At 40.8% G+C, this 142372-nt stretch overlaps 9 protein-coding genes, 6 long non-coding RNA genes and 1 pseudogene across 36 annotated transcripts in view; 7 read left to right on the top strand and 9 right to left on the bottom strand.

Moving 5' to 3' along the window:
• The window catches only part of LOC112188155, an 18491-nt gene extending 14189 nt beyond the window's left edge, over positions 1–4302 (bottom strand). Inside the window, exons 1-2 of one of the 2 annotated variants that reach the window (XM_040514514.1) lie at positions 3707–4302; positions 973–3344 (exon numbers count right to left, since the gene is read on the bottom strand). In XM_040514514.1, coding sequence (XP_040370448.1) covers positions 973–3342 — 2370 coding nt within the window. In that variant the 5' untranslated portion in view covers positions 3343–3344; positions 3707–4302. The remainder of the gene's footprint in view (positions 1–972; positions 3345–3706) is intronic. The other variant, XM_024327203.2, reaches the window with a different exon arrangement.
• A 1966-nt stretch (positions 4303–6268) lies between these two features.
• LOC112188266 lies at positions 6269–10058 on the top strand (annotated as a pseudogene).
• On the top strand, positions 7943–8854 carry LOC112188158. 4 transcript variants are annotated; one of them, XR_002931323.2, is made up of 3 exons: positions 7943–8057; positions 8177–8359; positions 8776–8854. It is a non-coding gene; the product is annotated as an uncharacterized LOC112188158 (long non-coding RNA). The 4 variants fall into 4 exon arrangements; XR_002931325.2 differs by having other exon boundaries at positions 8177–8353; positions 8776–8792; XR_002931322.2 differs by lacking the exon at positions 8776–8854 and adding an exon at positions 8525–8606.
• An 18985-nt stretch (positions 10059–29043) lies between the features above and the next one.
• Positions 29044–32571, bottom strand: LOC112188957. 17 transcript variants are annotated; one of them, XR_005807012.1, is made up of 10 exons: positions 32392–32571; positions 32129–32257; positions 31001–31187; positions 30671–30832; positions 30496–30573; positions 30323–30388; positions 30063–30171; positions 29831–29913; positions 29323–29413; positions 29044–29203 (listed from the first exon to the last, which is right to left on the bottom strand). It is a non-coding gene; the product is annotated as an uncharacterized LOC112188957 (long non-coding RNA). The 17 variants fall into 17 exon arrangements; XR_005807007.1 differs by having other exon boundaries at positions 32129–32229; positions 32392–32569; XR_005807009.1 differs by having other exon boundaries at positions 31001–31173; positions 32129–32229; positions 32392–32569.
• Positions 32572–37843: 5272 nt separating this feature from the next.
• Positions 37844–38751, bottom strand: LOC112185858. Its single transcript, XR_002930498.2, has 3 exons — positions 38636–38751; positions 38373–38473; positions 37844–37898 (listed from the first exon to the last, which is right to left on the bottom strand). It is a non-coding gene; the product is annotated as an uncharacterized LOC112185858 (long non-coding RNA).
• A 26197-nt stretch (positions 38752–64948) lies between these two features.
• On the bottom strand, positions 64949–66965 carry LOC112189858. The gene is made up of 7 exons (XR_002932112.2): positions 66773–66965; positions 66587–66671; positions 66313–66423; positions 66031–66120; positions 65803–65878; positions 65617–65716; positions 64949–65224 (listed from the first exon to the last, which is right to left on the bottom strand). It is a non-coding gene; the product is annotated as an uncharacterized LOC112189858 (long non-coding RNA).
• An 8474-nt stretch (positions 66966–75439) lies between these two features.
• Positions 75440–86995, bottom strand: LOC112185572. The gene is made up of 3 exons (XR_002930329.2): positions 86861–86995; positions 80435–80438; positions 75440–75469 (listed from the first exon to the last, which is right to left on the bottom strand). It is a non-coding gene; the product is annotated as an uncharacterized LOC112185572 (long non-coding RNA).
• On the top strand, positions 86819–90525 carry LOC112185569 (mitogen-activated protein kinase homolog MMK1). Its single transcript, XM_024323829.2, has 5 exons — positions 86819–87238; positions 87317–87584; positions 88324–88656; positions 89066–89246; positions 90121–90525. The coding sequence occupies exons 1-5, from the start codon at positions 87000–87002 to the stop codon at positions 90294–90296; spliced, it is 1197 nt and encodes a 398-aa protein (XP_024179597.1). The 5' UTR covers positions 86819–86999; the 3' UTR covers positions 90297–90525.
• Positions 90526–90839: 314 nt separating this feature from the next.
• On the bottom strand, positions 90840–93622 carry LOC112185570 (corepressor interacting with RBPJ 1). The gene is made up of 5 exons (XM_024323830.2): positions 93251–93622; positions 92535–92636; positions 92007–92148; positions 91861–91919; positions 90840–91245 (listed from the first exon to the last, which is right to left on the bottom strand). Exons 1-5 carry the CDS (start codon positions 93335–93337, stop codon positions 91024–91026), a joined length of 612 nt encoding a protein of 203 aa, XP_024179598.1. The 5' UTR covers positions 93338–93622; the 3' UTR covers positions 90840–91023.
• Positions 93623–102766: 9144 nt separating this feature from the next.
• Positions 102767–107728, top strand: LOC112186442 (formin-like protein 2). Its single transcript, XM_024324872.2, has 4 exons — positions 102767–104792; positions 104931–105130; positions 105678–105922; positions 106597–107728. Exons 1-4 carry the CDS (start codon positions 103312–103314, stop codon positions 107413–107415), a joined length of 2745 nt encoding a protein of 914 aa, XP_024180640.1. The 5' UTR covers positions 102767–103311; the 3' UTR covers positions 107416–107728.
• Positions 107729–107843: 115 nt separating this feature from the next.
• On the bottom strand, positions 107844–110734 carry LOC112186443 (acyl-coenzyme A thioesterase 9, mitochondrial). The gene is made up of 5 exons (XM_024324873.2): positions 110048–110734; positions 109734–109911; positions 109140–109609; positions 108404–108532; positions 107844–108154 (listed from the first exon to the last, which is right to left on the bottom strand). Exons 1-5 carry the CDS (start codon positions 110540–110542, stop codon positions 108002–108004), a joined length of 1425 nt encoding a protein of 474 aa, XP_024180641.1. The 5' UTR covers positions 110543–110734; the 3' UTR covers positions 107844–108001.
• A 172-nt stretch (positions 110735–110906) lies between these two features.
• On the top strand, positions 110907–112681 carry LOC112188066 (sm-like protein LSM36B). Its single transcript, XM_024327087.2, has 4 exons — positions 110907–111021; positions 111822–111969; positions 112201–112314; positions 112404–112681. Exons 2-4 carry the CDS (start codon positions 111852–111854, stop codon positions 112448–112450), a joined length of 279 nt encoding a protein of 92 aa, XP_024182855.1. The 5' UTR covers positions 110907–111021; positions 111822–111851; the 3' UTR covers positions 112451–112681.
• Positions 112682–113008: 327 nt separating this feature from the next.
• Positions 113009–116970, bottom strand: LOC112188065 (BTB/POZ and TAZ domain-containing protein 3). Of its 2 annotated transcripts, XM_024327084.2 has the most exons (7): positions 116803–116970; positions 116448–116554; positions 115016–115407; positions 114744–114874; positions 114349–114655; positions 113587–113900; positions 113009–113265 (listed from the first exon to the last, which is right to left on the bottom strand). In XM_024327084.2, exons 3-7 carry the CDS (start codon positions 115358–115360, stop codon positions 113136–113138), a joined length of 1227 nt encoding a protein of 408 aa, XP_024182852.1. In that variant the 5' UTR covers positions 115361–115407; positions 116448–116554; positions 116803–116970; the 3' UTR covers positions 113009–113135. The 2 variants fall into 2 exon arrangements, with proteins under 2 accessions (XP_024182852.1, XP_024182853.1); XM_024327085.2 differs by lacking the exon at positions 116448–116554.
• A 16375-nt stretch (positions 116971–133345) lies between these two features.
• On the top strand, positions 133346–135119 carry LOC112190026 (UDP-glycosyltransferase 74F2). Its single transcript, XM_024329441.2, has 2 exons — positions 133346–134121; positions 134198–135119. The coding sequence occupies exons 1-2, from the start codon at positions 133408–133410 to the stop codon at positions 134930–134932; spliced, it is 1449 nt and encodes a 482-aa protein (XP_024185209.1). The 5' UTR covers positions 133346–133407; the 3' UTR covers positions 134933–135119.
• Positions 135120–136591: 1472 nt separating this feature from the next.
• On the bottom strand, positions 136592–137575 carry LOC112188698. Its single transcript, XR_002931515.2, has 4 exons — positions 137266–137575; positions 137136–137175; positions 136895–136939; positions 136592–136808 (listed from the first exon to the last, which is right to left on the bottom strand). It is a non-coding gene; the product is annotated as an uncharacterized LOC112188698 (long non-coding RNA).
• Positions 137576–139494: 1919 nt separating this feature from the next.
• LOC112189368 (mogroside IE synthase) lies at positions 139495–141899 on the top strand. The gene is made up of 2 exons (XM_024328687.2): positions 139495–140385; positions 141041–141899. The coding sequence occupies exons 1-2, from the start codon at positions 139579–139581 to the stop codon at positions 141764–141766; spliced, it is 1533 nt and encodes a 510-aa protein (XP_024184455.1). The 5' UTR covers positions 139495–139578; the 3' UTR covers positions 141767–141899.
• The last annotated feature ends 473 nt before the right edge of the window (positions 141900–142372 follow it).

Here is a 142372-nt window from a genome sequence, read left to right as displayed (position 1 = left end):
ACACATTCAAGGAAGTTGTGGTTTGAAGTCTACCACAAATGAACCTACATGCATTTATGAGGATAATGCAGCTTGTATTGAACAAATGAAGTTAGGTTTCATCAAGGGCGACAACACCAAGCATATATCGCCTAAGTTCTTTTATAATCAGCAACAACAATCACTCCTAAAGATTGAAGTGAATCAAATCCGATCAGAGGATAATGTAGCGGACTTATTCACTAAGTCGTTACCTAAATCCACCTTCGAGAAACATGTGAAGAGCATCGGATTGAGAAAGTTATCCGAACTCCCACGATTATAGCAATCAGGGGGAGATATCGACATCAGGGGGAGTTATGATGTCTACATGTTCGATCTCGAAGAGTGAAGGACATGTTGTGCTCTTTTTGTCCTTCGACCAGGGTTATTTTTATCCCACAGGGTTTTTGTTACCTGGCAAGGTTTTTAACGAGGCAACGGATGAAGCGTCACCACCAAGTTTGAAGCGGCACAAGGGGGAGTGTTGAAGGAATATCGATTTAGTGTGCCTTATCAAACTAGGAGTAGCAATAGGAGAGAAGGTTCTAGATTTCCCAATCCTACACGGATTGGTATTCCTTGTAACATTAGAACTAGCACTTTGTAATCCCTATATATAGGGCTCCTATTCTCAATAATAAGAATCAATCTCTCTCAAATACATTATACTTAAACAAATGGGAATTTTATATCCAGTTAGTTTCTTTTCTAATGTAAATGTCCTTTTGTAGTTGGAATAGATTTTGGTTTATACCATCCGTAACTACGATGAATCAAATTGGAAAAGGAAATGATTTTCTGGCAATCTCTTTCAGTTGATTATTTTCTACACATGTGCAAAAAGAATGACCATTTGTTAAGCTTAGTGCATGCGTCTACAGAGATAAACATTGATGAGAAGATAAGGATCAAAGGAGGGTACATCAAATTATATGAAACTAACGCACATACCTTACTGTTTATAATATGAGTCAAGTCCACGTCGCTTTGGAGTTGCAGATGATGCTCAAGACCTTCCGTATCTAGTGGATGGACAGTAGTATTAACGCCCTCCACATATAAGGACAAGTCTTCTGATCTTTTCACCAGCAATCTTAGGCCTTCGTCCAATTGTTCAAGGCTGGTAGTGAGCTTGAGTTTTAGTGTGTTGAGGGTCGTCTTAGCCACACGTTTCTCCCGCACATATGCAACCCCAATAATTATATTGAATCTATTTAACTTTAACTTTTGGGAGAACAAATTTGCTGGAAGAATGTCAGCATTGGGAATATGTATATCTAATGAGGACAGCCGAGACAAATGCTTCAGCTCCGAAAGGCTCGCATTACTTCTTTCACCTTCAACCTCCCACTTGTTAAAGCTGTTTCTCATTCTCAACTCTTCCAGTGTCACCAAGCTTGATATGACACCAGGTACAATAACTTCGAGTTCAGAGCAATCAGATAAATCCAACAACCGAAGACGAGTCAACTGCCCTATTTCTTTAGGCAATTGTTTAACTCTGGATTTGCAAAAGCTAAGAATTTCCAAGTTGCTAAGCTCCCCAACTAAAGCGACATCTCCCAATATGCTTTTATCTAAACATAGCATGTGCAGATTCTTCAGGAATTGAAGAGATGGAGGTAGTGACAGTATGTGCAGGTTGATTAAATTTAACACCCTGAGTTTCTTCATCTCTCTGAAAACGACGGATGGGATTTCCACCGAGTTCATTGATATAGCGTCACCGACCAAATGAAACATTTTAAGATCTGGGCATTCCCAAGGTATTAAGGAAAGTATGGGGATACTGCTGGAGTTTAATAAAATCATAGTGCACCTTTTATAGATTTCTTTTTCTGGCCAATCCTTCAAGTCATCTCCATATGTTACTGACAAGACGTGATGATCTCTGTATGCAATCCGGAAGGCAACATGACATACAAGATCATGCATTTTGACAAGTCCATCAACATCTCTTTCCAGCAACAAACACGAATCTTTCAGTTTTTCAACGAGGATATCCAGCGTATGTCGTGCTTCTTCCACTGTATCGACATTTTTTAACAAACCTAAACCCATACAATATTTCAGCAAATCTGACGAACAAAAATGGTTGTCTCTTACAACAATCCCGCATAGCAAGAACAATGGTTTAAGCTCTTCATCATCCAGATTATTGTAACACCATTCAACAGCCAAGTATACTTTTTCAGTTATTTCTTCTCTGTCAAACCTTCTAAGTCGTCTCAAGGCGTCTTTCCATACATGCAATCTACTTTCATCTTTTAAAGCACTTGCAACTGTGACAACCAATAGGGGCAAACCTCCACATCTTTCAGCTATTTGAATGGCTATATCTCGGCAACCATTCTGTTTGACAACATCACCAGCCATCTTCTCGAAAAGACTCCAAGCCTCTTCTTTAACTAAAACGTCCAAGTGAAACCTTTTATCCGCACGCATGTTATGAAAACCTAGAACTCCTCGAGTTCTACATGTCAGCAATATCTTACAAGTTGGAAGACTGGGAAGTCCCACGAGCTTTAAATCAAGTTTCTCTTCAACATCATCTAAAATGACGAGAATCATTTTGCCTTGTATTCTGGCACATAGACGACTCGCTCTTCCATGCATAGTCTCATTGTCAAGAACCTCCATTCCCAACTTTTCAACAATTTTCTTTTGAATTGCTTCCAAGTCTGGATTTTGTTTTACATCTAGCAGGATAATCACATCATCAAATAACTTTTTATCTTCTGCAGCTTGCTTATAAACTTCTTTGACCAGTGTGGTTTTACCCACTCCTCCCATTCCACACACCTCAATCCTATTGGTTTCGGAAGTTTTCAATTCATCCATGATTTTTTTCACAACTGAAATCCTTGATGGTAAGGCTACGTAATCATTGCGAGTAACACCCGATACCTCTTTCTGATGAGGACCATATGAAACTGAGGAAAATCCTCGCTTTTCGTAAAGTTGAACAATCTCCGGCACCAATTTTGTTGAGTCCCTGCTTAGGTGACGACGGATTATCAAATTAGGACAAAAACCATGGAGACATTTCAGCTTGGCTTGACTTTCATCTTTCAACCACTCATCTGTCTCTGCAGTGATCAAGTTCACTTTTTCCAGCCACAATTCGACATCGGGTCGAATTGTTTCACCTCTTGTTTTAGCTGCATCAACCTCAGTAGCCAGCGACTCTCGAGCAGCTTTCAATGTTTCCGCTATGGCCTCTAGCTTTCCAAGGTTGGTTTTGCAGTGAATCATATAACCCACTTGGCGTCCAACGGGTTCAATTGTGTACTCGCCAATTTTTGAAAGAAAATACTCCATGCCTGTGCGTGTTGAATATTAATCATGAGATTATTCACCTCCGATGACAGAAAGAAAAAAATAAAGAATCATTGTTGGTCTACTTCAATTAGTTCTACATATATATGGCCAACTAAGAATGAATACTCGAATCTGAGGACCGGTAACGGATAGGAGTGGGAACAACTAGTACTACAAATCTACAATTAATTCTCCTCGGTTCTTTTTTTCTTTTTCTTTCGAGTGTAATAGTTTCTAAAGTCTTTGTTCTCTTTAGAAACTATTACACTGGAAAGAAAAGAAAAAAAAAAAAAGGAAAACAACAAAAAAACAGAGCAAAAGCCAAAAAGAATGAAAATCTAATTCAAGAAATTGAAGGCCGTACCTTAAATCTGCTTTGGTTATGGATGAAGCTAGTTGATCCTCAAATTCCCGAGTTTAGATCAGCACATATTAAGTCAATCAATTGGGGGGAACGAAAATCATTAGATGCAAGCCAATACCTCTTCTCTTCTCGTGAAAGTTAAAGTAATGACTACAGCAGCAGTTGCAGAGCAAAGGCTAGCGCTTTTTTTTTTTTTTTTTTTTTATCGAAAGAGAAATTTCATTAAAGCTCAGGGGCTAGACAATGTACAACTGGAAAGGAGACAAAGGCTAGCTGGAAAGAACGAATTGAATGGACGTATAGGGTCGTTGCTATATCTTTGCTTTTTCTTTTGTTCCTTGCTTTTCGTTCGAGGCCCTCTTTGGGCCTTATTACTTATGGACATCTTAATGGACGCATAGATGGGACTGAACAAGTTTGACAGTTAACCAACGGACGGTCTTACCAAAACACAGAACACATTCGTTTCGAAGACGAAGAAGATGATGCCCAGATGCTCCGTTCAATCCCCAGATGTTATGGTCTGAATTTCAGACCATAAATGGCCTTCAACAACTCGCCCAAACCCACCGTTTCAAGTTTCCCATCACTGCCTAATTTCCCTTCCTTTGATATCAAAATTACTTATCATTTCTTCGGATGCTGATGTGGGGTTAGGCTTATTATGATTCAATGAACTTGAACTAGATCCATTACCTTACCTAAATTTGATTTCATGCACAGAAATTCACCATATTGTGGAAGATTTATCATTTATTTGCTTGCTAATGTGAGTTTAAGGACTTTAGGCTCGTCATCATTCAATGAACTTGAACACAGTCCATTACCTAAATTTGCTTTCTTTAACGCAAATTCAAATATTCAATACGTAATTACGAAAAATTTGTCATTTGTTTGTTTTTTTTTTTTTTTTGGGTACAGCGGGGGCACAAGGCCCAGACGCAAGGAAGAACACAGGAAAAAAAAAAAAAAAAAAAAAACACTAGTCTATCTTTTTTTTTTTTTTTTTTAAATGGCTGTTGCGGTTGCTCTCAGGCCTTTATTGATGAAACCGATGAATATAAAGGGGGAACATAATGCCTAAACCCCATATTACATGACACCTCAAGAAGACCTCCTGAATAATAATAGGAGGCTCCATAACTACAATGTATTCGAACATGCACCTAATAGCAAAGAGCATCATATGGACGACTCCATTTGTTTTACAGTATTGGTGGCAAATTGGAAAGTTAAAGTAGTGCCATAGAGCCAATAAAACAGCTTTCCCAATATGCTAACGACTGGAAAATCTGCCGACACGACGTTTCATCCTACCACTAAGAGGTTGCAACCAATTCAAGATCTGCCACCTCGGTAGGGCAGACAAGACATACTGAGTATGCAGCCTGGTACGGAGCCCACATGTCCGTGCCAAAAATTGGCAGAGATTTATTGTAGAGGAACTACACCTAAACCTGATACATGAAATCAAAACTAAAAAATACCTACTATAAGCCCACCAGCAGGGGCCTAAGGACGGAAGACAGGCCCACTGCCTTAGAGAAGCCCACGATCCATGTCCCGTTCGGAATTGAAGCACCGCAGCCAACGATCCTTGATGCCATCGAATCTCTGCCTGAACCCGAGGCCGGACCACACCATGGTCGTTCCGCACTACCGTCAAAGCACACAGACGTCCAAGCATCATTGTCGAATCTGTCATAAACGGCAGCATGGGCAACAACCGTTGCCGGATCGCAATTCGCTCTCCCCCAGCCTTCAAAGATTGAGGGCAAAGGTGGATATGTTGGCCCAAGTTGGTCCCGGTAGCAGACTGGTCGTCGATCGCAGCAGTTGCAGACTGATAATTCCAATCAATTTCGTCATCCCTACCTGTCCCCCTCTCTGGACCTTCACTAGCGGACTGAGACATACTACCTACCCGTCCGACGACGCCGTCTCGAAGACATGCCGTCGGACGGAACATTGGAACACGACGGTTCTACCCTCTTCGAAATTGTTTTTCGTCTTCTCCGAATAAGGCGGAGCCTAAGATAATAATAATATAAAAAAAAAACTAGTCTATCTTAGAAGACATAAAGGTTCTAGGCCTAGAAATGCCATCAATATCATCCGTCACAGCTTGATAGACAAAAGGAGGAATTGAAAGACATCTGCAAAGCCCCAACTCTTGATTAGTACTTCTCTTGGCTAAACCATCCGCAACCATATTCCCCTCACTATGGATATGCTGAATAGAATAAGATTCAAAGGAGATTGTCATTTGTTTGGTTGCTAATGTGGGTTTAGGCTTACTATGATTCAATGAAGTTGAACAGAGTTCATGAGCTTCAGAAACTTCAGATTATACATATAAATGTGTTTGATGATCTGTGAAAATGTAGGCCTGGTTATTAGATCAGTTTGGGGCCCCCTTCGACCTTATTACTTATCAACATTCTTAATGGACATATGCTAATATGCTATGTGGTCAAACCAAAAATGTTCCCCTGGTCAGCAGCTGACCAGAGATTGTGTGGTGAGAGCTAAGTGATGAGATTGTGTGGTGACAGCTAAGTGATGAGATCTGTGGTGAGAGCTGTCAACCGTCCAATTTCAATCGGATGGTGAGTGACCACACAATCCCTGGTCAGCTGCTGACTAGGGGAACGGGACTGGTGGTCAAACTCCACTTATTACTTTGTTGATGTATCTACTGGGGTTGTTGTAAGTAGTGACTTCTGTATGCTACAATGAAATAGGAGAGATGACGCTTGGTTTGCAGCACTGGGAAAGTCTTGCATTCATATGACTTGGAGTGCTCGTGCTGCCATATCTCTTGAGTTACAACGACCTTTAAATTTGGATCATTTAGAAAAACAGGAAGTGGTATTGCATATACCGATAGAATGTTTCTTGAAGGTTCAGTCTGCACTAAGAACCTGACTTTGTCATTCTCTTTCATAGCCTTGGATTACAAGTTGTGAAAGTGTTCAAGATGCTGACTTTATTTTGGCCCATGGCACTTAAGCCTTGGGGAATCCTTCAGGTGATGCAATTCCCATGAAACTGGAGGAACTTGAGAATATATTGGAACAATGTGCTGCTAAGCACATTCCTATGGTGGTTGCCAATCCTGATTTTTTTACTGTTGAGGCTAGAGCTTTGCGCGTAATGCCGGGTAAAACTAGCTGTTTTTGCTGAACACATCCCTGTGGATACACTCACTATATATAGAATGACATATGAGCTAACATGTTGGGCTTAATATATGAATAAATGAAGCCTGAATCCTAATATTGTTTGATTATATGGGCATATGGATATGTTTTATCTCATAGTAGGGACTCTGGCTACCAAATATGAAGAGCTGGGGGGTGAAGTGAAATGGATGGGCAAGCCTAATAAGGTGATCTAGTTAGGGGTGGGCAAAAATGACCGAAAGACCGAAAGACCGGAAGGGACCGATCCGGACCGGCCGGTTCGGTCCGGGTTTTAGAAGAAAAATAAGTGTTTTCGGACCGGTTCGGTCCCTATACACTTGGTGGCGGTCCGGTCCCGGTTCATAAAAATAAGTATGTTATGGCCGGTTCGGTCCCTAAATGAACTTAGCGGTCCGGGTTCGGTTCTTGGCGGTCTTTCGACTGCATGGACCGAAAAAACCGAGCTTGTATACATGTCTTCCAATTATTGGTTAGTTTCGAAGTCCATTGTGGTAGTATGGACATGACCACATGTGATTATTAAGTAAACCTAATAACCTAATTTTCCTCACTTCCTCCCTCAACTCTCTGGCTCTCTGCGACTCCGCCTCTCACAAAGTCACAATCGGTCTTCCTCAGTCCTCACCTCTGCGGCTCTGCCTCTCAGCTCTCACAAGTCACAATCGGTCTCTTGCGTCTCTGTCCCAGCCTCCCAAGTACACCAAGGTGGTCTTGATTGGCGACTCCGGCGTCGGAAAGTCCAATCTCCTCTCCAGGTACTACTGCTTCTTCTTCTCTTCTCTTCGATTCTTTTATGTTTTGGTGGATTTCTGGTTTTGGAGTGGATTTTGGTGCAGAAATGAGTTTGATTTGTGGGATTTGGTGAGTTTCAGCCTTCAGGGGCAGATTTGGTGGTTTGTGGTTGCATGTGGGTTTGTTGAATTTGAAGATTATATATTTCTGTACTTGATTCAAAAGCTAGGGTAATGACATATCATATATTCATATATTTCCAGTATTCCAGTACTGGGTAGTGGGTACGTTTTAGCCTTTTAGGTTAACCCAAAGCTCCCCATGTATTTGTTACCAGTACCGTCAAAAAGCCCCTTGGTGCTAAGAAAACTGGGAAAACTGGGGGACTTGGTGCTCGCAAACTCACTACAAAGGTTTTGATTACTAACTTAGAATGAAATTTTATCCACTACTATATGTTAGATATATTTATGAGTTTCTTTTGTTATTTGATTATGCCTTTCTTATAGCAAGATGAATTTAACAAATGCAGCCAAATGAAAGTCTGTATGATCAGAAGCCTGAAGAACCAGTTATCCCAGTAGTTTCCTCAACCAAAAGCACTCCACCAGCTGTCACACCCCTTTCTGCACCCAAGTCATCGAGTTTCTTTGCGGATTTCGGAATGGATAGCAGTTATCCCAAGAGAACTAGTTCAAACTCCTCAAAGGTGCAAGTAAGTTCTGTTTGAGCAATGACATTTGCATACTATCAAGCAAAACTTGATCATTGTTGTTTGTTTTATGTGTAGACATTTATGTAGTTGATATATATACATTTCTGCATTTAGGAAATCTACGTTGACTAGGATCAGAGTTTGACATGGTTAATAAATGTGTAGGTACCAAGGTTTTAGAGAAGTGAATTCTGAGCTTTCCTTTTAATCATCTAGTCAAAGACAAGGAAAAAAAAAAAAAAACAGAGATCCACCATATTTCGAGAACATCAACTATTTTTGTTGATTCCATTTCTTAATCCAACTCAAGTATGTCTATCTTTTATTGTAGAAATTTCAAATTCTATCTTCCATATAATTTATATTCCTTGCATTTTTTTAATATCCTTCTAAAGTTTTCCTGTTTTGATACGTAGTGCTCAATGCTCTTTAGTATCAGTTGCTATGGTAGATTCTAGCTCTTTAGTACCACCAAAACAAGGGCTGCTGCCACCAAAAAAAGCTAAAGGTATATCAATTTATTGCCTTGCTGCCTTTTTTTGGTTTTTGTTTCTATGATGTTGCATTGGTGCAAAGTATAAATGTGTAATACAATGTCTTTTTAAACTGAATTGTGTAGGGAAAAAAATTTGAAGATGGAGGAATGGAGGAGCAGCTGCATGGCAGCAATAGCATGGAGCAGCTGCATGTCTTTTTAAACTGCTCTTGTTGTCTTGTTGAACATTGTTTCGGTTTTTAATTTGTTATGTTGTTAAGACAATATGTGTTGGTGAACTTGCTGTGTAATTGTGTTGGTTGCTTGCTTTGAATGGTTATTTGCAAGATGGATTTATTTGCAACCTTGCTGCTAGTGCAGATTGCACTTTGCAGAATGGTTTATTGGTTTTTTTTTTTTTTTTTTTTTTTTTTTTTTTTTTTTTTTTTTTTTCAGCATTGCAGCAATGTTGCTAGTTCATAGAATCATATTGCATTGCTCTTTATACTCGCTAAACAGAAGCAGGTCAAGCAGCAAAGATTGACTGGAACCGGAAACCCGAAAAACGGACCGATTTAGTCCCGGTCCGGGTTTATCCCGGTCCTTGTTTTATGCAACTACGGTCCCGGCCCGAAGTAAGATTTTCGGTCCCGGTTCCGGTCCCGGTCCCTATAAAACAATTACCGGTCCGGGCTTATCCCGGTCCCTGTTTTGCGCAACTGCAAAACCGGCCCGAAATGGGATTACCGGTCCCGGTCCCGGTCCCTATAAAACAGGTGCCGGTCTGGGATCGTGCCCAGCCTTAGATCTAGTCACATTGGTCTGGTTCCTGCTGTTAACTTCACTTTATGTGAACTTTTACGTTAATTCATATTTATTCTGCACTTGACTCACATTCTTGCTCTAGGTTGCATCCAAATATCTAAATATGCTCAAGATACTGAGCTTTTTCTGTATTGTTTATCTTGACAGATCATCTATAAAGCAGACATGGCCTTAGTTGGTGTATCTATTGATTCTATTGCAGTGCGCGATTCCCTTCATCATGATACCAAGGGTGCAAATGCAGCTGCAGTCCAATCAGTTTTAATCACTGGTGGAATCCATGCAACTGAACTTGAACTTGGTAGTTTTGCAGGCGTAGCAGATTTATCTTCTGTGCAAGCTCTTGCTTCCAAATATGATGATTACCCATCGTATGTGTTACCTGCCTTTACTTGGTAGATTAATATCATCTAAGCATTGGAGTTTCTTGTCACATAATTTTATATGAAATATTGACAAACTCATGTACTTACTACTAGAGACTCTGTAGTTGGCTTGGGAATTCTTTAGTTCCTTTATGAGCTGATGATGTGATGTTGTTTGTAGTAAAGTTGAGTGGTTGATGATTCTATGATGTTGTGAAACTAGAATTTGTTTTCAGCATATGATGGAATCCACCAGAGAAAGAGAAAAATCTCTAATTTTATTAAATTTGATATGATAAACTGATCCTAATACAAATCATGATGGTACTTATATAGGCATCCAAAACCCTAAATCATAACCTATCAAGAAATCCTAAAGAATCTAAATTAAAAAGGAAACTAAAAACCTAAAATAAAAGAATTCTAAAAGAAATATAAAACTAGCCTAAAAATATTAAATCCCGAATCGGATAATTAAAACGACGTATTTTGGCCTAAATCCGTTAGGGCTCACTAAAGTGAGTCTTGAAGATCTCGTCATTCCCATTCTAGAAAGGTATCATGCGTCTCAAACGGACATTCTGGCCGAAAGTTGATCAAATCTAATTGTGAATCAAAACCTGTCTTTTTGTACGAGTAACCTGAAAAGTCCAAAACCAAATCTTCTTGAATATTCTAGCAGCTAGTAACCTCATTACACATGAGTTACCTATTTTCCAATCACTCTTCTTGATTCTATGCCACTTCTTTATTTTTCTAGTTTTTCGGCTAAACCAGGCTCATTTTCGTCCTACATCATTCTCCTCCACTATGAAAGAACTCGCCCTTGAGTTCCTCTTGAATAAATGGCAAGAATTGGTAGACAAGAAACCCGATAAAAAATTAGATACTTGAACCTGTGAGTCAATGGCCTGATCTTTTGCAAATTTTGATGACACAATCATGAAGCCAACACCATAGATGAGTTTGTCATATGCACTTTGGCAGTCATAGGCAACCTTAGTAGATTCTTCTTGGCTTTTAAAGTTGCATTCTTGAATGACATCTGTTTCTGAATGGTTTATTTCAGGCTCTAAGACTTCTTCATTATTAATAACAATATCCACATAAGCAATTTCATCTTTAACCTCGTTGATTATACGCATTTATATGCGTGTAATTATATCTAAAACACTAAAGAATTAAGCTAATCCTCATGTTAAATAATATGTAATTAATCCATTTTTATTTACTTTGTAGAAAATAAGCGGAATTGCGGAAACGAGAGAAAATGGTGCGAAATTGGAGCAAATTGGAGTTTCCGACAAAAGGACGAAAAAGTCAACGCAGGTCAACTCCATCAAATGAGCGGAATCAAACCATCTCTGATAATGTGTGGAAGTGCATTGAGGAAGAAGAGAAGAAAGAAAAAAATGGGGAAAAGAAAGAAAGATGAAGAAAAGAAGAAAGGAGAAAGAAAAGAAAAGGCAAAAAAAAAAATCTGGACTGTGCTGACGTCATGATGACGTCAGCAATATCATAATCAGCACATTTTTCTTTCTTTCCCACGTGCTGCATCTTCTTTTTATTTTTATTATTACTTTTTTTTTCCTATCTCCTATCCCATGCTGCCACATGTCCATTTCCATCTCTTTTCCTCTTGTGCAAGACAACAGCCACCCATTCTCTCTTCTCTCTCCATATATATATATATATATATATATATATATATACACACACACACCCTAATTCTCTCTGTCACCTCAACCCTAGAACAGCCGCACCACCAAAAACAGAGGCAGCCCTTTGGGCTGCTCTCTTTCCCATTCTCCTCCTCCATTTTTCATAATAGTTTTAGTTTTCTTTGGGTATTCATAGAATTTCTCACACAAACTTCAAGATTTCATCAAGAGCTACAAGATTCAAGCTTTAGGTATTTGTGGGAGTTGTAATTCAAGAGAAGTCATATTAGTTTTCTAGCTAATTGTGGCTACCTTTGTTTTCTCCTACACTTCTATAATCTTTTCTCTTTGAATTTTGTATCTTTGATGTTCATAATTATGGGTTGTGAGTAATTTCTTTGTTGGGGGTTAGGGTTGTGTGTCCTAGCCCAAATTTGATGTAATGGATGCTTAATTTAATTTATATATGAAATTTGTTAATTATTGGATGCTTGTGTTTTGTGATAATTGATTAGAATGCATGCTTAGGAATTGTCAACTCTTGGGTATGTGTTTTAATAAGTCTAGATTAAAATTTAGGGGATGACATCCTTAAATTTTAGAGCTAGAACCCCGCTTTAATATTCGTGGGAAGTACAAGCATGGTTCACTACATGATTAGCTTGATCGCAATTATGGTGAGCTTGGTTGCCTAATTCCTCGAACTCTAGGCCTCTTGATGTGAATTAGTGACCCTTGAACCGGCTCTAATTCATGTCAAGTGAGTTCCTACGGCCCTTGAACCGGAGTAGGAATACCATGAACGGGAATTTCGGCCCTTAAGCCTTGAAAAGCCTTGGGTACGGCTTCTACCATCTTTAATAAATTGCACGTAAATCAAATTAGCATCTAGAACATTGAATTAGGGTTAGGAATCATCCCTAACTACCAATCCCATATTTATATCATTTCTTACTTTACTTTCTTTATCTAATTTAGTTGTTAGTTAAAGTTTTCATTTAAATTTTTGCAATTTAGTTATTAGAAATTTAAATTACAATTATCGGTGACAATTTCGACTCATTGTAAATAACCACCACTAGGCTCTTAGTTTTGATTAGGATTTGGTGAGAACCAAAGCCGAGCATTTCTAAGGCTTGGTACTTTAGAGTAGCATTTTTATTTATTTTCTTTTTCTTTTTCTTTTTCTTTTTCTTTGTGTGCTAAGTGTCTTTATTTCCGATTACCCAAGGATTGTGGGTTAGCCACTAATCCCCGTGGTACGATAAACTTTGGGCATAATATTTTCCTATCTTGACAATGATACGTACGTTTGCGTAAATGTGTATCCAAGTCAATGGCGCCGTTGCCGGGGATTAGGGTTTAATAGCCTTAGTCCCTTGGTGAATCGGTTCTTTAGGTCACATTAGCATATTTTTGTTTCCTTATTTAAAAAAAAAAAAAAAATTGGTTGTTTATTTTATTTGCTTACTCTCTAATTTATATTTTCTAATTTTTTGGTTACTAATCTTATTTTTGGAAACTCATAGGTGCTTAATTCTTATCATATTGAGCTATGGATCAATGGAACTATGGATGGGAAGACCCATGGGGATATGAGCAAGAAAGTCTATATGGTGGAGGCTATCAAGCTTATGAGCCTAGGAAGGAATTCGTTGAAGGACTACTAGCTCAATTGCAAGCCTCCCAATCTCTATTGCAAGCCTCCCAAGCTCGATTGCAAGCTTCTCAAGAGATGCTTATACATTCCAACGAGCAACTTAAGGCTAGTCTTGCACAAGAGCCACCCTTCACCATTTATGAGCATGAATCTTTGTTTGACCAAGTGGAGCCTAATTCAAGAGAAGAAGTATATTATGAGCATCATGAACAAGAGTTGCCTATTCAAGATCGAGATGGTGATGTTCATGAACAAGAAAGTGAGCTTGGTTATGAAAGTTTCAATGCAAGTGGGGTGAGAGACTACACTTCGGAGGAATGGGTGCAATATTGGAAATCTAAGCTTCCTAATGGAAGGGAGATATTTGAAGATGATTCCGAAGAAGAAGATGTCTTTTCTAGTGAGGAGGATGCGGAATTTAAAGTTATACACCATAATCCCTTGTTCATCGAGGAGGATGCGGAGTTTGAAGTCATACACCATAATCCCTTATTTGTTGAGGTTGATATTCCCATGGGGGATGAGAGTCCTTCAATACTCTGTGATGGTGAAGAAATTGAAGAGGCAAGGACTTTCTCTTCTCCCACATCCATGGAGATCCATCATGAGCTTCCCAAGGTGGAGGGTAGGACATTGAGTACTTATATTCTTTATGGAAAGATTGAGATTAAGGTATTTTTACCTCTCAATCCACCATTAAGTGGTCAATGTTTCTACAATGAGGTGATGGATTGGAAAGGAAGTGGAGCACTTACACTCAACCTTTCCCATCACTCTCGGGAGCTTCTACCACCTATTGTTTGTAAGAGCATCATTTCTACACCACTTTTGAAGGAGAAGGCAAGGTTGGCTCCTACAAGAATAATTGAGAAGAAGGGGAAGATTAAGAAGCTACACTTTTGGTCACCAATTGCAATATTCATAGTTAGCTCTTGGTCTTGCCTCTATGACACATCAATGAGTCCCTTAGCCCCAAACAATAGGGTGGTCGCACTTGAGAAGTATCCACCTTGACAAGATCATGTTCTATATGGACCGGCAATGAAGTCCTTAAACAAAGCGCTCGCTAGGGAGGCAACCCTAGCACATCATCGGTATTATTTCTTCCTTTAGTAGTTTCTTTTTGTAGTAGTGAATAAGGCTTTCTAGTCATTTTTGAGTGGATGGGAGGTGTCCGGAGTTGGAAATGTGAAGGAGAATTATTTTGGTAGTGAGCAGTTTCTGTCCTGAAATTCAGTTGAATTTGGGTGACTATAGATTCCATTCTACATGCTATTTTGAGCTGAAATTTTTTGGAACTATTCTTGTATGTGTCTACTGTCTTGTAAATTTGAACCACTTTCAGTCACTGGAACTCTATTTATTTAATGGTCAATGCATGAAGTTCAGAACAGAAGCAGCTACTGTAGGGTGACTTTGGGAAGCTACACCTTCTACATCCTAAGCAATTTGGAGCTAAAAAATTTCAGAGATGTATTTTCTCATGTCCTCTATATGCAGAAGAAACAGTTTTTGATTTGAACCTTCTTAGCTTCAGATATAGTGTTCCAAGTAACAGAGGTCAGAAACAGGGCACAGCAGAAACTGCAGAACAGATCAGTGAGTTTGGAGGCCAACGATGTTTGACTCAGATACGATGCTTCAGTGAAATTTTACCTTCAGATATATTCATGAGTCTATTTTCGTATCCAGTTGGTCTCACCCTCTTTGCACCTCTGGAGCTTCAGATATTACAGTTTTGGTGACTGAGGGTCAGCAGAAAACTTCATGACAGATTGTCAAGTTTGACCAGCGTTAATTTTCATTTCAATTGGAGATAGGTGGCTAACTTTACATGGATAGAAATATCTCTGAGTCTACTTTCCATATCAAGTGGCCTCACCTGATTATCACTCTCTGAGTATGAGATATGGGCATTTGAAGACAGAAAGGGCATTGCTGGAAGTTTTCTGCACTCACTAGTTTGTGTTCACTCGGGGTGGTTGGACTTCTTACACTTCAATTCTTCAATGGAGGTCATTATAGGGCTGTTGTGAGGTGTGTTGGAGGTGGTCAAGGCCATGTGCTTAAGGGAGGACCTTGTCCTTATTCTTTGATGGCCTATTTGTGACGCATTGCTCTTTGGACACTATATATTTCTCAATGGAGTCGATCTTTCATGAGCACCTAGAGCTAGCTTGGAGCATACGTTAAGGAAGTCAAGGCCTTGTGCCTTGAGGTTGGTGTCTCATATTGGTCTTCTCCGAAGGTCGTGAGCAATGGACGTGTCTACAAAGGGGGTTTTCCGTAATTTTTCTCCGCATTTAGATTTTCATTTTCATAGTTAATTTTTATGCCTTCGCCCGAACTTCACTCTCATGCCTAAATCCAACACGGATTTTAGCTTTCGAACTCACTTTACAACATTGAGGACAATGTTGGTTTTAAGTGTGGGGGTGAGGAATCGGGCGCCCTAAAAAAAAAATTAGATAGCTTTTTGTAGCTAGAATTTTAGTGGTTAATGCCTTTTCCAACCCCAATGACGAGACATGGACTTAACTTGTTATGATTGTGGATAGATTAAGCATGATCTAGGATTTTGAATTTGTTTTGTGATTGAGTGTATATGTGATCTATGCTTGATTATATGTGTGCACATAGCCTATGTTAGGTTCGTTCATCATAATTAGAGAAGCATATAGATGATTTGATTGACTTGCATGCCCTTATTTGTGAGCTTTTGTGCCTATATCTATAGTGTGTGCATTGTTCATTCACTTATTCTTTCATGTGTGTACAATTTCATGACATTGCGTAGCTAGAACTTGCTTGAGACCTCTCGAGGCTACTTTTAGCTTGCGACATGATAGAAAGGATTGAGGCATTAGGACTATATACCACCATGGCCAAAGAAGCATGTGCCCAAAGATATTTACCACTAGATTGCCACTTTGAGCCTATTTATATAATTAGCCTTTTTGTTCATTCGCACCACAAATTCCTACCTAGCTTATACACTTTTATCCTACCCTTCCATAGTAGTTGGTGAAGCGATTCAAGAGAATGACTTTATGTTTGAGTGCTTCAAAAGAAAGAAAAAGTCAAAAGTGTGAGGTTACAAAAGAATAAGTGTGGGGGTGAGCGATTTTGTTTAGAAAGGAAAGTTTCAAAAAAAAAAAAAAAGAGTTGTTTGAAAAGGAAAAAAAAAAAAAGGTGAAAAAAAAAAGAAAAAGAAAAGAGAAAGTCAAATAGAAGAAAATCCAAAAATAGAAAGAAAGTAAAGTATTGTATATAGTGTAGTGTGGGTTGTACATTGGGTTTAGAGTAAGTGAGTTAGCTTTCGAAAGCAAAAGTCATAATCTCTACAAGAGAGAGTTGCTTCACTGATTTCTATGGACTTTGTCTTTCCCTATCCTTCATTTCTTCGAGCCACTTGCCCTTAGCCCCATTACAACCAAATAAAAGACCTCTTAATCTTGAATGTTGTGAGCTACCTAGCGGAGATGAGATCGAAGAGCAAGCATATGGCGGCGCATGTTGTGAAATTATTTTTGAGTGAAACACATATAGCCCCTAAACACTTGAGCGGTAATATGTAGTGAACCTATGTGAGTTTAGCGGGTTATATCGGGTCTTCTATGTGCCTATTTGATTGTGGTGGATTGATTTGACACATGGTCAACACATGCATATACTTGAGCATTTTTCACATGTGCTTCTTAATTGCCTCACAAATTCAAAAAAAATCTTATGTTGTGCTTACATCTACTTCATGGTCATGTACATAATTAGTTCTCCGAGGATTATGGTTGGAAAGGCTAATACCACACTTTCTTCACAATAGATTTTTGGCAATTAATTTACATTTAGTTTGCTTGGGGACAAGCAAAATTCAAGTGTGGGGGTGTGATTATACGCATTTATATGCGTGTAATTATATCTAAAACACTAAAGAATTAAGCTAATCCTCATGTTAAATAATATGTAATTAATCCATTTTTATTTACTTTGTAGAAAATAAGCGGAATTGCGGAAACGAGAGAAAATGGTGAGAAATTGGAGCAAATTGGAGTTTCCGACAAAAGGACGAAAAAGTCAACGCGGGTCAACTGTAGTCAACACCATCAAATGAGCGGAATCAAACCATCTCTGATAATGTGTGGAAGTGCATTGAGGAAGAAGAGAAGAAAGAAAAAAATGGGGAAAAGAAAGAAAAAAGAAGAAAAGAAGAAAGGAGAAAGAAAAGAAAAGGAAAAAAAAAAATCTGGACTGTGATGACGTCAGCAATATCATAATCAGCACATTTTTCTTTCTTTCCCACGTGCTGCTTCTTCTTTTTATTTTTATTATTACTTTTTTTTTCCTATCTCCTATCCCATGCTGCCACATGTCCATTTCCATCTCTTTTCCTCTTGTGCAAGACAACAGCCACCCATTCTCTCTTCTCTCTCCATATATATATATATATATATATATATATATATATACACACCCTAATTCTCTCTGTCACCTCAACCCTAGAACAGCCGCACCACCAAAAACAGAGGCAGCCCTTTGGGCTGCTCTCTTTCCCATTCTCCTCCTCCATTTTTCATAATAGTTTTAGTTTTCTTTGGGTATTCATAGAATTTCTCACACAAGCTTCAAGATTTCATCAAGAGCTACAAGATTCAAGCTTTAGGTATTTGTGGGAGTTGTAATTCAAGAGAAGTCATATTAGTTTTCTAGCTAATTGTGGCTACCTTTGTTTTCTCCTACACTTCTATAATCTTTTCTCTTTGAATTTTGTATCTTTGATGTTCATAATTATGGGTTGTGAGTAATTTCTTTGTTGGGGGTTAGGGTTGTGTGCCCTAGCCCAAATTTGATGTAATGGATGCTTAATTTAATTTATATATGAAATTTGTTAATTATTGGATGCTTGTGTTTTGTGATAATTGATTAGAATGCATGCTTAGGAATTGTCAACTCTTGGGTATGTGTTTTAATAAGTCTAGATTAAAATTTAGGGGATGACATCCTTAGATTTTAGAGCTAGAACCCCGCTTTAATATTCGTGGGAAGTACAAGCATGGTTCACTACATGATTAGCTTGATCGCAATTATGGTGAGCTTGGTTGCCTAATTCCTCGAACTCTAGGCCTCTTGATGTGAATTAGTGACCCTTGAACCGGCTCTAATTCATGTCAAGTGAGTTCCTACGGCCCTTGAACCGGAGTAGGAATACCATGAACGGGAATTTCGGCCCTTAAGCCTTGAAAAGCCTTGGGTACGGCTTCTACCATCTTTAATAAATTGCACGTAAATCAAATTAGCATCTAGAACATTGAATTAGGGTTAGGAATCATCCCTAACTACCAATCCCATATTTATATCATTTCTTACTTTACTTTCTTTATCTAATTTAGTTGTTAGTTAAAGTTTTCATTTAAATTTTTGCAATTTAGTTATTAGAAATTTAAATTACAATTATCGGTGACAATTTCGACTCATTGTAAATAACCACCACTAGGCTCTTAGTTTTGATTAGGCTTTGGTGAGAACCAAAGCCGAGCATTTCTAAGGCTTGGTACTTTAGAGTAGCATTTTTATTTATTTTCTTTTTCTTTTTCTTTTTCTTTGTGTGCTAAGTGTCTTTATTTCCGATTACCCAAGGATTGTGGGTTAGCCACTAATCCCTGTGGTACGATAAACTTTGGGCATAATATTTTCCTATCTTGACAATGATACGTACGCTTGCGTAAATGTGTATCCAAGTCACTCGTCTTGGTCTTCATCCATGAATTCTTGTGGAGCTTCTTCCATTAGAAATTATTCTGGCTTTTCTTCAATTAAACTATTAATCTCAATGGGCAAAGAAAACTCTTTGGACTTTAATTTCGTCTCAAAAACCTTAGGAGGGTAATTCTTGATAGAAAAATCTCTAGGCAAAAATTTTTCATTAAGAAGACCTTTCATCTTCCTCCATGTTCGAACACGCTCTTTTCCTTGCCTCTGACGAGAACTCTGCAATTGATCCCACCAATAAGCAGCATCTTTTTTTAGCTTCCTAGAAACCATCTTAGCCTACTTGTATTTTGGAACCTCCATGATCTCAAAGAATCTATCCACTTCAAGTTGCCAATCCAGAAAATCCTCCACGCTCATGTGACCAGAAAAGTAAGGAATATCAGCCTTGGTTATGAGATCCTCGGAATCATAATTAATATCACCTCCACCACCACATGGAGCTCTAGCACGTTGTCCTTCCCCGCCTCTGTTGTTGTTGTTTTTGTTCGTTCCTTCCAACAACCTACGAAATTCTGCCATTTGAGCGTTCATGGCTGCCATTTGAGCGTTCACGGCAGCAGTCATCTGAGCAATCATTTGAGCGGTAAGGGCATCCAAATCCGCTCTTGTAACTGGGGTAGTACGTTCGTCACCCATGAATAATCGAGGTAAATAAGAGAGACATGAAAGACCTGCTCTGATACCACCTGACGCAGTCGGAAAGATCACCTAAGGTTTACAAGCAATAAACCTAAAACAAAGGTTCTGGAGTCCACCAGAGATAAATCTCAAATTGATTGAAAATATGATAAAAGATCCTAATACAAATCATGATGGTGCTTATATAGGCATTCAAAACCCTAAATCATAACCTATCAAGAAATCCTAAAGAATCTAAATTAAAAAGGAAACTAAAAACCTAAAATAAAAGAATTCTAAAAGAAATATAAAACTAGCCTAAAAATATTAAATCCCGAATTGGATAATTAAAACGACATATTTTGGCCTAAATCCGTTAGAGCACACTAAAGTGAGTCTTGAAGATCTCGTCGTTCCCATTCTGGAAAGGAATCATGCGTCTCAAACGGACATTCTGGCCAAAAGTTGATCAAATCTAATTGTGAATCAAAACCTGTCTTTTTGTACGAGTAACCCGAAAAGTCCAAAACCAAATCTTCTTGAATATTCCAGCGGCTAGTAACCTCATTACACGTGAGTTACCTATTTTTCTAGTTTTTCGGCTAAACCAGGCTCATTCTCGTCCTACATCACTGGAACGGGAGCTGACCGGGAACAATCGAGAAACTTCCTTAGAGCGTTGATTTAAGAGTTTGACTGTCGGCTCGAAGAGGAGGGGGTACCTCAGAAAACTCTCCGATGCCTAAGTCAGTACATTTCTTAGTCGAGGAGTAGAGAGGGTCAGAATGGGATGATTTACCTTGACGTCGAGCCACCTTTATATAGGCGATGACTTACTTGGAAGACATGTAGCCATTACTCTCGCTTTTATGGTCGCATTTATTTACACACTTATGGAGACAATCATTGCTGCATTAATGACAATTAATCATGACTTATTTACGATGGCCATTCATTGTGCATTCATGTCCACAATCATTGCGTGTAGTTGTTATCGTGGTTAATGCCGTAATAATAACAGCATTCATGACTGGAATTTATCTCCATACTGATTGTGAAGTTAATCTCCTTAATTGCTGCCACAATAAAAGTTGACCACTCCCACAATGCCCCCAAATTTTTCTCCTTGGACACCAATCCTAAGAGAAAATTTTCCAAAAGCTTGATTCTTTCTCTTCGAACGCCTATCCTCAGTTTTCTTCTTTGGGTACTCATCCTTAGTTTCCCTTTCCGCACCCATATTGTCGAATTTCTCTTTGGAAACCAACCCAAACTAGAAGAAACTCTTAAACTAGGCTTCATTCGGAATCTGCAACTCGCCCTAGGCCCAAGCTCGCCCTGAGTCAAAGCCTTGACCTGCCATAGGCCCATATCCATGTTTCGAGCCATCACCTCTCGGATCCGACCAGACCCAGACTTGCTTTCGGCCCAGTTCATTGTGACCCGAGCCTGATTCTCTAGATTTTGTCTTCACTTCCGGATTTGCCTCTCCAATTTTTTCACGGTTTCTCTGGGTTTGAGAACGCCATCTTATCCTTATAAGAAGAGAGGCGAGGATGGGGAAATCTACATCACCTCCCTTTGACGATGTCGGCGTACTTCCCTTCGACTACGCCGGCCTTGATGTCGATGATGTCTTTCTCAACGACCACAACGTCGGCCTCGACGTCAATGACACCTTTCTCAATGCTCGCAACATCGGCCTCAGTGTAGGTAACCTTTTCTTAATGACCTCGACGTCGGTGTCGCCTTTCTCAATGCCTGCGACGTCGGTGATGCTTTTCTCAATGACAACAACGTTGGCCTCGACGTCGATGTTGCCTTTCTTAAGGACCGCAACGTCAGCCTCGTCGTCGGTGACCCCTTTCTTAAGGACCACGAAGTCGGCCTCAACGTCGGTAACTCATTTCACAATAACCTCAGCGCCAACCTCGATGCCGGTGTCAACTTCAACGTCAGCACCAACCTCAACGTTGGTGTTTCTGTGGTAGAAACGGGGTTGTTGCGAGAGCTTCCATCTCCGAGATCCGATACTTATCAACCATGAACAGAGGTCAGAGGGAAGACTGAGCTAGCTGATCTTCGACCCTTCGATGCCTAAGTCATATACAGGTAAGAATGTAGACTAGGTAGGAGTAAATACAGAGTGGTGGCTTACCTTGTGTTGATGCTAAAAGTCCAGCGGTAGCCGATCTCTTACTTAACGCAGGTCCGGTGGGCGGACCGCTACTCCGAAGGTTGATGTATAGCCTCCGCTAGCTGTTACACAAGAAACAGGGCGTCAGAGGGAGACCGCGTTGGGCGGTCTTCCCTTCTCCGATGCCTAAGTTAGTCGATGTATACGGGCGGCACAACAATAGGTGAGTAGTAAATGCGTAATTAATGAGGAGAGAGGAGAGAACCTTTTATAGGTAAGGAGAAGGTTGATCTTCATCTTGTTTTCGATGTGGGACTGATGTGCTTCGATTCCCAGCGTCTGGAGCTTCTGATGCCATCTTGGCGCGGCGCGTGGTGGCGCGTCAGTGGTTATCTGTGGGTGGTCCGGGGCTCAGGCGGTAGCCCGCCTGGCCGTGCCTTCGTAGATCACTCTTTTGGTGGGAGCTGGTACCTCTGGCGGTACAACGAGCGTGGCTCATTATAGCTAATTATGCTTGCAAATGCACATGTAGGTACAAGTCCCCTAAGTCCCCAGTCAAGGAGGGCAATCTTGGTTGGGGAGTTGATCGGCGGTGTGAAGCGTTACCTCCGCTAGACTTGCAAAAGCATAATTAACGTCAGTGCGTTGTCAACCATGGATTTACTATTCAAACGCTTTATACCCTTTCAGGTGGGCCCCTGCTAGGCCCGCAAGGGAGTCCCCCACTCCCTAGCCAAGACGGACCTCCGGATGGTCGGCAAATTGTTTGTTGAGGGGGAGCTGCACAGAGCAGAGGGTGTTGGGTAGCGAGCCCAATCTTGAGTACCCGAGTGACGGTGGTCAACGTACCTGATCAGGGCCGTCGTAGACTGTTGACAAGTCCCCGTGTCCCATAGGGACTGACAGGACCCGCCCCGGATTTCACCCTGAAATCCGAAGTGGCCCTGCGGGGCCCACCTTAGAAGAAATTCTACCAAAAATTTGGCGGAACTTCCCCTAAAATGGGCTACCCAAAACCTGTAGAAAGCATTTACACTTCTAAATCAAATCATCCTTATACTTCTGGAGCCACCCTGCTCCCCAACTCAACATCAATCTCCAATTCACAAAACACAAACCTCAACTTGAAAAACATAAATCCCATAGGTAATCAGAGCAATTCTAATAGAAAGGTAAATAAGGACAACCTAACTCAAAGGCAAACGCGGAAGCCATGCTGTTGACTATGCCTCAACTCCGTATACGCCCGACCTCACTAATTCGCCTGCAAACTGGGCATTTGAAACCGAAGGGCCCAGGGGAAAGTATTGAAAACACGTTAGTGTGAGTGGACAAAAATAAGCAATTTTAAACAAAAGAGATTTTATACTTTCCCACATTTAATTTATTAAAAAATCTCCCGATGCATGCACTGATTTAGGAAAACGAAACAAAAGGAGTTCCGCTCAAGAAAACCGACTAGCCCCGCTAGTCCCAAACAACTGAAAGGAAGGATGGAAACTCCGATACTCAACAGAATAAGACCAGCCCCGCTGGTTAAACGGAAATCAGACTAGGCCCCGCTAGTCAAGTAATGATAGGATATGGGGAAGAAATATCACCATACGGGTAATGGAGCCTCCCAGGCTCTACCTACCCTCGACTGCCACTCACACATAGATTGTGCGAGGAGGAGAACTAATAACCTCAACTTCCACTCACACATAGATTGTGTGAGGAGGAGAATATGACCTCGACTGCCACCCACGTGAGGAGGAGAATAAATCACCTCGACTGCCACTCACCTACACAAAGTAAGTGAGGAGGAGAATAAGCTACCTCAACTGCCACTCACAAACACAAAGTCTGTGAGGAGGAGACCAAATCACATGACCAGCGTATGGTGAGGAAAAATCATCGAAAACCAGTAAATCCATGTAGCTTCCCCACATTTCTCACGAGATAGAAACCAAGTATTCAACGACGTGACCCCGCACGCCAAGATTACTCTCAATCTCAAAATAAATAAGTGAGAAATAGAAATAAATCGACGACACGCCCAAAATATTCTCAAATCCGTAAAGGAAACCGGAAATTAGTATAAGCAAATCCCATTTCCAAAAATCTCTCAAAATCTCCAAGAAACCAACCAAATCCAAAATCCTTAATTAGGCATTCCCGATGCCAAAACCGAAAGTCAATAAATAAATGAGAAAATCCAACTCCATCGAAACTCATCTCGAGAATCTTCCAGGAACTTAAATCGGCAATTAGAAATATACTTAATTCCGGAAAATTACCTCGGAAATAAGCAATTTGTCAAATAATATTATAAATCATAATCAACCTTTGAAACTCATTATCGAGAGCCAATCCACGAGATAAACCGAGATCGAATTTCCGAAAATCAAATCATTTGCTCAATAAGTAATATGATTAAAACTAGAGCATTATTTAAGAAAATAAATGCATGCATCAATATTTAAAAATAAAAGTCCACTCACAGTACTATTCCGACGATCACGCATTCGTGTTCCGTCATCGAGCAATAGCTCGGTACGTCGTCCTGTACACAATTATATTCTGTGAATAATTCTTCAATAATTTAATACGATTCCTAAAATTAATTCCTCATAATTACATCTCCCATTCTCCTCGGATTTAGCCCAAATTATACCACTAACACCAATTCGTTAATTTAAAGGTTTCAAGGTAGAACCGAGAGATATCCGATTGTCGGATTCTCGTAATTCGATAATCGAAACCCTAAACTTCAAAATTCATACTTAATTCCAAGTTTCTCCAAAAATTACCAAACTTCACAAACACTGCCCACTCATCGATTTCAGACTATATAACAATTATGGAGGCACTACTAGAATTCTGTTCATTTACATCAGTCCAGAACCGATGTAAAACTAAATTCTGACCGATTTCTTTGTGGCTGATGTAAAAAATCCAGACATCACTTTAAGCGCGTCAAAAAACCGATGTTTAGTGGTTTTGTGTACATCGCTTTTTTTTATGTGAAACGATGTTTACTGGTTTGTCGTACATCGTTTCTTTTCAAATAAACTGATATGTTGCTTGTTGGTAGACATCACTTCTATTTTTCAAAACCAATATCCTGTTTTTCATGGTAAATCGATTTTGGTGACATTTCGATATGTTGATAATCATGAGACATCAGTCCAGTTTTAGATACTGATTTCTAATCTCTGAATTGACATCGTTTTCTTTGACATTAGTGTTTTGTTCTCCATTTATATACATCAATTCATATATATAAGAATGATGTGCAAACAATCATCTAGCTGCTGGCGGTGGGAAAATATCTAGAAATACATTTCTCATCATCCAAAAATCGGAGCTTTCCATTAATTTTCTCATCTTCATTCATGATTCTACATAATTCACAAAATAAAACCCAAAACCTCCAAAGGCTAACCCATAAACATATTAGCAACCAACTACATCAATTCTACATACACCATACTTTCCTTCAAAGCAAAAACTAGCCTTACATCAAGGTTGGTTGATCGGAACAGCATTTGCATCAAGGAATGGATTGCCACTCTGCAGTTCCAGATGGGTTCAAAACTTAGAACACTTTGCTAAAAGACACTAAGAGGCTAAGACAAGATCAAATAAAAATAATATGCATGCTATAGTATCTGTTTCTTGAAAGAATTTATCATGATTGCATAAGATACAATGTATAGGCTTTACCATGATTGCTTTTGTGCTGTCTGCCAATTCGTTCACAGTATCTGGTTCTTGACATGTTGTAGACCATAAGTCCAAACTCTGAGAACCAATACCAGCTGCGAATTTTACCTAGAATTGCAGCAAGTTATATATTTGAGGACAGAAGAAGAACAAATATTTCTAAAGCAGGCTACAAGTTAGCACCTGAGACATTTCCAAATGTAGCAACAAATTCTACAAATGCATCCAAAGCTGGAAATGGAGATTTCCCCAGGAAGTATGTTGCTGAAGCATCATTGGTGCAACCATTCAATGCAAATTCTTGGGGCCAACTGTAAGATTTTCCAAAACTAGGGTTGACCTGCATAAGAAAGAATTTATCTAGTTAATACGATATATTGCGACTTAAAGAAGTATAAAAATGCTATAGATTGTCCTCAAACTAAATGTCAAGACTCGAGAAGTTTGGCATGTAATCAAACTAAAAAGTAAACGTCTGAACTCTAATATACCTCTGTGTATCAAAATGCAGGGTCTTTATACAATCAAGATCAGATTTGCAGACTAGAAACTTCCCACAATCAACTTCCAAATTGCAGATCAAAGACTAGGCCTCATCAAAAAGCCCGCGGATCAAGTGGGCCGATGGAGGCCCGCCGGCCCGGAGGGCTTTTAGCCCGGCCCGGCCCGTCAAAAAACCCGCAAAAGCCCGCCTTGGTGGGCCGAGGGCCGGCCCGCCTAAAGCCCGCAAAAACCCGGCCCGGCCCGTAGGCCCGGCCCGTAAAAGCCCGCTAGGCCCGGCCCGTAAAAGCCCGTAAAATATTATATATATATATATATATATTTGTAGTTATGTGTGTGTGTGTTTATAAATATATATACACACACACACATAGATATATATATTTGTGTGTGTTTATATATATATATATATGTGTGTGTGTGTGTGTGTGTGTTTATATATATATGTATATATATTTATATATGTGTGTGTGTTTATATATATGTATATATATATTTATATATGTGTGTGTGTTTATATATATAATATATATATAGAGATATATATATATATATATATGTGTGTGTGTGTGTGTGTTTATATATATGTATATATATATTTATATATGTGTGTTTGTTTATATATATGTATATATATATATTTATATATGTGTGAGTGTTTATATATATAATATATATATATATAGAGATATATATATATATGTGTGTGTGTGTGTGTGTGTTTATATAGAGGATATATATATAGAGATATATATATATATATATATATGTGTGTGTGTGTGTGTGTTTGTTTATATATATAATATATATATAGAGATATATATATGTGTGTGTGTGTGTTTATATATATAATATAATAATATATATAGAGATATATATATATATATATATATATATATGTGTGTGTGTGTGTGTGTGTGTGTGTGTGTGTGTGGAAGTTCTTATACTTCTATTATTCTATATAGAATATGTGCATATATATATATATATTCTACATATCGGTAATCGGTTGACCAATTAGATCGGGTTCAAAACTATGGTGAAATTGACTAAATTTTTAACCACACGCATAATTTATTGTAATAAACTCATCCAACGGTCGGTTTTTCCATTTTCTTTGAATTGATAGGGGTTGCTCTTTGGAGTGTATGATATATAAATATAGGTTTATAAGAGTAACTAAGTTTGACCTAGTTGATCGAATTCGAAACAATAACGAAATTGGCTAGATTTTCTACAATCACCATAAAACATTACAATCTCTCCATCGAGCGGTTGGTTTCTCCGAATTCATTTTCTACTTCATGGTTGCTTTAGAATGAACCTAAACAATTTAAATGCAATGTATAAGACATACAACTAAAGGAATAAAATTGGTATACACCAATGTGTTTGTAATTAAATTTTTTTTTTTTTATCTTATGTCCACGCACATCCATCGATGGAATATATACAAACGTGATGTGAAAAAATAAGCACGTTTCGCGGTTGCCACGCCATCGGTCAACCAATAAAACATATAAGTGACTACGGTTGACCAATCCGATCGGATTCGAAAATATGGTGAAATTGGCTAAATTTTTTACCACACTCATAATTTATTGTAATAAACTCATCCAACGGTCGGTTTTTTCATTTTCTTTGAATTGATAGGGGTTGCTCTTTGGAGTGTATAATATATAAATATAGGTTTATAAGAGTAACTACGTTTGACCTAGTTGATCGAATTCGAAACAATAACGAAATTGGCTAGATTTTCTACAATCACCATAAAACATTACAATCTCTCCATCGAGCGGTTGCTTTCTCCGAATTCATTTTCTACTTCATGGTTGCTTTAGAATGAACCTAAACAATTTAAATGCAATGTATAAGTCATACAACTAAAGGAATAAAATTGGTATACACCAATGTGTTTGTAATTAAAATTAATTTTTTTTATCTTATGTCCACGCACATCCATCGATGGAATATATACAAACGTGATGTGAAAAAATAAGCATGTTTCGCGGTTGCCACGCCATCGGTCAACCAATAAAACATATAAGTGACTACGGTTGACCAATCCGATCGGATTCGAAAATATGGTGAAATTGGCTAAATTTTTTACCACACTCATAATTTATTGTAATAAACTCATCCAACGGTCGGTTTTTTCATTTTCTTTGAATTGATAGGGGTTGCTCTTTGGAGTGTATGATATATAAATATAGGTTTATAAGAGTAACTACGTTTGACCTAGTTGATCGAATTCGAAACAATAACGAAATTGGCTAGATTTTCTACAATCACCATAAAACATTACAATCTCTCCATCGAGCGGTTGATTTCTCCGAATTCATTTTCTACTTCATGGTTGCTTTAGAATGAACCTAAACAATTTAAATGCAATGTATAAGTCATACAACTAAAGGAATAAAATTGGTATACACCAATGTGTTTGTAATTAAAATTAATTTTTTTTATCTTATGTCCACGCACATCCATCGATGGAATATATACAAACGTGATGTGAAAAAATAAGCACGTTTCGCGGTTGCCACGCCATCGGTCAAACAATAAAACATATAAGTGACTACGGTTGACCAATCCGATCGGATTCTAAAATATGGTGAAATTGGCTAAATTTTTTACCACACTCATAATTTATTGTAATAAACTCATCCAACGGTCGGTTTTTCCATTTTCTTTGAATTGATAGGGGTTGCTCTTTGGAGTGTATGATATATAAATATAGGTTTATAAAAAATTAGTGTCTTTAAAAATTTATTTATCAATAAATTAGTATCTATATATAAATATAGATTTTTTTTGGTACAATATAGTTATATAGATCTATTATCTTTGGTTGTATTTGATCATTATCCATTGAATTTCCAAAGCTTGATTAAAAAAAAAAAATTGTGTCTTTAAATATTTATTTATAAATAAAGCCTGCAAGGCCAAGCCCGGCCCGGCCCGAAAAAGCCCGCAAGGCCCGCTTTATATGGACGGGCTTGGATCCTTTGATTTTTAATAAAGCCCGGCCCGGCCCGGCCCGCAATTATTTAAAAATATGGCAAGGCCCGGCCCGGCCCCTTGACGACCCCTATCAAAGACGCCATGAACATCTCCTCTTCAGACTGCTGTTGGAAACCATAACTTTGATCATAAGATATATCATAGTTAAAGAAGCACTAGATATCAAAACATTGGTAAGAAAAGGCCAGGTGTCAGATACCATTTAGAAGGGTGGGTAGCATACCATCATGTCCTTAGTTTTGAAGCGCCTAGTAGGTAGAAGCACTGAATTCTTCCCTGCCTTTGATGATAGAGCTAAACGAAAACAACGATTCCTGGTATACACAGCAGTGTCCACAAATAGGTGACTAAAGTATGCAGAGCTTGAATCTTTTCTAATAAACAGATTCTCAAATCTTCCATTCCTCCCTTTTGCACTTGATATCCGTGAGCATATATGATAATATGTCATCATAAAGTGACAAGAGTTGGTATTTCTATAGGGAAAAGTAAATGAAAGAACCGTAGTAAATGAAGTAGCTATCTGTTCATCACTAGAAAAGGAGGCTATATGCAATGTAGAATTTGCTTCTTGCTTATAATCTCTGTTATATTTTTACTTGGCAAATATAAATTAAAAAAAAAGGAAAGAACGAGAATTAATGATCATAATATAATGATAAATTACAAACTCAATTTCCATTAATGAAGAGAAGTGGCACAAAATTTTGGTCATCTTCATCAACACATACCTCGGTGACAAAGGCACCTACATGTGAGTTGTCCTTAAAAGCAGTCTTCTGAATGCGAATAATTAAATGTCGAGAGAACTTTGCTGCACAGGGGCACAAATACAACAACGAGTTTCAAAAACCAAGCAAATGAACCATATAATGGTACCAAACAAAATCAACATCTTTTTACATTCCGTTTTCTCAGATCATTTCAGACTCAAGATTCAAAGCACTAACAATAAAGATTTACCATTTTTCGAGTTTCCTGAAGATTTGGGATTGACACTGGGGTTCTCATTCTGACTCCCGGTTGCATGACCACTCTCATCACCTTTCTCATCATCTGAACCCTGCGAACACTGCAAAACAAGAAACAACAATTAAAAGAACAATCCTTACTTCACAGAACCAAAACCAAAAACCTTACTTCACAATTAAAAAGTAAAACAAAACCAAACCAGAAACCTTACTTCACATTTTCACAATTAAAAGAACAATCCTTCCACTTACTTTTGGATCATTATTGCCCTGGAAATTGCCTTGGAAAGTATTGAAGTTCTCTTTCAGACCCTCTTCCTATTACACCACCAAACCCAAAATCAGTTCCACATTCCCAGAAAATGTATAACAAAAAATCAACATATCAAATCTGAATCTTCATAAACAGTAAAAAAATCAAATACCTTTAGCTCCTGTAAAGCATTAGGGATTGCCCCAAACCCTTTCCAAGTATACTGGTTCCTAGCCTTTAGCAAAAGAACCTGTAAAATCAAATCACCCAAGTCAAAAACCCTCAATTTGGGGCAAAGTTAAAGAAAATCAACCTCCTTTACATCTCAAATCTGCATCCAGACCAACCTTGTTTAGCTATTGCATTCGTCTAGTTCATTAGACAAGAGAGAAAAGCACAGACGAGAGAGAGAGAGGGAGGAGTGATTATAATCGATGCTATAATTTGAGGACTGATTCCAAGCTGGAACAAGGACATTTTAAGCTCAGCTGTAAAATCACCGAGCTCATCTGCAAATAAACAACATGGATGACCCTATAACAGACTTAACATCAAACCCAACTCACTCTTATGAAAGGGACAGAAGGAATAACTTAGAAATAGGAACTAGTAAACATGTATGAATATAAGATATCAAAAATCAAAGTCTAACTATACTATGAGCATCAATTACTCACCAACTGATCCTGAGGTATTAACCTTCTATCAAACCCAGGCAGAGGAATGAAATAACCAACACGACTAATCACAATTGATCAGTACTGCCATCACAAACAACCTCCTCCGAATCTCACTCTTGAAGAATGCAGTCTTCTTCAGGGAATGCAGGTATCCCCAAATCTCCACCCATCTATAATTAAAACCCTAAAATTGAAAACCCCAAAATTGAAAACCCCCAAAATTCTCAGGACCCAAACAGAAAACAAAGAATTCAATTGTAGTGACTCACCATTAACGCAATTAATTCAGATTAAAACCTGTTGTAGAGGATGTGTTGCCAGATTGAAATCTTCTGAGATCTTAGAGAGCTCGAGAGCTAGAGAGAGAGAGAGAGCTTGAGGGTACAGGTGATAGCGACGGCGAGGTGGTGGAGGTGGTTAATGAGAGAGAGATAGTAGCGGGAGTGAGCGGAGAGGAAGGCGATGCTGGCCTTGGAAAGAGGGATGGAGAGGAAGGAGGGGAGAGAGAGCTTGCGGGTATAGGTGATAGCGCCGGCAAGGTGGTGGAGGAGGTTAATGAGAGAGAGAGATAGTAGAGGGAGTGAGCGGAGAGGAAGGCGATGGTGGCCGTGGAGAGAGGGATGGAGAGGAAGGAGGGGAGGGATAGGGTTTCGGGCAAGAGTGAGAGAGAGAACGATGAAAGTGAGCGAAGGTAAAAGTAGGAAAAATAACAAAGTGTGTGGGGAATGAAAATTTTGCTCCCGCGTTCCCGAAAGTTTTTAACTTAGTCTTTCCGCGTTTTTCTATATTTTGGAATCAAAATATAGACATCGGTCAACAGTAACAACCGATGTTAATTATGTAAATAGAAATCGGATTTTCAAAAACCGATGTTATAATATTTTTTTACATCACGTGCAATCTCAACTGATTTAAATGACGTGATGTAAATGAACAGAATTCTAGTAGTGAGGAAATCCGACAATCGGATTCACGATTAACATTAACTGAAATCCAAATCTTTAGAAATTTATAATCGATTAAAAACTTTTCCAATTCCAACCAAATTCACATAATCAACCTCTACAAAAATTATAGGATTTAACTAGCTAAAAAAATAGAATTTAAATTCTGTTTAAACCTCACCACTGTTCACGCGTGGTACTGTTCACTCGGCGGTCAACTTCTCCGATGGTCACCAAATTTTGGCAGCAGCTTCATCTCAATCCCCCTAGCATTTTTCTCAACTACACCAAGTTCAGAAAACAACTAGAACTACCTCAATAATTAAGAAAACTGTAAACCCCCAATTTGTGAATAGTGCCGGATTTTCAATCTCTAAAATCCCCCAATATATATGCAAAATTATACTCAAAAGAAAGATCATGAGGTAAAGAACAACTTTATACCTTGAGGTTTCTCCAAAATGTCGACGGTTTGAACGGATCTCTCTTTCTTTCTTTCTCTCTCTCTCTCTTCCTCTCTTTTTCTTTTTGGTTTCTGTCGTAAAAGATGGGGGGAGAATGGCTGGAAATGGGGCTGATCAGCCCCTTATAATTAAGGTGTGCTGAAATGATCTAAATACCCCTCACACGAAAATACTCATAACTTTGACATACGAACTCCGATTTTTACGTACCACATATGCACGCGCTCAGTTTAACGTCTCCTACAACTTTCATGAAGAAAATTTTCTCAAATTTTGATCCCAACAAAAAGTCATCTTTTAGGGCCCCCTAAAAGTACCGAAACGACAATTTAGGGCCCCCTAAAAGTACCGAAACGACAATAAAAGTGAAGGTAAAGGTCGTTTACCGTCCAAATGACTAGTAAACTGGTAAATTGAGGTACGGGACGTTACATTCTCCCCTCCTTAAAAAAATTTCGCCCTCGAAATTTCATGCCGATTAGAAAAGAAAAGGCACACCAATTGATTAATACCACAATCTCAAAACTTATCAAACTCTTCCTTAGATTAAGCTTTTCTTTTCGTAACCTCAAATCAACAACCAACAGAAACTTTTATGATCCCCACTACAAAAGCAATGAAAATATGCTTATAATCTAAAATTATCAACGTCCAAAGTCGAATCACTTGTCTTATTGAACCATGTAGCACCATAAACTCGCAAGTACATGAATTCTAGTGTAAAAGAAAATTCATTTCAATGGTTAGCCCAGATAACACATGGTACTGGCGTCACAAACCACCCTATTAAAAATTATAGCATCCAAAACTTCCTCATACAAGTCGCTTAGTGAAAAACCAACCCATTCACCATCGATATTGTGATAACCACAAGATGGTCATTGCTAGTCAACAATTCCAAAACAAATGACTTCCTTAATTGTTTGTGCTTAAATTCCTAATCGAAGGTCGTTCACTTAAAGGTCCCATAGTTGTCAACGCATAAAGGTTAACCTCGAACGAACCCACAAGTTCTTAATCAAGTAAGTTATGGGACCACCACACTTCCACTGTGCTACTCTGACACCTGACTAAATCATTGGTCAAGTCATGAGATGACGTTCTGAGTCGACTAGGAAAACTCATTTGATAGCTACCTTGCTAGCCACACATATAACAGCTTCCTCAAAAACCTTTATAAGCACGATAATGTGGAAAACTTTTCTAAATCAAATGTGTCACAAGAAATTTACTATTTACCAATGCCTCCGCTCAAGGCTGCTAATAATTCTCACAAGTTAGTACTCACTTAACTACCATGTCCTGTACCAAGTCCTCAGAAATCTAGTGCAAGCAAGAATTATAACTATTAACTCTACTCCAGCTCAACGACTCAAATCCGGAAGAAGATGCATCACACTCAAGTTGTTCTTAGCCGAGACTACACTTCTTAATAGTCATAGATCTGAAGTATAGTTGAGTCCATGTCATTCTCGTTGATCTCTATTGCCCCAAATGATATTCTTAATTTATACCCAGGTAATTCTCACTACCAAGAGCACCACAATCTGAATTACTAGATGCTAGACTCGAATTTGATCAGTCCAAAATAAAATAGCTTTCTTAATCAGTTAGGGAAAACTCTCTCTTATAACTACTTCACTAGCCCCATGTAGAAACATCTCCAACCGTCTCACATAACCTCATGACAATTTCATTACAGATACGACATTGGGGAAATTTCCCAAACCTTGTATGTACCAATTCCTTTAAGGACTACGATGTCTCCAACAACACTAGTAGATGTTCCAAATATGATCCAAGAGTTGACCAACTAGATTATAAACTCAATACTTGAAATGAATGATTCTCAAACTGAAACCTTGCCAGTCATAATAATTGGTCGATTCCATAGCAACCCCGCCAAACTCAAACATCCCAAAAGAAAAGTTTACCTCCATTCGTGACTGAAAAACCTTATGTTCAAAGCAACTTGTAAATGGTTTGATAAGTAAGCAAAAGCGCATCGTGTTACGTGAGCGTAAAGCACCCCAAAAACTGCAGGGAAGAAAATCAACTCGTGCATTAAGAAAAAGAGATATTGAAGCAACGACGTAGTCCACAAGAAGGAAAGAAATTCTTCCATAGTCCCCGAAAGACTTATCGAGAAATCCATCATTGAAAGCTACCAGAATCCCGGAACTTGTTGACTTCGACCAAACCTTCGCCATAACTCAAAGATTTTTAACTAAGATAATAACCACAACGCATTGTACTTCCACTTGAATTGCTATGGACAGCCCGTGGGGTCCCTATGACCGTTTCTTGATCCCAAATTCAACAATTTCGCCCAAATGGATATCCAATGACACTTAATTGTACCTTCATGCGCGATAAAAGTGATCTAAACCATCGTAAGACGATCCGAAAGTCCTTGATTTCCGAAACCTTTCAAAACTTCAATACACCCCTTTTTGCACTCTTAATTGGTTCCAAATTCCAAATTCCAAATTCCAAATCCTCGCTACAGGGGACCATCCTCCCCTGACAACATCATCAGTTTTAAGATGGACACCCATCCAACATCTCATACCACCTCCAGCGATACCAAGATTCCAAAAGTGGTCCCACCACCTAACAATCAAAATCCAAGTTCAACCCATAAGGGGTTTGACTCAAAATATAACTTAGAACTCTGGTTAAACTATGACCTGAAATACTTCCTGAATCAGCTGAGAAAATCCACGTCCTTACTACTCTTACAAAATCTCAATCATTCAATCTATCAATTGTTCCATCAAGAACTTACTACATTTCAATTCCTATGACTCCATGATTCAGGATTCAAATCAAACTCCGTATCACATAGTAATTCGTTTGAACCACTATGGATACCCAACAGTGTCACTACCGTCAATCCCCGAAGTTGTGTTAAACCATTTCACTGAAATTGATTAACCAAAGACACATACTCGTACAATATCACTTACAAAGAGTTGATTCTAATCCTCCCAATTTTACCGATCAAAACCAAACTCCATTGAAAAACTTTAAGCATCCCACCTACTTAAACTTAAAACACAAAACGACTTCAAAACTCACTTCTGTCCATCTCCATACTCACTACGATCCAAAACTTAAGAAAATCAATTCATAACACAAAAAGCCACAAAAATCAATTTCCTTCACTTGAACAAAACTATGTCCACAAGTCATGGTCAGGTCGACAGCCCATGGTGTCTAAATGGAGGAATTTTCCAATCCGGTTTCCTTTGTGAATTGCAAAGTATCATTCCAAAATGATGCTCGCAACAACAACCACGTCTACGTGACACATCTCTCGAAACTCGGTTCAAAATCAGAACCACTATTACTATTAGTCCTACTTCAAATAACCATTATGATTCTAGGTATTTGGAGACGACCTAAAACTATAGTCACTCGTCTCAGTCACTCAAACAAGAAATCGAACTCTGTTCTCGCACCTTAAACCCAGCTCCAACAAACTTACTGGCATCGAGGAAGAAATAACCACAACATTTCCTCGAATCACATCATAGCACAATTCGATATTGTAGAGTAGTCTTACTCTACCATCAGTAGGGAAATGTACAAAATATGCGAATAATCCGCCACGCAACGACAACTCTAGGAGGTCGGCGTACAAGAGGCATAGCACCTAAAGGAACCTCATCTAGACATGCACCTTACACACTTAATGAATACATCAGCACCGAAGAGCAAACGATGGGGAACCGCTGCAGTCGGGCCATCACTCGGGAGGTACTGTGCCATCAAGCGGGTAAGGTAACAGGATAGAAACAAGTCTACAGAATCTGACAACCTAATGCTCTGATAGGGACTGACAGGACCCGCCCCGGATTTCACCCTGAAATCCGAAGTGGCCCTGCGGGGCCCACCTTAGAAGAAATTCTACCAAAAATTTGGCGGAACTTCCCCTAAAATGGGCTACCCAAAACCTGTAGAAAGCATTTACACTTCTAAATCAAATCATCCTTATACTTCTGGAGCCACCCTGCTCCCCAACTCAACATCAATCTCCAATTCACAAAACACAAACCTCAACTTGAAAAACATAAATCTCATAGGTAATCAGAGCAATTCTAATAGAAAGGTAAATAAGGACAACCTAACTCAAAGGCAAACGCGGAAGCCATGCTGTTGACTATGCCTCAACTCCGTATACGCCCGACCTCACTAATTCCCCTGCAAACTGGGCATTTGAAACCGAAGGGCCCAGGGGAAAGTATTGAAAACACGTTAGTGTGAGTGGACAAAAATAAGCAATTTTAAACAAAAGAGATTTTATACTTTCCCACATTTAATTTATTAAAAAATCTCCCGATGCATGCACTGATTTAGGAAAACGAAACAAAAGGAGTTCCGCTCAAGAAAACCGACTAGCCCCGCTAGTCCCAAACAACTGAAAGGAAGGATGGAAACTCCGATACTCAACAGAATAAGACCAGCCCCGCTGGTTAAACGGAAATCAGACTAGGCCCCGCTAGTCAAGTAATGATAGGATATGGGGAAGAAATATCACCATACGGGTAATGGAGCCTCCCAGGCTCTACCTACCCTCGACTGCCACTCACACATAGATTGTGCGAGGAGGAGAACTAATAACCTCAACTTCCACTCACACATAGATTGTGTGAGGAGGAGAATATGACCTCGACTGCCACCCACGTGAGGAGGAGAATAAATCACCTCGACTGCCACTCACATACACAAAGTAAGTGAGGAGGAGAATAAGCTACCTCAACTGCCACTCACAAACACAAAGTCTGTGAGGAGGAGACCAAATCACATGACCCGCGTATGGTGAGGAAAAATCATCGAAAACCAGTAAATCCATGTAGCTTCCCCACATTTCTCACGAGATAGAAACCAAGTATTCAACGACGTGACCCCGCACGCCAAGATTACTCTCAATCTCAAAATAAACAAGTGAGAAATAGAAATAAATCGACGACACGCCCAAAATATTCTCAAATCCGTAAAGGAAACCGGAAATTAGTATAAGCAAATCCCATTTCCAAAAATCTCTCAAAATCTCCAAGAAACCAACCAAATCCAAAATCCTTAATTAGGCATTCCCGATGCCAAAACCGAAAGTCAATAAATAAATGAGAAAATCCAACTCCATCGAAACTCATCTCGAGAATCTTCCAGGAACTTAAATCGGCAATTAGAAATATACTTAATTCCGGAAAATTACCTCGGAAATAAGCAATTTGTCAAATAATATTATAAATCATAATCAACCTTTGAAACTCATTATCGAGAGCCAATCCACGAGATAAACCGAGATCGAATTTCCGAAAATCAAATCATTTGCTCAATAAGTAATATGATTAAAACTAGAGCATTATTTAAGAAAATAAATGCATGCATCAATATTTAAAAATAAAAGTCCACTCACAGTACTATTCCGACGATCACGCATTCGTGTTCCGTCATCGAGCAATAGCTCGGTACGTCGTCCTGTACACAATTATATTCTGTGAATAATTCTTCAATAATTTAATACGATTCCTAAAATTAATTCCTCATAATTACATCTCCCATTCTCCTCGGATTTAGCCCAAATTATACCACTAACACCAATTCGTTAATTTAAAGGTTTCAAGGTAGAACCGAGAGATATCCGACGGTCGGATTCTCGTAATTCGATAATCGAAACCCTAAACTTCAAAATTCATACTTAATTCCAAGTTTCTCCAAAAATTACCAAACTTCACAAACACTGCCCACTCGTCGATTTCAGACTATATAACAATTATGGAGGAAATCCGACAATCGGATTCACGATTAACATTAACCGAAATCCAAATCTTTAGAAATTTATAATCGATTAAAAACTTTTCCAATTCCAACCAAATTCACATAATCAACCTCTACAAAAATTATAGGATTTAAAGCTAAAAAAATAGAATTTAAATTCTGTTTAAACCTCACCACTGTTCACGCGCGGTACTGTTCACTCGGCGGTCAACTTCTCCGATGGTCACCAAATTTTGGCAGCAGCTTCATCTCAATCCCCCTAGCATTTTTCTCAACTACACCAAGTTCAGAAAACAACTAGAACTACCTCAACAATTAAGAAAACTGTAAACCCCCAATTTGTGAATAGTGCCGGATTTTCAATCTCTAAAATCCCCCAATATATATGCAAAATTATACTCAAAAGAAAGATCATGAGGTAAAGAACAACTTTATACCTTGAGGTTTCTCCAAAATGTCGACGGTTTGAACGGATCTCCCTTTCTTTCTTTCCTTCTTTCTTTCTCTTTCTCTCTCTCTTCCTCTCTTTTTCTTTTTGGTTTCTGTCGTAAAAGATGGGGGGAGAATGGCTGGAAATGGGGCTGATCAGCCCCTTATAATTAAGGTGTGCTGAAATGACGTAAATACCCCTCACACGAAAATACTCATAACTTTGACATACGAACTCCGATTTTTACGTACCACATATGCACGCGCTCGGTTTAACGTCTCCTACAACTTTCATGAAGAAAATTTTCTCAAATTTTGATCCGAACAAAAAGTCATCTTTTAGGGCCCCCTAAAAGTACCGAAACGACAATAAAAGTGAAGGTAAAGGTCGTTTACCGTCCAAATGACTAGTAAACTGGTAAATTGAGGTACGGGACGTTACAGGGACGATCTGACCGTAACCCCGCGTGGCGGTCATTGTCAGAGTGAGGCGTAGCCTCGGGATTCACCGCTGGCGGATATCCCCCCGCTGGTTGTAGCAGGAAACATCGTCGTGTAGACGTGTCTGGTGGTATTTTATTGAGCGGTGTTGCGCTCAGCAAAGTACGCGGTTTTGCAAGATGGAGAGGGAGCTCTGCCGGCAGTACTGAGTGTGTCAGAGGCTGCCTCTCCTGCGAGTTGACGAGTGGAAAATTCCGCTGGCGGAATCCTCGCCATTCGGAAGGTGACAAGATAAGTTCCGTTAGCGGGTTTTCGCTCAGCGGAAACTTCGTCACGTGGAAGGTGACAAGTGAGGAGTTCCGCTAGCGGGGTTATCGCTCAGCGGAGATCTCGCCACTTGGAAGATGACAAAAGTGAGGAAGTTTCCGCTAGCGGGGTTATTGCTCAGCGGAGATCTCCCCACTTGGAAGTGTCAAGTGAGAAGTTCCGCTAGCGGGGTTTCGCTCAGCGGAGACTTCGTCACATGGAAGATGACAAGTGAGGAGTTCCGCTAGCGGGGTTATCGCTCAGCGGAGATCTCGCCACTTGGAAAGTGACAAGTGAGAAGTTCCGCTAGCGGGGTTTCGCTCAGCGGAGACTTCGTCACGTGGAAGATGACAAGTGAGTTCCGCTAGCGGGGTTATCGCTCAGCGGAGATCTCCCTACTTGGGAAGTGACAAGTGAGAAGTTCCGCTAGCGGGGTTTCGCTCAGCGGAGACTTCGTCACGTGGAAGATGACAAGTGAGGAGTTCCGCTAGCGGGGTTATTGCTCAGCGGAGATCTCCCTACTTGGAAAGTGACAAGTGAGAAATTCCGCTAGCGGGGTTTCGCTCAGCGGAGACTTCGTCACGTGTAAGATGACAAGTTAGGAGTTCCGCTAGCGGGGTTATCGCTCAGCGGAGATCTCCCTACTTGGAAAGTGACAAGTGAGAAGTTCCGCTAGCGGGGTTTCGCTCAGCGGAGACTTCGTCAAGTGGAAGATGACAAGTGAGAAGTTCCGCTAGCGGGGTTTCGCTCAGCGGATACTTCCGACGATTGGCAATTTCTTCCCAAGTGGTGACTTCCATTAGACGCTTCGTCTGATGGTGGTCGACACGTGGCTAACCCATAGAGGGTTAGCGTGTGGAGGCGTATCCCCTCCGCCTAGCCGTCTCCCTGCCATTAATGCTAGGTAATGATGGATTTTGTAACCGAGGCGACGCCTCTGTTATTCCGGAGAGTAAGTGCAGTCGTGGGACATGTGTACGGCTGGCATTTGATGTCGTTTTTTAGTGGACGGCCTAGAGTTATTTGACGTTGACATAAAAGGGGGGGGGAAGTTAGCGAGATTTGACACTTTGCTCAAAACTTCGAACTGCATTCGTCGTCTTCAAGCTCTGTGCGTCTGAGATTGGAGAAGAACGTTGAGGCGATTTCGTTGAGTTCTCATATCTGGAAAGACGACGATCTCCGGCCTCAAAGATAAAGCGCTCACGATCTCGCCATAGGCTCCCTCATTAAGGTTGGTACTCTGTATCCCTGTTTCATTGGGTGTCTGGCATGGCCAGTTCCTGGGTTTTGGGTATTTCTGTGTGATATGCTTTTCCTTGACGTGTTGTGAGGGTGTGAGAGTGAGCTTGGGGATGGGCTACGCTGTTTGACAGAGTTGGGGTTTTAGGGATTTGCTAGATGGATGCATCTGGGTTGAGTCTGTTTGTTCTTGTTTTGGCATTTTCTGGGCAACTGTTCTTGATGTTCTTGGGTACTAACTGATATAGGGATAGGTTAGATCTTGTGTGAGCTAACTGATTTGGGTTTTAGGGTTTTGGGATGGGCGACGTCATAGAGATTTCAAGCAGTGAGGATTCCGGATCTGAAGTGTCGTTCAGCGCGGCGGATAAAATTTTTATTGACTCGTTGCGTCCGTCTGCCCGTGTAGGAACCTCACTGCCAGAACCGCTAGAGGTTGAGCCGCTACAAACCATACCCTGGGACATAGCCATGGTTCGTGCTTCGCGTCCAGAGAATTCTAGGGCAGGGGAGGCTGCCGCCGCCCAAAGTATGCACGATGAGCGGTTAGCAAGCAATAGTGCCGCCAGTGGTTCTGCTGACGGGGGAGATGTAGCGGGGGAGGATGCCGAGTCAGCGTGGGTCCTCCAGGACGGTAGCCCCGTTGATGAGGCGGGAGGGGGGATGACTATTGCCGCTGTCAACCGGCTGAAGCGGGTGTTCCGGTTGCCAGGGGTGGTGAAGCTGCGTCCACCGACGGTGGACGAGAAGGCCTCGATTCTTCCAGCGGGGTTTACCACCGTGCACGAGGCGATATTCCGCCAGGGAGTGACATTCCCACTGGTGCCCAACCTTCAGATCTCGGTGTGCGAGTTTGGCCTTGCCTTTGGGCAGGTCTGCCTAACATGTGGCGGTTGATGCTGGCGCTAAACTCGTTGTGGCGGTTGTCGGGTTGCGAAGGACCAACAATGGCTAACAGGACTCGCCCCGAATTTCACCCTGAAATCCGAAAAGGCCCTGCGGGGCCCACCTTAGAAGAAATTCTACCAAAAAATTTGACAGAACTTCCCCTAAAAATGGACAACCCAAAACTTGTAGAAAAACCTTTACACTTCTAAATCATCCATCCTTATTCTCCTGGAGCCACCCTGCTCTCATTTCACAAAAAATTCTGAACTTAAGAATATTAATATCAAGAGTTATCAGAGCAATCTATTTCTTAGGCGTACAAGAAGGTAGGATACAAGATAAATGACCGATACTTTTATAATATAGAAGCTATGACAGCTATGCCTCAACCCCAAGTACGCTCGACCTCAAGCTAAACTGGCCTGTAAATTGGGCATTTAAAACCGAAGGGCCCAGGGGAAAACATTTAAAAACCGTTAGAGTGAGTGGACGAAAAATAAGTAATTTCAAATGAATAAGTTAAACTTAATGCTTTCCCAAGTTATTCTCTAAAACCTCGCATGCAGTAACAATCTTGGAAATACTTTCAATCATCAACTTTACTGCAATCTCTTAAAATCTCATCCTCAATCCTTTTCATAAAGCATCATTTTCAAGAGGTTCGTTTGATGACTAGAAAGGACTGCTGTCTAGTCATCTCATGCCATCTGGAAGGGACTGCCACCCAGATGACGCATCGGAAGGGACTGCCAACCGGAACAGGAGGCGGTGGATAGAAGGGACTGCCAACTAACCACAGGTAGTGAGAAGGGACTGCCAACTACTACCTCATGTCACCTGGGAGGGACTGCCAACCCGGTGACGCATCGGATGGGACTGCCAACCGGGCTGTAGTCTGGAAGGGACAGCCAACCAGACTATTACCTAGAAGGGACTGCCAACTAGGTAATGCATGCATGCGCTTACTGATAGCCTCCTCAATAAACTGGAAACAACCTCTTTCTATTACTTGCTTTCGGAAAGAAACTCGCTGTTACTTCAATAAAACATTAAAAATTCACCGAAAGCATAACTCAAGATTATCTCGCTAAATCAAACCTCAATATCTCAATAAATCCTCGAAAGCATCCTCGAAAGCATAAATCAAATACTCTGTAAATCAATAAATGCTTTCGGAAAGAAAACTCAATCCAACTTCAACGCTGATAAGTGCGGAGCTCAAAGCTCAATAAATCTCGATAATTCAATCATGCTCAAATATTCGATGAAACATTCGTACTCGTAAATCCTCATAAAAACTTATATTCGAAATCCATAATTCTCATAATATTTTCTGAATCAGTCACTTCCCAAAAATCATTTCTCAACTCAATAACTCCTGAATAACTATCTCAAAAAAATCTACTAAAAGCCCTCGGGAAGGAATTTCAATACTAATCTCGTAATTCATAAATAAATCTCGATAAATCAACGCTCAATAAACCATAAAACTCAATAATTCAAAACATAATTTAAATCCCAATTGAAAAATAATAATATACTGCATGCACATTTAATTTAAAATAAATGTCCACTCACAGTACTATTTAGGCGATCACGCATACGAGTTCCTTCATCGAGCAATAGCTCGGTATATCGCCCTGTACACAATTATAATTCGTGAATAACAATCCGGAATTAAATACGATTCCAAAGTCCTATTCTCATAAATCAACATTTTCATTTCTTCTCCAATTTAATCCAAACTTCACCATTAACACCAATTCCTCGATTTACATATTCCACAATGAAAACGAGGGAAATCCGACGGCCGGATTTCCCACAATTCAATCACAAAACTCCAAACTTCAGAAAATCACAAACAATTCCAAATTCCTCCAAAATTCACCCAACTTCACATACAAGCTCTACAACATTTCTACAATTTATTGGGCTAAAAACTGAAATTAAAACACAGCCCTACACGCCTCCACGCGCCACCAACAGTGGCAGCGCGTGGGCCCCACGCGCCGGCGGCCACCACCTCTGATGGCCACCAAATTTTGGCAGCACCACCTACTCAACAGACCCAACATTTTTCACAACTACAACAAGTTCCAATTTTACCTTGAAGGGCTCCAATTTGGCCGGTGAAATTTTTCCAGAAAAACCCAAGAACCCTAGAATTTGAAATTGTCGATTCGACCTCCACACTGCAAATCGTGGCTCAAGGATAGGGGCGAAATGATCCTTGACAAAAACCGAACCTTCGACGCCAGTTTGGTGGCCGGAGACTGCCGGAATCGCCGGAAATCGATGGAAATCTCGATCTGCTATAGTGACCGTCCTCTTCTTCTCATTTCTGCACCCTCCACAGTCCAGAATCAATCACCAAACCACCATAGAAATAAAGAGAGGAAAGAGAGCTTTCCAACGACATCTTATACGTCAAAATCCGTTGCCGGATGAAGAAGTTATGGCCGGAAGAAGGTGAAGAGGTCGGAGAGGATGACAGAATCGGGGAGAGAGAAGAGAGAGAGCTCGGTAAGTTTCCGAAAATGGAAACTTACCACAGTAACTCGGCTATTTATAGAAACTTACCACGAACAGTAACTTTAGTATTTTGGCCATAACTTTCGCATACGAACTCCGATTTTTACGTACCACATATGCACGGGCTCGGTTTAACGTCCTCTACAACTTTCATGAAGGAAATTTTCTCAAATTTTGACCCGAACAAAAAGTCAACTTTTAGGGCCCCCTAAAATGTCGAAACGAAGCCAAAAAGTAAATGTAAATGTCGTTTACCCATCGAAAGACTTGTAAACTGGTAAATTTAGGTTCGGGACGTTACAGTGGTGGAGGTACTGCACTTCTACGAACTAGTGTATGTGAAGCGCCAAGGTTGTAGAGGGCAAGTAAACCTCAGTCGTCGCCAAGGAGCGCCCAAGCTGATCGAGAACCTGAGAGACTCCATGTCCCACTGGCGGGGTACTTTCTGTGTTGCGACGACGAGGTGGGAATACCAAGCGGGGTCCAACGAGGGGGAGCCGACGTTTAGGATCAAGTCGGAGTTTTAGCCTATCCGAGGTTGTTTGTCGGTCTCCGCTGAACATGACTGGCGGGGTTTTGTTTTACACAGCTTTGTATTTTGTACTGATAATTATCTTTTTTGTGCAGTGGGGTTGCGGTATAACCTGACTCGCGAAGAAGAGTGTCGTGTAGCACGTATCAAAGGTTGCTGGCGGAATCGCAACTTGCTGGATTTTCGTCTCCTCACATGCTGGGAGTCGTTGGTCAATCAACAATTGACTCATGCCGTTGGTAAGCACTCTCCGCCATACCGTTCTTTTAATGAGATTGTTCCATGCTGACCGGTTTGTTGCTTTTTGTAGCAACTCCGCCTGGGAACAAAGCGAGCCGTGACGCCTTTGATAAAGCCATGGATCGTGCGGAGATCGATAATTTCCTGGAGACCATGTATGCTTCTGGGATGGCGGCTCAGCAAACTGTTGTGAACCCGAAAACGCTGGTGCTGAGCCCGTCCGAGGTTCCCGTGGTGTTACCCATGCCGCACCACTCCCACCTCGGTGATGACGGCCTACCTGTCGTTCAGGCGGGAACTGGTGCGGCTAGTGAGGCGGTGCCGCTGAAAGAGAGGGCGCCTGCCATCCGGTGCGGGTTGCACAAGAAGACAGTGCGGCCGGCGGATACCGCCACCAATGCGGGGTTGGAGCCGCCGCCGAGGGGATCGAGACCTGCTCCCGCTGGAAGCACACGGGTGCTTCAGCGAAAACGCCGTCAAAATGATTCTGGCGGGGAAGAGGAGGATGATGTGGAAATAACTGGGGCCCGCCAGCAGAAGAAGGCATGACAGGCTCCGCAAAAGGCTCCCACGGACGTGGCGAGAGATGCGCCCGCAAGCGACCTAGACTCCTTTGTCACGTACACCGAGTTCTTAAATGATGGCTTGGGTTTGGCGGCCTGGAGGGGATCGTACGATCCACCGCCATTGACCAATCGCCCTTCAGCGAGGCGTTCGAGCATCTCTCCGTTGGACTGCATGAGTTGTTTGTGGCGGCGTCGACACAGCCTCGGGTCGAGCTGGAGCTCAGGGAGGAGGTGACGGGCCTTCAGAGGGAGCTGGGGGAGGCCCAGGGCCGGTTGGCGGACCTGGAGCGGCGCCTGACGAAGGCTGACTGTGATGCGGCGGATGCCAGTGGCAAACTGGCCGTTGCCATTGAGCGGGACCTGGAGCGGAATGATCAAGTCTCCAAGCTGGAGCAAGATATGTCCCTGCTGCGGGATCAGGTGGCCGCTAAGGATAAGAAGGTTGAGATCCTTCAGCGGGAGTCTGCCGCTAGACTGACCGAGGTTAAGCGGTTGGAAGGTGAAGTCGCTCGCCTGGGGGCTGAGGGAAGTCGCACTGCGGCCGCTGCTGTGGAATCATTCAAGCAGTCGGCGGAATATAAGAAGGCGCTGAATGAGGCGGCGAAGGCCGGTGCCCTTGCCAATGTGCAGATGCTGAAGCAGAAAGGTGCCATTGACTAGGCGAAAGCGTCCCTGCCGGTCGTGCCGCCAGCCAAGGATGCTCCGCCGGCAAAGGGTGCGGTCCCTGCCCATACCGAAGGTGCTCGCTCGGGGAGCGGAGAGAGTGGCGCACGCCCGGCGGATGACTCCCAGCGGACTCCTCTTCCTACCCAGTCGGAGGTGTCCCGTGCCGGGTTCGTGGCAGCCCATACTCGGGCGGATGGTACTATAGAGACCCCAAGTCCTACTACCCGAGGGTCTGACCAAACAAGCCGCGTTCATCCCCCGCCGCACGCAGAAGGTGGAGATGCCGATGGCAGCCAGGCCAACCCTTGAAAGATGGTCTTTTTCTGTGTAGCCGCTGAGGCGTAATAATTTTTTTTTATTTTTTTATTTTTTTTTATTTAAAGAACCCTTTTGGGTGGGGAGTCCCAGCCCTAAATATATGAAGTTTCGGATTTGGTGTTTGTCATGATGTCTGTACCGCTAGAGTTTTGACTAAGAGTTTTGCTTTTGCCAACCAATGAAACATTAAAGGAATTAAAATTGGTCCAAGTGCACAATGTAGTAGACGTGGTCCGCTGACTATTGCTGGCGTTGCCAGTTGCCCCCCGTGCTAGACTTGGTAACAATGGTTTGAATAATTCATTGTTTCATTGATAGCTGACTGATCAGCGTTTACAAAAGCGGGGTAGTACCCGTTAGGTAGCTTCCCTTAGCTAAATATTGAACAAAAATTTAGCTAAGTCAAGATGATCTTGGGTAGCGGCATGACTATTTGTAATAATACCGAAGGTGCTCGGTATTCCAAGGGTGGGTCGTAGTGACGCCATCCTTGTCCATTAGGTAGAAGGTGCCTGGGCTAACGACTTCTACAATTTTGTACGGACCTTCCCAAGTTGGGCGGAGTTTTGTTGGTGGTGGAATGACGTCCTTCATTACCCAGTCCCCCAATTGGAGGTTCCGGGCTTTGACCCTGGCGTTGTAGAAACGCGATACCCGCTGCTTGTTTTGTAGGTTGTGCAGATGGGCCTTGTGTCGTTTTTCCTCTAGGAGGTCCTTGTCAAGGTTGACGCCGTCGCTGTTGGTCTCTGGGCCGTAGCCTTAGACCCTAGCGGTAGGTTGAGTCACTTCGATGGGCAGGACAGCCTCAGTTCCGAACATCATGCAGAAAGGAGTTTCGCCAGTGGCGGAAGTTGGGGTCGATCTGATGGCCCACAAGACCTCCGGGAGCTTCTCCGCCCATAAGCTCTTGGCCTTGTCAAGTTTCTTTTTAGCAGTTTCTTGATTATCTTGTTTGCTGCCTCGACCTGGCCGTTGGTTTGGGGGTGGGCGACAGATGCAAAGCGCATCTTGGTACCCAAGTTGGCGGTGAAAGAGATGAGTTCCTTGTTATTGAACTGTGTGCCGTTGTCTGTGATGATTGTATGCGGGACACCGTAGCGGCAGTAGATGTTCTTCCAGAGGAAGTGAATTACCTTGGCGGTAGTTATTGCCGTCAGGGGCTCCGCCTCTATCCACTTGCTGTTGTAGTCGATAGCAACAATGATGTATTTGAACTGTCCTTTGGCGGTTTGGAATTTTCCCATCAAGTCTAGGCCCCACGTTGAGTGAATCCATGGACCGATGATAACCGAAAGTGGTTCGGCCGGTGCATGAGGGAGATCAGCATGTTGTTGGCATTTGTGACAAGATCTTGATATCCGCTGGGCGTCATCACCTAGCGTAGGCCAAAAGTAGCCTTGTCACATTGTGCGATTAGCCAAAGATTTGGCGCCCGAGTGGTTTCCACATTCTCCGCCATGTATCGTTGCTAACACGACCTTTCCCTCCTCTGGGGTTAGGCAGCGGAGGTTGGGGTGAGTGAATCCCTGGCAGTAAAGTTTTCCATTCTGGATGTTGTAGCGGGTTGCTCTCCGCCTGAGCTGTCTTACCCTGACCTTGCCCTCTGGCAATGTCCCGTTACGTTTGTATTCAATAATCTCGTCCATCCAGCTAGAATTGACCTCAATGTTGAAGATCTCCGCCAGGGTTTTTGTGATGCTTGGTCTGTTGAGACATTCCACCCTTGTGTTCGTTGGACTTTGATGCGGCTGGGCGGTTGCCAGTCTTGCTAGTGAATCAGCCTTGGTGTTCTTTTCCCTGGGGATTTGTGTGATGGTGTGGAACTTGAATTTTTTTAGCAGTGTCTTGACGTATCCTAAGTATGCTGCCAACTGCTGGTCCTTGGCTTGAAAGCTGTCGTTGACCTGGTTAACGACCAACTGAGAGTCGCTGAAGATGTTGACACTGTCCGCCCCTGAATCGATGGAGAGGAGTAGGCCGGCGATGAGTGATTCATATTCCGCCATATTGTTTGAGGCTTTGAAGTTGAATTTCAATGCGTACTCGACACTAAGTCCCCCTGGTCCTGTTAAGATTACCCCGGCGCCGCTGGCCTTGGCGCTAGCGGAGCCGTCCACGTGCAGGTTCCAGTCTGATTGCTGGGGAGCTGGCTCCTCTGCGGTCATTAATTCCGTTCCTGGCGGTGCATCGATTTTGGATTCGAGCTGATGCTCGGTGAGCTCAGCAATGAAGTCTGCCACTGCCTGGCCCTTCATGGCGGTTCTTGGTTTGTAATCGATGTCAAACTCGTTAAGCTCAATGGCCCACTTGCTGAGGCGCCCCGAATGTTCAGGGTTCTGCATTACTTGTCTCAGCGGTTGATTGGTTAACACATGGATTGTGTGGGCTCGGAAGTACTGGCGGAGGCGTCTGGCGGCCACGATGAGTGCGAGAGCAAGTTGCTCCAAGGGAGGATACCTTGTTTCCGCTCCATTCATGCCTCTGCCGGCATAGAACACTGGGAGTTCATCCTAGTTCTCCCGCCGGACGATGGCGCAGCTCACCGCTGATTATGATGCCGCTAGGTATATGTATAGTGTTTCACCTTGCACATGAATGGAAAGGAGTGGAACTGCCGCCAGGTATTCCTTCAAGCCCTGGAACGCCGCCTGGCACTCTGGGTTCCAGTTGATGACTTTCTTGTGGGTCGTTTTAAGGACTTTGAAAAATGGGGCGCACCTGTCGGTGAGTCTGGAGATGAATCGAGACAGGGCGGTCAGCTTGCCCTGGAGGCTTTAGACGTGCACCTTCCATTCTGGGTCCTTCAAGTCGAGGATGGCTTGCACCTTGTCAGGGTTAGCCTCGATGCCCCGTTCACTGACAATATAACCCAGAAATTTGCTGGCGGTGATGCCAAAGAAGCATTTTTCTGGGTTAAGGCGCATACCATAGGCCAAGAGGATGGTTATTATGATTTTGAGGTTTGCCACATGTCCGCTGGCTTTTATGCTCTTGACCAACATGTCGTCTACGTAGAGCTCGATTATCTTGCCCAGATGTTCCGCGAACATGGCGTTCATCAGTCGCTGATAAGTTGCCCCTGCGTTTTTCAGACCGAAAGGCATAACATTGTAACAATACATGCCTTTGTCGGTGGTGAAGGTGGTGCATTCCTGGTCATCGGGATGCATCCTGATCTGATTATAGCCGGAGAAAGCATCCATCATGCTGAGGAGCTCGTGTCCAGCGGTTGCATCAACCAGTTGATCAATGCGGGGTAGTGGGAAACTATCTTTTAGGCATGCCTTGTTAAGATTTTTGAAGTCGACACACATCCGCCATTTGCCGCTAGGCTTTTTTACCATAACTAGGTTGGAGATCCACTGGGGATAGATGACTTGGCAGATGAACCCAATGCCCTGTAGCTTGGCAACTTCTTCTCCTATAGCACGGTATTTCTCTTCGTCGAAGGCTCTGCGCTTCTGCTTGATAGGATAGAAGGATGATTTGATGCTCAACTTGTGCGTGATGATTTCAGGAAAGATACCTGGCATGTCTGCATATGACCAGGCAAAGACCGCAGCGTTGTCCCGTAGGAACTGAGTGAGTTCCGCTGCCAGCTCTGGGTCCAATTGAGCGCCTATGCGGACTGTCCGCTCAGGGTGCTCGTCAGAGATGCTGACAACCTTTAATGAGGTTTCTGGATTGACTGGCTCCTTCTTTACGTACTTCTTTTCGTCATCCCTGGGATCCTCAAAGATATTTGATGGCGGTGCCTGACTCCCCACCGCCAGGATCTCATGGCAGCGGGTTGATCGTGCTATAGTTGTTGAATAGCACTCGCGTGCCAACTGCTGACTTCCCCTGACACAGCCCGTGCCGTTGGGTGTGGGGAACTTCATGAGCAGCATATATCCGGCGATGATGCACTTGAGTTTGTTGAGTGCTGGCCGACCAATGATGGCATTATATGAGCTGAAACAATCGACAATTATGAACTCCATATGTATCTCCGCCATACATGGACTAGTACCGATAACTAGCCGCATATAGTCAGAACCCAGCGGTTGCGTGACGTCACCAGAGAAGCTGAGCAGTGGTTCATGATCTTGGAATAGCTTTCTGTTCCGCTTAAGGTCGTTGTAACAACCACTGAATATGACGTTGACAGCGGATCCGCTATCAACCAGGATTCTTCCCACTGACATTTTTCCGAGGATGGCGTCGATCAAGAATGGATCGTCATGGGGCAGATGTACTCCGCGTTCCTCCTCCTCTGCGAAGGTAATAGGCTCCCAACCAGACCTTGGGAGTTTGGCGGATCTTTCGTAGCGGATGTTACAGACTTCCTTTGGGTGATTAGCCCTTGCATAACGCTTTCTTGCTCTGTGAGACATGTTGGTGATTGGAGCGCCTCCGTCAATGGTGTTGATGCGGCCCAAGGGCTCAATGTCGGCGATCACAGGTGGCGGTTGGCGCACCTTGAATTGCTCCAGCTTGCCATCACGGTACAAGGTCTCAATGGCCGTTTTGAGAGCATTGCAGCCGTTGGTATTGTGACCGCTGTCCTGGTGGTATTTGCACCACCTGCCGGTATTTCTTGGTTTGCCTGTTTTTGGGTATCTTCCCGGGGCGGCGGTGGGATCTGATCCTTGCACTGATTGTATATTTCTTCATACGAGGCCATGAGGACTGTAAATACTGCATACCGCTGAGAGGATTCCATTTGTTTGTGGCGATTGTCCCCATGGGATGGGCGGTTTCCCTTGTAATGTTGGTCCTTCTGCCGCTTGTTCTGGTACTGGCCCTGTTACCACTCCCTTTTCTTGTCAGTTGGCGGTGCGCTGGGAGTTTTGCTAGCGGTTCCCTTCTGACTGGAGGAGGGTTGTGTTGATTTTGCTAGTGTTGCTGGTGGCGGTGGGGTTTCTCCATATGTGATGAATTCTGCTTGGGCATGAATGACCGCTTTACTCATGAGGTGGTCGTACACCGCACCTGGATGATTGTAGTTGAGATGATAGAGGAATGGCCCCTTGAGTAGTCCCTGCTTAAAAGCCGCCGAAGCCATTGTTTTATCAAGATCGCAGCATTGAGATGCTGCCGCCCGCCACCTTGTGATGAATGCCTTTAGTGTTTCTTCCGTACCCTGCTTGACGTTGAACAGTTGGCTTGTATTGTGGTGTCCGGCGGACAGTAGGATGAACCGAGAAAGGAAAGCGTGTGACAATGCCTGGAATGAGTCAATGGAACCCGGCGGGCACTCGAAGAACCAATTCATTGCCTCATTGTCCAACGTTTCGCTGAACAAGTAGCACATGGTGGCGTCATCGAATCCCTTGTTGTTGGTGACCTTCTTGAAGGTGTCCATATGGACGAAGGGGTCAGTCTTACCGCTGTAATGCGACATTTTTGGAGTCTTTGCGTACGCCGGTCTGACAGCCAGCAAAATTTCAGCAGTAAATGGTCCTGGCCTGGACGCGAAAAGTGGATTTGAAATTGGCACTGGGGTGCCCGATTCCGCCCGGATTAACCTTTGCTCCAACTGCTGCATCCTTTCGAGTGTTTGAGCGGTTGCATCGCCGACGGGGCCTGGCCGGGTACCCCGCTGAACTGATCCTCGCCTGGGAGCGGGTGGGTTTCCCTCGGTTCTTGCCCTAGGTCTCGAGCTGTGGGTGTGCAGTGATGACTCTGCCTCCTGTTCCAACATTAGCTGGGGCACAGGGGGCGGCCCCATTCCCGCTAGCTCTGGTGGGTGCAGCGGGACCTGCATATGCACAACTGGTGCTGGTACCAAAGCGCCGGTACTAGGTTTGCTGTGCCTGGTGCTCCGTGACTGCTCGCTTCGTGCTGGGTTGGCGGTTGCCTCCAACGTTCTCTTTAGCTCGTCAAAGCGTGACACAAGCGTGGCCACTTGCTTTTGGGCCTCGGCCTTTTCTTTGTGTTCTTGTTCACGCTCTCTGTTTGCTTTGTGAAGATCCGCCAGTGCCAGCTCATATAGAGAGGCGAGGTCCTGGCCTGGTGGGCGGCTGCTACTTGGGTTTGTCTCACCGCCGGGGTTTACCGGGGTGGTGAATAGCGCGCGGTTGATGCCAACCGCTGGGTTGATGGGTTGGGGTATGGCGGACTGATCTGCCTGCTCGTCAGCATCTTCTCCGCTACCGTTAGTCATGGTGGTTGTGGTGGGATGACCTTTTGTTCAAGGATTCCCACAGACGGCGCCAATGTTGATGCTAAAAGTTCGGCGGTAGCCGATCTCTTACTTAACGCAGGTCCGGTGGGCGGACCGCTACTCCAAAGGTTGATGTATAGCCTCCCCTAGCTGTTACACGAGAAACAGGGCGTCAGAGGGATACCGCGTTGGGCGGTCTTCGCTTCTCTAATGCCTAAGTTAGTCGATGTATACGGGCGGCACAACAATAGGTGAGTAGTAAATGTGTAATTAATGAGGAGAGAGGAGAGAACCTTTTATAGGTGAGGAGAAGGTTGATCTTCATCTTGTTTTCGATGTGGGACTGATGTGCTTCGATTCCCAGCGTCTGGAGCTTCTGATGCCATCTTGGCGCGGCGCGTGGCGGTGCGTCAGCTGTTATCTGTGGGCGGTCCGGGGCTCAAGCGGTAGTGTGAGCCCCTGAAAATTTTAGTTAATTTCCGAAAGTAATTTTTCGCCAATAAGATTTTTCCGCAAGATAATTTAAGTGAAGGAATTTATTTTGAAAATTATTTGGGTATCGAGACCACCTATTGGGCTGACAATTTAAGTTTGGGCCGAGATTCTTCCATTTGGGCCTAGAAGGTTATCGAAGTTTAGTGAGACGACCGGTTGTTAAAGTTTCGAAGACGATAATTTGAGTTGTAACAAAGTTTTGGAATTTGGGTTTTTACGAGATCAAGTTTTGGGCCTATGATGAAGTTGAGAAACAGCTTAGAAAGTTTCCGACGAAAGACGAATAAAAGAAACGTCACGAGCCCAAAACCGAAAGCAATCAGCTAGGAGAATTGTGTAATTCGTCGAAGGGGCAAATTTGACATTTCTCGTACGTGAGTATAAATAGGAAATTAGAAACCCTAACACCTAAACTCTCTCATTTTCTCCCTCACTCTCAGCCGCACACTCTCTCTCTCCCCGACCTCACTCTCTCGTCCTCTCCCTCTGCCATCGCCGGAACCGCATCGTCTGGCCACCGCCTCACATCACCGCTACCACCAATCGAAGTCCTACCTCAATCCGACCTAAACCCATAAGAGATCGAAGCCATGCATCGACCCGGCCTCTCTCTTCCGCTATCCTTCTCTCTACCACCACCGGAGACTCCATCTCCGGCCACCATCTCCCCACACCGTCTTCACCAATCGACGAAGCATCCAAAACCAACCCAAGCCCGAGCCTTACCGTCGAAATACATCGCCGGCAGCCTCTGCGCACGACCACCCAAGGCTGCAACGCCACTGCGGCTCGACCCTCGCCGGATCCCAGCCATCCCTTCATTACACTGCCGCCTCCAGTGAGCTCAGGGAGCGCCGACCATCAAGCCCCCAACATCCCATCACCGATCGACGACGCACGACGCCGCACGAGAATCGACGGAGCTCGAGGCTCTGCATGCCTCTGTTCTCCAATCTCCCTTCCGAAACGAGCTTAATCACATCCATAAACCGAACCCACGCCTCACTACTCACCTATTCCTGAGACCTCGACCTCCGACGCCGACCAGAGCTGCCTCACGCGCTACACGCGCCGCCGCTGGCGCATCGACCACTGTAGCTCCGCCACTCATGAACGTCAGATCTTCGTACCGTCACGATTAGGTAATTGTCGTACCCCTCTTTTCGATTAATCATCCAATTTCGATGTGGATTGAAAACCCTAATTCACTGCTCTCTGATTTGGAATTGAGGTTTGTGGATTTCTGCATTTCTGAAGTTTTGGGAAGGAAGAAGCTAATGCGTCAGTTTTCATTGAGACTGAAAAAGGGTAAGGAGTACTCATAGGTTCTGTTTTGAATAGAAGTATTGGTGAAGAGATGGGTTGTTAATTTTGTTATGCTCGATAGGTGTTAAAACAGTGGTGAACGATGGATTGCAGCAGCGACGAATTAATTTTCAAGCTGGAAAAGAAGAATGGTAAGGGTTTGGGTATTTGGATCTGTTTTTGGCATATGTTGTTTGTACTGATTGAGGTTGTGGTTATAGCGAAAACAAGAAGTGATTTTGTGAATTAAAAAGATGAATTTGGTACAGAATGTTGAAATGTCACTTGAGGATGAAATCGGTGGTTTGGCCAAATACTTAAAGAAATTGGCGTTTGAGAATGGAGGATTGTGTTTGTTCAAGTTAAAAATTAATTAGACAAGTTACAATTGAAACAATCCCAATCTTATCATATCCCGGAATGACTTAAAGTGACGAAGTTATTTGGGAATGATAATTATCGTTTATTTCCTTAAAGTAGAAATGTTAAACAAATGAAGGTGAAAGTGCTAAGTATAATCACCATATCCTAAATGATTCAAATGCTATATCATTTGGATTTGGATTGTTTGGGAATGGATAATAGAACTTATCAACTAAAGGAAAATCCTACAAACACAAGTTCTAGATCATTGTTCGATTAAAGGATAATCCGATGGACTATAAGGAATTAAGTAAATGCTTTGGTTGCTCGGTTAGTTGAGTTATAATGAAGTCAAGTTACTTATTGGTTAAATTTTATTAATTAGGACTTGTGCGTGTGCACTTGGATTGGGACAAAAGATCGATAGTCGGAGACGAACCTAAAAGTGGACAAGCACTCCAATTCCAGGTAGGGTGAGCCGTCCCTATCTTGTTAGTGGTTTTGTTGTGCGTGTATATGCTTATACATATATTAAGCTGCTTGCAAGTATGTTTTTTGTTGTTCATTAGTCGATGCCTCGTGATACATGTGTTTTCAGAACTGATAATTGCCAATTGCAAAAAAAAAAACCGAGGCTAGACTTGCATGTTGAGATACTGTACCCTTGTATGTTTATACTTGTGACCTGAAAGTGAATGGGACCTAGACGCGTAGATTCTTAGGGATCCCACGGTGTCGATAACCTTGAACCTCCGGAGGGGGCCGTGCTCCTATGTTTGTCGAGGAAGAGTGAGTACAGATAGTGAACCAGTCATAGGAGACTCAGGGCCAGGAAATGGACACTTTCGCTACTTGTAGTCGGAAGTACTATAGAGTAGTTGGCCGGTTCTCGAATTCAGGACGAACCAGGTCGGTCACTGATTTGTTTTATATTAGCCGGCAGGTAAGTATCTCGGAGCTCCAAATTGTGTGAAGCATACTGCATATGCTTTATAAAAGAAATGAATGTTTGTGGTTGCCTATTTTTCAAAGTATTTTCGATAAACGTGCACAATATTATGTAGTAAATATTTTCAAGACTATTATATTTCAAACCTAGCATGGTTGGGTCGGCCCCTACTGGGCATGCGAGGACGAAAGCTCATCCCTACTATAGTGTGCAGGTTTCGAGCATGTGGTCGGGAAGCGTACAGGGGAGGCACATGGCCCGGCTTGGCGCATTTCTCTTTAGTTTTATCAAAAGGAAGGTTTTGGTCCCTTATCGGATTTTGAAGTAACTTGGTTATTTATTTTCTCACTAATTTATTTGTTTATTTGTTTTCTATTCGCTCATTTACAAAATTTCGAGAGACCCGTAACCCTGGAGCGCGTCTCTCATACTTGTTTTCACTTTGTGATTTGTTATATTCTAAATTGGACTCCTATTGTAAGCCCAAATCTTTTAGCTCACTTTAAAATTCCGCTTGCGAAAATATGTTGTTCGGTTGCTAGAATGTTTTGTGACTTTTGTCCAAGAAAGTGTTTTGTAAACCAACAACCTAAACTCAAAAGGCCTTGCGGTTTCGGGTTGATGAGCTATCGAGATGCCATTCATGACATGTCGATTCCTCATTGGCTCGAAGTCGCGGCGCTGTGGGACCCCCCTTTTGGGTCACCACAGGTAGCCCGCCTGGCCATGCCTTCGTAGGTCACTCCTTTGGTGGGAGCTGGTACCTCTGGCAGTACAACGAGCGTGGCTCATTATAGCTAATTATGCTTGCAAATGCACTTGTAGGTACACCTTGAATGTGTGGAGAGACATGTATTTATAGTGTGGGGATGGACTTGTCACCCCTTTGTTTCCAATGTGGGACTAGTTGTGGTCCACCCGATACCACTAGTGTATGATATCGGCATTAGAGGTGGCAAACGGGCCGGCCGTGCCCATTTGAAGCGAGCCTAGTCGTGCTTCGTACTGTGCTTGGGCCGGCCCATTTATTATTGTGCCGGGCTCGTGTTGGCCCATTTACTTAAACATTAAGCCCGGTCCGGCCCATGACCCGAGCCCATATCGTGCTGGGCCAATAAACGGGCCGTGCTCGTGCCTACCCACTATAAAGCACGATTTTACAATCTTAATTTGAATAAATAAAAAATAATATTTAACTATTTAGAAAATTCAAATAAATTAAGTTCTATAATGTTTTTCTCAATCTTAGCTTTTTAAGATTAGTTTTCTAATAATTTTTTATATTCCACTAGAAGAAAGAAAGAAAGAAAGAAAAAAATAACTCAAAATATATTGCTTTTAGTATATTATTGTGAGATTAATCTTTACTAATATAATGAAGATTTAGTATCATATTATTCTTTCCTTCATTCTATAGTTGTATTATTATGAGATTAGTCTTTATTAATAAACATATATTTAATATTTAGAAAAAATACTTTATGTCAAAACAAGGACATTGTTTGGCTCCAATTTTGTTGCAGCTGGTCAACAGTCTCTTTTCTTGCGCGGGCGTGCCAGCACCGTTCGGGTGCGGTCGTCGGGGGTGTCCCTTGACCTGACTTCTTTCAAGCGATTGTGGACGAGGAGAGCACCAACCTCGTCGTGGGATTCTTTGTGCCTTGTCAGGCCAAAATGCTCATTTTGGGTCCAAACAGACATAATGTTTTATTTCGCTATTTTAACAACATAAAAGAAATAGCATTGGTAGAATTGTCATGAGATTTTAAATAAAGATGTCTAATATTCAAATCTCATCATTGTGGTTTGTTAATATTTTTAAAAACAAAATGAAATTTTGTGTTTGAAGCAGGCTGGCCCACAATATGTAGTGTCGGGCCCATTACGGGCTCCTGCCGGATCGGGCCAATGGGCTAATATTCCTAGGCCCAACCCGACCCGTTATTCTAACGTGCTCAGGTCGTGCCAGGCCACTAACGGGCTTGGGCCTTGCCAGGCCTCTTTTAAGCGTGTCGGGCCCGTGCCGTGCTCGTGCTTAGCGGCCCATTTACCACCTCTAATCGGCATCGTGTCTAGGCGTTATCGACATCATTTTAAGTGGCTAATGAGCCTTGTGCTTCCGATACTTGTGCCTGGGAGGTATCTATACCAACAAGTCTCCCAAGTCCCCGGTCAAGAGTTCTCTTGGGTGGGGAGTTTGTCCATGGTAAAAGTATCGAAAGTGCAAGGCGAGTATCCTTGCCACGTGGCTTCCCTATAACCATTACCCCTAATCCCCCAAGTCCCCAGCTAAGAGGAGTCTTGATTGGGGTGGTGATTTCATTTTCCAAGTAAAAACCGCGCAAGCATTCATTGGACATTTGGCGAGAGTGTCTTTCGATCCTTTGGGTAACCAGTCCCCCGAGTCCAAGGTCAGAGGGTTTAGACCAGGGTCTGCTAGCATATGGCATCAGGTATGCCCGATATAAGGTGTACTTGATACACTTGGTGTCTGTAAGGATAGTCTTGACTATGTCAGCCCATTTTTGCAGGTGGCGATAGTAATAATTTTGGCGTGAAGCCGATAATGGCTATAATGAATGTAGCCGATAGTGGCTAGAATGATGTAGCCGATAGTGACTAGAATGTACTTGGCGATATTGCTATTATTAAGCTTGGCACAACCTTTTGTTTTGCATGTAGTGCCATGCAATCATATAATGCATAAAGATGAGATATGGCGATATTGTATGATGGTGAGAAGACATGGCGATATCTCATCGTGTAATGGACAAATAAAATATGGCGATATCATGTAATAGAGATAAAACATGGCAATATCATATAATAGAGATAAAAGATGGCGATACCGCGTGTTAGAGAAAAATACCTCATGCCGATATCAGATAATGACATATGGTGATATCTCGTGTTGGAGAAACAACGTGTGGCCATATCGTATAATAGAGAGGTAAAACATAGCAATATTGTATAATAGAGATAAAGTATAGCGATATCATGTAATAGAGAGAAAACATGGCGATACTATATGAGAAAGATAACTCATGCCGATATCATATAATGGAAAGATAAACATGGCGATATCACGTATAAAGGAGAGCATGTCGTGATCATGGTTATGGCGATATTGGGTGTTGTTGATGACAGTACTAGGCTATGTCACCACAACCATGCTTGTAGCTATTTCATCTCGATCATGTGTTTAGCTTGATCGCATTATGGCATTTCACCTTGATCGTATTTCATCTAGGCATTTCGCCTTGCTCTCATTTCATTGAGCCTTTCATTTAGGCATTTCGTCTTGATCACATTTCATTTAGGCATTTTGCCTTGATCGCATTGAAGCATTGATCGCATTGAGGCATTTCGCATTTCACATTGATCGCATTTAAGCATTTTGCATTGATCGCATTAGAGCACTTCGCATTTCACATTGATCGCATTGGAGCATTTCACATTGATCGCATTAGAACATTTCGCATTGATCGCGTTGGAGCATTTCACAGTGATCGCATTGGAACATTTCACAGTGATAGCGTTGGAGCATTTCACAGTGATCGCATTTAAGCCTTTCGCATTGATCACATTGGAGCATTTCACATTGATCGCATTGGAGCATTTCACATTGATCGCATTTGAGCCTTTCGCATTGATCGCATTGAAGCATTTCACATTAATCGCATTGGAACATTTCATATTGATCTCATTGGAGCATTTCACATTGATCGCATTGACAATACAAGGGTTTGTGAGTGATAACACGTATAGTGCTATATCAACACAACTAGCCATTAGCGATATTATTGATTTGAGCCATTGCGGTTTGGTTATGCGTTAGGCAATAGTTTGGGATTGCTATACAGCGTGCCCATGCCTTTAGCGATATTTTGATGGAGAGAGATAGGAAATGGCGATATCGAGCCAATTTCATTGAAAACTGCCAAAGGCAGTGACAGAATACAAGGTGATCATGCATGAATACATGGCGATCATCGGAGAAGGCATGGCTGTCATCCGAGATTACATGGCGATCATTGGAGAATAGCATTAGAGAATACATGGCGATCATTGGAGAATTAGTAGAGTCCCGGAGGGATTATATAGCAAGGTTGTAGGTAAGCCAAGATAATACTGTCATGGGCAGGTTTTAAAGAGTATAGTCCCAAGTGTCGCTAGGGCACGCTCGGGGAGTTAAGAATGCCTGCTAGGGCGCGCATAAGTGTGAAGTTAAAGTATGGGCAAGTATATGACGCTAAGGCATGGTGAGTACGTTGAATATGTCGCTGAGGCATGGCTAGTGTGTCCTTCAAAACATGGATAGTACGTCGTGTTGGGATATAGCGGATGTAGGTTGCCGCTGAAGCGTGGAGAACGTATAGGTAAAGCATGAAGGATACATCGCTAATGCATAGATGACGCTGAAGCATAGATAATCACTGCTAAAAGATAGATAATATACAGTTGAAACCTAGGGCAGTTACCGCTAAAGCATAGGTGAGATACTGCTAGAGCATAGATGATATACTATTGAAGTATAGAGGAGATACTACAATAACATAGAGAAGATATCGCTGATATATAGATAATATACTGCTGAGATGTGGTGAGTATAGGTCGTTGAGGCATAGATAATAGACTGCTGAAGCATATATAAGATGTTGCTGAAGCATGGCGAGTATATCATGGCAAGTACGTAGCTGAAGCATGGCGAGTACGTTGTTGAAGCATGTCGAGAATGTGCCACTGAGGGATGATGAGTATGGTACTAAAACATGGCGAGTGTATCGTTGAAGCATAGCGAGTGTATCGCTGAAGCATGGAGAACATAACGTTGAGGCATAGATAAGATACCGTTGAAGCATTGCAAGTGTATCGTTGAAGCATAGGTGAGATACTGCTGAAACATAGACAAGATACCGCTAAAGCATAGATAAGATATCGCTGAGGCCTGGATAATATACAGCTGAGGCATAGATAAGATATCGCAGAAACATAGATGGTAGACCAGATAAGATGCTGTTAAAGCATAAATAAGATATCATTGAGGCGTAGATGAGATACAGTTGAAGTAGAAGTGAGATATCGCTGAAACATGGCGAGTATAGCAAGGCGATATATCGCTGACGCATGGAGGGGATGTGCCACTCAAGCATGGCAGGTAGGGTGCATAAGTCCCCCCCCCCCAAGTATCGAGAACATTTATCATGGCGAGTGTATGTCATTCATGCATAGCGAGTGTATGCCATTAAAGCATGGCGAGTATGGCGTACAAGTCCCCCAATATCGAGAACATGTGTCATGGCGAGTGTATGTCATCCAGGCATATGAAGAGTATGGGCCATTCAGGCATGGCAGGTAGGGTGTACAAAGTCCCCCCCCCCCCCCCCCCAATTATCAAGAACATTTGTCATGGCGAGAGCGAGGATTGATCTCGCTATTGAGATTTCATATTGATATAAGCAATAGAGATGCTAAACATATAGCAGTATGTGGATATAAGATGAAAGTGTTTAAACAAGAGTAATGAGTATAGTGCAATGGCAATTGTGTGCACATGATACCGCTTGGGCCTCTATGCATGTCATCGTTTGTGAAGCCAGTATCGCAAGTGTATACGTAGTAGTGTAATCAAGATAAAAGCATGGCATATGTGTTTCGCATGTAAATCGCAATGGAGATACGAATAACATTGTGCATTTTCTGGCTAGATGATGAAATTGCTCCGTGGTAAGCTCGTGGCACCACTGGAGGGCTCCTCCTAGCACCAAATGTTTCTATGGTATAAACGGGGTTGTTGCGAGAGCTTCCATCTCCGAGATCCGATACCTGTCAACCATGAACAGAGGTCAAAGGGAAGACCGGGCTAGCCGGCCTTTGACCCTCCAATGCCTAAGTCAGATACATGTAAGAATGTAGACTAGGTAGGAGTAAATGGAGAGTGGTGGCTTACCTTGAATGTGTGGAGAGACATGTATTTATAGTGTAGGGATGGGCTTGTCACCCCTTTGTTTCCAATGTGGGACTAGTTGTGGTCCACCCGATACCACTAGTGTATGGTATCGGCATCGTGTCTGGGCGTTATCGACAGTGGCTAATGAGCTTTGTGCTTCCGATACTTGTGCCTGGAAGGTATCTATACCAACAGTTAGCGTAGGCGTCTTTCTCAATAACCTCGGCACCAACCTCGACATCGGTGTTAACCTCGACGTCGGCACCAACCTCGATGTTGATGATGTCTTTCTCAATAACCTCCTCAACGTTGGTGTCAACCTCGACGTCGGTACCAACCTTAACGTCGGTGACGTCCTTCTCAAATATCTCAACATCGGCCTAGATAACGATGACGGCGACCTCAATGATCATCACCAGTGTTTCCATGGCTTCGATGTATGTTTCATGACTTCAATGACGGTGACGTCGGCCTTGACATCAGTGACACCTTTTTCAATGCCCGTGACGGTAGCTTCAATGTCGGTGACTCCCGACTCGGTCATCGCCATTTCCATGGCTGCGTAGATGACACGGGCCTTGATGACCATCACCGGTGTTTTCGTGACTGCAACGTATATTTTACATCCCTACATGCCCCCTTGTTTTCCTTTTCTAAGCGTGTAGACCCGTATAGTATGATTCTCCTTCCATAGACAACTTATCATCTCTTGAGGATGGGATTGCCCCCATGCCCTGAAGGGCTCAAATTCATTACCAATCTCGTAACTCTTGTTGTCTCACCTCCACATCTTGTGAGGGTAAGATCCATCACCTCGTCCCACTCTCGCCTGCAGCAAGGGTGACGTCCCTCATCCTACCCCTACATGTAGTGAGGGTGAGGCACACCATTCCACCTGAAGCATTAACTAGTTTCGAACCATTAAGGCAACTATCCTACTCGAGGAACCAGCTCCTATAAATCAAAGCAACAGTCCTACTCGAGGAACCAGTCCCGAACCATTAAGGCAACTATCCTACTCGAGGAACCAGCTCCTGCGAATCAAATCAATTGTTCTACTCAAGGAACCGGTTTCAAACCGTTAATGCAATTGTCCTACTTGAGGAACCAGCTCCTGGGAATCAAATCAACTATCCTACTCAAGGAACCAATTTCAAACCGTTAAGGCAACTGTCCTACTTGAGGAACCAGCTCCTGCGAATCAAATCAACTATCCTACTCGAGGAACCAGTTTCAAACCGTTAAGGCAATTATCCTACTTGAGGAACTAGCTCCTACAAATCAAAACAATTGTCCTACTCGAGGAATCAGTTTCAAACCATTAAGGCAACTGTCCTACTAAAGGAACCAGTCCCGAACCATTAAGCCAACTGTCCTGCTCGAGGAACCAGCTCCTACGAATTGAATGCAACTATCCTACTTAAGGAACCAGTCATACAGATTAATGAGGCTGTCCTACTCATGGAACCAGTCCCAGTGATTTATTCATGCGAGAAACACAAAATACATAATATCAATACTCTCTCGAATGAGATATCAACATGCACAAAAATCACTAAACTCTTTTATTTTTCTTACCAAAGTTTTACGAGTTGTGCCATCTTTTTATCAAAACAAAGTCACCATATCATCGTACATTCTCCATTACTCGAGATGAATTTCGGCACGTGGACTTTTCCATGAACCCTCTGGTTGCCTTAATTTATGTCATTTTATACTGAAGGAGTTTACCAGCCTTCATTGCTGTAAGGATTGTTGGTCGCACTCCCTGGCACTTATATATTCTGTGCCCCCTTGCCTCGTGGAGCGGGCAATACCAACTTCTCTCATCCTCGACACTAGCCTCCGGTTTTTTTTTTTTTTGGGGGGGGGGGGGGGGGGGGGCGGGCTTCTCAAATATTCCTTCATGACTATGTCATTTGTATATGGTCACGGGGTGAATCGTAAACCATTCTTCAGGGGGATAATCTCGAGGTTTCCCTCCTCTGTCACTCTGAATGTCATGCTTAGTGTTATTCCATTCAACTTCTCTCAAGGTGACAACAGCAGTGAGTCAGGCTTTGCGTGCTTCTTTAGCTTTTTTCAATTCTGATATCCCCATCAACCCTTTAACCCTTGTAATGATGTTGTCCATGTCCTTCGGCGAATCGCACAGCAAACTTTCTTATAACTGCGTTCTCATAAGGAATCCTTCTCGGAACGCGATCGCGGCAAATTGGGGATCACAATTAACATAGCGCATTTCAGCCCTAAACCTTTCGAAAAATTTTCCTACCTTTTCCCCCGGCTTCTGCTTAGTACTAAACAAAGTCGCCAAGTCCTTCTTTTGTTTACAATTGCATAAGTATTGTGAAATGAAAGCACAGCTTAATGTGTCGAAATCTGGTATGGAAAGAGGTTTGAGATCTTGAAACCATGTCGACTTCTGCCCTGTTGGACTTGAGGGGAAAATCTTGCACATTAATTTCTCATCAGTTGTCTTGATGGATATCTGTTGTTTGTACCCCTTGATGTGGTCCACCGAGTCGGTCGTTCTGTCGTATTTTTGGAACATCAACGTGGTAAACCTTCGAGGTTTCGCCGCATTCAGGATGTCATCTGTAAATGGAGACTTACCAACGTCCCTCGCGATTTCGACCTCGAATTCTCGAGGGCCAGCACTCTTGCATGCATTAATCATTTTCTCCATCTTCTCACGCCATGCTTCGTTGCACGCTATCTTTGATTAGTCCAACCAAGTTCAGCCGTTTTGTCCCCTATTAGATGTGCGTCCCATCCCTTCGAGAGAAGGTCCATCGGGGACTCCCCCAATAATGCCGCTGGCGCCCGCATTTGTTGCTACGTTGTTGGTTTGAAGGAGGTTGCTAACTGCGTCGTTGTCTGATGAATCACTGTCAAGTTGTAGAATTTTCTCAAGTTTTCGCCGACAACGGGCCTCGTGGTTTTGCTTTTCTCTTCGAAGTTGATCGAGTTCTTGCCTTAGCCTTTGCGTCTCGACAATGGGAGGCAATTTCAGGTCACCAACAAGGTTTGGGATGTAGGGGTGGGTTCGGTTCCGATCGGTTCGGTTTTGGGCCAAAACTGAAAACCGAACCGAAGTTGGGCTCGGTTCGGTTCGGTTTTGCGTTTTTGAGAAGTTGAAACCGAAAACCGAACCGAGCGGCTCGGTTCGGTTCGGTTCGGCCCAGTTTCGGTTTTTTTTTTTTTTTTTAAGAAAAACATTTTTACCACTTCTATTTCTACCTCTCTAGTATTGCAACTCGATAAGTTTTTTGTTTCTTCAAACCTAACAATGAATTTACTAATGCATACTTTGTACTTCAATAGACAATAATCTATAGTTATATACCCCATAGTCCATATAATTCAAACTTCAAAGCTTCAAAATAAAGAACTGAGTCCAAAATTTATAATGTCCATCAACAATATAGTCCAAGGCCATTGGAGCCTTTTAGGCAATTAAAAAACAGGCCATTGGAGCCACAAAACAAAACGAGAATAAAAAATAAAAAGAGCAAACCATCCCCAGAATTGAATAACCCCAAAAAAAAAATATATATATCCCTCTCCTACCGGAGCCGAAGTGCATGAATGGTAGCCCTACTGCCCTTACATCTCAGCCTCAGGTTCTCTTCAAGGTCTGGTGGCAGGATGGCCTGCATTGCACCCACAAAAGGTAGTAAAACATTAAAATGAAATGGGTTTATTACTGGTAACTACTATAGCAGAAACCACGAACACAGAAGATTCAAGGTGGCAGACTCAAGCATTCAATAACACCTACAATTAAGCATACGCACTTGGAACTACTTCAACTTGAACTAGTAGCCATATATCATACCCACAAGCATCCAAAGGCAAACATAACCTGCTACCTTTGTGTTTAAAGGCAGAACATAACCATTTTAAGAAAATACAACTTACGAGCATCAACAATTTATAACACCTTGAATACATGTACGACAACCACTCATCCTACAATATGATCCAAGCAAATAGGCTAGAAAACAAACAAGTCCAACGCTGTGGATTGAAAGTAACTAGCTACCTTCTTAATGAGAATCATGTGAAAGAAATAGAGCTGTCCCATTGTTGCTGAACCATAAGCTATCAATAGAGGTAGTAAGATCTTTCAAAAACAGGCCAAGCTACAGAGCATTGCAAAAGAGATATAAGGTTAGTCATGTAGTGACTATTATTATAAGAAATTCATTCTCAGGTAAAAGAAACTGACCCAATGTAGTACTTCAACAAGATACTAGTAACAAGAGACACAGAATGCAGTCTACAACTTGACTCGACGAGCCTCCCTGAAATTGCGAACCTCTCAAAAATTAGAAAAGGAAAAGACCAGTAAACATAGAAAGATACAATTGAAGGACACATAGAACCAGAGAGAGACCATAACAAGCTGAGTGTTGAAATACTAAAGTAGGTGTATTTCATACTGTCCTGGCTATACCTTAAGAATAGCACCAAGATTGACATTGTTCAAAGATTTAACTTGCAATCTTATAGACAGAGTCAGTAGTCACCAACTTGAATGAGGTTGCTGTCGAAAGTCAATAAATTGGAGTTAGAATCAAAAGAAAGCATAGACAAAATTCCTCAAAAGTCATAATTCCCTGACATTATCTCCAACCTAAATTGCAAATATTTCAATGACTAAAGTTAATAAATTTATGATTAAGATGCAGCAGACCAGTGATGCATTCTCATACAACTAACTACGAAGGATAAGAACCTGCAAATCTGCAATGCCTCCCTTGCAGACTGTCTCCAGACATTGGCACGAACTGATACCCACATCCCAACATACCCACGAACTGAACAGAAAACTCCGAACAGAAAGCTCCTAAGAGAAACTCAAACAGTCAAACATCACTTTAGACATTTTGGGGGTCATTTGTCGTAGTACGCATAATTAGATTCAGCACTAATCGATCATAAAACCACAAACTTTGGGTCTATGTTTAACCACACAATAAGCAAATGAATCAAAGAAAGCCAAAACATACCGGCGCCAAGGATGTCTTCGGCAGATTCTAGGGCTGGTCTTGCCACCCAACACAGCGAGCAAATATGCAGCGATCACCTTCATCTCTGTTTTCACGAAATACAAAACAGTTAATATCAACTAGAATCAAACAGAGAGAGAAAGATCTATAGAGATCTGCAAATACATAGAGAAATAGAGAGAGTACTTGAGAAAGAGGCTCTGGATCTGCGGATTATGAAGAAGAGAAGAGTGTAGACAGAGCAGCGGCCCTTGGCGATCTTGAATTCTCGATGACGAAGAGAAAACTAAGAGGATTGATGAAGAGAAGAAAGAGAGAGTGAGAGGCCATAGAAGAAAGAGAAAAACTGAATGAGAGAGGCGAGAAAAGAGAATGAGAAAAGTCGTGGAACCCCTTAGGGTTTCTGACTTAAAAGTCAAAACATAGACAAAACGACGTCGTTTTTGACCAATTCGGTTTTTTCGGTTCGGTTCGGTTTTTGACATATTAAAACCGAAAACCGAACCGAACCGGTTCGGTTCAGTTCGGTTTTTTCACTTCGGTGCGGTTTTTTTTCGGTTCGGTGTTTTTCGGCTTCGGTTCGGCTTTCGGCTCGGTTTTTTTCGGTTTCGCGAACCCACCCCTATTGGGATGGACCCACTCTGCGGCTGGTGGGGAGGAATTTTGTCACTATCAGTCCTCAGTGACAGAAATGGTATCTCTTCAGGGGCAGCTCCCGCCATCACTTTTTAGGGAAAAGTGTTTCCCACAGACGGCGCCACTTATTAGTGATGAAAAATTTAGAATATGATTTTGACTCACCAATAAATGCGGACTGAAGCGGGAGCTGACCAGGAACAATCGAGAAGCTTCTTTAGAGCGTTGACGTAGGAGTTTGACTGTCGGCTTGAAGAGGAGGGGGATACCCACAGAAAACTCTCCAATGGCTAAGTCAATACATTTCTTAATCGAGGAGTAGAGAGTCAGAATGGGATGGTTTACCTTGATGTCGAGCCGCCTTTATATAGGCGATGACTTACTAGGAAGACAAGTAGCTATTACTCTCGCTTTTATGGTCGCATTTATTTACACACTTATGGAGACAATCATTGCTGCATTAATGACGGTTAATCATGACTTATTTATGATGGTCATTCATTGTGCATTCACATCCGCAATCATTGCGTGTAGTTATTATTATGGTTAATGCCGTAATAATAACTGCATTCATGACTGGAATTTATCTCCATACTGATTGCGAAGTTAATCTCCTTAATTGCAGGCACAACAAAAGTTGACCACTCATACAGCACGGTATTGATTGAGATCATGAATATGTGATAGTCTCGGATCACAAAATAATTACTCCACATTCCTAGCTTCTTATAAGGGGCCACCGCGTCATCAGATAGCCTATACCTAAGAACTTCTCTTAGACGTGCTACACTTTAAAAATTTCTCTTTAAAATGAAACATTCTGCACCGACATGTATTAATCAATGATTTTTCTATATTAAGAAAAACTTGTAAATTAATGATTATATTCTTCTGGAACCACGGCATTTCTAAATAGGGAAAATGGTTTGTACGGTACCCCGCCTTTTCCTCCTTATAACTTTTGGTACTTGACAAAAAAAGAACATCAATACGGTACCTGAGGTTCTTTGCACAACCGAAGATAGGTACATTTGGCCGTTACCCCGGTTAGTGAGCTTGCCAGCAGGCAAATTTACAGGGGTAGTTTAGTCCATTCACTCACTCCCACCCAAATTAGCAGTCATACTTTCCCGCCATATTTTTTTTTTGGACTTTAGTGACATTTACCGCCAAATTACTAGCCATACAATTAGAATGTGTCACCAAAGTTGAAGAAAAAGGAGGGCTGTTGAAACTATATATCAATTGGTACCTAAGGTTTTTGGCCGAACAGAACATAAGTACCTGTAATGGCAAATATTCATCCTTTGCAGGAAATGACAAACTGAAATGCAAATGCAACATAACATAGAGTTAAAGGCAAATGCAACATACAAAATACAACATCTATGAAACCATTGTCTAGCAAGCTATACCACAAACTACATTTTCAGCTAACACATCCTATTCAGATTCATTGTTTGCTGATGGAGGGGGGTTTGCTGGTCTAGGTTTTCTATTAGCAAGCACTTTGAACCTTTTGGTTGTGAAACCAGTTCTGGAGGAGCTGCCTGAAGCTGCAGCAATCTGTGATTCTTGGGTTGCCACATAAGCTGGTTGGGAGTCTTGCACATTGTGGGAAACTTGTGGCTCCACCTGGTCAGCTTCCTGAGGATCCTGCTGCAAAACTTCCTCATTTTGTGGCTACTGCACTGCCTCATCTTCCTGTTGCTGCTGCTGCCGCACATTCTCACCTTATTGCTATTCCAAAAACATATAATTTAAGTTTCCCAATCACATTTTCTAAACCTACAAAATGATATGGAGAGTGTTACCTGATTCCTCACCTTGCAGGTCCTCCTGTTGTGGCCCTTCTTCTTACATATTCCACAAGTGACCTATTGGTAATAGACTTTAGCCAGCTTCTTTGCTCCAGGTGGTGGGGCTACTTCACCTGTTAAACCAGTTGTAACAAGTAAAACAAAGTCATATATAACTCATCATTTGACAACAAAGTGAGCATTAAAATTGGAAAAGAACAGAATTAAAATTAGCTAACAGGATGGGAACTGACCAGGTTCCTTGTTCCTTGACATTTTGGGCCTCCCAAGTTGCCTCCTATAAAGAGGAGGTGCAATGGGCCTATGTGTCTTGTCCCACTCTACCACTCCAGCTATTGGGAACAAAATGGGCTCATATGCCTTCATATAGGTGTCCTTGGTGAAATTCATGCACAAAATCATCAGGCCTCATGCCTTTAGAGTGAATTGCAGCTACTGCATGCCCACAGGGTACCCCAGAGATGTCCCATCTCTTACATGTGCAGGTCCTTGCATCCAATGACATTGAATGTGCAGCCACCACACCTGAGGCACATGCTACCCCTCTGCCTTGAATCTCAAAGATTTTATTACTTGAACTGATAACCCTGTACTCATGGCTAAGCTCTGCATTCTTCCTCAGCTGTTTTTCAATCCTTGGCCCAACATTACACCTCCAATTAGGACCAAATTGTCTTCTATTAGCTAACCTCAACAGTAATGGCAGCTCTGATGTCTTCCAAACAACTAAGAATGGGCTTCTTCCTAGCTGGTAGGATGCTTTTGTTGAAACTCTCTAAATGGTTGTTTAACAGAATATCACACTTGAATTTGGGGTCAAAGTGTGACTTTGACCAATGTTGTGCAGGTCTGTCCATGCACCATTGCCAACCAGAAACTGAGCTTTTCTTCATGTCCTCCAAAGCATCTGTGAACTGATTCATTGTGCAGCTTCTAGCAATAGCCCACAGTTTCTGTTTCAGTTCCAATCCTAGCAAAAGGAATAGAAACAAATTGTTACACACATGTCCTTTCAATGACAAACAAGGAACCAAAGTAATAAGATAGAGAGATGCAAACCTTGATGTCCATATGATTTGAAGTTATTGTGAAGATGTCTCATACAATGCCTGTGTGCAGCTTCTGGAAATAACTCCTTTATAGCCTGCTTAAGTCCTTTTTGCTTGTCACTCATGAATGTGTAATGAGTGCTGTGATGTATGTCCAAATCCTCCCTCAAGAATTCCAGAAACCAAGTCCAGGTCTCCCTTGATTCTGCTTCCACAACTGCCTAAGAAACTAGATAAACCCCATTATTCCCATCAATCCCCACGGCTGAAAGCAATTGCCATTTATGAACTGATTTTAAATGACACCCATCTAATCCTATATAGGGTCTGCACCCCTCCCTCCAACCTTTCTTCAATGCAGCCATGCATATGTAGATCCTTTTGAACCTTGTAACCTCTCCATCAAGTTCAGTGTGAATCTAGACAGAGCTTCCAGGATTCCTCTTCTTCAGCTCTCTAGCATAGCTCTCTAGCAAATTGTACTGATCTGCATGGCTCCCTTATGCAAGCTTAAGTGCCTTCACTCTTGCTCTATAACACATCTGGTAATCCACCTCCATTTCAAAATCCTTGTTGATTGCATTCTGCATCCCTTCCCTTGACCAATTAGGATCACTCATAAAAAATTCTTGATACTCTTCAGCAATAAAAGGTGCATGCATATGATACACCTTTTTCCCAAAAGAAGCACACTCGTGCTCTTGCCTCAGAGTTCTGATGAAAATGGTTAGATTATCAGTGTCAGTAGTGGAGGCATAGATCTTCTAAGGGCAACCAGGTGATGTCTTGCACCTTGCCAACACCTGTATCAAAGTAGAATGAAAATAGTCAAACTCAAAAAACTATGCATGCACTTATAGACATATAAAAAATGTAGCTTATTCAACAAGGAAAAAAGGTGGCATTCATTAACAAGATAATTACCTTGTGTCTTGTATTTGTTGGAAACCTGATTTCCTTCCTTGTTTGAACTGCATGCTTCCTTATAGCCTGCTTAAACACCTTGGAGTTTGGAAACTCCATTCCCAACTCAAAGGTAGGCCTCTTCATGTCCTCCTTAGGCATGAACTCCCTCCACTCACTATATCTTCTCTTGCATTTAACAGAGAACTTCCCTATGTCCTTATCCTCCTCACCCGAGGATCCATGTAGACTGTGTAACCCATCAGAATCGGTCTCAGCTCCCTCAGATATTTCCCCCTCGAACCCCATCTCATCAAACTAATTCACTGTGCTTCTGTCCCCATCCACATTCTGCTCAAACTGCACATCATCATCCTCACTGAGTAGGTCATTATCTGAATCCACTATCCCATCAAAATTCGGGTCCTCTGAATCTGTTGTGCTTTCAGAGGAGCAATCCACAATGGAACAGTGTGCCTCCTTGAACTCTCACCTCCAGACCTAGTAGCATACCTCCTTTACACCTCCCTCCTTTTTCTGCACTTATTCTTCTTTGTAGGAGGACTATCTTCTTCAACCACGGCTTTCCCCTTGTCCTTTCTTCTGTTGTTTGCTCTTTCCACTTCCTCCTCATTCATGGATGCTTCAACATTATGAGGTCCATGCCCATGCCCAATTTCTTCTTCACCTCCCTGTCCAACCTCATTTTCATCAGGTCCTTGTGCATCCTGTTCCTGAGGCCCATGTCCATCCACATCTGGGTCAAGCCTACTTCCATGTCCATTGGCATCATCATTGGGCCCATCACTTATGTCATCCAAGTCCACAAAAATAGGCTCTTTAGCATGACCCAAGTCCTCAGCCCCCAATGACTCTTCTTCCTCCTCATCATTAGATGGTACATTGGGCCCTTCCTCTACATCATCAATCCACCAGCCAATGAACATAGCATGGTTCAGATTTTCTTCAAACTTATCAAGCTCGCTAGCAGTAAAAATCCTCCTTTCACTTGTGCACACTATGTACAAATCCAGATAGTTTGACCTTGGACATACATAGTGTTTGAACCCAAAATGAGCATTTTGGCCTGACAAGGCGTGTCTTGGAGAAATTGAGCCAATATCAGTGGCTCAAACTATATATTGTCGACAAATTCAAAATATATTATTTAGAGGCTAAACAAAGCCTACCTGTAGAATTATGGAAGATTATGCGAGCTGCAAGAAAAGGAAATGATGGAAGCATGAAAATGAAAAGTCAACTTTAGCACATTTTCCTACTTTGGCTAGGAGAAACCGAGCTAAACAAGGAAGGAGGGACGGCAGACTAATCAAACAAAATCCAAATAAGCTAAAACTTTTCAGATTCATTCTAGACATCCCAAGGATCATCTCTTATGAATAGTACAAGAGTTAGTTTGGAGTAGAAGACCTTCAAACAATCAGTCCAATTTTCTGAAAGACAAAACTGGAAAACCAGACCTGTAAGGAGTCTAGCAGTGTTTCCGGCCCAACCACAAGGAAGTAAGCTCTAAGATTTTACCAGAATGATCTACACTCATGATGGATCATTTGATATGAAGAAGTCGAAGGCCCATTCTGAATTCATGGTGGAGATATTGAAGGAATAAAGGAGCAGAAAGTGACTCAAAACCACTCCAAAACCCACCATAATTCCATTTAGTGCTCCACTATCTCCACTTAGTGCTCCACTATGATTTATTTAAGGCCAACCACTATGGCTTGGTAGCCTATATTTAGAGGCTACAACAAGTAACAATTCATCAACAACAATCTCTACGATTATCCAAGCCTCTCCAGAACAACCCCTCTCATTCTCTTGCCGGTGACCACACTTCAGTCCCAGAATCCTCAGGAGCCGACTGTCAGTGCCACCAAACCCTCTGTCAATGTGCTTCGGTCCTAGTATCCTCAGGAGCCGACTGTAGTATCGCGACCACAACAGTTACGGAACCAGCCAAGCAAGGGTAACGCCCTCGCAAACCAGCCAAACTAAAGTCACGCTTTAGCAAGTTCTCCTCACTTCCCAGTGATTTTCGCTCTGCTCGATCTACGACGTCAAGTATCGATTGTGATTTTGAAGAAGCTCAGCAAAAGTCCTCGCCACGAGGCACAAAGAATCCCACGACGAGGTTGGTGCTCTCCTTGTCCACAATCACTTGAAAGAAGTCAGGTCAAGGGACACCCCCGACGACCGCACCTGAACGGTGCTGGCACGCCCATGCAGGAAAATAGACTGTTGACCAGCTGCAACAAAACTGGAGTCAAACACATAGTGACACATCTCCACAGCTTCTTGATCAGTGCATAAAGGCAGATACCCATCCCCCTCCTCACTTCCAGGAATTCTAAACCATAATTGAATTTGTGGCATTTGGTACCCCAAATCATAGCCCAGTAGTGTATCCCTGTCATGGACATTGTGTCCGAGTCTACTCCATCAACATAGCACAATTGGCCCCCTCTGTAAATCCTATTCAGTCCCCTCTCACAATGAAATCTCTCCCCATGATGAATCCTCATAGTGAAAAGATTGGGATCTGCAATGGTAAATTCAACAAGTTATTTGACTAAGTTTATTCACTTAACCTACCTAATCAACATGGTACACTCATCATGTTCAGATTGTTACACACAATGCACACAGATAAAAGAGCAGGAAAAAAGAAATTCACTCTAATTCATTTAACAGTTATAAGGTTCACCAAACAAGCACCAAACCCAGCCCTCTTCATTTATGTCTAGATTCGACCACTGCTGGGATTTAAGAACCCCCACCTCGTTTCACTTGTTTCATTTAACCTCCCCAACCAATTCATCCCTGACATCATAGCGACAAAACACCTTAATTTAAAATTGCAGACCCAGACAAAAACCCAAAAAAACAAAACACATGAGCCTACCCACCATTGTATAGATCTTGCCTTTCTTTGTTTCAATTCAGAGAATTGAATCTCTGTATAAAAGTGAAAGAGAGAGCGACAGTTCAGAGATTCGGAGAGAGAGAGAGAGAGTTACAGTGGGAACTTTGACTTCCCCTTTCGAGATAGAAGAGAGAGAGGTAGAAAGTGAGTGAAAAGGAAGGGGAAAACATCTTAGGTTAAACTGACACAGATGAAAGGACCAAAGTACCCTCCCCCATTTGAATTTTGAAATGCTTCATAACGAGGGTAACGGCCAAATGTACCTATCTTCGGTCGGGCAAAGAACCTCAGGTACCGTATTGATTTTTTTTTTTGTCAGGTACCAAAAGTTATAAGGAGGAAAAGGCGGGGTACCGTACAGATCATTTTCCCTTCTAAATAAGGTGACGAGTTCATGGGTTTTTTGCACCAACAGTGTCTGAAGACTTGGGTGACTGACAATATGATACCCAAACTCACAAAGTTATCAAAGTAATACCCAGACTCAATTTTTCGTATCAACGCGATACCTACTTCAATTTTCTGTCAAGGTGCCGTCAATACTGACCACGTGCATAGCAAAATAAGGACAAAAAGGACTTTTCACTCCTCCACCCAAGTTGAATCAAATCCTCCAACCCAATCACCAGCCCTCGGGTCATAGTAATTCTCTCCTCTCTCCCTTCAACTTCTCTCTGTCATTGTCGGAGACCGCCATTCCCGGCCACCAGTTCACGACATCGCCACCACCAAGCGATTCAGGACCTAATTCCGATCAAAACCCAAGAAGATCACTGCCATCCACCGCCGCCAGCCTCCTCAAGCGACCATCAAAGTAGCGACGACGCTGCTCCCCAGCTCTCATTGAGTTTCGACCATTTTCTTAACACACTGCCGCCATTAGCGTGCTCAGAGGAAGCCGGACATCAAAATCCAGAATCCTTGCCGCCGACTCGTCTTCAGAGGACTCTGGCTTATCATCTTCGTTCTAGTAACCTATTCTGGGTTTCTCCAGTCTTTCTTCTCCAAATCTCGAATCCACTCTTTCTCCAATCTTTCGTTAATAGTCTGAGTTCCAATTTCACCGTAATGGAACATATAGAGACATGGTTTCAATTAGTGCCGCCCTGCAACTCCTTCGAAAACAGCAACGCTTTGTCGGACCAAGCACTCAAAACATCGTCGTAGTCCAGCTTCAGCCATCAGCCTACACTATGGATCCTCCTGTAACGTCCCGTATCTTAATTTACCCGTTTACTAGTCATTTGGACTGTAAACGACAACTATTTTCACTTTTACTATCGTTTCGATACTTTTAGTGGCCCTAAAAGTTGACTTTTTGTTCGGGTCAAAATTTGAGAAAATTTCCTTCATGAAAATTGTAGAGGACGTTAAACCAAGCGCGTGCATATATGGTACGTAAAAATCGGAGTTCGTATGTGAAAGTTATAAGTGAAAAGGTGAATTTACTGTTCATGGTAACTCTCTAAATATAAGGAAACTTACCGAGGTAAGTTCCCCTTTCAGAACTTACCCTGACCCTCTCTCTCTCCTCTCCCTCTTCCCCCGCATCGCCCTCCCTTTTTCTTTTTCCGATTTCTTCACCGTCCGGCGTCCGATTGACGTGATTCTAGTTGTCCTTAGACCGTCTCTTCCTCCTCTATATGATGGTATCAATGGGTATCGGTGATTTGGCCGGAAAACCCCGAATTTATGCAATCATTTTTACTGTAGCAATTTGCTTCTCTGATGAAATTCTCCAGTTTTCGGGTATCTCCGACGGGGAAATTGGCTCTATTAGAAGCGTCTCGAGTCACTGATCATCTTCCCTCAAGACTTCTAGCTGAAATTTCCACGTTTGGAAGGTGAATTTGAAGGATTTCCAAATTGGTGGGTTTGGAGATTTCCGGGTTTGTGTTCATCGGCAAAATCGGAGCACTTCAAGGTATTTTCTCACTTGGTCACAGTTATGAAAAATGCTTAGAATGTTGAGATGATTATGTGGTTGAAATTTGGTGGCCGGAGGAGGAGTTGGCCGCCGCATGAACATTGTCAATCGTGAACAGTGCTGTGCGTGAACAGTGGTGGCGTTTAAACAGTAATTTAAATTTTTTGTTTTTTAGCTAGTTAAATCCTATAATTTTTGTAGAGGTTGAATATGTGAATTTGGTTGGAATTGGAGAAGTTTTTAATCGATTATGAATTTCTGAAAATTTAAGATTTCGATTATCGATTTTCGAGAATCCGACCGTCGGATATCTCTCGGTTCTGACTTGGAACCTTTAAGATAACTAATTGGTATTAGTGGTAGAATGTGGGTTGAATCCGAGAAGAATTGGAGAGATGATTTATGAGGATTCGATTTTGAGAATCGTATTTAATCAGAATAGTTATTCACGGAATAAAATTGTGTACAGGACGACGTACCGAGCTATTGCTCGATGACCGAACTCGAATGCGTGATCGTCGGAATAGTACTGTGAGTGGACTTTTGTTTTTAAGTAAATGATGCATGCATTTATTTTGAAATTATTGGTTTATTTAATTATCGTTTTATTTATCGAGCATGATATTTTGTCTTGGATTTTAATTTGACATTGATTTTTCATGAGTTTTGGATATGAATTTATTATGCTCGGATTTGGATTTGCTTCCAATAATGATTTTCAGAGATTGATTACGATTTATCTTGGTTATGATTTGCGCATATTAATTTGTTATGCGTGGATTCGAATTTATAATTCATGTTGATTTTTCGACGAATATATTTCCGAGGTGATTTCCGGAATTGCATATTATATTTTCATTCGTCGATTTGAGATTTTTAAAGGATTTTCGAAATGGGATTTCGATGGAGTTAGTCTTCATATTTATTTATCGACTTTCGGTTTTGGCATTGGGAATGCCTTGATGATGATCTTGGAATTGGTTTTGTTTCGATTTATGGAGATTATGTTTTATTATTATTTTCTCTCCTATTTATACGTTGATTTTGAGATTTTCTGGAATATTATCGGAAATGGGATTTCCTAAGGAATTTATAATTATTTATTATTTCTTGCCCAATTATTTTTGAATTTGAGATTATCTTGGCGTGTGGGACACGTCATTGGAAATTCTTGTACGAGAGTTGGGGAAGCCTTATGTATTTATGGATTTATATGGTTACGGATTACCCTTTTGCCATACTTTAGGTGACTTTTATCATTGCTAGCATTGATCGTCCGCCTTTGTGGCGAGGTGATGGGATCACCGAAGCCCGTCCGCCTTTGTGGCGCTCGTTACTGTCTTTGTGACAGTAATGCTGACGCCCAGTATCCTAATCGCTACACTTAGTGGCGTGTGGGTATATAACGGGAGTATATGGGAGTACTTTAGCCTAGGAGGCTATCACCCGAGCCTGGGAGGCTCATTTGTATGGCTATCATCTTCCCCTACTCTTTGTATTATTGCTGGGCTAGCGGGGTCTAGTCCGATTTTCACTGTAGCCAGCGGGGCTGGTCTTATTTCTTTTCTTGAGAAACGAGATTTCCATTTTTCATTATAATTTTTCGAATGTTGTGACTAGCGAGGCTAGTCGGTGTATCGTTTTGAAATTCTTGGTTTTAAAGCTAAATGAGTCTTCTTATTGCTGCATGCATCGGGTTTTTAAAGAAATAAACGTGGGAAAGTATGAAATCTTTTTCTTTTTAATTTGTTTATTTTGTCCACTCACGCTAATGTTTTTACGTACTTTCCCCTGGGCCCTTCGGTTTTCAAATGCCCAGTTTGCAGGCGAAATTAGATGAGGTCAGGCGTACATGGAGTCGAGACATAGCCAACAGCATTGCTTCCGCGTACTCATTCTATTTCTGTGTTCTTTGTTACCTAATGGAATAGTACTTCTCTGATAACCTGTGAAATTAATCTTGTAATGTGGGTTGAGACTGTTATTTGTGAAATTGGAGTTGTGATTTGGGGAGCAAGTGGCTCCAGGAGGATAAGGATGGGTTGATTTAGAAGTGTAAATTTTCTTTCTACAGGTTTTGGGTTGTTCATTTTAGGGGAAGTTCTGCCAAATTTTTGGAAGAATTTCTTCTAAGGTGGACCCCGCAGGGCCACTTCAGATTTCAGGGTGAAATATGGGGCGGGTCCTGTCACCTCCTCTTTCAGACTCTTCTCCTTTGGAACCAACTTCGCCAACTTCGACTCCACCACCGGTAACTTCTCCATTGAGCAGTGACAAATACTCGTGCCCGCGGCGGAGGGTGATGATGAGCTACTGGTGGAAGTCGTGGCATCAGACACCGCCATTCTAATCATCAGGACCTAGAGTTGGGATGTCCCTAGCCTGAATGCCCTGAGCCTGGGTGTCCATCGAAAATGGAAGGCCTAACTATTTTGGGCTTTGGAAGAATAATGATGTTTAGGGTTTGGGTTTTGGATTTGATCTGTTTCAAGGAAGAAGATGATGAATAAGAGAGAAAATTTAATGAATTGAGGGCAAAGTAGTCTTTTTGGTCTCATTTTACGAGTCACGTGCGACGCAGGTGGTCAAATTGACGGCGTCGTGACGGAAAGTTGAGCTAGGTACCACATTGATACGAAAAATTGAGTTTGGGTATTACTTTGATAACTTTGTGAGTTCGGGTATCATATTGTCAGTCACCCAAGTCTTCAGACTAGGGCTGGGCGTTTGAGGCCGAAAAACCGAGGGACCGATCCGGAAAATCGAGAAACCGACGGTTCGGGCAGTCTGTGCAGTCAAGTTTTACGGTCTGGGCTAGAGACCGAACCGATAACATCAAATACGGGCCAGTCTCAGTTTGTAACTTCTCTAAGTTCGAGTTACCCAAACCGACCCGATTATACAACCTTGTATACGTATCAGTTTGCCATTGGTCCATAATTATCCCAAATACCCGAGTCAAAACACGACCTCAGCCTCATTTGTTCGATTAGAACCCTAGTTCCCAATCTTCTTCCCCAATTTCTTCCCCAAATTCCACCTCAATCAGTTAGTCCACCAAAAGAAGCCAGTCAAGCCACTGACCCCCGATTTCTTCCTTCCATAAGTTCCATCCACTATCATTCTCTGTCTCTCTGATTCTCATTCTCTGATTTCTAATTTCTTGATTTTCTTTCTTCCATCCATTGACTCTGATTTCTTCGATCAAAAGAAGCCACTGACCCCGATTGGCAGATTCTCTGTCTATCTTATTCGCATTCTCCTTTTTCTTCCTTCCATCCACTGACCTCAATTTCTTCTTTCCCTCAAATCCTCAATCAACAAAGCTTCCCATCTGGCAAGTTTGCTACCAAGCATGGCCTCAGCTGAGACAACAGTCAAGTCAGCAACAAGCATGGCTTCGGGGGGTGCCGGAAATGCTATAATTCCGGCAACTTCAACAGCGGAAGCAAGCCAATCCAATCCGGCGAGTTCAACAGGTCTACCACCTGTTGACCCAAAAGGGAATGGGAAGAGGAAAAAGGGTGACAAGGCTGGAAAGTTTCGATCCGAAGTTTGGCTGCATTTTGAGAAAATTGAGAAGCCTGTGTTCGAAACAGTAGATGGGAAGATGCAGCAAGTTCGAACTGTCACTCGTGCCCAATGTAAGTATTGTTCAACTGATTTGGCTTGTGATCCATATGAAAATGGGACTAGTTCTCTTAGGAGACACATTCAAGATGTCTGTAAGAAGTATCCGGGTAGGGCTGACATAGAGAAAGGGCAGACGCTATTGGGTGGTGATGGGAGTCTAAGTGTTAATGGTGAACCTAGTCTAGCTGTTAAACTGTGGTCGCAAGATCGATGTAGGGTAGCTGCAGTTGAGATGATTGTGATGGATGAATTGTCATTCAGCGCAATTGAAAGAAAGGGTTTTAGGCATTTTTGTCCAGTGGCTGTTCCAAAGTGGGAGATTCCATCTAGGAGAACAATAGTGAAACTGTTTTTGAAGATGTATGATGCAAAAAAGGTGGAGCTGAGGAAGGAATTACATAGTCATAGTGTGAGTTTAACCACTGATACATGGACATCAGTGCAAAACATAAACTATATGGTGCTAACTGCACATTTTATAGATTATGGATGGAAGATGCACAAAAGAATTCTCAACTTTTGTGTAATTAGTAATCATTCGGGCAATAGCATAGGGAAGCTAATCGAATTATGCTTAATTCAATGGGGTATCGAGAAGGTTTTGACAATTAGTGTCGATAATGCCACGGCTAATAACCATGCAATTGATTATGTCAGGAAGAAAATGGTAAATTGGTCGAAGAAGCCGGTTTTAGGAGGGAAGTTTCTGCATGTGAGGTGTTTGGCTCACATCCTGAATCTCATTGTGAGATCAGGACTCACAATGTTAGATAGGTCAGTGGGTTCTATTAGGAATGCAGTTAAGTATGTTAGGAGCAGTTCATCGAGGCTTAAGGTGTTCAAGAAGTGTGTTGAGAAAGAGAAGCTAGAATCTAAGGAAATTTGTGTCTTAGATGTCCCAACTAGGTGGAATTCGACATTTATTATGTTGGAGACTGCCCTAGAGTTGAAGAAAGCCTTTTATAGGATGGTTGACGAAGAGGACAACAAGTACGAGAGCTATTTTGATGAACCTGAACCAGAAGACAATGAAGTGGAGCTTGAGGATGGTTTTGTAGTGGTTGATCCAAAGACCAGAAAGAGGATTGGACCACCAAATGAACATGATTGGGAGAAAGCTGCAATATTTGTGCAGTTCTTAAAGGTTTTCTATGAGGTAACCTTGAGGGTTAGTGCATCAAACAAGCCTACCTCACATCGAGCATTCCATGACATTGTAAGCATTCAAACTGAGATAGAGGACCTGTTTGATAGAGATGAAGAAGATTTTGAGCATGAAGCACACCGAACCCTTCACCATATGGCTGTAAAGATGAAAGCCAAGTTTACAAAGTACTTTGCCAAGTTGGAGGACATGAACCAGCTTCTTTTGGTAGCTCTCGTGCTGGATCCTAGGTATAAGCTTAGGAATTTTGGCAGTACTTGTCGGGATATGCTTGGATATGATGGTTCTCAAGTAAAGAAGGCATCGGATGAACTGAAGGAGTTAGTTGTGCAGCTTACTGACCTGTATGCAACTTCAAATGGACCTCAGAAAGGTAGAACCAGTTCAGAGAGTTGTATTACTGGTGGAAGGACTAGAAGCAGCAGCTCTAGTGCAAGGACCTTGAGTGGTAAGAGAGCTAACATGTTGAAGAAATGGAAAACAGAGTTGAGGGAATCAGAAGAGGTGGTTGTGCAACATGAAGTGGACAGATATTGTCTTGATCCAATTGAAGATCCACCTGAAGAAGAGCATTGGGACATTTTGATGTGGTGGAGGCTTAATGGAGTGAAGTACCCAAATCTGCAACTTGTGGCCAAAGATGTGCTTGCTGTCCAAGTTAGTACAGTGGCTTCCGAAAGTGCCTTTAGTATTGGAGGTAGGGTAATAGATCCCTATAGAAGTTCAATGACTCCAAGAACTGTGGAAGCCCTCATATGCATGCAAAATTGGATCAATTTTACCAGTATATCCGAGATCGAGTACTTTCCAACTACTGAAGAGTTCGAATTCTATGAAATAATGGAAAAAGGTGCTCGATTGTTTCAAACTTTCAGTACATTGCTTGTGTAGTTTTTGTTTTTTTGTTTTTTTTTTTTGTGCATTAAACTATTAAACTGAACTAATTGTGAGTACTTTTCATGTAGAACATCAACTTGAGGATACTGCCTCAAGTGAAAAGGCTCGTGCAGGAAAGCTCTCAAAGGCTGCAAAGATAACAATCGATTGTGATGCAGCAGGGGCTTCAAATACTTCATCTTGAATGCTTGATGCAGGATTGCAGGTTACTTGCTGTGTTTATTTTTGTTAATTTTTGTTGTTGTTGAACTGCATTACTGCAATGTGTTGACTAGCATTCTAGCAATGTGTTTTGCTGTGGAACTGCAATGTTTTCAACTTGTGTGTGTTACTTTTTAATTGTGAACTGTGTTAAAGACAATGTGAATGTGTTGTGAAGATATTCAAAAGACAATCGATTCCATGACAATGTGAAATTCATAATTGTGAAGTGTATAATGTTGTGGAACTGCAATGTGTTAAGGGAATTCAATCAATTCATAATTGAGATGTGTTGTAGGCTTGGAGCAATGTGATTATGTGAATGTGCTTGCTGCATTACTTGTCAAGACAATGTGAATGTGCTTGTGAAGTGTGTAATGTTGTGTTCGCATTTTCAATTTTGCAGGTTGTTGGAGGCTTGGAGCAATGTGAATGTGTTGTTATGTACCAATCCTTTGTGCCTATTGCTTCTCAATTCTTCCTGCCCATAAATTTATTCAATTCTATTGGACAATTTCAGTTTGTTCTATTTTTTTGTTTTCAGTTCAAACTTGTAGAGTTGTAATAATTTGCTTTCTCAATTTCTGAGTTTGGAACTTTGGATTATGGAATGAGTTCAGTTGCTGGAACTTCGTGAGTTTACCTTATCCAATTCTGGTATTCATGTGTCTGAGTTAAGTTGCTCAGTTCAATCAGTTGCAACTTCCATTGTATTTTGTAATCATTGTATTTTGTAATCATTAATGTGTTGTGTATGAGTTTTGTTATGTTATGTATCTCATTGTCATTGACTGATTGTATTGCATTGTCCCAAGAAGATGTTGGAAAACAGGAAAATGTCATTTCCCAGAAGGCAGTGGCTACTGGCTGGAAATCTGGTGTAATTTGTGTTAAATGACCGAAAGCCCGAGAGCCCGGACTAAATATAAATGGTTCGGGTTGCAGTCGGTTTTAGTATGAAAAATACTGAAGCCCGAACTGAGACCGATTAGTCGGGTTCGGTCTTGGGTCCATACAAATTCGAGACCGAACCGACCCGCACCTAGCCCTACTTCAGACACTGTTTGTGCAAAAAACCTCGAGTTCATTAATATTTCGATATTATTGTCTAAACTAGTTAGTAAAATAGTTTATAAGGAAAATTTCACAAATGATCACTCAACTATAACTCATTCGACACTTTGGTCACTCAATTTTTAAATATATCACTTTAGTCACTCAACTATTACTCTGTTAATCACTTTAGTTATCAAATGGGCATTTTATCTCACTTTAATCACTTCTCCCAATCATTCTAATATAGATTTCTCAATTTTTCACAATTAGTTGGACGAAAATATCATTAATATTATGGCAAATAATTTTTTTTTAATGAAAAAAATTAACGAAGTGACTAAAGTGAATAACAAAGTTAAAGTTGAGTGACCAAAGTGGTATATTTAAAAGGTGAGTGACTAAAGTGTCAAATAAGTAAAAATTGAGTGACCATTTGTGATATTCTCCCTAGTTGATAATATTATAGGAAATTTAGTTTACATAATAGCTTACAAATGGACCTATCGAACTCTACTATCGTGTTACCCTAAATAAATATAAGCTACTCATCGTTGCAAACCAGAGAGAAATATGGATTTTGATTTTTGGTTGCAGAATTTGGATGAAGAGAAATTTATAATCTTCTAATTCTCAGTTAACTGTTCATCGGCTTATGAACAGTACCGGCTCGAGCCGCGCCAGAATAGTAAATTGACGATTTTACCCTTTGTTTGTTGGCTTAATTGCGGTTTGCTGTTTGACGTTGGTATAAAACGTGCTCAGCTGACAGACGCGATATTGTTTCTCTCTCTCTTTGTTCTTGGCTCTGTGTTTCTGTTGTTGATACAGTGAAAGAGAGGGAGAGAATTGTAGAGAACAGGTTCTGCATGTCCTGATCCTGTTTGTTTTCCTTCGATTTAGGCTTTGTTTGCTGCTTGCATATAACTGATTTGAGGTTTCGGTGATGCAGGAGTCTACGGTTGTGAAATAGCGTTTGTCAGAGCCTTGGGTGTATGTGATTAGTGAGACTGTTGCTTAGTGGTACTTCACCGAAGGAGACTCGACTCCAAAGCGGGTTATCAGAAGTTCTTTAAGGTGATCTGTTTCTGTTGTTGATAGAGTGAAAGAGAGGGAGAGAATTGCAGAGAATAGGTTATGCATGTCTTCATCATGTTATTTTTCTTTCGATTTATGGTTTGTTTATTCTTTGCATGTCACTGATTTGGGGTTTCGGTGATGCAGGAGTTTGCGATTGTCAGATTGGGTAATTGGGTATTGATCTGAGGTATCTGGCTTTTTTGGTTTTAATTTGTGTTTTTCTTCTGGGTTTTGTGGTTTGATGCTTGGTTGCATCGTTTTTGTGGCTTTGGGTTTTCGAATTGCTTTGCTTTCAAATCTATTGAAATTGCTTTGGATTTTTGTGATCGGGTTTTCATCTTTTTATACCTATAGTGCCTAAAACCCAAAGCAATTGGTTTTATACTCTTTTATGCAACATAAAGTGCCTAAAACTACATGTAAAACCTGATTTTCATCTTTTTATACCTATAGTTATGAATAACTATGATCTGGAGGTAAAGACTAGGAGGTGGGTAAGTTATTGATTCTGCATATTGGCTTCGATTCTGCATGTTGGATTCCTCTAACTTGCTTATGAATGATTGTATTATATGATTTGGTTTGTGAATGATGTGGTAGATTTGTGGGGTAATCGTTTATTGTGTAGGTTTTGTTGGATGCTTTACAGAGTATACGATCTTGGGTGAGATTTTTTGATTTTGTTCTTCTTCTTTTTTGTTGGAAAATTGATATGGGTCTATTATTGATTTGGATTGGTAGTTTTGGTTTAGGGTTTATAGTTTGGCATTGTTTTGTGACTTGATCAAATCTGTTTTTGTTTTGGGGTTTTGTTGTTTGTCAAACAGAGAGGAGAGGAGCTCTTACTTGCTTGAAAGAAGGAGAGGGAAAGGAGAGGGGCTGTTCCTTGGTTGAAAGAAAAGAGGTGGAAGGTATTTAATCTGATCTGTTGGTTTATTGTGTTTTTTTTTTTTTTCTCTGAGCTTTTGTGATATATCTTTTAGTTTTTTGTTTTCATTGTAGTAACATGATATTGTCTGCATTTGCCAGGGATTTGAATGGACGGGAATGGGAGGTGGCAGTATTGTTTTTTCCTCTAATTTTGGGACTTTTGTTCTTTGTTTGCTAGATGCGGTTGTTTTTCTCTTGAGGTATAGTGTGTCATAATTGTTATCTCTTTCTCTTTTTATTTTGTATGCTTATTATGTTCCAACCTTTTGCTATGTGTTTATACCTGTCCTATTTGCAGGAATAGTGTAGGCTAAAGGGAGTGAATACATAACCTGGATATTGTGCTTTTTAGTTTATTTGAAGGGTAAGTGGGTTAGGACAGTGCCTTGCTCATTGTTATTGGTTCTGCGTATGTATACATATGTGTTATTTGTTATGATTTTTAAGAATTATGTCTCAAAATGTGTTGGAGTGAGGGAGGTGGGGATTTTGAAGAAGGATCCCGAGATCTTGAAGGAGCAGATTGATAAGTTGAATAAGCAAAGTAAGTTTACCTAAAGCTTTTTGTTCAAAGTCATAAGTTTACTTTCATCTGTCTCAAACCAAGAGGTCTGTTAATAGAGTGGTCATAAATACTTATAAATCCAGTATTTTGGATATCTAAAAACTATAGAAAGACTGAAAGTGATGCTCATCTAAAAACTAAACTTGGTGAAACAGAGTGTAAGCTGTGTTTGTTTTATTCATCAGCTTATATTTTTACTTCTATGAGTTACAGATTTCTTTCAATATTTTTTAAAACATATATATACATGTTTTTATTTGCTGCTACCTTTTTAGTGAGAATTGTGTCTTCTCTTTTGGTTTGTGTTATTGATTTTCTACTTTTGTCAAAATAAATATCTTTTATTCATTTTGTGAAAGAGTTATGAAAAGTGGAATCGCCCAGTTAATTGGTTACCTATTATTTTGATATTACTTATCAATACGTGTTATTTTATTAATGTTCAAGGATGTATCCGATGGATTGTTACATATTTCTCGGTGCAAATTAGTTGTTGAAAAAAGTGCTGCTAATTGACACATACATGTCTAGCATTAAAGTGCTGCTAATTCCAGGGTATGAAATTGTTGAAAACTAAACTTAGGGTTCAACTCTCAATTTCCACTCATAGCTTGAAACTTAAAAGTTAAAGACCAAGAATCAATGAAAAACATAATTAGTTGTCGAACAGTAATATTCGAATATGTCACTAAAGCGCATATTGAATCTTTATATACGTATGACAAAAACATATCCGTCGATAAAGGAAGAAGACAACTATTTGCTACCAATCCAGACAAAAACCCCCGCAGGTAACAACTACATGCATGTTATTTTCATTTGTTTACCTATCACTTCTTTGACTTCTTCTATAACTTCTTACTTTCATAATAACAGGGAAGGAAGCACTGAATCAGCAACATCATCCAGACACTATGAACAAAGAAAAAATGGATTGAAATACCATGTCACTTTTTTGTGTAAATAGAAATGGAGGCAACAACTTTTTGGACAACCTCCATAGCTAATCATCACTAGGCTAACAACCTCTCAGCAACTGATGTCACTTTTGATATAATCACTAGGTTAGCCTATAAGTAGATCACTGTATTTTGGAGAAGCTGTTTTAACAGCATTTGTAATATATATTTGAACATTACCAGAACATATATATTAATGGTAATAACAAGCTCCTCATATGGAGCATGAATCCATATATTTTTGAGAAGCTGTTTTAACAGCAATTATTTTATATATATGAACTAAATTTTCTATCTTTCAAAACTTGCACAGTCCGTTCCAAAACCCGCAGCAACGCGCGGGCATGTATGCTAGTAGATACTGTTACTTTGTTAGATGTGTTTGACCAAAAGGGTACAGCAAAACAAAACAGACGCACGCAAGTGATTTCCAAAGTCAAGTTCCCATAACTATACCCTTTCTCTCTAATAATCAGAACCATACACACACAAGTACACCACACACCCAACACTCTCTCTCTCTCTCTCTCTCTCTCTAAAAGCAATAGCTATTGGCTAAACTTAGGGCTGAGCTTGAGCTTCTCACTGCCAACAAACCCAAACTCCAGAAATAGAAAAAAGACCAACCAAATCAATCAATCAATCAATCAAATGGAAGTTGGAGGAGGAGGAGGAGGAGCTCAATCAGCAGACACGGTGATGTCAGAGGCGGGCCCCACCCAGCAGCCACCGGCACCTCATCATCAGATGGGGGCGGAGGCCATTCCGGCGACGCTGAGCCACGGCGGCAGATTCATCCAGTACAACATCTTCGGCAACATCTTTGAGGTCACCGCCAAGTACAAGCCCCCCATCATGCCCATCGGCAAAGGCGCATACGGCATCGTTTGGTGTGTGTATATTCTTCATTTCTCTTTCGTTTTTCTCGCAAACTCTTAAAGATTCAATCTTTGAATTGAAATATATAGCTCGGCTTTGAATTCGGATACGAGCGAGCACGTGGCCATAAAGAAGATTGCGAATGCTTTCGACAACAAGATCGATGCCAAGAGGACTCTGAGGGAGATCAAGCTGCTTCGCCATATGGATCATGAAAACGTTGTTGCGATTCGGGACATAATCCCGCCGCCGCAGAGGACTGTGTTTAACGATGTTTACATTGCCTATGAGCTAATGGACACTGACCTCCATCAGATCATTCGATCCAATCAAGCTCTCTCTGAGGAGCATTGTCAGGTTCTGCTCTCACATTATTTTCTACTCTTACTTTTGGATCATAGGATTTCGCATTTGCTGCAGTGTGTTATAAAAAGACAACTTCTTTGCCACTTGGTTATGTTTTTTTTTTCTCAACAATTCGGACAGATGTGAAGCTGTAAATTATTCCGCTTGTTGTTGGCATTGAGAAAGATTAAAATTGATTGGAGACCAATAGTTTTGGCTTGTAATTAAGTCATCAATCTTTTTTTTTTTTTCCCTCGATTGCTCTAAGCATAATTTGAAGTTAATAGATGAACTTTTAGCTTGTTCTTTCTCAGCTGCTGCAGTTTGTTTTCCATGGAGTGGTAGTTACATTTTTCTGTTCTAACAAATATAGAAGTAGGAGCTAGCTTCCTTAGGGTCACTTTCTGCTACATGTCAAAGTACTTAACACCTTAGAATATGCCGTCCCCACAAGCACCTGTTGATTACTAGATCAGCCCTGACTGAGACCACCAACAGGAAATGACAAGTTACAAACTTGGAAGATTGTTTCTTTTGACAAAAATATGTCTATAGAGATGTCCTCTCCGTAAAATTAGATGCGCCTTTTATTTAACTCTTTTCTTTTAGTAGCTTCTTGTTTGTTGAACTTGAACTCTTCTGCTTCTATGCTTATATACTATAATTTGAGATGTCTTCAGCTAAGGCTTTCCTAATTTCAACATATTGATCGGGTCCATGATCAAATAATTACTGTTATTTTTCTGTGCAGTATTTTTTATACCAGATCCTCCGTGGATTGAAATACATTCATTCCGCAAATGTTCTGCACAGGGACTTAAAGCCTAGCAATCTTCTCCTAAATGCTAACTGTGACTTAAAAATATGTGATTTTGGACTAGCTCGAGTCACCTCAGAGACTGATTTTATGACGGAGTATGTCGTTACACGATGGTACCGTGCACCAGAACTATTGTTAAACTCTTCCGATTACACTGCAGCTATTGATGTATGGTCAGTAGGTTGTATTTTCATGGAATTGATGGATCGAAAGCCATTGTTTCCTGGCAGAGATCACGTGCATCAGCTACGTCTGCTTATGGAGGTAAGTTGATTTTGTCCCTTTCGATCTAATTTTACTGTGTCTTTGGTCATCTATTATTGATTAAAGACAAGCATTTTGTATCTGTATGTTTTCGTTAGATTTGACAGAAGACTATTACTTGATAAAACTAAATGCATTGAAAAAGTAATATGGAAGTCATGGTTCAGGGTCATCAAATCAACAACCTTGTTAGCATCCTTCCATGTCAATTTTGTTTTACATTCTATGTTTTCTGCACAATCTAATGTCTAGGATCATGAAAGATAAGCATAACATCTCTCACATCTCTAATATCTGGAAATTGATGTTGAGTTTGGATTTTGAAATTTCAATTGTCACGTCTCAAATCTTACATTTGTAATGTAGATATCTATGTAAAGTGTAATTAATGATGACAAATCACCTGCAGCTGATTGGCACCCCATCAGAGGCTGAACTGGGATTTTTAAATGAAAATGCTAAGAGATACATTCGGCAACTTCCTCTCTACCGCCGGCAGTCATTTACTGAGAAGTTTCCTCAAGTACATCCTTCAGCTATTGATCTTGTTGAAAAGATGTTGACATTTGATCCTACAAAGAGAATTACTGGTAAAGTTACCTTTTCTACTGCCCTTTGAACATAAGAATCACTTTCTGTACTTTATATGTCCTTTTTTTGTCTCAGCATAACTAAGCCTCCTACTTAGTTCGTCCTTTTCATATGTGGCAAATGTGGATCTACAGCTCCTCTGTGTTGTTTGTTGAATATCTAGGGCATCTAAGTGTATAGTAGGTATTGGGTTAGTATAGTATCCAACTAGGTTTGCACATGTATTAGTGACTTTTGCATTTTCAATCATTGTGGCTTATGTTGTGTTTTGATAAGGATGCCATTTCTTCAGATTCTTTTTCTTTTGACAAATTTATTTAAAAAAATGGAAAAATTTGGTAAGATTGCAAAAGATATACTTAGCTCGTACCTTTTATGCAGTGATCCATGGAAACCAACCCCTTTTTGTCTCTTAACACCTTATAGTTTTGTTTTATATCAAATTGAAGATCTTGCTTCTTCTCCGAACACTTGGCATCATGACCCATCAACATTTTAACTTCATATGACATTTGGATAAGAGAAATTTTTGATGTCATTTCCCATGATTAGCCACACAAACTTTGGTTTGCAAACTGTGCAATGCCCGCATTCCTTCAAGAAAGTTGTGGGGTTACCATATCATTGTTGCAGTGGTGTTTCTACCTGCCAATGTGCTATGGAATACACTGGCCCTTTGATGGGTGCTGAAATTCATATGCCTGTTTTAGGTATATAGTGATCGGTGTTAGAAGTTCTCGTAAGAAGAACTTGTTAATTATGCTCAGGAAGCATATGTTACTGTTTGACATCTTAGTAATTGCTATTTTGTTTTCAGCTTTTTATTGTTGGCTCTCATTTTTTTTTTTTTCCTTCAATTTTCATATGTTGCAGTTGAAGACGCACTAGCTCATCCCTACTTAACATCTCTCCACGACATCAGTGATGAACCTGTTTGCATGACTCCCTTCAGCTTTGACTTTGAGCAGCATGCACTGTCTGAGGAACAAATGAAAGAGTTAATCTATCGAGAAGCTCTTGCGTTTAACCCTGAGTACCAGCAGCATTGAGGAATGAAAATTTCTTTTCATTTTGGTTTTCATTAGTGTGTTGTTTACGTTCCATGTCTTTGGTGATCGGATTGATTTCTTCCTGTAAATATGTTCCATCCAAAAGTGGAAGGTATTAGATTGGCGGTATTTGATTTAACTGGAAATCCGGAACGGTGATAATGGATGTTTGTATCAAGCTTTCTGTTTATTTAGTTATTGAATTAAGCACTGCTGGGATTAATATTTCTTGAAATAATCCAAAAGCTTGAAAATCAATTACATCTGCGTGCTGTATCCTTGTTTCATTCATCATTTATCCTCGCCAGGACATGCCTTGGCCTAGCTCTACAAAAGCTTGAAAATCTTTTCACTGCCGAACAGCCTCCAGTACAAGCCTCCGGTACTAAAACTACCGACGAAAAGCACCGTGACATAAAATAGCAAAACCATCGGATTCCTTCATTTTGAAAAACTCGGAGAGTTTGATATGAATTCATTCTCTCACATAAGGCTTTTATAACAGGTTACATCAATGCTTGTTGTACAACTGAATATACTGAATGAGATGAATTTAATCATACTGTACCAAAGGAAGTAAATCTCATCAGCAATAAGGCCTCAATATATCATGTAGCGAAATAAAGGGGATTCTTACAGGCAAGATGACGAAAAAATAAGGGACAAATGAAACTCATACTAATCTCCTATTGTAGGAAGATACACAACAATAGGTCATATAATGCCGCTAGCTCTTGACACTTCCAAAGAATCGGGAAAGTGGAACAGGGCCATCAGCCTCGTCATCATCACTGCTAGAGTGCTTGGTTCTTGACCTGTGCTTCTTTTCCTTTTTTGTTCTCTTAGACCTGGACTTGGATCTTCTTGATTCTCTGTCATCTTCTTCACTACTGGAAGAATCTGACGATGAAGTCGAGGAGCTAGACTCTGAGGATCTCCTTCTTGAATGCTGCAAAGCAAAAGATTGAAATGAGACTTCAGATTTCAATTCTCTTGATAGAGATTTTCAAATTTAAAATAGAAACTACTATCTGGAATCGCATGTTAATTGTCTCCAAAATCATTTATAAACTCTACAGACTCAGAAAGAATGCAAGAAGCTAATAGGGAGTGCGAATAATATTAGCTTAGAAAATAACTACCAAATAATGAAATAATATACTACTCCAAAATTGATCAGCATGACAACCCAGTTCAAATGAACTAAACAACAAGCAATAGCTCATTTTCAGATGCCTACCAAAATTTACAAACTCAGGGAACTACAGATGTTTAAATGTCGCTCAAAGAAGGGAAAGACTGACGACAAATATGTCAAATATATCTTTCCAAACTATTAGCCATTATATGTAGGACGATAACTCATGTAATTTGCAAAATTTTGATAAAGGGTACAACTCCTTTCACATTATGCAAAGACCAGACCAGTAAAAGCAGAGCCAACTTCATATCAACCTTCCTCAATTCATGCTTTTCTCTTTATAGTGCAATGCAGTATTGAAACACACAGAATCCACCACCACAAACACCAGTGACACAACAGCAAATAGTAGGAAATAAGCACCTTTCTCTTTCTGCTGCTGCTGCTGCTGCTGCGTTTCTTTAAATCTTTATCCTTCTTATCTGCAAGGAAATATACTGATCTTCAGTAACGGGAACAATAGAAATAAAGGCATAGGCTGATATTTGTATTCCCACTTTGAAACCAACCTTTTTTGCGATCAGACTTGCTACTAGAGTGGTTTCTTCCATTGGCAAGCTTGCGAGCCCTTTCGGCATCCAGTTGAGCCCTGTATTCTCTCATCATTCTATCGGTATCTTTTTCCAGTTCCCCTTTTCTCAGTTCATCTTCCTAGTAGATTAATACACAACTTAGTATATATGATAATAATAATCATAATAAAGGAACACAATAGATTTTAGAGAAAATGCATAGGTTGTAGTTACTAAAGTCTAAAATAGAGACTCATTATTGCAATCAACTTAAAAAGAATGAACTGGATCCTAAGAAGACTTCATCTAGGTCATCCAAGTTATAAGGGCAGACATCTAGTCATTCTGGGTATCGATGAGATTTGTTTAACAGCTAAGTTATGTCATCTACAGTAGAAACTACTACTAGAAGAGGGGGAGTGGGTGTTTCCAAAACAGCTGACAAAACTTATTTCAACGAGTAAAATAATCCAAAAGATATGAAAGAAGCAAATGATAGAGAAGAGTCCAATGCAGAAAAGTTACCTTTTGCTTCTTTTTATACTCCTCCCAGGTAATTGTATGAGAAGTTTTAAGGCTAGCCAAACGAGCAGCATGCCACTCTGGTGAATGAAATGAACCATCCACCTGCGACAGTCCTCATCAGTAAAAGTATAGAAAAACAAAGCATCGAGAAAACAATAATATTGTAGGATTATCATAGCAATTTCAATTACAGAAACATCACGACGTCATCATCATAATCTATATCCATAGTAAATTTAATTTGAAATTTCAAACTAATGTCAGCAACTGAGAGCAAATCATAATCACTGAAAGTTTGAAAGCAAGCCAATATGAATGAGCTAGAGACACACTCCACGTCCACAAGAGTTAAGGACGCAGCCATATCAAGGAGCTTAAGCTAACCTCATCATCAAGAAGCTAAAATGTAAACAGCATTCGTAAATGACGTTCCAAATACCTAAACCATAGATGAAACTATATCTAAAAAAGAAGCCAATTAGCAGAGTCAACTATGTAAATGGTAAAGAAAGCATCAAAATTTACAAGACTAAACATAAGGAACTCAGTTGGAATCCTAGAGAATCAGATATTATAAACAAAAATTCAGTAAACAGCAGACAATTACAAAGTAGTGATTAAAAACCAAGATTCAATCTTTAATATGGAATTGGTAAATGGGAAGGAAATAGAAAAAAGGAGGGTTGGTGGTGGTGGTGGTATGAAAGGGTACAAACCATGCCGTCTTCGACCTCATCGGGGCCAGCGGAGCTGGATCCCAGCCTGGCTCTCTGCATAGCTTTGTAAGCTTGATTCTTGCCCATTTTGGTAATCAATGGAAATCGAACACACACAAACAAACCCAAACCCAGCTAGAAGAAGAAGAAGAAGAAGATAAGGGGACTAAAGTATTCAGGGTCCGAAACCCAAGGCCATGAAGATGTGAAGGGGAGAATTTGAAGAAGAAGAAAGAAGAGGTTTTTGGGAAGGGGAAGAGGATTGGGGATTATTCAGAATCCGAATCCGATACAAGTTGAGAGGTTCAGGCAGACCCAGCAGAATGACAAACAACGTTAGAGATGTAAATGAGAACCCCGTACACACACACAACCGAGTTTAAGATTGTTTTGTACAAGGCGTTGTCGGACTGGACCCTTCATGTCATTCAATTCTTGATATCCAGCCCTTCTAATTTTGAGCTTATTCATGTGGTCTGGGCCTTCCTGAAGTTGTGCTTGGGCCTATAGGGTTTTAACATGGAGCTCGGGTAATTATCATGCAATTCCAGTGAACGAATTGTTGATCGAGCTTAATATGAACACACGTAATAGTGAATCTTAGTTAGGAAACTTCAACTTCTATACGCTTGGTTTCATTTTCAACATTATAATGTTATTTGATTATTGTGCGTTAAGAGGCTAGGGTAATAAAAATGCTACTACGGTTACTCACCCGAAGAGGTAATGCTAACTCTATATTGCCATTGTCTGGGGTGTGTTTCATTTTTTCTAGCTAAGGTAACGCTCTTCTTTATCGGGATCAACTTTATACTTCCGTAACTAATTAGTGAGAGGTAATCAAAATTTATTAAAGATTTAGATATGTAAATTATATTGGTGAGTATGTACCCCACTGGAAGGCTAGTTTGCCGAGTTATATTACAGCTATAAGATTCATACTTAAAGCAAGTCCACCCGTTGGTTACCTACTATTCACTGCTTTTTATGTGTATTTTCACTCTCTGGATCACGGACATAGCATAGTGTATTTCGTGTCCTGGGTCACCCTGGTGACCTGCAAGCTGACCTGGTGACCCAGGTCTCATTGGAAACTGTGCTCCTGGTTCAGAGAGTGAAAATAAATACTAAAAAGCAGTGAATAGTATGTGACATAATGATCCAACGAGTGAACTTACTCTTATGAGTGTTTGCATCGATCAAGCTCAAGAATAAACCAACATTTATGAGCTATATTATATTTCGCTTAAACTAGTGAAGAACAAACGTAGATATAAAATAACAAATGCATGTTCGAGAATATCAATCGGCACTGTGTTTTTTCTCGTTGGATTCATGCCCCTCCATGGTCACATAGGACAACAGTTTGAGTAGACAACTCTGGAGTTTATTCTCTGCGCACAATACCAATATTATTTTATGACCAGATGCTTGCTCTTTCCAGCTCCTTATCCTTCTCGATCGATGATCAACGATCGGTAAAATTGGCTTTCATCAACATTATCAAAACATGGTTATGATTCCTTGAGGTTTTACATGCATGTTTACGAGGTTCTCCTCAGGATGAAGATTTTTTTTAATTTTTTTATTTTCTACTTTTTACCAGAGTAGGTTTAGGGTTTATGGAAAGAAGATTACGAGTAGGATTACTAAGAAAAAGTTTAATTACTTTATTAGCTGCATGGTGGTCTCACTTCTCCTTTGTGCGAGTGGCAGACTGGAGGCGACGATTCAGAGGGCACGAGCCTCTAAGTCCGACGCGTTTCGGGTTCTCGGGTTGGGGGTAGTGCGTGAACCACGGGTTCGCACTATTCCAGGCACCACCCTCCTTATCCTCTGTAACTTGTACGTACGGCCTACTACTTTTGGCGGGTAATTCTACGCCGACGCTCTAACGGCGTCGTTATGTGGGGTTGATCAAGAAGTGAGCAGCTGAGCACTGTCCCGTTTTAACGTGAAGGTGAATCCGTGAATGTTGATAGCATGGGAAACGACTTGTAGCAAATTCAAAATGCTGGTGCGGGTCCCTTTCAATCATGGTTTTAAAAGTGTACGTTGCAGACAAAAATTGGGGCATATTTTTTTGTTAAGTGGACTTTAATTTCACGATCTGCCTTTCAGATCATGTTGTTTAAGTATCACCCATGTTCAATTTCATCATCATACACATGCAAAAACACAAATCTTTTTAGATTATCACAAATTCTGATGGGCATTAACATTATTTCTGGGCATCTCTATATTCCACTACAGAACCCAACTCACTACAAGGCCCCCATTCTTAGAGATCATTTTATTGATTTTATCACACTATTATTGAAAAACAAACTTGACGTCTTGTAAAGTACGAGTCAATAACAAGTACTGATTAAACTCCCAACTACTTTGTGTTCATGTTGTTTTCAATTGTAGTGGCAAGAAGCCATGTTTGTAGTAGTGATAAATGGTAGCTTGTAAAGCCGGCCATCTGACGGTCCTAACAAGTAGTCCAAACCAAATTCCCAAGGCGAGGCTACCAATTTCCTATAGCTTTTAATTCCTTTTAGCGAAAATTCTTTTATATAAGGCGGTACAAGTCTATATACACAAATTATGCAATTTCAGCAGTCCATATGTAGGGTCCGTTATTTATTACTCAAAACTGTCAAATCTCAACGGTGCGTGTGTCTTCAAGCCGTGTACTGAATGTTAGTTGGAGAAACTAGAAGCTTCGTCAGTTTCAATACGTCTCTAATGCCAGCTGTCTCCAGCTGTAGTATCTGTTAATTAGTTGATTAGTTACTAATTAATTGGTCATGCTAATTAGTTAGTTAGAAAGGATGAATAGGTCGTGACTAGTATAAATAGTAGATCTCTTGCTCTTTTTCTGTAACAAAAAAACATCTATAACAGAAAGATCGGTGTGCTCTTCTCTCTCGTTTTCCTCTCTCTCTCTTGCAACCTTCAAACCCTAGCTCTTCTCTGAGGCCATGGCTATCATGGTATCAGAGCCTTCATAGATTCGGGATCTGTAATTCATGCTTCCGCATCCTTATTGTTGTGTGAGTGATTATCTTTTGTGATTTCAGATTTCGTTTCGTTTCTGCTACGATTTGAAGCCTTGATCGTCTACGAAGCTTGAATCAAGTGTCGCTCTTCTTCAACTTTCAATTCAAAGCTATTCTAGTGCTCGCTGATCTTGTAAAGGTGAATCGTACTTGTCTCTGTACTTCTGTGAAGTGATTTGTGTTTTCTAGCTATATTCTTGAGCAAAATGAGCAAAATCATGTATAAAACCTTGAGCACTATGTCTTGTTGAGCAAAATCTGAGCACTGTGTCTTGTTGAGCAAAATCTGAGCTAACATTCTAGAAAATTGAAGAGATGTTTTGTGTATAGAGCACAATTTGAGTAAATTGTTTTGATGATAAGTAATATGAGTGGACATGTCTGAGCAAATAGGGCAAAATTGAGTAAACGTTGATTCAAATTGAAGGATCTACGGTTTAAGGCTGCTAATCTCTATTAAGTTGTGGAATTTGGCGACGTTCTTGCAATTACTGTTCTCTATAGAAAATTATTGTTGGATATTTGCAGAAGGTTACTAATGGCACCTCGAATTGGTACTACACCTGCACTTACTCACTCTGATGTACACTCACTACTGAGTGTGATTACTATGCGACTGGGAGAAAGAAACTTCATCAAATGGAGCTTTCAGTTCGAGTCTACTCTAACTGGAAATGGTCTTTTCGGATATTATGCTGGCACTGAGATGGCTCCACCTCATTATGCCCTTACTACAGAAGGCCAGGTTACTAATGAAGAAACTGATGCATATAAAGCCTGGAAACAAACTGATATGGCTCTACTGAGTTTGCTTATGGCAACACTGGATGAAGACATTGTGGATGTGATTATTGGCTGCAAAACATCTCGGCAAGCTTGGCTTGCACTTCAAGAACGGTTTTCTGCTGTGTCCAGAGTGAGTGTCATGCAGCTCAAATCTGAGTTACACACACTTAGAAAATGAGGAGAATCTGTTGAGAAGTACTTACAGCGCGTGAAGAATGCTCGTGATCAACTCCTGTCTGTTGGAGTTGCTATTCCAGATGAGGACATTATCATTGTTATCCTAAATGGACTGCCAGATGAATATTCCACAGTTAGAACTGTGATTGAGGGACGAGAGACACCTATTACTCTTCGAGACCTGAGATCGCAATTGCTTTCTGCAGAAAGGCGCATTGAAGGAAGTTTTTCCCTCCATTCCAACATGAGTGTTATGGTGGCTCGAGGTGATGGATACAGGAATGGGGAAAGAGATGGTGATACAAGAGGATGGGGTCACAAGGGTGATGGTAAAGGGAAGGATGGAAAACAAACTAGTGGCAGTACTGAGTGTCCAGTGTGTGGGAAGAGAGGACACACTGTGGACACATGCTTTCGTGTTCACAAGTGTCAAATCTGTGGGAAACATGGTCATCTTACCAGCACTTGCTATCAGAATCCTGAGTACAAGAGTCAACAAGTTACACTGCCTCAAAATAGGCCATCAAGCAATGGACCTGCACCTGAGTGCTAAATTTGCTCTAAGAAGGGTCATACTGCTACAAACTGTTTCTATAGATCAGATGTTCCTGCTGGACATCCTTCATTGTCTATTCCTACTTGTCAGATTTGTGGATTAAAGGGCCATGTTGCTTTGAATTGTACTCACAGAACCAACTTTGCCTATCAAGGCTCTGAGCCACCTGCCTCTCTTGCTGCATTGGTTGCACAAAATAATGGTGATCACAATGGTATATTTCAGCCATCTCATGGTGGATACTTGGTGTCCAATGGAGCTACTACATCAACCTTCCCTGGTGGTTTTCATCCAAGCATTGGAGCTTCATCTTCTGGTACTGCTGGCACCCCAAATAATACTGAAGTATGGGTTGGTGATTCTGGGGCTACTCACCACATGACCTCTGACCTGAGGAACTTGACCATTGCTCAACCTTATGCCTCAGACAACAAGATCACTATTGGCAATGGAGCAGGTTTGACTGTAGCACATACTGGGTCTAGCTACATTAAGCCTGCTAATCATGTTTTGAAACTAAATCAAGTTCTACATGTTCCTAGTCTAGCCATGAACCTGCTATCCTTTACAAAATTATGCAGAGATAATAATTGCTTTATAACTCTTGATGAGAATGATATTGCTCTATAGGACAAAGTAACAAAAGCTGTTCTGTATCAAGGAAAGAGTAGTGAAGAGGGACTGTTTCTCTTCAAGACACCACAAATTTCATCAATAAGTTCCCTGTCTCACACTGCCTTTGTTGGATCTTTAGCATCTTTTCCTATTTGGCACCAGCGTTTAGGTCATCCGTCTCAACCTGTGATGACCAAGATGCTCTCTAGCTCTCAAATAAAGCTCTCTAATTCTCCTCCTAGTCATATTTGTTCCTTTTGTTTAGAAGGTAAGATGCATAGACTGCCTTTTAATGATTTAGTGTCTCACTCTTCTGTGCCCTTCCATGAGGTGCATTCTGATGTGTGGGGACCTGCCCCAAGCTTGTCCATAGAAGGATATAGATACTATGTTACATTCATTGATGACTGTACAAAGTTTGTGTGGATTTTCCCACTTATCAATAAATCAGATGTTCTTGCCAAATTTGTGCATTTCTGTGCTTTTGTACAAACTCAGTTTGGTTTGACAATTAAGACATTTCAGACAGATGGTGGAGGGGAGTTTAATAGCAAAGCTTTTCATAATTTTATGCTTTCAAAAGGTATCTTACATCAAATTACCTGTCCTTATACTCCTCAGCAAAATGGAGTTGCTGAGAGGAAAAATAGACATATTGTGGAAACAGCTATTTCCTTGATGTCAACTGCAGGTCTTCCTAAACAGTTTTGGTTCCATAGTACTGCTCATTCCTGTTATCTAATCAACAGAATGCCCTGTAAGTCACTGCATATGTCTTCTCCTTATGAGCTTCTATTTCATAAGCCTCCTGATGTAACACAGCTTAGAGTGTTTGGATCTTCTTGTTATCCATATCTTAGACCTTATACTCATGACAAATTAGATCCTCGAACTACTCAGTGTGTATTCTTGGGTTATGCTTTAGGGTACAAAGGAGTTTTTTGTTACAGTATCTCTCTCAACAAGTTGTGGATCTCTAGGCATGTTGTTCATGATGAAACCACATTTCCATTTTTGTCTTTCTCTCAGTCTGCATCTGCTAAGGCTGATCCTGTTACATTCTTCCCCACTTTTTCTACTTCTTCCCCACCTCAAGTGCAGCCCTCTACCATAATTGTTGTGCCACTCCGTGAGAACCTCACTGAGTTGCAGGGGGACATAAGTACAGATGGTGGTGTTGGTGTTGCTGATATCTCCACTACTTCTGATTCTGATAGTGCATCTGAAGATATTCAAGACCCTGAAGATATTCAAGACCCTCATTCTGAAGATATTCAAGACCCTGAAGATATTCAAGACCCTCATTCTCAGGGAGAAGATGATGTTGAACATGATGCACCACAAGTAACTGAGTCTCAAGCTCAGGAAACAGAAGCTGCAGGAGTTAATGGTCTCAATGAAAATGAGTTAAATGCATTACAGTATGGAGGAAGCATTGATGCAGGTGACAACTTACCTCAGGAACTTAATTTCATTGTGGACCAAAACTATAATGATCATTCTATGTTGACTAGAGCCAAGAATGGAATTGTGAAACAGAAAACTTTTGAAGATTTTTATTGTTTCTCTGCTATTACACAACAAGAGCTTTATGCTGAGTATCCATTCTTCAGTGGTTTTACTGCTATTACTGATATCAGTGAAGTGATTGAACCAAAATCATTCAAAGCTGCTACAGGAAAGACAGAATGGGATAATGCAATGCTAGAAGAAATTGAAGCATTAGAGAAACAAGGTACTTGGTCCCTTGTTCCCTGTCCAAAGAACAGAAATATAGTGGGAAGTAAGTGGATATACAAAATCAGGAAAAATCCAGATGGCTCTATTTCAAGATATAAAGCAAGATTGGTAGCTCAAGGTTTTAGTCAAGCCAAAGGTCTGGACTATGATGAGACCTTTAGTCCTGTGGTGAGACACAGTACTGTGAGAGTTATTTTGGCTCTTGCTGCCATGAACAATTGGGAGCTGAGACAGTTAGATGTTAAAAATGCATTTTTACATGGAGATCTAAAGGAGGAGGTTTACATGGCTCAACCACAAGGTTTTGTTGACTCGGTGCATCCTGATTATGTGTGCTTGTTAAGAAAATCCCTCTATGGCTTGAAGCAAGCTCCACGAGCATGGAATGAGAAGTTTACTAATTTCTTGCCAAGCCTGGGGTTTACTTTCTCTCATTCTGATCCAAGCCTCTTTGTTAGACACACTGCTGCAGGAATGGTAGCTTTGTTACTGTATGTAGATGATATTGTGATCACAGGCTCTGACTCTGCAGGTATTCATGAGGTTATCTCTGAACTAAGTATGGTGTTTGACATGAAGGATCTCGGGGATTTAACATACTTTCTTGGATTAGAGGTGACCAGAGTTCAACAAGGTATATTTCTGAGTCAAACCAAATATGCTAAGGATTTACTTGCTAAGACAGGAATGGATACAATTAAATCCTGTAGCTCTCCATGTCTTCCACATTATCAAATGACAAAAGATCAAGGTACACCTCTCAAAGATCCCACAATGTACAGAAGCATTGTAGGTACCCTGCAATACTTAACATTCACACGACCAGATATAGCTTATGCAGTCAATACTGTTTGCCAGTTCATGACAAACCCTACAGATATTCATTATGCTGCTGTCAAAAGAATTTTGAGGTACTTGCAAGGGTCTTTACATAAAGGGTTGTTTTATAGTTCTAATGGTGCTTTGAATAATGCTGTGTGTGTGAAGGCATTTTGTGATGCTGATTGGGCTGGAGAAGTCATACAGAAACGTTCTACTACTGGGTTTGTTGTATATCTTGGCTTGTGTCCTGTATCCTGGCAATCCAAGAAGCAAGGTACGGTGTCACGCAGCTCTACTGAAGCTGAATACAGGAGCTTAGCCAACACTGCTGCTGAGAGTAGTTGGATTAGACACTTGTTGTGTGACTTGAAAGTTAAGATTCCTCATCCTCCGTTGCTTAAATGTGACAATCTGTCAGCTTTGGCTTTGGCATCAAACCCTGTGTTTCATTCCAAGATCAAGCATTTGGATAATGCCTTTCACTTTGTTCGTGAACGTGTACAGCGTAATGATCTCTGCCTTGAATATGTGTCCACCACAGAACAAACTGCAGATATTTTAACAAAAGGGCTGCCTTCACCAATATTTCGAACACATTGTACCAATCTCAGACTAGTAAACCTAGCTGAGCTTGAGGAGGGGTGTTAGTTGGAGAAACTAGAAGCTTCGTCAGTTTCAATACGTCTCTAATGCCAGTTGTCTCCAGCTGTAGTATCTGTTAATTAGTTGATTAGTTACTAATTAATTGGTCATGCTAATTAGTTAGTTAGAAAGGATGAATAGGTCGTGACTAGTATAAATAGTAGATCTCTTGCTCTTTTTTTGTAACAAAAAAAACATCTATAACAGAAAGATCGGTGTGCTCTTCTCTCTCGTTTTCCTCTCTCTCTCTTGCAACCTTCAAACCCTAGCTCTTCTCTGAGGCCATGGCTATCACTGAAAACTCTCCATCTCTTTTAACCAAAAATAAGAAAAACATATTTCAAATGACAGTGGGGTTATTGAATTGAAGATTACATAAGTAACATGCTAAAGGTGTAAAAAGTGAATATAAGGAAGAATTCAAATGTGATGGGTCATGTTTTTATACGACAATTGATAGTTTTTTTCTTCATAAAGTTCAAATATAATTAATAGATTATTTAAAGCCTGATTGATTAAGGTATGATCAAAAGAGAGAGATAGAAATGTTGCTTATCATCATTACTTCATTAGCTTTCCAATTGTTTATGTAAGAAAAGGACTTTAGGTTTGGTTAAACATGAAGAAAAGGACTCTTTTTTTTTTTCTGGTAAAGATAATTCAAAGTTTTAAACTTTTTTACCAGGTATTGCAGATTTGCAGGTAACCAATTAATGGTAATGCGCGTGAGATTCAAATATTCAAAGACCTCGTCTTCTTTGTTCTCAGACGTCACTGCCACTACAAGACACCACCCCAGGTGAAGTGATAGGTGCGTGGGTCCTTTTCTGAAAAACAAGCCCAAAAACCAAAGTGACAGACAGTAAAGACTAAAGAGGTAGGAGATTGCATAGGAGAACGAGTAAAGCCTTAAAATTCAACTTCATTTTCCACTGGGTGTGAAAACTGGAAAGTGAAAAGTTATCCCTTTGGGGGTGATCGGTTTCACAGTTTTAACTTGCACAATCACACAATGTGTAAACAGCTAAGAATCCACAGCAGTGACCAGAGTGTAGTGATAATTGTAAGAATCTTTCACACAGTGACACAGGCAGAGGAAAAAGCAAGTCCAAATCCCAATAATATGAGCAAAGCAATGTTTTCCCTGTCAGACAATTTTAACCTCTTCTCTACTCCCCCAGATCTTCTTCAAGATCCCCTCTTCACCTTTCACAGGCTCATAATCATCAGCATCATATTTACCCTTCTACCTTTTTCAGCTCAGTTTTTCTCTTTCCTCTCCACAGGTGGTGAGAAAATGAGTGTGTGATGGCCTTTGTGAAGTCTTGAAGTCTGAACTACCATTCTCTATGCTCCTACTGTTCCCTTTCTCCCTCACTAAACTTCACTTCACACCCACCACCATGTAGATTGTAGACCCTCTCCATCTCCATCTCTCCAGATAGAGAAACCCAGAACATTCTTTCCTCAGCCTCGCACTTATTGAGCTGCTCTGCAATCTCTTCCACCATCCATCGCTAACTGCATTTTCAGCTCCAAGAACCAATCACCAGCAATAATGAACATCATATTCTCTCTCTAACCATATCACTAGTCTCCAAAGTTTCAAACTTTTACTTCTTTTCAGAGAGAGAAACAGAGTTAAAACTAAAAAGACACTTCCTTTTCCAGCTCCAATGGCAGCTCTCAGTACTCTCACTCTGATCATCTTCCTCCTCCGCTTCACCACCGCCACTTGTCACCGCCACCTCCTCCACCAGCCCTTCTTCCCAGTTGAATCAAACCCTCCAACCCAACCACCATCTCCCTCTCCTCACTCCTCTCAAATTCCCAAAATGCCCTTCTCCTCCGGCTCATCCTCCTCCTCGACGCCACCTGATAATAACAAACCCTTCTTTCCCTCCATCAAACCCACACCGCCTCCTCCCTCCCCAACAGCCCTCACCTCCTTCCCCGCCAACATTTCCTCCATCCTTTTCCCCCAACCCTCTTCCTCCTCCCCCCACCGCCACGTCATCGCCATCGCCGTCTCGGTCTCCGTCACCGCTGCACTCATCATCGCCTTCGCCGCTGCTTTTTTACTCCACCGCCGGCGCCGGAAGCTCGACCCGACCTCGGCCGACGACAAGGCCTCCAGAACCGACAGCCTCCGCCTGTTCCCGCCCAACACCGTCACCTCCGACGGAGTGCACAAGCAGCGTACCACGCCCAACAGAACCACCGAGAACTTCCTCTACCTCGGCACATTATCCAACGCTCAGGGAAACGACGAACAAAGCGTCGCCACCACGAGCAATGCCAGCTCCAAGTTCGGGGTTTCAAGCCGATCTGGCTCGCCGTATCAGAAGCTAGGCTCGCCGGAGCTGACGCCGCTTCCTCCACTTCCCAAGGACAATTTCATACGACGGAGCTACAAGCACGAACTGGGTTCCGACGATGATGAAGGGGAAGACGAGTTCTTTTCTCCGAGAGGGTCTTCTGCGAGTCCGAAAAACGTCGCCGGAGCAAGCTCAGATAGAGTGCTCAAGGCTGTAGAAGGCGACAACTTTGGAAGCAGGAGCTTCAATTCAAGAACTGCATCATACCCATGTTCAAAATCTGCTTCTCCGGTAAGTTCTGTGTCCAACACTGTCTCACCACAGTTGAACTTTAGTCCCACAAGCTTGAAATCGAACTCGCCGGACTCTGTGATCAATTTCATGGCACCGTCTCGGCCTGCTCCGATTCCGGTGGCAGTGTCCCGGTCATTGTCTTCGTCGTCTACTTTATCAGAGAGAGTTTCAGGGAATGTGCAGAGTTCCCCTGACTTTTTGACGCAGATGAAGCAGTCTCTAGTGAGAAACAATAGTGCTCCTAAGCGGTTTGTTCCAATAAGACTGCCTCCGCCGCCTCCTCCACCGCCACCACCCAGGTATTGGGAAGCTTCAGCGACTCCGGTGGCGAATGCAGGTCCACCTGTTCTTGTCACGCCTTCCGGGGCTCGTGTGGTTGAGAATACGGGACCAGTTTTGGCTGGTGAACCATCACAGAAGAATGACATTGAGGAAAAAAGTGAGGAAACTCCTAGGCCAAAGTTGAAGCCTTTACATTGGGACAAAGTTAGGGCCAGCTCAGACCGCGCTATGGTGTGGGATCAGTTAAAATCGAGCTCCTTTCAGTAAGTCAATAACCACACTTCTTTCCTTTTGATATGGGATAGAATGATAGATGTTTCATTGATCTTGGCATCTTGCTTTTTAATCAATAAAGTGCTTATTTTTGCTTTTGAGTTTATAGAGCTTGTTTTGATCTGCAGGCTGAATGAGGAAATGATCGAGACACTTTTTGTGGTAAACAATTCAAATTTGACACCAAAAGAAAATGCTCGGCGACAGATTCTGCCCTCTTTGAATCAGGAGAACCGTGTGCTGGATCCAAAGAAGTCTCAGAATATTGCAATTTTGTTGAGGGCGCTCAATGTTACCATTGATGAAGTCTGTGAGGCCCTCTTGGAAGGTAACTAACCTAAACACTAAATAATATATTGGATGGGTACAAGTTTCTGCAAGTGTGTGGTGTTTTGCAAATATATTTTAAGGCATGCCTCACTCAATCCAGTTGTTCCTCTTGGAAGGTAACTAAACCTAAACACTAAATAATATACTAGATGGGTACAAGTTTCTGCAAGTGTGTGGTGTTTTGCAAATATATTTTAAGGCATGCCTCACTCAATCCAGTTGTTCCTCTTGGAAGGTAACTAAACCTAAACACTAAATAATATACTAGATGGGTACAAGTTTCTGCAAGTGTGTGGTGTTTTGCAAATATATTTTAAGGCATGCCTCACTCAATCCAGTTGTTCCTCAGTTTGTCCTTTTTTAGTTTCTTAATTTGGAATTAGCAATGCTGCATGTGGCAATGTAGGATGAAGTTTGAAAACTGCTCTTGATGCATTACATGCACCCAAGCAGTTTTTAAGTTGTAGTATAAACTGAAATTTCGAAGCATCAAATATGCTTTATAACTCTCTAGAATCCTTCATAATTGCTAAACTTGCAAGCAGGTAATTCAGATTCTCTCGGAACGGAACTTCTTGAAAGTTTATTAAAGATGGCTCCAACCAAAGAGGAAGAATGGAAGCTAAAAGAGTTCAAAGATGAATCACCATTTAAGCTTGGCCCAGCTGAGAAATTTCTGAAGGCAGTGCTTGATGTACCTTATGCATTTAAGAGGGTGGATGCAATGCTGTACATTGCCAATTTTGATTCAGAAGTAGACTATCTTAAAAGGTCTTTTGAGACATTGGAGGTAAATAACCACATGCTCCCCCAGTTCTTCATTGTGCTTTATGTTGTGGCGTTCAAAACAAAAACAACTTGGCCTATCACCCAAGCACTTGCTCTGTCCCAGTTTTCAAATTTCTTCTTGGATATAGCTATAATGAGTTCTCTGTTACACAAGTGGTGGTGAGGCTATGATGAGCTCATTCTCATTAAACAAGTCAAAAGTTGAATAGTGAAAAAAGGGGACTATGTTTTACTTTTCTTCTTTAGTTTGAATTTGCATGTAAAGTTGCTGCATATTGACATTTTCTTTAGCGTATGATGTGTTTGATCCCGTGACCCCAGGCTTATCCTTAATTGCTTTTCAACCTCCCCTTAATCAAGACAAAAATCAGATATGGTGCAATTTGAGATAAATTTCAGAGGTATATTTGAATAGTATACATCCTTGCATAGATTTTTCTGGCCAGTGTAATGATTTTGTTCTTTTAATTATAATCCATGTTCCCCTGCTGTGTCTTTTTGTCATCTCAACTAATCTAAATTTCCGACTATCCAAAGAACAGTAAAGTACATGATTCAAGTATCTCTTAATTGCAGTTGGTATTCTTCACATTATCACATATGCTTTTTAACTCTACTTGATTTGATTTGCATAAACTTTACCAGCCACTGCCAACATAACTCCCTCTCTTTCAGGCAGCTTGTGAAGAATTGAAGAACAGCAGAATGTTCTTTAAGCTTCTTGAAGCGGTGCTCAAAACTGGGAACCGCATGAATGTCGGCACCAACCGTGGCGATGCTCATGCCTTCAAGCTCGACACACTCCTGAAGCTGGTAGATGTGAAGGGCACTGATGGAAAAACTACTCTGTTGCATTTTGTAGTACAGGAGATCATCAGAGCTGAAGGTTCTCGTCTTTCGGGCATGAATCAGGATGAAATGGCTGAGAGCAGTCAACAATCTTCTTTCCGGGATGATGTGGAGTTTAGGAAGCGTGGCCTGCAAGTTGTTTCAGGATTGAGTGGAGAGCTCATCAATGTAAAGAAAGCTGCTGGTATGGATTCGGATGTACTGAGCAACGAAGTAGCAAAGATTGCTGGGGGAATTACAAAGATTGAAGAAGTTGTAAAATTAATTGAAGGAAGTGCATTGAAGGAGAGTAGCCAGAAGTTCTTCGACTCCATGAATGGGTTCTTGAAGAAGGCAAGTGAAGAGATTGTGATGATTCAAGCTCGAGAGAAACTTGCATTCTGTATGGTGAAGGAAATAACAGAATATTTCCATGGGAACTCGGCTAAAGAAGAAGCTCATCCTTTCCGGATTTTCACGGTGGTGAGAGACTTCCTTTCAATTCTAGATCAGGCATGCAAGGTAGTTGGCAAAGTTAATGAAAGAACTATAGTTGGGTCTGCCCGTCAATTTCCAATTGTCATGAATCCAACCGTTCCACCAGTTTTTCCTGGAGCAAGTACAAAGCAGCATTATGGTTCCTCGGATGATGAAACCTTGCCTTGATCTTAGATTTCAGTGCTTGGTTGCATGGATGTTCATGGATGTTAATCTGCATGGGGTTTGCTGAAAGCTGATAAGGTGATTATCTTTTTTGGTTCGGCACCTTTCTTGTACTTATATATACAAACACAAGATTTTGGAACCGTTAGTCTTGTGTAATATATAGAGAGGGGATTAGATCAGAAAATAAAACTGTAGTGGTGGCACAGTTAATTTGATCTGGTGTACATCTGGTAGTCTTATGTAAGCTTGTTGTCAGTAACTGAAATTTTCCCCCTTTCTTTCCCCGTTTACTAGTATAGACATGATTGTTCAATATCTAATGTATGGAGGAGTAACTCAAGCCCTTATTCTGGTGACCATTTATTCACAATGGCTGACTGCCATTAACCGAACCCAGAAGTACAAATTGCTAAATACGAATATCATTATTCGAGGGAAATCAAGGAAAAGAAATGGAGCTTTTATTCTTTTAATACGAACACAAAGAGTGCATGACAAAATCTGTCCCGGCCAAGTTTACTTCAGAATGACATCACTTGACACTAGAGCTGTCTGATTTCCGCTAATGCTTGCTTTCCCTGCATATTCATGATGCAGCAATATGGGAGTTCTCTGCATCGATACGTTCAATCACACGCAGTGCTTCCTCTTCTGTAGCGGGAACAACATTGCGAATCCGGACACCATCTTTCACGGCCTCGGGATGTACAGAAAATGTGAAGTAGAATTTGTTAGACACCTGTTGAATAGCAGAACATGAACCAAAGTCAATATTAGATCTAGATATTCCTACCCCAAGCCAAGCAGGAATAATAGAAATCCCATTTTTATTTTCACAGGGATTTTTTCTTCAAACCCATCCTATATATACAATTCCTTTAGACTTATTTGGGGTGGGGGTTGCTTTGTTAGTGGATTCAGTGAAGCTAGTTCTGTTTTACAGGGCTTTTGCAAAAGCTAACTTCAGCATGTCAACCCATGTGCTCACCTCACTGGACCTGAGCTCAGGCTGTGTAACATGAGCAACAACTTCCACATTTATCAGAGGTTCAGAAGGGTTCTCAAGTTCTGTATATAGAACACAAGACTTCAGACGGAGGAAATTACCTACATCCACCTGCATCAGCAAACATAAATATTACAATTCCACAATCATATATGACCGACATCTGATGAAAACTTTGTACTCTGCCTGCTATGAGTTTGAGAAATCTGCTTTTAAAGTTTGTCTATCATTGATACTAGTGGCTCCATAGTATTAATTTCTGTTTGACGGAAGATTAAATGGTTTGCCAAACCATGATCACATAGAAAGAAGACTAATAAGAGTGCAAAGCAACTTTTGAAGCAACGTGTCTCAATAGTTAGCAAAGAGAGTTCGATTGTTATATTAAACTGCTGGTTTAAACAACCATACTGAATCCGATTAGCAAAAACATACTAGAATCCTAAAATAAAATTTCCAAACAATTATATTGAGATAACATTCAGAATAACCTTTAAGATAATCTGGGAACTTAGTATTTCATCTTCTTAGCACTTGTGCTTGCTCATAGTGCAATGCAACAAATAAGATATGATAAGTTCAATCTAAACTAATATGTGCATATTCTTTATCACTCTTTTATGATACTGATGCAACAGAGCAAGTCTCAAAACACACAAAATTCACTGTTCATAGTAGCCAAGTCAAGTTGGATAGAAGATTCTTATAGGTAACTTACAGGTCTAACGAAATCAACATGATCAACTTCTAGAAAGTGTGGTGCTGCACCAGCAAAAGCATAAGTTGTTGAGAATGCCAGTTCAAACGCTCTCCGCATTAAAAATCCTCCAAAGATTCGACCATGGATATTCCTTTGCTGTGGCTGGCATATAAAAGAGTTCTGGAGGCAAGTATCCCTGATAAGAATGCTATCTCGGTCTGCCAGCGCTGGCATGTCACAGAAGACTCGACCTTCAGCTAACAAGGCATTGAGTCTGTTTTTGTCCTTATCCTCGATATCTATTTTATGTTCTCCTCTCTTTTTTTTCCTCATTTCATTCCTTTTATCCGCTGCTTCCCATAGCAACTTTTCTTTTTCAGTCTCAGGTGTGATTTGGTTAACAGGAGCTGATTTTCCAGTCTTAGAATCACGGGCCACAAATGTGAAGTTTGCTATAAGAGCAACGGACTCTGATGAAGATGGAGTCCCTGCAAGTCATGTTCCATAGTCAGAACAAAAAAACAAAAACAAAAAGCTACTCATGATCTTGAGACAAGACAAAGAAAACCAGAGTGATCTAGTATCAAGAAACCAGATTGAGAATGCAAGTACCATCCGTGGATTGCGTGACATGGAGTTGAATCTCCATGGATGACCTGCCAACCCATGCGACAGCGCCAACTAAACTCAAATCTATGTCATCACGAATAGGTTTCTTGAGAACCATCTTGTCAACCGAAGCAGTCACCAAGAGTAGAGGCCTTGTTGTGCCATCTTCATTGCAGCAGTGCTGTGTGTAACAACTAGAATATCATTTCTAATAGTTGGTGCTTGATTCTCATCTCTAACCTTTGACCATAAACACGTACATAGGTGTACCGTGTTGTAGTAATTGCAACAACAAAAAATTAATTAATTATGAATACCTTGTATGCAATGGTTCCAGCAAGAGCATCGAGATCCTCAAGCAACTTGCCAATCCTAACCCCATTCCAGGGATTCCTGTATTGCTCCCTGAGTACAAAATCAGTGGAAAACTTGTAAAGAATACTAGTCCGGCTCTGCGCGGGAGTCCTGGTGACAAACTCACTCTGGGGAGTAGTAGGTCTATCAAAAATGTTGGACCTTGCTTCCCAAAGAGCACTTGTGACGGGTGAGTGGTACGTTCCAGGCCATAAGCTGATGGGTTTTCGGATTGAAGAGCCTGCATCGATACTCTCCACGGCTGGGATTGGGATTGGTTCGTCGTCTGAATTTTTTGCAGTTGAGAATGGCCTGTATGAACATAGAGGCTTTGGTGAATTGGGTAGTGTGCGGGTTTGTGTTGGGTTTGCATTTAGAGTGAGAGTCAAGTATGAGGCAATTGCTTGCAAGGATGAACAAGATTTGGAATTGCGATTTCTGAGGAGTGGTATCATCATGGTTCCAACTTACTTGACGATTAACATAAACCCAAACACAGTTGGCCTCACCCTTTTGAATGCTACAACCTTACTCTCTCGTCCGCTATTTTCCACATTGATTTGATTGATCGCTCTCACAAGAAAATGAGAAATCGTCCAGATTTCCGGTGGAGGTCCAGTCGCACGTGCCGTTTGACAGAAACGGAAGGCGAAGAAAGAATAGGCCGAACTTATGGCTATTTTTATTTTTTAATGATTAGATTTTATGTTGGGCTGGTCTAGTCTATTTTAGTCCATAATGCACTTGAGGCCCAGTCTGTTGGGGTGGGCTCACAGACAACCCGACCCGGAGAAAGAAGTCTTCTTTCCCCAGATTATTATTATTATATAATAAAGTAAACCCTTGAGCTTGTTGAGGGAGCACCAGTGAGGGCTTGTTGAATTGAACTCTCTGCCTCTCGCGCTCTCAACTCTCAAGAAGCAGAAGAACCCTAAAGGTACACGATCTCGAAACCATTTGTGTTGCCTTAGTTAATTTGCTTATACCAATTCCTTGTTGTTCTTTTCATCTTTCAGAATCTAGGATTTTAACTCGCATTTTAGGGTTCTTCAATTTGAGCTATCGTATGAATAGGGCTAATTTTCGAAGATACATAGTTTCCAGGAAAATGTGAAATAGACATATAACTCATTAAGAGCTTGAATGTGTCAATTATTTCTGTGAACAATTTTACCTTTCTGCAATCATGATTTACCAGAATTTAAGCTGGCTGGGTGCACTTAACAATAACAGTCTCAATAGTAAATTGGGTTGCCAAGGAGGAGCTGGATGAGTGTTATATGTTTATAAAACTCGTTTGCAGTATGTTAAATGACATCTTAATCACTCTGGTACGTCTCAGGACTTTGTAGTATCGCCCGGATATAAGATGCTTTCTGATGGGGTTGCGTTAAGTTAGCTTTGGCTTATAGTCGTAGAGCTAGGACAGTGGGGATAGGCATCGGTTTAGTAATGTGTTTTTCTCTATTGGTGTTCTAAATAATGTGTCAGTCTCATTTGTTAAGTTCTAATTATCTGATGCCAACAAGCTCGGATTCTTTGCTTAGATGGGTTTTGCTTCATTGTCAGTTCCATTTAAACTGTGGTTTTTGTGTTGCCGGGATGGATTCTTTTATGAGCATTTCAAACATATGAAATCTGCTTTAGTTTATGTTTTTTGGTCAGCATATTCTATTGTTTTAATTCTCTTTTTCCATATCGCGTGACTTTCGTTAACAATTGACATCATTCCTTTAGGTGAAAGGCAGTCAAGAGTAAATAGTGAAAATGAGCGGAGCAGGAGCAGAGAGAGGATCTGGAACCACAAAAACTCCTGCAGATTTTCTTAAATCAATTCGGGGGCGACCGGTTGTTGTTAAACTGAATTCTGGTGTTGACTATCGAGGTTTGTATCTCTAATCAATATTTGACTGTCTATGTTTACTATTCAACAATTTTTAGTATTTGATACAGATACAACTTCCTTCTAAACGTTTCCATGCAAATATGCAGTAGGTTGTGTTTCTCCTATAAGAAATAGAAATGACAAAATAATGGCAGTACTCAGAAACTTTTGCGCAGCTCTGATGCCACAAGCATGGATTGCCCATTTTGATGTCTTAAGCTTCTTGTGCAGGTATTCTGGCTTGTCTTGATGGGTATATGAATATAGCCATGGAGCAAACAGAGGAATATGTCAATGGACAGCTGAAAAATAAGTATGGTGATGCTTTTATTCGTGGAAATAATGGTAAGGGTGCAAGAATTGTCTTGTTATTTGCTTCTAGTGTTGTTATCTTGGTGAGAGATGACTGAAACTCATTTTTTGCATTCATGCAGTTCTCTACATCAGCACAACAAAGATGACAATAGCAGATGGGGCATAGTATTGTGATTTTATGAAGCCAGGAAGATGTGACAATAGCAGTTCTCTATTATCATGCTTTTTGCAATTATGTTAGTATGTAAGCTTAGGTGGGATTCAAATGATTATGTACCTAGAACTTCTCTACTCGATACCTTGTTCAATTCTTCATTATGTGTTGTGGAATCGATGAAAGAAAATATTTGATGACTGATGCTTAATTGTGTTACATTCAATTCGTATTCTCACAGGATGATGCTGACCATGTATCTATGGATCTTCTTCAGGGAAAAAAAAAGAAAAAAAAGAAGAAGCTTTTTTAAGTTATAGGCACCATTTGGTTTTGTGGAAATCTTGGACATACGACTTTACACAGAACAGGGAGCGGTAGAGTATGTGCCCTGCTAATCTCAATTGTCGGAGTAAAATCCCATGAATGATGTTAGATGTTAGATGGATTCCTGTGTGTGCTAGTATTTTGCGCGGATCGATTGTTGCTCTGGCTATCTATCACAAAATTAAAATTATCACAATCCAATTGAAATCCCAGGGCTTGCAAGAACTGAAATCTTCCGTGGCGTATACTCCAACAGGAATTGAATTAGAGTTTTATGATGAAAGAGCCAAACTCAATAGCCTTGGATTCTTATTACATTTATTTTACCAAAGTAAGATTCATTGTACATTTTGCTTTGTTATACAGAAGCTCATAATAAGCTTGACCGCCGACCAGAGATTGGCCATAGAGCATCCTTTGATGCTATCACTTTACTCACCAACAGCTTCCATTTAGCCTCATCTTTCTTGGTCTGCTGCTGCATTTTCTCCTTGAAATGCCTGAAACCACAATTGCAAGTTATTATTCCAAGCTTCTAACCATCAAACAAATTTACACTCATCAACAGAAATGGCAGAAAGATGCAATTCTGGCATTGACAGTATTTGTCACAGGTCATAACTTGGTGTGGATGATGGCACCATACAAGTATTTCAGCACAAAACTATTTCATATAGCAGCATATCGCACCTGAGCTACCAGCAGAACAGTGAAGTCCCAGAAGGATTGGGTTCAACTCATGTGGTGTATCATCCACATCCAATCACATTTGTTACCAAATTCAACTACTTAATATGACCTGATCAAATTATCATTCTTACCTACACAAAGGAACCTTGCATGAATCAGGCTGATTGCAAATACGAGAGTGCAGTTCAAGAAGCTGCCACATGCGTTTGCAGTGAACACAGCCACCAGGTACCCGGGTTTTACAGCTGGAGAAATGACGAACTAATGTTTCAAGCCCCTTGCAAGCAGGAAAACCACAAGCAACCTGGCCTCCTTTAAACACTTTGTCACGCGGCCCTATTGTCCTACATCCATCCTTGCATATGTGAAGGAGGGCCTCCATCGCCTCATACAGTTGCAAGTACACTTTTTTCTCTTCCTTTTTCTTCAACCTCTCTTCTTTCCCCTGGCACAGAAAGTTTAATCTAAGAACCCAAAGTTAAAGGATTGAACTAATAAGTACTGATTAATTGATATTGCATGTGCACTCAATTGAATTACAGAACTACGACTATGTTGATAATGCAGGAGGAAAAGGGAAAAACTGAAGAAAGAATTACTCCTACATAAAATGATTCAACAGATATTCAGTGCAAGCATTTCACTGAAACTTCTACAGTTTAGTTCTCAAATTCAATAGATAGATAATGCAGGTATGCAACCCACTAAAGCTTTCCAGTCTTGAATCGTTAGTGTATCCTATAACAGCCCACCCTCCCAGACACAAGAATGAGGATGTATAATCATACTAAAACTGGACAAAAGGATTGGAGGATTTCTATTCTCCCCAGTCCCCCCCTACAATTACAGTTATAAACTAGAATATTTGAAAAGGAGAGGAGAAACCAGCTTACAGAATCTGCTTCAACAACAAACTCTAGCAGCTCTTGTTCAAGTGCAGGATTAACTTGTTTCATCACTTTCCAGCCTTCAGTTGAAGATATGGCCTTAAAATCCTTCACAACCATACGTACACAGATTAAAGAGAGCCGTGGTGCATCACAGTTCCTTGCCAATTGAAGCACATCGACCACATTTTCTTTGGTAAGCCATCCCTGCTCAAGAAGGTATATACAAACTCTCTTCAGTGATGGAACTGAGTAGGAGTGTGACAAAACCAACAAATGAAGTACATATTTCTTCATCTCTTCTTTTTCATAGCTGCATAGAATGGGAAATATGTTGTAATAAATTTAGCAAAATTAAGAACTAAAGGACGAACTGATCAAACAACGTAACTAAAATTTACCACGATGAGTAAAGAAAGCGAATGAATGTGTAGACAGCTTTGTAAGGTACCCCAGGAATCTTAACGTATCTCATACTGTTTTGCACTTTTGATTGCCGTAGGAAATTGCCTAGCACTGGTGACGCAAGAGTCTGCACATATCATAAGACACCCCACCAAAAAGAAATTAATATCTTTTAGCCTCATTATCCATGTCCCACAAATCTATAACCAAACCAATGACATTAGGATTTGCAAGTAATGAACTTATGGATTCTATTCAGTTTACTCACCAGAACACTCAGATGAGCTGGAATGTATGATCTGCCCTCGGTGATAATATACACATCAGCGCCACATCCTTCTTTGAAAAGTTTATCCCATGTATCTATTGTTTCCTTTGGAACATAGCAACTCTCTGAAAGGCTTTTGATAGATTTGTTTCCTGCATGGGTGTTACCAGGAACTGGAGGTGGTTTTGGGATACTATGGTTATAGGATACAGAACAGGTCGGGTCTTCCAGCACAGGTAAAATATCGGCCGGATTCTGTTCCTCCATATGTATATTGAAAGATCCACAAAATGAATCGCCAGTCGAGGTTGGCCAGGGTGAGTCAAGAGCTGGTGAAGCCATCATCTACTATGGTTTATCTAAACTAACTACAAAAAGTATGAACAGAAAATCTGCACAAAAAACAACATGATTTAAAAAAAAAAAAAAACCTTTAATAATAGAAATGAGATTATAAATGCACTAGTTGTATTATGATGAAGCAGAGCATTTGAATTAGTAGATATTCTGACAAATGGATCTTTTATAAGGATGTCCCCAGTGGCATCTTATCGTTGGCTTATAACAGCAAAATCCACTCGAGAAGGAATGCCAACAACTTTCAATGGAAGAAACAAAGAGATTTCATCACTTGACTTGACTTCAGTACATGAAATTGGAAAAGAATCAATATCTGTAGCCTTTTTGACTTGTAGGCCAATCAAAAAGTTAACTGGGAATTAGAGGAAACCCAACTTTGAGGTTAAACTTCTCCTGCACCCATCTCAAACTGACGGCACAGGAAATCCATAAAGCCCCCAAAATCAGATTTCTTGCAAAAAATTATCACCAACAAGGTAAAAGTAAATTTACATGTTCACATAAACCTATGCATTTAAAAGCTCTTAACTTGAATCAGGGTCGTACTGGTTGTGTTCAGATTACAGAACACGTATATGAAGTGATGGATTGTATTCATACTGATGTAGAACGTATAACAACCAAGTATATTAATACAATTCGACGATAATCAGAGCAATAATTACTAAAAAATAAAAACTCCTGGGAATATATCGAAGTCTGTAAATATAATTTATTATTCCAAATTGAAGGAAGAAATCTAAACTTGGCCATGCAACTGTGATTAGATTATTTCACCAAGACCTCTGTACCCCACGTGTGACGTGCACCAAGAAAGCCGAATTCATTGTTCATTTTCCACATTCCACAGTCCCACTCAAAACATTTATTTTATAACTACCTTTTATATTTATTTTGTAAAATAAAAATCCTATTTCATATCCTTAATATAATTTACAAATATAAAGGATTAATAAAACCGGAATATTTCTGTATAAACCAGCTTCGGCAGCTCGATCATTAGATATTTTAGTATAGTCAGCCCAATGAAATACTAGCCGTGTTTGGTTATCGAGAAAATTGAAGAAAATACCTTTGAGATAAATAAGCAAAAAGTTTGAGATTTGCGCCGATCTTGTTCACCAGAAGACCACAGTGGTTTCACTTATGTTAGATATATACACTCAATGCCAGAGAAGGCTGAAACTCGAACAAATTTAAACATTTCCATTAAATTTTTTGTCTTGAAACGAAATAGGAACAAATTAAGACAAGAGAAATATTCATTATGTGCTGCGATCGATTATATATGTTGAATGCAAAATTAATTATGAGATATATTGAGTTGGTTGGTTGGTTGGTTTAAAATGCAGAGCAGTCGATTAAAATTGAAAAGGATGTGGTGTGGGAGAGATATATAATTATATAGTGAAATTAATTAGAATCACCTGAATTGAAGATGAGATGATGATCATGAGAGGAGAGGAGAGGAGTCGAATTGTTGGATGGGTGCGTCGAGAGTCGAGAGCTGAGAGCTGAGAGCTGAGAAATGGAGATGATGGAGAGCGACGTGTGCCTAAAATACGAGGGAAATGGGCCAAATGGCTACTCACCATAACACCACCATATATATTATATACGCCTCTCTCTCTCTCTCTCTTCCCTTTCTACTCACCAGTAATTAATTCATTTTCATCCTTCTCTTCGTTATTTATTTTTTCATTTTTCTCACCTACTCTCTCGAAAACTTGAATTTATATCTGATTATTCTGATTTTTTTGCTTATTTGATTGCGATACTTTACTGGTATATTAACTTATGGTTGATTAACGAGCCGAATATGAATGAATAAGGGTACGATATGACGAGGGAAACTGAGAATACTACCAAATATGCCACCTTTGATATGAATCATATCCAAGTATTCAACTAATGAATCATGAATTTCATGCCAATTAATTAAAGTCTCAATGAACAATGCCAACTTTAATACTAGTTGAGCAAGATTCCCATCAACTCATCAACTTCAATTAGCTCTCGAGTGGATAATAACGTCAAATGTGTCTTTTCCACTTATAAATTATATATAGAACCAACATGGCAATTTTTTCCATCAAATGTTGACTAAGAAAATCAACATGGCCCGTCGGATATGCATATGCTTATGCAAATGTTGTGCCATATATGAGCGCTTTCCAGTCCACACACACATATATAATTAAACATAATAACTGACCATTAATTATTTTAATAGTTATTATTTTTTTCTTTGGTCAAAATAATAGTTATCACATATTCCAAAAGGGTCTTTCTAAATGTACACAGCAAAATTCTATGTTGACCTAGCAAATCAATTTTGCATAAAAAGACAATTATATCTTCATACAAAATGACAGTAATAGTCATGATAAATAAACATAATAACAAATTCTTCTGTACCCAACAATTCTTTTAAAGGTCTTCAATGAAAAGAAAGAAAACAAATGATTTCGGCGAAAACCTGAATCCCCCAATTTTAAAGTGAGGCATGTCTCTCTGTGAGGATTTTACAACTTACTAACGGCTTGGGGACGACGGCCACCACCCCGATGTTGTCGGCTTCTGGAAATCACGTGGCATTCTTATGGCAGACACTAGTGGTTCTCCTTGACCAAACGACACTCCCAAATTTGCTGGGTCTAAAATCACGCAGCATTCTTATGTCTAATCATGTTAAGAACCCCAAAAAAAAAAGTTGGAAAGTTGGCCATAAGTGGATCTCTCCAGATTTTTTTTTTTTTTTTTTTTGGTCGAAAGGTAGCATCAATTAACAAGGCTCAAAGCCAAACAAACAGTACAAGGGACACAGCCCAATACAGACGAAGTCTGCAAAGCATGATTCACATGGTCATCTGCCAGAACAAGCAAGACCAGAGAAATCAACATACAAGAAAGAAACAACTGAAAGCAAAAAGGCCAAAGCAGCCCAAAAAACCCAAATCCTAATCAAAGCTTCTTCTTCATCTCCAACTTGCAGCCACCATAGTAGATTCGACTCCGGAGCTCCGACGGAAGTCATGATCAAGGGATGGTAACCAAGGGTGGTCGGCGGAGGTGAGGATACGGACAGAGCCGCCATACATTCTCCAATTGACCGATTACGAGAAGATCTCGCATAAAAGGATAACAACAACCAAACCAAGATAGATCTGAGCAAAGAAACCTGAGATCTGAAGAGGTGGTTGCAGAGGAGTTCGAGCTCTTCCATGGCAGAGCAAGGTAGAGAAGAAGAAGGAGATCTGTTCACGGTTTGGACATCTTGAGGAGCAAAGGCAGAACAAAAACTGAGAATGACCATGAGAACAAATCTGAGCCTATATCTTAGAGATTCAAATCTTAGATCTAAAAACAGATTTGAACAGTAATGACAATCAGATGCAAAAGAAGAGAAAAGCAAGGAAATCAAAACATCACTAGGGTGAGGAATCACCACAGAGGGTGAGGAATCACCACATGGGCAACATTTGATTCAATCATATTCAAGCTTCATATATACTCACCATTTGTAGCTTTAGGTATTATATTGTTATTAATATAATTATTATATACATTCATGTACTATTGTATATCAACAGAGAGTTTTCCAGTTTCTACTCCAAATGGAGATGTGGGTTTTGTTGGGTTTGTGATCTACTTGGTGCAATTAGAACGGGTATTATTGCCTTATTGGAAAAGATTGTGGGTACAATTAGAAAAATTTACTGGATCTACATATATATTTGCTGGGTACATTTAGAAAGACTCATTCTAAAATTGTCAAATTTGGTGAAGCTAATTAGAACCGCTACTAATTAACTTAATTAATTAAGTTAAATAGATTTTATTCTCTCAGGTATTAGCTAGCTAGATATTTCATATTGGCATGCACAGTTGCATAAATAAGTAGTTGTATTAATTGTAGTTGTGCAATTAGTAATTAATAATTACCCCGAGATTTTGAGAGTAGAATGGAGCGATATGATAATATGAGAATATGAGAAGGCGGGTGGTGCATGTGTTTCATGCAGTGCGTGTGAGTTGACGGCGGTTGACGCTGGTTTCAGAAGGACAGCAGCAGCTAGCACCCATCAGATTAGATTGTGGGTGGAGATTGATAAGCAATCAGGAAGAGCCACGTGGGTGAGTTGACACAGAGAGAGAGAGAGAGAGAGAGAGAGAGAGAGCAGCAGCAGCAGTTGCAGAAGAAGAAGAACAGGTAGGGACTTGGACGGCTACAACCTATCTACGAGTCAGACGGAGAGAGAGAGAGTGAAAAAGCCAAAGGAAAAGGAAAGAGACGGTGATCATATCGTCGGAAAGGTGCTTTTCTTGCGTGGAATATGTTGAGTAAGGATTAAAATATCTGTATCTTCATATTTATTAGAATTTTGAATAAGAGAGAGATAGGAAATATTGGGAATATCGGGACAATTTTGCCCTCTCATTCTTTGTCACTTAGAGAGAGAAGTTATCGGAGACATTGCCGGACTCCGGTGATCAGTGGCCGGCCGCGGTCTCTCGTGACGGGACTCCGGCGACGGGTGACCTAAATCCGGTAACCGGTCACCAGAATCTCAAATCCGACTACAGGACTGATGACCGAATTCTGGAGTATGATTTTATTACCCCCCCCCCAAATAATCCAGTAATCATATTATTGCCCCCAATAACAAGTTTATTGGGGATCAATAATTAGTGAAAACTGAAGATGTTTTTTATTTTGAAAATTTTAGGAGGTTTATCCAAATAAATAATCTTATGATTGCCCCCCGGGAAAATCGTCCGTACAGTACCTGACATTTTCCCCATTCTAAACTTTAGTACCTCACGTTCAGAAAATATCAAAACGGTACCTGAGATTCTTACCCCTACCGAAGAATGGTACCTGGAGCCGTTAGCTCTGTTACGAAAGCTGACAGCTGTCATATTTTGATCATTAAATGACCAATTTACCCTTTATTTTTTATTTTCCTTAGTTTTCTTCATATAATTTACAAATAAAAAATAAAAAATTACGGGAATGCCAGACTCGCTTCGCCTTCGGCGCCCCAAGTCGGTGCCGTACCGTCGTAGACCACTTCCTCTTCTTCCTCTACCCCAAGAAGCTCAGTGCCGTAGACCCCTGCCTTCTTTCACTTCCTCTTTTTTTTTTTGTCCATGATCTTTAATGCATAGACAATTCCTGAATCCTTATTCCTTGCTCTCACAACCTTTGAATATGAACCAACGCCATAGATCTTGCCCAGTTCAAAGTCTTGGATGGTGAAATTTCTTGGGAAGCCCTGCAAGCAAAGTTCTTGGCTCTCTGAACGTTACTATTAGCACCACCACCACCATTAGAGGAAGAATTCCCCTGAATCTTTAACAGTTGGCATCAAAATCTTCCTTGGTAACGAAAAGCTCCGATTTCGAAACGAACTCGGAATTCGGACCTGAGAGTCGAACTTTATTAAGAATTCAGAGACCATGAAACTTGTTCTTGACCGAGACTGAGACTGAGACATTCCAAAGCCACAGACACCGCTCCTCAAATGCTATTCTTCTTCTTGGGAGACTGAAGATTAGAAACTTCAACAGTGCCACCATGCGACATGGAGGTTTTGTAGGATGTGATTAGGCCACAGGGCAGCATCAAGATGGCTTTGCTGCCATTATCAAGACTCATCTTGGCAACGCAATCGACACCAATGCCTTTGAATATGAATCCATGGCCACTGAACTCTTGTTCCAGGTAGTCCCCGTTGATGGGTTGTTGAAATGGGATTGAAGTAACAGCTAAAGTCTAAGTGGGAATCCCCTCTTGTTGTAATTAGTAAAAGAGCAAGGCAAGATTTGTATAACAAAAAGGGATTGGATGCCATGGAGGTCATTGCCATGTGCTTTCCGATTCATCACTAATAAAGATAACTTATTGCTTATGAAACAGGTAACAGATGAGGAAATCCTTGATGCGGTCACATCCATAGGACCATATAAAGCTCCTGGACCTGATGGACTACATGCAGCGTTCTATCAAAACTGCTGGACTGAGGTAAAAGACACCATTATTCCCCTAGTTAAAGATTTCTTCGCAAATAACCTTCCTCTAAATCTCCTGAATCATACTAACATTGCACTCATCCCTAAAGTGGGGAACCCCGAAAAAGTCACAGATTTTAGATGTATAAGCCTTTGTAATGTTTCCTATAAGATTATGACAAAAATTTTGATAAAACGGTTAAGGCCTTTGCTAGAGAAATGCATCTCCAATAACCAAGGAGCCTTCGCACTAGGCAGATCAATTCATGATAACATTTTGATTGCTTACAAAATCTTCTTAGATTTCCAAAAAAAGAAGGGCCGAATAGGAGCGTTAGCTGCAAAACTGGATCTGGAAAAGGCCCATGACCTTATTAGCTGGGACTATTTATCCAGTTGCCTTAGGAGGTTTGGCTTCCATAACAATTGGATCAACATGATCATGAATTGTATTACCTCAGCCTCTTTTTCTTTACTAATTAATGGGAAGCCAACAGGTTGTTTTAAGCCAACAAGAGGCATCCGACAAGGAGATCCACTCTCTCCTTATTTGTTTATTTTAGCAATGGAACCCTTAATCTGACATTTGAATCATCTGGCTACGAGCCATAAATCTCAGGTTGGACTACTCTCTTCTCCTCTTGGTTTCAGAATTTCAAATTTAATGTTTGCCAATGACTGTCTAGTGTTTGCCAAAGCCACGAAGAAAGGAGCGAGAAACATCTCAAATGTCATTACCAGGTTCATTGAAGCCTCAGGTCAGAAAATCAATTTTAACAGATCCTCACTTTATTTTTCTAAGAATGTTTAAAATAGATTAAGGAATGAAATAGTTAATATCCTTAACATAAACCAAAAAGTGTTGTAAATGATAATGACTATTCATGCAATAGGTATTGCTTAATGTATGCATTTGACAGACTCGTAATGTATGTGATTGACAGACTCGTAATGTATGCGATTGACATACTTGTAATGTGCGATTGATTAGTATAGCTATTATGTATTGCCTTTTGTATACATGATGTAACCCTATATAAACCTCATGGTGAGATGAATACAAAACATTTTTTCCAATTCTCTACAACACGTTATCAGCACGATACTCTAACCCAAGCCCTAGCCTGAAAAAAACCCCTAACACCCGAAATTTCTTTCACCAAAAACTGCCGCAAGCTCCTAGCCCTTGCTAGCCATACCGTGCACTTCTCCTGCAGCCCTTGAGCACCCGTGTGCCTCCTACTGCCCCTGCAGCATCGTCGCACGCCTGCTGCCCCTGCAATACAGCAGCACGCTCGTTCCTGTGCAGATCAGCCTATTTACACACCTTAAACTTCTTGATTAGGACCTCAGATCAAAATCCTTCCTTCATAAAAGTTGTTCGTCTCTGCCGCTTCTATCTGACCTCCAAATTTTAGCCCTATTAGAGTCGTTTTGAGATTTGTACACCATTTGAAGTGGGAGCTGTTCAGAAGCGAATATGCTCTGAATTTCAATAACTAAGTTTTAAAGATTAAAGTTCCTGCTTTCTTGTCTTTTAAATTCCTTTATTTTCTGCAGGATTTTCAATATAAGAACATGGGTTCGATTATTTAATAAAGCGGAATTGTGGGGATTCACTCTTAACGAACTAAGAGTATTCGTATGAACTAAGAGTGTTCATAATGCTCGGACTAAAAGCGTCCGTAAGCATCAAATTGTGACCATATTAAAACATTATTGTTTGGTCTAATCCAAAAGAGATTCTTGGAAATTGTTTTCTTGGTAGCATAGCTCGGAAATCTTATTATTTTAGTTTTCGTGGAAGTTTAGCTCCGAAACTAATATATCTTCTCTTCTTATTTTCAGGATTTCGAATGAACCTAGATTCGACTTTCCCATGCTTGACTCAACAGGCTCGAATTACCACAGTTGGGTAACCGATGTTGAGAACCACCTCACTTCAAAGGGAATATTACCCATAATCCAGGCACCTAACCCGGATCGTGTGTTCGTGCGAACACCTACAAAACATGCTCAAGTAGTTATCTTGATGCGATTCCATATGGACAAGGCACTCAGATTGGAGTATATGTCGATCAAGGATGCAAGAGAGCTATGGGTAGCGCTAGAAGAGAACTTGGGCAATGCCCAAGATTCCCTCCTCCCTGACTTGAAGGTTCAATGAAACAATCTGCGCTTTGCTGATTTCAAGTCTGTTGCTGAATATAATTCAGAAGCTCTTCGCCTATAGTCCATGTTGAGGTTTTATGGACAACCTGTCATAGAGTAAGAGCTAATTGAGAAAACTCTCTCCACCTTCCCCGTTTCAGGCATTATGGTATCAAATCAATACAGCACTGAAGTCAATGCTGTACGGATCACGAGGTTTCATCAGCTTATCAATCTCATATTTGTAGCTGAGAAACATGATAACATACTCATGAGTAATTATAATTCAAAGCCCATTGGAACTAAGAGCGTTCATGAGGCGAATTATAATGCACCCAAAAGAGGGCGTAAGGAGCGGAACCCTAAGAATAAGGGATATGAGGAACGTATGGGTCCATATAACCGCCCTAACAAGGAAGGAAACCATAGATTTGGTGCGAATACACGTGGTAGCAATGCCACACATGGGAGAGGTGGTCGTGCTGGTGGTGCCATGGCTCGTGGTGGAGGCGCCATGGGTCGTGGTGGTGGCGCTAACCCTCCTAGGGAACGCCCACAACGTGCACCTCAATTAAAGGGAGGCAACCACAATGACATGTGTCATCGATGTGGATCAAGTGAGCATTGGTTCAAGCAATGCAAGGCAAGCGAGCAACTAGCTTCAAGATACAGGGCATACAGGGACCTGAGGGAGCAAGAAGTGTACCTTGCAGAAGAAGACGATGAAGTGCACAAGGATGCCGCAGACTTTGATTAGAATAGTCCTTTTATTTTCCAAGAATTTTTGTAATGGCAATATGCCTTAGTCAGTAAATGACAATTGTATTAAACTCTTTCTTATGTGGTGCACCCAATAAATATGATGTCTAGGAAAGTCATTGAGATTAATGGTACTTAAGAGAGCCTCGCTCCACCAACATCTCTCTCTACTTTCCTGGTCATATTTGATTGGAGTTACCAAACGGATAGAGTGACTACAATGTGTCTTAGTTTAATTTTATGTTGGATTAGACTTTTTGGGACCTTTGATGTAATCATTGGCTATCTTTATTAATAAAGTATTGTATTATTGTTCGATGTCATGGACATGTTTTAATTCCGAACTTTATTATTTTTCAATATGTTTCCTGGAGAGTTGGAATGCCTTGTTGATAGTGGCACCACACATATTATATTGTGACATAGGCAACTATTTCTATGGATGATGCCTAGTCGATCTTATGTGACTACGATGGCTGGACCATCATAATTGATTCATAGTCGAGGACCAGCTCAATTTATGTTGCCAAATGGCACAAGTATTAATGTCACCGAAGCTCTATATGCTCCTAGGGCTGGAAGAACCCTATTGAGTTTTAAAAATATAAGAGCCAATGGTTTTCATGTGGAAACATATTATGAGAATGGAAAAGAGTTCCTTTGCATCACTTCTAATGACTACGGACATAAACGAATATTAGAGAAACTTATGTGTCGCTCTAGTGGGTTGTATGCAACCACTATTCGAATTATTGAATCCAACCATGTCATGAGAGATGACTTATGGGATTCTGACACATATAGGCTTTGGCATGACCGTTTGGGACACCCAAGTCGTGATATGATGATCCGTATATTAAAAACTTCACACGGACATCCATTTTTCAAAATGAAAAGAAGTCATAACCAAAATTCGGTCCAAGGTAGGGCTGGCGCCGCCTACCCCCTGCAGCCCAAAAGTGGTATTGACGCCACCAATATCTCCTTGGTTCCTTTTTCTACTTCTAAAGTCAATTGTGACTTCGTGGCTCAACTAGATACTTCCATGGTTGGTTCTAAAGCCCATCTTTAGTATTGCAAAGCTTGCTCTTTAGCAAAATTAGGATCGAGACCATCCTATGCAAAGGACACTAAAGAAAATATTTCATTCTTACAAAGAATCCAAGGTGATATTTGTGGACCTATTCAACCAACTTGCGGACCATTTAGATATTTTATGGTGTTGGTTGATGCATCGACACGATGGTCACATGTCATGCTATTGTCCACAAGAAATGCTGCATTTGCTAAACTCCTAGCAGAAATCATTAAATTAAGGGCTCACTACCCTGATCATCCCATTAAGTCAATTCGTCTTGACAATGCTGGAGAGTTTACATAAAAAACGTTTGATGACTATTGCATGTCCATTGGGATTGAGGTTGAACACCCTGTTCCTCATGTTCACACCCAAAATGGTCTCGCAGAAGCTGCCATTAAAAGACTTCAAATGGTCTCTAGAGCATTGGTTATGCGCACCAATCTCCCTGTTTCTGCTTGGGGCTATGCAATATTGCATGCAGCTGTGCTAATTCGTTTGAGGCCTACTGCCACTCAACCCTTTTCTGCGTCCCAGATGATTACTGGATATGAGCTTGATGTCTCACACTTACGCATATTTGGGTGTACAGTTTATGTGCCAATTGTGCCGCCACAATGCACCAAAATTGGTCCTCAAAGACGATTAGGCATTTATATTGGATATGACTCTCCAACCATTATCCTCTACTTAGAACCCTTGACAGGCGATTGATTTACAGCTAGATTTGTGGATTGTCACTTTGATGAGACAGTTTTCCAGTCGTTAGGGGGAGATAGGAACAATAATGTTCAACAGGAATGACAGGAATTGTCGTGGTCTGTCCCCACTTTGTCTCATCTTGATCCCCGAACCGCACAGTCCAAAATTGAAGTGCGGAGAATTCTCGATCTTTATAACGTAGCAGACTCTATGCCTGATGCGTTTTCTGATATCGTTAAAGTGACAAGATCACATATACCTGCTACAAACGTGCCTGCAAGGATTGATGTCCCTAAAAATCATGGACATGGCGCCACCCCTAGGAGTATTGGGCATGGCGCCTCCACCACTAATAGTGATGGCAATATGGCTCAGGCCGGGCTCCCAGCAAGGAAATGTGGGAGGCCCAAAGGTTCGATGGATTCTCGCTTGAGAAAGAAAGCGAGTTTGGCACAGAAAGATCCATTAATCATCGACATAAATAACCCGTCTCATGAAGATATTCCGGATTATGGTTATGTCCAAGAGACATCATTGGGGGACGCTCCAAAGTTAGAACCAATTCCAGGGAATAGGGAGATCTCCATGAATTACACTAGTGTACATGAGACGTTGAATCGAGATTCTATTATCCTTGATAATGTGTTTGCATATTCTATTGCTCAAGGAATTATAGAACACGATGATATCGAACCTCGCTCCGTTGAGGAATGTCAACGAAGAGCAGACTGGACTAAATGGAAAGATGTGATCCAGGTTGAATTGGATTCACTAACAAAGAGACAGCCATTTGGGCCTATAACGCTGACACCCCCAAGTATAAAGCTTGTTGGCCATAAATGGGTCTTTGTTAGAAAGCGTAATGAGAAAAATGAGGTTGTTAGATATAAAGCCCGCCTTGTGGCGCAAGGTTTCTCACAACACCCTGGAATCGACTACGAGGAGACATATTCTCCTGTAATAGACGTTATAACGTTCCGCTACCTTGTCAGTTTGGTAGTTTCCAAAAAACTTGACATACAGCTTATGGATGTGGTTACAACATATCTCTATGGGGATCTAGATTCAGAGATATATATGAAGGTTCTAGATGGACTTCAATTACCCAAGTTAAGTGGCTCTAAACCACGGAGCGCGTTTTCAATAAGATTGAGACGCTCACTATATGGATTGAAACAATCCAGACGGATGTGGTATAACCGTCTAAGTGACTACTTGATTGGAAAGGGATATGTCAACAATGAAATATGCCCATGCGTGTTTATAAAGAGGACAGGTTCTGGATTTGCAATTGTAGCATTTTAGGTCGATGACATGAACTTAATTGGAACTCTAGATGAGTTAAAGGAAACTGCTAAGTACTTGAAATCCTAATTTGAGATGAAAGATCTTCGGAAAACACGGTTTTGCCTCGGACTAGAACTCGAGCACTGTAGTGATGGGATTATGATCCATCAGTCAGCATATACTCAAAAATTATTAAGGCGCTTGAATGAAGATAAAGCAAAGCCTGTGAGTACTCCCATGATCGGTCGTAGTCTTGAGCCTGAAAAAGATCCGTTTCGTCCAAGGGATGAGGACGAAGACTTATTAGAGGCTGAAGTGCCTTATCTAAGTGCAATAGGCGCATTATTGTACTTAGCTCAATGCACAAGACCGGATATCTCATTCACAGTGAACTTATTAGCTCGACACAGTTCTGCGCCAACACGCCGCCATTGGATTGGCATAAAGACAATCTTTCGATACTTGAGAGGTAATATTGATATGGGCTTGTTCTATTCCTGCAGAGAGAAGAAATAATGGAAGTGTGGGATCGGACTCCACAAGGCAAAACGCCAACTTCCGTGCTCCTCCTCCCTTCCATCAAAATGACAACGATGTCTTGATGGGTTTTGCTGATACAGGGTATCTCTCTGACCCTCACAAAGGTCACTCCCAAATGGGTTATGTCTTTACCATGGGAAGCACTGTGATATCTTGGAGGTCTACAAAGCAGACCCTTGTTGCTACTTCCTCAAATCATACAGAGATTATCGCTCTACATGAAGTCGTGAGAGAATGCATATGGCTAAGGTCTGTAGTTAGACACATTCGAGGAACTTGTGGTTTGAAGTCTACCACAGATGAACCTACATGCATTTATGAAGATAATGCAGCTTGTATTGAGCAACTGAAGTTAGGTTTCATCAAGAGCGACAACACCAAGCATATATCACCTAAGTTCTTTTACAATCAGCAACAACAAACACTTCTAAATATTGAAGTGAATCAAATCCGTTCCGAGGATAATGTAGCGGACTTGTTTACCAAGTCGTTACCTAAATCCACCTTCGAGAAACATGTGAAGAACATCGGATTAAGAAAGTTATCCGAACTCCCATAATTGTAGAAATTAGGGGGAGACCTTGACATCAGGGGGAGGTATGATGTCTACATGTTCGATCTCGAAGAGTGAAGGATGTGTTGTGCTCTTTTTGCCCTTTGACCAGGGTTCTTTTTGTCCCACAGGGTTTTTGTTACCTGACAAGGTTTTTAGTGAGGCAACGATCAAAGCGTCATCACCGAGTTTGAGCGGTACAAGGGGGAGTGTTGAAGGATGTCGACTACTCCACATTTACGCGCGTTGTGCTCTTTTTTTCCTTCGACCAAGGTTTTTTTTTTCCCACTGGGTTTTTATTACTTGCCAAGGTTTTTGACGAGACAACTTAGAAGCGCATAGCAGAGGCAACACTATTGACATGGAATATCCAAGGGGGAGTGTTGTAAATGATAATGACTATTCATGCAATAGGTATTGCTTAATGTATGCGATTGACAGACTCGTAATGTATGCGATGGACATACTTGTAATGTGTGATTGATTAGTATAGCTATTATGTATTACCTTTTGTATACATGATATAACCCTATATAAACCTCATGGTGAGATGAATACAATACATTTTTTTCCAATTCTCTACAACAAAAAGCTATAATTGGCAAATATCTTGGTATACATAATGTAATTTTTTGGAAAAATCCTATCAAAACTAATGAACTTTTATTAAAAATCTCCAACAAGCTTGCAGGTTGGAAGAAGGGAACTCTCTCAAGAGCAGGTAGACTCACTTTAATTAAATCAAATCTAGCTGGGATGCCAAACCATGCTATGTCGTGTTTTAAATGCTCCAAGAAGATAACTAATAGTATTGACAAGCAGGCTAGGTCCTTTTTATGGGGATCGGACATGAAATGTCCCCCGATTGCTTGGAAGCAGGTTTACTAACCCAAGTCAATGGGAGGTCTAGGTATAAGGCCCTCTGCTTTCTTCAACAATGCAGCTATAGCCAAATTGGCTTGGGAAAATAATTAAAGAACAAGATAACTGGTGGGCTCAAATAATGAGACAAAAGTATCTAAAGAATGCCTCTTTTTTCCAGGTCAGGAAGAAGCAGTCAAACTCTCTTGCCTGGAAAAGAGTACTGGATGCATGAGACCTCATTCTTAAAGGCATGAGATGGATCTTAGGCAATGGAAAATCAATCCACTTTTGGATATTCAATTTGGTGTTTGATCACCCCTTGCATATTTATGTTGCAGAAGACAAAAGGCACCTAATCAATTGGGATGAAACTGTTGACAACTATATACAGGACAAGGCCTGGAATAAGGGTAAGCTCTCCATCTTTTTTGATCATAACATCATTAATCAGATTACACGTATTCCTATTCCTACAACTGAACAGGAAGATGACTTCATTTGGGGACCATCTTCAAATGGTCTCTTTACCATCAAATCAGCTACTTGGTTGCAAGTTAATACACAAGAAAAGCACAATCAAATTGCTCTTATCAGCAAATTATGGAAACTGGATATCTAGCCAAAAATCAAACTCTTTGGTTGGCTACTGCTAAGAGGAAGATTGAAAACAAGAGATAGACTCTCTAAATTTAGAATGATAGATGACAATTCTTGCCCTATGTGTAATACTGACAATGAAACTGCAGACCATCTTTTTTGCTATTGCAGTTTTGCTGCAGAAGTATGGAGATTGACAGGTATGCCTGCAACTTTGAATTGGAATGAGGGATATCTCAAAGTCTTCCATGATTTGTTCCTTTCTCAACCTTTTGACAGTAGCCTCTTTGCAAAAATAATCACCTCCTGTTGGAAAATCTGGAAAGCTAGAAATGATAAAGTGTTCAGAAATACAAACCCAAACCCACAATCTGTGGTAGCAGCTTCTGCTGTGAATATGGGTAATGTCAGATCTACAAAGGGACAAGCAGAGAGAGTTTTTTTTCCAAAACAAACAAACCACCATTAGGTGGACAGCTCCTTCTGCTTGTGCAGTTAAACTCAACTTTGATGGATCAGTAAATGGAACCTCCGCTGGTGGTGGTTTTGTTATACGTGATGTTCATGGAAGGCCCCTGGTAGCTGCCACTGAACAAGTTGGTACTACTACAGTTCCTTTAACAGAAGCTATTGCTCTACGTAACGGACTCGTCTGTGCTTTAGAACGAGGACACAACAGAGATGAAGTTGAGGGCGACTGCAAACTTGTCATTGATGCTGTCAATAAAGTTATACACCCACCCTGGCGCTTACTCAAAATTATTCAAGATATCCAAGCCATTGCTACAAGTTTCAACTCAATTTCATTTCGACATATCTTCCGGGAAGCAAACTTTGTAGCAGATGCTATAGCTAATCTAGGCCATAATTGTACTAGTGGAAATGTGTGGACAAATAGAGTCCCTATGGAGGCTTCAAGAGCCTTAATGTTCGATTTTGTAAACTCAGGATGCCAGAGAGGCTTCCATCTTTAATCTATAGTCTTTTCGTATGAAAAAAAAAAAAAGTTTAGCCATTGTGACGGCAACAGTTTTCCGTCGCAAATACTTTTTGCAACGGAAATTTACCGTCGCAAATGGATCTTGTGACGCCACCTATTGCGACATTGACATTTTCGTCACCAAAAGCTTAGTTTGCCGTCGCAAAAGCAATTGTTTTTAGTTGTGAAGGCCGAGCTTCCAATAAGTGCATTAATGCAGATGAGCTTTTGTTGTAGGCTAGTTGTATTCTACATCTACGTATTACTGCATTGAGCTAGTGTATACATTTGTGTAACCATATGCTGCAACTTTTCCAATCAAAATACTCTACTTTCCAACAGCTTCTTTCTAGCCAGCTGCAACTAATTCAAGTAATAAGAGCATGAAATAGAATATGGAGTCATTTGCATCAGTATATCGGGGGAATGCCTATATAGGATTGTTAAGCTTCTAGCTACGGATTAGCTAGTAACTCGATGATCTATTCATACCTGTACATGTACAATAGTATTCAGGAACGACTCATGCCGATGAACGGTGAAACAAAACCAAGTTTAACTTTTTTATGCCGACAACATATCGCATTCTAATTTTTCAAAATGTGTTGTATATGTATCGATATTGACACTTTTTAATATTGTGATATCATGAACCACACATGTAATTGCCATTTTCTTCCTGAATTTATTAACAAAATATCTTTTTGTTTATGTCGCCATTTTCTTCCTGAATTTATTAACAAAATATCTTTTTGTTTATGTCAAGTAGTTTTTGTATATACTTTTTGATGGAAATTATTCTATGCACCGACGGTGTAAGTGACCCAGTCCCTATAAAATAATCTCAACCCTTGATATTTATTATCAACTTTATTTTTAATAAACAAAAAGTGTAGTTAATGCAATCTAACCATTCATTTATGTTGGTGCAAGTGCACGGCAGTGCTCTGAATAATCTCTGTACTTTTTGAGCAAAAAGATGATATGAAGACTTTTTAATTTGCATCCTTGGATTTCCAACTTTCCAGTTTCCAATGCCTTGAATGGCCAGCAGCTGGTGCCGTAGTCGTCCAAGGCGGGGCTTCAAATCCTCTGTCCTCAATTCTCTGTCTCTCTCCCTGTCTCCCACTAGTTTATTGACATCTGTCCTTCCACGTCACACCACTTAACGGTACCTGACAGAGTTAAGTCTTTCAGAAATTTTATTATTCTTTTATAATAATTAATTAATTAAAATAATTGAAGAAGTGATAGCTGGTGGCCTGATGCTCCTTTGGATCAAGGCTTGTTTTTTTTTTTTTTTTCTTGAAATTGTTGGATCAAGGCTTTTTGTAAGGAAGACTTTTTCCCTACAATCTTATTGTTAATTGATTCGTTTTAGGTACTTGAATCACAATCAGGAAGTACCCAGATCAATTCGAACCCAGATCAGATCCTAGAAGAGGTTGGACGAACTCAGATCAAATCCTACTTTCTTAGTTGGAACCCAGATCAAAACAGTGTCCAACATGGGAGAGCCGCCATGAAATTTAGATTGCCTCTGATATATTCCTGAATACCCGAATCCATGTTCTATGGGATGAAGAAAAAGATCATAATTGATGAGTTTGTTTGGATTTCACGGTCAGAGAAGTTTCGGTTGAGGATGATATGCATAGTGCTCGATGACGGTGATTGGATTTGCAATTGGGATCTTGGAAATAGATTTGGATTTGGTGAATTCTTGCTGGTTCAAATATACTGACAATGAAGAGAAGAAGAGTATTTCTGGAGGAAAGAAGATGATGAGCCTCGACTTGCTATGGCTTCTGGGTTCATACTTGATGTTAGTTAATATTTTAATTAATTATTATAAAAGAATAATGAAATTTCTCAAAGACTTAACTCTGTCAGGTACTGTTAATTGTGGTGACGTGGAAGGACAGATGTCAATAAACTAGTGGGAGACAGGGAGAGAGACAGAGAATTGGGGACAGATGATTTGAAGCCGGCCAAGGCACAGTTAAGAAATTATTCATGTCAGGATCTGATAGAGTTTGCCTACGAATTCTTGTGCTAACCAATCAATTATATGGCTAACGCAGATCGAATATTTGAGATTGATATCCGAACCAATAATTCAGAGTCCAATCCTCTCGCAGAATATAACACAATAAAGTTTATTTAATTAGATTGACTTTGATCCATTGGCTCTTTATTATTGCTACAGCTATTGCTGCTCTGCTCGATGTGTGAGCCAAAAGGATAAAATAGGAGATAGATGACAGATTCCAATTCCCTAGTCCAGATATATAGAAGACCTACTAGTCAGTCAGTCGTCTCATGCTTACGTCTGATTGCGACTCCAATCTACTCAATTCAATATACAAGCATAAACAAGTTGGAAAATTGCTAAATGCAATAGCCAAGCCTTTATTGTTGACTAAATATTTGTTTTTTGATACTACTGGGTGCTATATAATCCTAGTTTACTTAACCATATCTGTGCATGAGATCGACCAAGCTCCATGTATAAACAAATTAGCTATAACTACAAGAGCCTAGAGAGAGCTAAAGAAAGAGAGGCAATGGCAAGCAGTGGCTATAGAGCTCACGTTTTAGCAATTCCTTATCCATCTCAAGGCCACATAAACCCGCTACTCCAATTCTCCAAACGCCTGGCCTCTTCTAAGGGCCTCAAAGTGACCCTGGCCAATACCATCTTCATCGCCAACTCTTTGAACCTACCCAAATCGGCAGGCTACGTCCAACTTGAGACCATATCCGATGGGTATGATGACGGCGGCTTTGCCCTAGCTGAAAGCATCGCCGTCTATCTATCCCGTTTAGAAGCCGAGGGCTCCAAATCCGTAGCTGAGATCATTACAAGGCACAAGTCAACACCAAACCCTATTGACTGCATAATTTATGACCCCTTCTTGCCTTGGGCTTTGGATGTAGCTAAACAATTTGGTCTAGCCACTGCTGCCTTCTTCACTCAAACCTGCACCGTTAATTACACTTACTATCTTGAGCATCATCATGGACTAATTAGGAATCCAGCTTCTTCTCCTAATAATCTTCCTCTCGGACTGCATATTCTTGAGCCTCAAGATATGCCGTCCTTCTTTTCAGTGCCGGGCTCGTATCCAGCTTACTTTGAGATGGTGTTGAACCAATTCTCTAATACCGACAAAGCTGATTTCATTTTCGCCAACACTTTCTACAAGTTAGAGGAAGAGGTGCGTTACTAATTTTGTTCTCGAAATGATAAACTAGTAGTGTTTGACTTAATTTGATTCGAATGGTATGTTACAGGTGGTGGATTCGATGTCTCAAGTTTGTCCAATGTTGACAATAGGGCCAACAATTCCATCTAAATACTTGGACAATAGCATCAGAGACAACAAGGAGTATGGGCTTCATCTCTTCGAGATAGACTCGGCTTGCACCGACTGGCTCAACACCAAGCCAGCAGGCTCTGTCGTGTACGTAGCCTTTGGTAGTATGGCCAATCTGAGTGACAAGCAAATGCAGGAACTTGCCTTGGGCTTGAAGGCAACCGACTTCCACTTCTTGTGGGTGGTCAGGGATTCCGAAGAGGCAAAGCTTCCGGAAAAGTTCAAAGAAGAGATGGCCGAAAAAGGCTTGTTAGTGAATTGGAGCCCTCAGCTAGAAGTGTTGTCACACGAAGCAGTAGGGTGTTTTTTCACTCACGGTGGGTGGAATTCGACGATTGAAGCATTAAGCTTGGGAATGCCGATGGTTGTAATGCCACAGTGGACCGACCAGCCTACTAATTCCAAATTGGTTGAGGGTCTTTGGAAGGTTGGAATTAGAGTAACGGTTGATCAGAATAGTGGGTTGGTTGGAAGAGAAGAGATTGAGTTGTGCATTAGGAAAGTGATGGGGGAGGAGGGGATTGAAATGAAAATGAATGCTAAAAAGTGGAGGGAGCTGGCTATTGAGGCAGTGAGTGAGGGGGGCACCTCGGATAAGAATATTGATGAATTTGTATCGAAGTTGGTAATTGCTAAGCCAGCCAGCGTTTAATTCGTTTTCGCATGCGCAGTTGATCGGATCAGTGCATTGTTGTTTACCATGACATGGATTATAGTTAAACAATTATCATTCCAAAAATTAATAGTTAGCTAACTAGGATTCATAGATATCAATTATTGCTTACGTACTGGTGATCTATTATTTGTTGGACAAAATAAAAGCTTGTGTTGTCTGTAAATCCATCTTTAATAATAATGCTGCAATAGCTATATATCAAAAGTAGAAAGCTAGCTAGGCAATTTTAATGCTGCAAAAGCAAAAGAATCACAACCCAAAAATATCAAACCAATTAATCAAGGCAAGTGCGAGTTCATTGACCACGTTTTCTCAGTTATTTTGAGTTTTCGACGATCTATTATTGCGGTAAAAATGAAAACCGATTAACTTGTATGAGAAACATATACACGTACATTTACAGCAGCCTTCCTAGTTTTCTAGATCTACCGGTACTTGAAAACATAAGCAATGATGTCAAAACCTTCAAAGCTGCCCATGCAGTAGTGGTCATCGATCGCTTTCTGCTGACAGTAGCAGCTTAATGATGAACATCAGTCATAATGGATTGATGGAGACACGCGTACAACTGAAAATGACGTACCTTACATTTCTGGAATGAATTGTTCACATTGATAATTGATTTGCGTTGGGCGCTTTTTCCAGTTAGAAGTAAGGCGAGCAGCAACAGGGTCCGATAGTGGTGAGTTCACCAAACTGGATTGGGCTATATAGAGTATTTTATGTTTTTGGGCTTCCAATGTTTGGACCCAATTTGTCTTATATGCGTAGATGCCTATATGGGCTTCTTGGTTGCTGGACTTGATGCTTCGGGAAAAAAGAGAATATCTCAAACCTCAAACACAGCTGGGAATGAATGTAGAGAGGGGAGTTCATCAAAGATTGTGGGATTAATCTATTCCAAGCACTTGAATTAACGCATACTTGTTCATTTTTCTGTTGCATCCTCATTCTATCTCTTGTGAGCTAGCTAGCAAGTGTTCAAGCTCATTAAGCTTATACACCATACTGCAGTATACAGAGCTAAGCCACATATACTATAGGTCGGCTGAAAGTGTTATCCCGTGATTCTAGGCACGATAAGTAGCACATAAGTGATATAGTAATATGTCAAATTTTTCATATGTATTAAAATAGTTTTGAAATCTGAGTAAGTGATTTGTATCAAATCATCATCCATACTTCATTCCAACAGAAGGAAAGTTACAAGTAGGGATGCAATATTGATGTAGTAAAACAGCCAAAAGACTTACTTCTAACTCAAATCACTACTAGTAAATTTGACTATACACACTGATTAGAATCAGTGGGTATAAGGTCTAACAGTTACTGATATCTGTATGGGAAGCCCAGTAGCCACCCTACACTCACAGATTGAATTACGGTTGCATTTGAGCGGGTGGTCTTTGGTCTTCCCCCACTGATATAAAAGTCAGTGTGGATTTTTTTGTGGGACCCATACATACTCACACGAGATAAATAAAAATACGGTATAAAATCTATCTTTAAAAATCAGTGGGAACATTAATCACTAAACTAAAATCTGTATGAACTAGTGAACTACACAATAAAAATAAATTGATTTAAATAATGTTAAATGTTAACCAATAATAGTAATATTTGAAGAACAACCAATAACAGTAATTAATCAGTAAAATTCTCAATATATTCCAGAAATGATACAAGGAGGAAGAGGGGGATGAATGCCAATACCTCTCCCAATAAATATACAAACAAAAATGACATGATTGAACAAAGAAACACACTCCAGATTTATTCTTTATTTCTGCATCTTCCCGTTCTCTTCATCTTCCCCTTTGTCTGCTGCATCTCCAGAAGACCAGAACCCCTTCTGTTTTTGTCAATTGAATAAATTGATGATCAATAACATCAACTGGAAAGGCATGAGTATAGGAAAAATCAACCAATAAATATTACCTTATGCCAAATGACACCTGAGATCAAGACCCAAGTATTTGCTATCTGTTGGAAAGTTAGCCATTTAAACAAATAAGCTTCGACAATCAGATTATAAACCAAAGAACCCATGAAAGGCTATTTCACTAATTATAAACAGATCAAACTCCCTTTCAAAAAAAAAAAAAAAAAAGATCAAACTCATTCCCATAATAAACCCAAAATCATGGCTAAAAAAACTAAGATCAGATTTTTTGGTTACCTGGGTCTAAAATTTTTCATCTGGGAGAGTTCTCTTTCACCTCCACAAAGAACCACGAAAAATAAAAATTATTCAAGATCCAATAACAAATTGAACATAGAGAATTGGGATGAGGGATCAAAGAACAGACCTGGAATCGATCTGCTTCTTACCCGAGATCAAATCTGGGTTCAAAGATATAAGAGAGAAGAAGAAAATCTAACGATCTGCTAAGGAGGAGTCGTGCTCTCATTCGCTTTGAAGAAAATCAGATCTGGGTTCTTTTACTTCTTTATTTCTGTCTTCAAACACCTACAGAGTTTCTGTTGAGCTGCTATTGAAATAGAGATGACTATGGAGGAGTCGTGCTCTCTGATGAATCCTATACAGAGTATGCCGCGATTATGTGGTTGTAGGATTTTCCAACTTATTTCTAGATTTAACTAGTGTTAGAGAAAAGAAAGGAAAAAAAAATATTATTCAGATGACTATAAATATATATACTTTTTTTTTTATACTCACATATATCCGTGTGTGTAACACTTTTGTTATAGATGGATATGAGTATAAAATTAGTTAATAAATTATATTTTTGTTACTTCTCACAGATATCTGTGTGTGCAAAACCTTGTTACAGATGTCTATGAGTATAAAATTATCTAATAAATTATATTTTTGTTATTACTCACAGATATCCATGTGAGTCAAACCTTGTTACAGATGTCAGTGAGTATAAAATTATCTAATAAATTATATTTTGTTATTACTCACAGATATCCGTATGTAAAAGTTTTCTCACACATGTCAGTGTGAACTAAATATTTGGGATACATGGATATCTGTGAGAAACTTTATCTCACACTGATTTCAGTGAGTAATAGTGTGAACATGTGCTTATGTAGGGTCCAGTTCATTAGTTCACACTGATGTCTGTATTTATAAATCAAATCCCACAGATGTTTTATCCGTGTGAAAGTCAGTAAGTGTAAAATCAGTGTGGGTTGCTCATTTTGCTAGTAGTGAATCCGATCATCTGATTTGAACATACCTTTCAAATTCTAAAAACAAAAAATGGAGCTAAACTCTCCAAAACACCAATAAGGCAACAAATGACCAAAATCCAACAAACGGGCCACAACATGGTTTAAGCCAACGCCGACATACCAACTGGGTTGTGGCTCAGACCCAAGAAGGAAGAATGCGCACCGGTCATCTCCGCCTCGTCGGCTAGTGAATACACATGATAAAATCTGTTTAGAGGATCATCATCACAATAGGCGTTGGTGTATGGAAACATTGAAGCACAACAAGACCCAAAAAGGGTCACCACGAACAACAACAAAAAACTAAACTAAACTAGAACTGAAGAAACAAAACGCACACGCCAGGTCCAGACCCAATTTTGAACAGAGCCAAGCCAATTCCAAAAACCGAACCCAAAGAAGGGTCCAGATCCAAAATTAGCTAAACCCAACCCAAACATAGGCCTAAACATGCTTCAACCCCCACCGCAGTCCGGATCTGCCATCACCTTCCTCCAACCTTTGCCGCTAGCCTTCCGATCCCCGAACAAGAGCTGACAACGCTGTTGATAGACCATAGCAGACCCGCGACCTCTCCGCCTGACGCAAACACCAATGGGACAAGTCGTCGACATAGATCGAGATCCAAAACAAAAGGAAATCCGATCTATTCAATGGCTGCCCAGACTGTCCGATCCAAACAACTGAATACCGGATCGGGAATAACAACCCCTAAAACAGCCCCCATTCACCTTGCCGTCACCAGATCTGAAACCACGACCCCATTGCTTGATCAGCAGATCCAGTCCGTCTAGCACCACCATCTTCCTTCACTACCACAACCCAAGGAGAGCAGCACTGGTTGAAGCCAAAAACGGCAGTCGCACCAAGGACCCTCCTCTCTCGGATAGGAGCGCTGCGGTGGGAGCACCGACAGCGTCCAACCGGGAGAGAGCACTGTTTCACCTCGCTCTTCTTTTTTCTCTAGGCGCGTTCTAAAGCGCGTGTTATATTCTTTTAAGAAAGTGTAAACTTGTTTTCTTTTTCTGAGTCAGTGATTTGGTTATACTACGTGCTACTAGTCTAGAAAATCATGGTAATATATGACTATGATCCATTATTACTAGTCACTGAGCTACGTGGCAGCCAATGAATTCGGAAATTAAGGACAATGCTACCGATAGCCCTTTCAATCGGAAGGCAATATTCGATCCAACAATGATTTGGTTGTCATCGTATTTGTCTTGCATCGGGGCTATCCAACTGTCAACCCAAATCTACCAATCAAACGCTAATTATTTATACGGGAAGTACGTATACGTGTATTTACCCAAATCATTTCGTGTTATCTATATATAATCCTATCATTTCGAGCTAGCTAGATAGCTACTTGCCTTCATTTGTGATCCACTAATTCTTTTCTTGTTAATTCACTTAATTGGATGGAAATGGAGAAGAAACAAATGGAAATGACAATGGGAAACGGCAATGGTGCAGCGGCTGAAGCTCAACCGCAACCGCAACCTCAACCTCAAAGTCACGTCCTGGTATTCCCCTTTCCTGTTCAGGGTCACATGAACCCAATGGTCCAATTCGCCAAGCGCCTCGTCTCCAAGGGTCTCAAGGTCACAGTAGTCACTACCATCTCTGCTATGCACCGGTTCCAAGCAGCACCCGAACGACTAAACTCTTTCGGATTCGACCTCGAACTAATTTCCGACGGCTCCGAATTTGTTCATACACCCGAATCCATTGACGAATCCACTGAGCGTTTCACAAGGGTGACAACACAGACTTTAGCCGACCTCATCACCAGGATCAAGAACAAGAGCAAGAGCAAGAAAAAGAATGGTACCAGTACTCCTCATAGCGATGATCATGATGATGATGCCAGCAGCAGCTACCCGGAACTGAAATTCTTGGTGTACCACTCCGGTATGCCGTGGGCTTTAGATATAGCGCGACAGCACGGCATAGATGGAGCTCCATTCTTCACAAACTCATCTTCAGTCGTAGCCATCTACGAACACTTCCTTCAAGGAGCACTAAAGATTCCCTCAGAAAATGATCGGTCCACTACAACATTATCACTGCCTTCTATGCCACCTCTAGGTTTCGCTGATCTACCCTCATTTCTTTGTGATGTTGACTCCTACCCAGCTTATCTTGAACTTACTCTCAGTCAATACTCCAATATCGGAACACTAAAATGGCTCTTCATTTGCACTTTTGAAAAGTTGGAAGAGGAGGTTCGTAACTAGGTTATTTAACTTCATTGATTCATCAGTGTGTGTATATATCAGATCTTATCTAGAGCGGAGCTCCGCTTTGAAATTAACATGTGAAGTTTGAGTTTTGGGTCACTTTTCGGTCGCACATCCACATCTCGACCGTTCAGTTTTTAGGTATTAGTGTATAGATCATCTTTGCAAATTTTCAGCCAAAATGATGATCGTTAAGGCATTGATAACTGCCTTAAAGCTAGTACGGTTCAGGTTGACAGATTCAGTTCGTCTATTGGTTTAAGTGAGTTAGATACCTTAACGATCATCAATTTGGCTGAAAATTTACGAAGATGATCTATACATTAGTACCTAAAAACTGAACGGTTGAGATGTGAATATGCGACCGAAAAGTGACCAAAAACTCGAACTTCACACGTTAATTTCAAAGCAGAGCTCTGCTCTAGATAATATATATATATATATATATATATATATATAATTCCTGCATTTATCATACCCATCACAGCACTAGGCATATATGCATTCACGTAGTAGGAATTAATTTAAAATTAGATGCAACTGTTCGTTCTGCTGACATGCATGATCTTCTAATTAATTCGTACGCTTACTGACTTTTATATTGTACTAGTATTGTTAATTTGTATGTCTACTTCGTTAGGTAGTGAAATGGATGATAAATCAAGAGTGGCCGGTCAGGACCATAGGACCAACGGTTCCATCTATGTTTTTGGACAAACGGTTGGAGGATGACAAGGAATATAGCCTCAGTATGTTCAAACCTAATGTGGAGACTTATATGGAGTGGCTAGACTCTAGAGAATCTAGCTCCGTCGTTTATGCATCATTTGGAAGCTTGGCCAATCTCAAAAAGGAGCAGATAGAGGAGCTAGCATGGGGACTGAGGGATATGAACTACAACTTCATGTGGGCAGTTAGAGAATCAGAAATGGAAAAACTTCCTGGTAATTTCTTAGAGGAGACATCAGAGAAGGGTTTGGTTGTGAACTGGTGCCCTCAGCTACAAGTTTTGGCTCACAAAGCTGTGCGATGCTTTGTTACTCATTGCGGATGGAATTCCGTTCTCGAAGCATTGAGCTTTGGAGTACCGATGGTGACAATGCCACATTGGGCTGATCAAGCAACTAATGCCAAATTTGTTGAGGATGTATGGAAAGCAGGAGTCAGAGTGAAGAAGAATGAGAAGGGTATTGCTACAAAACAAGAAATAGCAAAGTGTATTAAGCAAGTTATGGAAGAGGAGAAAGGGATGAAGATGAGAAAAGCTTCATTAAGGTGGAAAGAACTAGCTAAAGAGGCAGTCGATGAAGGGGGTAGTTCTGATAAGAACATTGAAGAATTTGTTGCAGAAGTTAAGTTAATTTGATTCACTTTGTAATTTTTCTTTTATCAAATAAGGAATTAGGTGATATTAGCTCATCAAAGGTAAACTTGTCTCACCTTAAATTCCAAAAGTGAGGATGCAATATATGTATATATATGCAACTATCTATATTGAAGGATTGATTTATTTTGTATGTATTATATACAATATATATATATATATATGCAATTTTATTCTTCAAATAATATAAGGAACATTGTGCACACGTCCTTTTAAAAATGTCAATTTCATTATTTGAAAGATGAAAAGATAACATTTTTATTTAGCTAATCATTTAGAATGTGATTTGAATGTAATTACAAATTAAAGTTCTTAATTGCCATTGATTTCCTGTAAGTGACAAACACAATGATACGAACTAATTGCATTCAAATCACTTAGGACCGTCATTTTGATCATGATCACTCACCAATAGATTTCAATTCTCGGTCCTCTGTTCTGTAAGAGCATCTCCAACAGCTTCCCTATAATTTCTCTATTATAGGGAAGCAAAAATTAAAAGCTCCAAAAAGATTTCTGCTTTAACTCCAACAGATTCTCTATTTTAGAGATTCCATAATTATTCCCTAAATCCTTCTCTAACATTTT

The sequence above is a fragment of the Rosa chinensis genome, chromosome 2 (genome assembly GCF_002994745.2).
Source record: "Rosa chinensis cultivar Old Blush chromosome 2, RchiOBHm-V2, whole genome shotgun sequence".
NCBI classification, from domain to species: Eukaryota; Viridiplantae; Streptophyta; class Magnoliopsida; order Rosales; family Rosaceae; genus Rosa; species Rosa chinensis.
This window is presented reverse-complemented; position numbering and strand designations above follow the sequence as displayed.

Coding starts and splice junctions, on each gene's coding strand:
- LOC112190026 (XM_024329441.2), top strand. CDS start 133,408: ATGTATAAACAAATTAGCTATAACTACAAGAGCCTAGAGAGAGCTAAA. Junction 134,122..134,197: donor TCTACAAGTTAGAGGAAGAG/GTGCGTTACTAA, acceptor GGTATGTTACAG/GTGGTGGATTCGATGTCTCA.
- LOC112188066 (XM_024327087.2), top strand. CDS start 111,852: ATGAGCGGAGCAGGAGCAGAGAGAGGATCTGGAACCACAAAAACTCCT. Junction 111,970..112,200: donor TTCTGGTGTTGACTATCGAG/GTTTGTATCTCT, acceptor CTTCTTGTGCAG/GTATTCTGGCTTGTCTTGAT. Junction 112,315..112,403: donor TTTTATTCGTGGAAATAATG/GTAAGGGTGCAA, acceptor GCATTCATGCAG/TTCTCTACATCAGCACAACA.
- LOC112188065 (XM_024327084.2), bottom strand. CDS start 115,360: ATGATGGCTTCACCAGCTCTTGACTCACCCTGGCCAACCTCGACTGGC. Junction 114,656..114,743: donor CGCTTTCTTTACTCATCGTG/GTAAATTTTAGT, acceptor CATTCTATGCAG/CTATGAAAAAGAAGAGATGA. Junction 113,266..113,586: donor TGCAAGGTTCCTTTGTGTAG/GTAAGAATGATA, acceptor TTGTGGTTTCAG/GCATTTCAAGGAGAAAATGC.
- LOC112186442 (XM_024324872.2), top strand. CDS start 103,312: ATGGCAGCTCTCAGTACTCTCACTCTGATCATCTTCCTCCTCCGCTTC. Junction 104,793..104,930: donor TTAAAATCGAGCTCCTTTCA/GTAAGTCAATAA, acceptor TTTGATCTGCAG/GCTGAATGAGGAAATGATCG. Junction 105,131..105,677: donor CTGTGAGGCCCTCTTGGAAG/GTAACTAACCTA, acceptor ACTTGCAAGCAG/GTAATTCAGATTCTCTCGGA.
- LOC112185570 (XM_024323830.2), bottom strand. CDS start 93,337: ATGGGCAAGAATCAAGCTTACAAAGCTATGCAGAGAGCCAGGCTGGGA. Junction 91,920..92,006: donor CAAGTCTGATCGCAAAAAAG/GTTGGTTTCAAA, acceptor ATTTCCTTGCAG/ATAAGAAGGATAAAGATTTA. Junction 91,246..91,860: donor GCAGCAGCAGAAAGAGAAAG/GTGCTTATTTCC, acceptor TTTGCTTTGCAG/CATTCAAGAAGGAGATCCTC.
- LOC112185569 (XM_024323829.2), top strand. CDS start 87,000: ATGGAAGTTGGAGGAGGAGGAGGAGGAGCTCAATCAGCAGACACGGTG. Junction 87,585..88,323: donor TCTCTGAGGAGCATTGTCAG/GTTCTGCTCTCA, acceptor TTTTCTGTGCAG/TATTTTTTATACCAGATCCT. Junction 89,247..90,120: donor TCCTACAAAGAGAATTACTG/GTAAAGTTACCT, acceptor CATATGTTGCAG/TTGAAGACGCACTAGCTCAT.
- LOC112189368 (XM_024328687.2), top strand. CDS start 139,579: ATGGAAATGGAGAAGAAACAAATGGAAATGACAATGGGAAACGGCAAT. Junction 140,386..141,040: donor TTGAAAAGTTGGAAGAGGAG/GTTCGTAACTAG, acceptor CTACTTCGTTAG/GTAGTGAAATGGATGATAAA.
- LOC112186443 (XM_024324873.2), bottom strand. CDS start 110,542: ATGATGATACCACTCCTCAGAAATCGCAATTCCAAATCTTGTTCATCC. Junction 109,912..110,047: donor CTGGAACCATTGCATACAAG/GTATTCATAATT, acceptor TGTTACACACAG/CACTGCTGCAATGAAGATGG. Junction 109,610..109,733: donor TGTCACGCAATCCACGGATG/GTACTTGCATTC, acceptor CATGACTTGCAG/GGACTCCATCTTCATCAGAG.